This window comes from Heterodontus francisci, chromosome 12 (genome assembly GCF_036365525.1).
Source record: "Heterodontus francisci isolate sHetFra1 chromosome 12, sHetFra1.hap1, whole genome shotgun sequence".
NCBI classification, from domain to species: Eukaryota; Metazoa; Chordata; class Chondrichthyes; order Heterodontiformes; family Heterodontidae; genus Heterodontus; species Heterodontus francisci.
Genome location: NC_090382.1, coordinates 62,480,132 through 62,624,310, shown reverse-complemented (window position 1 = coordinate 62,624,310; position 144,179 = coordinate 62,480,132). Strand labels below are relative to the sequence as shown.

The window sequence follows — 144,179 nt, the reverse complement described above, 5'->3', positions numbered from 1 at the left end:
TCAGGGTTGTTATGACTGGACAGCCAACCTTGGTTCTCTGCTCCCCTGGTGTTCTGTGCTCTCTTCTGAAGAGAGGGAAAAAAGAGAGTTATGGGTGTGACACGTGGATTGTTTTGAGAGGGTGGTAGGACAACATTTGTGGAGGGTCACTGTGAGGGATGAGTGTGGTATTGCAATAAGATGAGAGTGAATGTCAGTGGCGGCTGGTCAGATGGGAATGTGAGAGGGATGGGTTCACTCCTATGGTGTGCTGATATGAGAAGTGATGTGCAGGAGAAGGCTGAGGAAGGCAGAGTGAGGGTTGTTTTTTACTTGAACGTGCCTGATCGGGTCATTTAACCTTGTCTGGCACTATATTCAGGACCGAGGCACATACTCCAGCAGCTGATCTCTGCCGCTTCCAGCCATGCCGATTTTTTTCTCGGCAGCTCCCCTCTTCCTTCCATCCACGAGGAACGGAACCTATGTGCAGGTCCTTACCATCCACAGCATGATGTTCAGGGATACATTTGAGAACCATGGTGCAGCCTTTGCCTGCTGACCCTCCAATTGTCCAGTCGCTGGCTCAGTTCTGGCAGGCTTCCATTCAGGCTGTCGCAGGGTCCCTTTAAATAGTGAAGTTAAAACAACCTGCAGCGGGTCATCATCACTCCTGCCGTTTCAATTGGTCAGAAAACCTTGCAGTTAGATGCAAATGTCACGGCTGGGTTAAAAAGCCACTGACAAGCACGCTGCTGAAACTTCCAGATTCCCAATATGCTGCCAGCCTCCCTTGTTCCAAGCAAGTCGGAATGTTAAAATTCAACTTGATCTGTTCAACTGACTTCATATCTGTCAAGACAGTTGCTTAAAAGATCTTCAGAGAATTTCAATCGAATTTGTACAGCATTTTGATGAGTTCTACTCTCAAACAGGTTTGCAATTGTTCTAATCCAGTATCGTAATGCATGCTCTCATTTTTCTTTTTAGTGCCACCTCCATAATTTAAATTCAGTAAGTAGATTTAGCTCACTATTATCTAGATACAATATGAGAAATGTATCAATCTGGTGAAATGCAGGGTGACAGGCATCATATTTATGCCACCATTTTGTGTTTGTAATGTGACCTCAATAATTCAAGAAATTTTAGTGGATTTGTGCAAACCGCAGTAACGCATCATCTGTGAATTCATTACAAAAATAGGCATTATTGATAAATCTACTGTGTGAAATGCTATTTGATGAAAGGAGCTGTTTGTTCTAAGGGAACAAAAAACAAATACTGAGTTGTGGGGCTGGATTTTGTGCAGCCGGTAGGGGCCCTGACACCTGTGCAAAAGGCGAGGGGATCCCTACCTTGGCCCTTTGAAGGACCTGCCCCGGCTGTATTTAACAGTGCTCAGGCAATTGACTGCCCAGTGCCGGGGTCCACATCCCTTTAAGGTAAGGGATCCTGCCTCTAAGAGTTGCCAATCACAGGGCCAGCAGCTCAGCAGTCCTAGCAACGCCATTGGGAGAAATGGCACCGCTTGAACTACAGCAGGCACTTGTAGAAGAGCAGCCATGGAGCCTGGACTGAAGGTAAGTGGGGGCAGGCTCACTGGGGCCACTCAGGCAGGCCCCGGCAGGGGTTTTGCCCCACCCCCAAACCCACACGGAGGCTGCCGTTAGTTATTGGGCAGCCTCCTCAGGTGGCGGAGGCACATCCCCCTCCCCCCCATTAATTGACCACTTAAGGGCCTCATATTTTGGCTGGGAAGGACGTACTCATCCTTCCCCACCCCGGATTAGATTCAAAGGCATCTGGAAGGTGACGGTCTCTCCACCTCCACCTTCCAGATGCAATTTTATGGCCCCCTCCCCCGCCTTTTTATCCATCCCTACAGGGCCCATAAAATTCAGCCAGTGGTCTCCAAAGTGTTCAAAGCTAGAACATATTATGCGTTCTGACAAAAGGTCATCAACCTGAAATGTAAACTCTGTTGCTCAGATTTTGCTTGACCTGCTGAGCATTTCCAGCATTTTACTTTTATTTCAGATTTCCAGCATCCGCAGTATTTTGCTTTAGAACAAAATATTGCCATTTTATGTTTCTCCTGGCCGACAAAGAAACTTAAAAAAAACCTCTGAATTGCTGTGTGCTGTGATTCTTCTGGCCCCGGCTCCTCTTGCCACCAGATTGGCCTGACGGGGAAGCTACAGCAACTTTACCTCCCAGGTGTCCAGTTAAAATTGCAGTCGGGTGATGATGATATCATTGGAATGTGATCTGCATATTAAAAGGTGCCCCCCTCAACTGCTCAGAAAAACAGGTTAAGATCACAATCCATAGAAGGCAGTGACATCAGAAGCCACGCCAACCATTTTAACAGCCCCTTTCTTGATTTCTTCTGGGAGAGCACTGATAAAATCAACCCTAGGCATTCACACAGTTATAGTGCTGCCTTTAAGTGGGCCCTTTGAATATAGAAATATCTTTATGGTTTCAAAACAAACTATTTAGTAGATTGCTATATTAAAATATTACAAAATGGAATTGAGAAAAATACTGATGCATGGACCATTTGTTACTTAACAGCATTGTTGAAGCTATCTTGAAAAAGTGCCATACGACCATACAATTTAGTAGCAGAAGTAGGCTATTCAGCCTGTCGAGGCTGCTCTGCCATTTAATAAGATCATGGCTGATCTGTTTCTGTCTCGAATTCCACACTACTATCTTTGATTCCCTTGCCTAACAAGAATCTATCTACCTCTGTCTTAAAAATATTCAATGACCCCGCCTCCACCACCTTCTGAGGCAGAGAATTCCAACGTCACACAACCCTCTGTGCCATTTTATTATTTCACTTTGGCCCTGAAGAGATTCATAAAGGGTTAAAAGGAAATTACTGGTCAGTATTTCAAAACGGTAACAAGAACTTTTGTAACATTTCTCTTGATCTTTGAATATAGAATTGCTTGAGCAGCTTTTTAAAAATATATACAAAGAATTCCACTGTTCAACGTGAAGGATATTTGTACTGGACAATAGATCATTCCCACTTCAAGCAGGCAGTGTCAGCACCAAACACTTCAAGTCAGGTATGACTCTGATTTAGAACAAGTAAAGCACTCTCCAGTCTGCCTTTCCTTTCAACCTGAGCTGCACACACTCATTGCATGCTTGTGACATTTCTCATTTTCTGTAGCAGTCAGCTTTCTGGCCTCTGCACAAGATTGCCAATTTAATTCTGAATTTGGCACAATGTGAGCTGTAGGCACATGCCGAGTAAAACGGAGTTTACATTGCTTAAATTTATTCAAGCAGAGCAACAGAGTAGACTTTTAGTCCACCAGTCTGGAAATGGATTTAAACCCTGTCCTACAGGTGAAAGGACAACGTGCTGCTCACTGTGTTATTCAGTTCCTTTTAGTAGCTTCAAATTGGGGGCAATTACATCACAGAAGTGTTTGATACTTATTGTCAAAAAGATGTATAATTACAAAATATGCATTCTGCCATAATCAGAGTATTTATTCATTCCAAAAACTGTACAATAAACTGTACAGAATTTTAAATACAGCATGTGTTAATATAGTATTCAAGAGGCCTGTAGTTACAGTGGATTGAAAATGTTCCTTTCCATTTTCACAAAGTTTAGTTATTTTCCGAGAGTATTTGTTTTGTACGCATTGAAGTGAAAGCTGCTGATGGTGTGGACATAGACCTCTTGCTTTGCATCGCAACCTGTTTCCCCCATCCCAATCCTCTCCTTCTGCATTTATGGTTTCAGATACCCAAGAACTGCCATGTGGCCAGCCACTACAGCCACATTATGGAGGGCAAGGGTTACTACAGGCCTCTGAGGAAGAAGCACCATCACATGACCTGACAATCACAGCTATCAGCTCAGATACTGGCACTGTGCGTACCTTCGAGGACAGTATAGAGTCTGGATCCGCACATGGTGAGTCAGCGGGCATGAGTGCCCTGCAGCCAGGCCAGGAGAAGTTTATGTGCTTGCTGTCTGCAGGGCGAGGTCGCAGGCAAATTCTGCTGCGGGGGCTCAGATAAGCCTACAATTGGGTGACATATAGGAGAACACTGATGAGCATACACACCGAAGTGCATTGGCAGGTCTGCCAGACAACCTGTCTGGCACCAACTTGGCACAGGACTTCTCACAAAGCTTGGAGTCCATCATTCCCACAATGGAAGTAATGGCCAAGTCCATGATAGCAATTGCTGAATGACCTGTGATGCAGTGTCTGGTGGCCATCGTTTCAGCTTCCATTACAGCACAGCAGAAAGCCTCCTAAAGTCTGAGTGCTGTTGTGGAAACTCTGACTGAGGTCATAAGATCTGTGCTTGCTGCCATGCAGGCTTAGGCTGCTGTCATCATGGTTGTGGATCACAGTGTTCAAAGGAGCCTGCAGGCTCCACAGCACTCCAGCAATCTGTATATAGGAACATAGGAAATAGGAGCAGGAGTAGGCCATTCGGCCCCTCGAGCCTGCTCTGCCATTCAGCTCGATTATGGCTGATCTTCTACCACAAAGCCATTTTCCTGCACTATCCCTATATCCCTTGATATCTTTAATATCTAGAAATCTGTCAATCACTGTCTTGAACATACTCAATGGGTTGGATTTTAAGAGCCTGCTGCCAATTTCAGCGGTGAGCTCAAAATGTGGCAGCACACACACATCAAAGAGCCACTGCAACCTCCAGCGCGGCGGCTCATTTAAATAAAACTTGTGGAGGGGGCAGGCTGTTCGTCGTCGGCAATGGCGTCGGCTGCCTGTGCGCAGGCGCTGGCGCCCTTTTTAAAGGACAGACAGCCCTGCCGCCTAATTTAAATTTTTAAACACATACCCCCCAAAATTAAATGAATAAATTTCTTATGCCCCTTTCCCACCCACCCCCAATAATTATTACATTAACTATTTGCCCTTCCCCCCAAAACACACACACCTTTTACATCTGACCTTCCCCGCAAACTGCACAAAGTTTGAAATTCAACCTTCCCACCATTCCCTACACCCATTACGTGTATTTGACCCTGTTTTCCCCCCCCCCCCCCCCCACCGCACCACCACTGAAAATCTTACCTCTTCCCCCTCTCCACCAGTGTGGCTCCACGTTTCCCTGGCCGGGGATTTGATGGCACGTGAGTGCCAGCTGCCACGCCGAAGATCGAACGCTCCCTCAAGATTGCGGGTCAGTCTATGTTAATGTATTCATTTTATTCATTTAAATATTTTAATTACGGTCCCATCACCCAGCGGCGGGAGGCCACTATGGAGCCTCGCCAGCGCCAGGAGGATCAGGCCGGGCCCTCCCAGCATCGAGATCCGTGGCAGGCCTCATCTGGACCCATCTTCTGGCCACCTCCCGGCCCGCCACGGAACCTGAAGTCGAGGGGGACAGCGTTCCAGCCCAATAACTGAGCTTCCACAGCCTTCTGGAGTAGAGAATTCTACAGATTCACCACCCTCTGAGTGAAGAATTTCCTTCCCATCTCAGTCCGAAATGGCCTACCTCTTATTCTGAGACTATGTCTCCTGGTTCTAGACCTCCCCAGTCGGTGAAACATCCTTCCTGCATCTACCTTGTCAAGCCCTGTAAGAATTTTGTATGCTTCAATGAGAACCAATACCCCAACAGGTTACTAGGATTGCTGACGCACCACCTCGGGGAAATTGCAGTGGCATTGTGGAGCACAAACCTGCTGACCTCTCTCAGGATAACAGCATTCACGCTCCCACCACTGCCAGTGCCCTTGATGTTGCCGCTTAGCCAGCCAGCCAGACGGCTGCCGTCCTCGCTGAGGTGATGCAGTCTGAAGACAGCCCAAGATCCAGACCAAAGCAAATACTGCAGATGCTAGAAAACTGAAATAAAAATAGAATATTCAGTAAATAATCTTTCCTGCCCTCCATCCTATCACAGATCTTCCCTTTTGTTCTTCTTCCCACCCTCCCCCTTTCACTTGCTCAAAACCTATGACATTTCTAACCTTTTCCAGCTCTGATGATAGGTCACAGACCTGAAATGTTAACTCTGTTTTTCTTGACACAGATGCTGCCAGACCTGCTGATTATTTCCAGCATTTTCTGTTTTTATCTCAAGGTCCAGAGCTGCTCGAGGTCATCCTGCGAGGCCATCTGCAGTCTCCCCCAGTGAAAATCAGCAGCCTTCCACCAGCCATGCTGCCACCTCTAGGTTAGCACTGTGTAGGAATACTTAGCCATGCAAAGACACCCTTAATTAAGCACTAAGGAAATGTACAAGGGTGAATAGTTCAATTTGATAGGTATTACTGGATATATTGTCAGATATATTTTTATGGAAAGGTTTTCTATTGGTGACTTTTATTGCAGGATTTTGACCAAGAGGATGCTGTGATGGTACGTGGCAGATGGATTGAAATGTGGGGAATTGTTGAGATATGGTGATGATGGGATGACTCCTTAGGGAATTGGAGTCTCAGAACCATATGCGGTCAGCCCATCTGGAGCAAAGGGGTGCCAGATTCCTCCTCCCTGCCTCCTTTTCCTCCTCTTCCTTTTCCTCCTCCTCCCGTGGTAGCCTCTGAATGTCTAATACTAGTGAGGTTGTGGAGGACTCAGCAGACCACCAAAAACTTATACACAAGCTACGGTGAGTACTGGAGGGCTCAACCTGAGTGGTCCAGGATGCCAATGCTCTGCTCCATGATGTTCCTTGTTTCTGCATGGGTCTCCTTGCTGGCATGTTTCCTTGCATGGTTGGGTGGTGGAGGTGAGTCCTGAGCCATGTGTGCAGAGGGTATCCCTTGTCACCAAGCAGCCAGCCTGTGGTGACCCAAAGATGGCTGTCTCAGCATGAAGGCACCATGGCTGCTGCCAGGATAGCAGGCATTCACCGACATGATGTTTTGTACATTGGTTGCATACCAACTGCATGTTGATGGAGTGTTTATATTAGCAGTTGCAGTATCTTTCCCCATTTAGAAATGGAGACAGCGAGCCAACTGTGTGCTGTTAATGGCTCCCTGTACCATCGGGAATCCTGCTATTTTGTCAAAGTCACCTACCTTTTCCACCTGCTTCTCTCTAGTAAGAGAGTTGACATTGAAGTCCCCTCTCCTGGCCGACAGGGCCTCCATCACCCCCCTGATGCAGCAACAGATGGTTAACTGGGAAATGTTGGCAATGTCGCAGTTTAGGGTGATGGAAACCTTGATGCCCACTGGCTGCTCCACCTTCACCTTGCTGTGTGGCTATGGGTCCTTATAAAGGAGGAGATACAGTTCAGTGACCACCTCCTTGGTAAATCGTAGGAACCTCACACAATGGCCCTGTCTGCGATTGAGATAGGAGAAGGCTCCCTGAATATACTGTGCATATGGCTTTCAGTTGAGAGCACTCCTTCTTCTCCCTCTGTTTACAGCTGCACCTCTCTGCAGCCTGTGCTCCATGTCCCTGCCGAGTTGCAATCAAGAGGGATTGCACCTATAGCCCCATATCTCTAGCTAACTGTAGCAGGCTTTCTGTACACAGAGCAGAAAATGCCTTTGATTATTCCCCTGCCTGGATACAGTAACACTGCCTTTAAATTCCAACAAGTCACCAAAACTTCTCCAAGCACACACTACAGTACTTCCACATTCCTTGCAAGAGCAAAAGTAAGTCAGAAGCACCTCACCTGCAAGTTAGATATCTGCCCCTTTAATTAGTGATCATGGTGGGGTCCCTTCTGTAGCTGAACGCATGTTCAGCTATGAGTGAACAGGAGAGGAAGTGACTAGACCTGCATGGTCCAAATTGACAGAATGTACATCAAATTAGTCAAACAGCTTGACTGACATCATGATCTGCCCATTTTGCATGCTTCCAGCATAGAAACACTGTCAGTCAGTGTGCACTGTGTGGACTATGCCAGAACTGACTGGAAGTGTTCTGGCTGCCATTTGCAGCTCCTCTGGCTTCCGTATCGTCAAGTCCAGCAGTGCTATGGCGCCAAATTTTGCAGCCAAAGATGCCATCGCATGCATCAGTTAAGTACGCAACTGAATTCGAACCATTGATCAGGTGGCGGGGAGAAATTTCACTTCTGCACTCACCAGCAATCAATGCTCCTTTCATTTAGGTGAATGGCTGGTGAGTGCAGGAGCATAATTTCTACCGTGATGTGTTTCGATAGAGCATAAATAAAAAGTGGAAATGAAGGCATTCAGGATGTTGTGAATAGGAGACATTGTTACTAACACCATTGTTACAGCAGAATACTCTCAGAACAGTAGCCAATTATACTTTGTGTTCAGTAGTTGGTGTGATGTGAACCTGAGTGACATGGTTTCAACTTGAGTATTTTAAAGGGACAATTCAGCGGTGCAAGTTGCAAGAGTTTGGAGTTGGGAAGAAGAGAGAAGCAACTGCCAGAATGAAGTTTGTAATATAACCTATTCCTTTGGCATGCGACATATTGTTAAGATTCACAGGACTACATGTAATATACAAAGAATACATGGGTTTTCATTATAACTTAAACTAGAACATATATACACAGCCACTATAGGAACACATCTACATACATATTACTCTGTTGGGCTATACCCACAACTCCGTGGTCAAGCGTGGCGCGACTTCACTTCCTCCGGTGACTCTTCACTTCCATTCTCTTAAAGTGCTTCCACAACATCCCACTTTTTTACGAAGATAAAAATATATGTACAATATACAATGATGTTGTGTTTCAGACTAACTATACATGGACAAAACAAAATGTAATTTACAAGTAAGCAAATTTAACACTCTCTAAAACATAGAGGAGATTTGCTTATTCGTCCTGATCTTGCTATCGCAAACGTCTTCAGAGCTGAGCTCGTCTTGACGACTCCTGAGAGTCTGGTAACTGAGAACTTCTTCCTCTGCATTTTGTCTTTGAACATGTCTGCAATGCCACAGTGTTGTCACATGTAGTGTTGTCGTACAGCTCTCTGAGTTGTCTTCGGTTCCTCCTGAGAATTACGCCATTGTGTGTCTGGACCTCATACGGTCTACGCTGGTTACATATCCTAGCTAGCTCTGGAGGATACCAAGTTCCTGATGCATGATTGAGGACTCTGACCTTCTGTTCTGCTCACTTGATTGGAGAACCATTGTAGGCAGTCAGCCTAGCCGTGGTGGGTCTTACTATAGATTCCCATTTCTTTATGTACCTGTCCTTCAGTATACGGATGGGTACAATATTTGCACTCGCTCCAGTGTCAATTTTCACTATGAGCTTATGCTTGTCACTCTTCTGCGGACATATAATCCCAACCATGGTGAATGCCTCAGATTGTGTAACAGCATTGACAAGTTGATTCAAAGTAACGATGTGGAATGCTTGCTTGCTGTTCACACGAGGGCACTCTTCATTCGTGTCCTCCTGACAAACTGACCTGATAAACCTGCTTGGGCTTTTGTTGTGTGTTGGTATACCTCTTTTTACATTTTCCATCCTTTCTTACAGACATTCTCTCTGCCTGTGATCTGCCACCATTCCTATGTGCTGTATCTGAGCTCGGCCTTCTGCACTGCCTTGCCTCGATAACCATACCAATTGTCGTAGCTTGTAACTGTTGGCGCCCAGCCAGGAATGCTTCAAATTTCCCTCCATCATTGAGTAGTGAATCTATGGTGTGTCCTTTCTTCTTTTCTAGCAGGTCATTTTAAAAGGTCTATGCCGGGGTAGATGCGATTATTATTTCAATAACCAGTTCCAACATTTCGATATCTGTAAGTCACATTCTTGAGATTTGTCTTGGCACCTTGCAACAAACTGGTCAATGGACTCATCTAGCCTTTGCCGATAGGTCATAAGCTCAAGCCTATGTACTTGGAAATTGACCTTTACCTTGAGTCAATCTTCCATCAATGCCCATAGCTTGCTCAGGTCCTTTTGATCCTCAGCTGTGAATCATGACGTGCTGATCCATTGTAGGCCCTTGTTGTCCAGTGCAATCTTCATTTTTACAGCTTGTTTCTCTGGTTTGCTCAGTTCTTGATCCAGGAAATACCGTTCCATCCACCATAAACTCAGATGCTATGTCCAACGCCTTCCAATCCATAACTGGATACCTGAATGGCATTTTCTTAATGCTCCTGCTTCTCTATAAATCTAGGATTATTCACAGGTTTTGTTTTACGAGGCACACTTTTTTCCACAGGCTCTCTGATTTACAGGTTTTCTATTTTACACACACAACACTTTTTTTCTTATTTAGATAGTTTTGTTTTCTGCAGGCCTGCCCCTTTAAGATTGAGAAACATCAAATATCTTTGTTTACACAGCTCACCATTTTTAACTGAGATGACAGCTTTCTTCGTTTACACACGCTGTTTTTATTTAAACTGAGAAATCAGTTTATTTCTTGACAGAAAGCTGCAGCTTGCAGTTCTGGCAGCTACCACAAGCAGCCGTTTACTTTGTGCTGGACCTCCAGTGGCACTGTTGAGCTCTTCCTGCTCTTTTCAGCTTTGGCCCTAGCCACGAAGCAAAAGCCTGGGAAAACTAAAGCAGTTAAGGCTGCAGCTATTCTTTTCAAATTTTTCAACCCACTGCCAGATTCGTTGAAAGCGCTGATATCCTGGCAATTTGCTTACTGTACTAATAGAGTTTCAAGACCTCCAGGGTCCTGAGTGCAGTCCAAGCTTGCTGCACTGTTGTTGGGTCTTCTCCCAACTGCACTCCTGCAGGATCTTCAGCCACTCCAGATAAGAAATTGGCTGTTCCTTGTTCTCTCTTAGTGTGTCCTTCAGAAATAATCAAACATTGCCACAATGTAATATTTGGTGTTTTTCAGAAAATCCCACTGCTGCTACTATATAATATTACCTGTTCCTTTGGAATCCGAACTATTGTAAGATTCACAGGACTACAAGTAATATCCAAAGAATATGTGAGTTTTTATGATAACTTAATCTGAAACATGGGTACAGAACTACTACAGGAGCTCTGTCGGGCTACACCCACAACTCCCTGGCCATGGGTGATGTGGCATCACTTCCTCCAGTGACTCTTCACTTACAGCCTCTTAAAGCGCTCCCACAACACGGTCCAGATGGGCAAAGGCTGTGCCTTGTTTCACAGTTGCCTCCCTGGATGTGCTCCTGGGTGCTATGAGGGGCAGGAGAGAGATCCTCCTCCCCAGAAACAGGAGAAAGACGTCTGAAGCAAGGAACAAGATGGAGGTTGTCTGAGAGGTTCAACAACAACAGCAGCATCTTGTATTTATATGGCCCCGTTAATGTGATAAAACATCACAAGGTGCTTCACAGGGGCACTATAAAACAAAATATGACCTCAAGACACATAAGGAGCTATTCAGGCAAACAAGAGGTAGGTTTTAAAGGAGTAAAGTGAGGTAGTGTGGCAGAAAGGTTTAGGGAGGGAATTCTGGAGCTTACTGCCCAGGCAGCTGAAGGCACAGTTGTCAATGGTGGAGTGACGTTCAAGAGGCCAGAATTAGAGGACCACAGATATCTCAGAGGGTTGTGGGGCTGGAAGACATTACAGAGACAGGGAAGGCTGAGGCCATGGAGAGATTTGAAAACATGGATGAGAATTTTAGAATCAAGGCATTCAGCAGCAGGAGTGCGGTGCCACGCTCCTGGATTCAGTGGAAGAAGCGGTTTAATGACTTAAGCAGGTCAGCAAAGATGAAAACAGTGACACAATAATCTACACTCTGCTATGTGCATCAGCCCATCCCCTCACTTTGCCTTCTAAAACCTATTCCATCACATCACTCCTTACACACACATACTTTGCAGGTGCACCCTTCTTTCTCTTTCTATGCACTTCCTCACATCCCGATCTATCCATCCACCACTCCCTCTCCCCCTCACTCTTATCCAGTGTCATGCCTCTCCCTCATAGTCACCCTCACCAAATGGACTCCATCCATTGGATGAACACCTGTCATTACACTCAGTGATATGTCTCTTTTTTCCTTCCTTGCAAAAGACAGCAAAGAACAGCAAGGAGAGGGACAGAACTAGAGGAGATCACACAGCTTAAATAAGTGGAGTTATAATGCCCTGGCTGTCAGGAATGAGGAGATAGGGAGCTCCCATCTACCAGGTGACGCATTAAATTAAAGGTCTGTCACATGGCACTCAGTCATGTTGACTTTGTTTCAACAGTGAGTGAAATATGATCATCTTCTTAATAATAACGTGCAACATTCTTATTTTGCCAGATCTAATTCTGTCTTTCATCTCCCAGAGGGTCTCCCCACCTGCAGACGTTGTCAGTGGAAGCCACCAATGAGGATTCCTCAGAAGAGCTGAGTATTTCTGAGGGTGCACTGCCACAGGAGTCATGCAGATCATGTACCAGCTCACACTTCAGTGGGACCAGAAAGACAGATAGTTGGGTTTTCACCTGGTAACTCATACTTCACGAGTAAGCAAGATCAAATGCTGGGGAAGGAACTGCAATGGAAAGCCAATATCAGAGCTTTGTTCAGCTCCACACAGATGCTGTACATCAGGGGCCATTGCTGAAAAGGAGAATCATTGAGCAGCAGCAGATAATGTGCGATGCACGGACAGGTCTTCAAAGTAGACTCACCATGAATGCAGAGAGAAGGAGGCGACTGCCTCAAACATGAAGAGGTGATGTCACAGGCCACTGAGATGATGGCTTCTTTCATGGATAGAGTGGCCAGGGCCATGGACCGTCATATGCTCCAATAAAATTAGTCCATGCATGCCTTCAACACCACTGTGCAGATTCTGGATGCCAACATGTCTGCTACCTCAAATAAATTTGCAGATTTCTTCACCTTGGCTTTACAGTGTCACATTGATCTGCAATGAAATGTTCTCCAGCACAGTGGTAGCAGTGAAGTGAGGCTAGGCCATGAGAAGGATGATGGTGAAGGGGGTGATGGAAGTGGGGACTCCACTCAAAGCTCTTCCAATTCTCATCCACACTGCTCTTTTCAGTCAGTTGCCCACATCCAGCCTCAACTCTTCTTTTCTGAGTCAGTCCCTGCACATGTGCAGTTGGATTAGTCTTTGGCGGGGCTCTCATGGGCTCCAAAACGCAGAGGTCATTTGCCAAGAATATGTCAACAGTCAGAACAGGGATCTGAGCAGCTTCCTCAATCTCTGCTGATGTCACAGGAGCTTAACCACATAGGAGTGTCAGGGAAAGGAAGAGTGAAGCTTTCAATTTGCACATGGGTATATGATAAAATTTTATGTTAACTTTCTGTTGTAGAATTAAAGCACATAATTATTACTGTTTTGAACGACTATCCCTTCTTGCCTATTCTTGGTTGCTGGTTGGCAAGTTATCTTTTTGTTGTTTGATGTTGAATAAGAAAACATGAATTGATGGGGACCAATGGGAGAATGTGAAAGGGGTGGTTGGTTGCTTAGATGACTGCTTTGTGTCAGTGGGATTGGGGATAGCAGGAAGAGTGGCCGTTGCATATGTTTGTGACATGGGTCCACTGGTGCAACCTAAGTAAACCTTGCATTAATATGGACATCCCTGGCAGCAATATGAGCAGCTGGGGATGCCTTGCCCTCATCACCTTCCTCCTTCCCGTCCTGATCAACTTCTTTCTCCTCTTCTTCCTCGATCTGAGCTCTTTGCCTTGATCTTTCTGCAGGTCCAAACCTCACTGCTGCACAATGTTGTTCAGTGCAAAGCAAACCATGACCATTCTAGAGACCCCAGCTAGCAAGTACTGAGGGTTGCCTCCAGATCTGTCCAGGGTCCTGAAGTGCACCATCAGCATGCTGGTCGCTTGTTCGACACCATAGCTGGTGGTCATATGGCAATCATTGTAATGCTGTTGGGCTTCAGTGGTCCTGTTTCTAATGGGTGTTGGAAATTTCAAGTGGGTATCCCTTGCCTCCTAGCAGCCACCCTTTAAGTCTGGGAGCTTAAACGGCCACAGGATGAAATCATTCTGGCAGCTTCCTGGAAATCTGGCACACAACTGCAGAAACACCTTCTGAATATTGATGGAGTGGAAGATTTTGTGGTTGACAAATATTCTTGGCTGATCTGGTGTGCCCATATAGCCACGTGTATGCAGTCGATAATGCCTGTCACCTGTGAGAATCCAGCCAGAGCTGCAAACTTTGCTACAGATCACATATATATCTCATCTGCTGCAGCCAAAAATTTAGCCAGCTCAATTTTGAACACTTGCAGCACATGCACACTCAATGCACAAGCTGACAATTTTTTCCAAACATCAATGAACTTCTGCTAAAAGTCTCCTAAAATCTAACCTAATTCTTTTCTTACATAACTTATACAAACATTTTCTGGTGGTTTTTTTTACCTACTTAATTTAAATAATTTATTGTGTAAACTCAATGGCCTGGAACTTCCTGGAATTGTACATTTAGCCCAAACACCATTATTTGGATTATTGCTCCAGTGGCGAACTCAAATGAGCGTGCTGCAGTAAGCATAGTGGGGAACTAGAAGGGAAGCAGCCAATGGATATCCATCCCAAAGGCTGTAGGCGTGGCTCAGATTGTCAATTCCAGTTTCTTGAAAATAACCAGTCTCTATATTTATCTTTTAAAAATTCATATAATATCCAACAGCTGACCAGATACGAACATAAAAGCTTGTTTTTAGTGACCTTTCTTACAACATGCTTCCTCTGAACAACTTTTTCTGAAACAATTGATGGAAATGTTCATATTTAGACAGATTGCAGTTAAAATCAAAACATTTGGATCTTAATTACCAGCCCAATCTTAAATCCCTTCTCAAATATAAAAAGGCAGCAGCAACTTGACTTCTTTGAAAATTATTTCTCCACAACAATATCTAACTTGCCTAGCTTTCTCCATAGTGCAACACATTATCCAGTGATTGTAGTATAATTATTCCACTGGTGAATTCTGGTTGTAGATCATACTATAAAGTAAACAGTTATCTTATCAGGTACACTCTCAGCCGTAATCACATAAAACACATTTGACAATTAAAAACTACCGATGGGATTGTTCCAGAAGAATGCATAAAAATTAATTGAGTCAAAGGCGAGAACAATAATTAGATGCAGAAGCATTTCTTCGCATTGTGTCTCAAATGCTGGGTAGTCGCGCTATCTGTTAACACAAACAGTAATAACAAAACGATCAAAGGATATGAAAATAACTGGGCCAATTTTAAGCTGATATGTACAAATAGTATCTTACTATGTAATGTAAATGGACACAAGCTCAGATGTCTATTTGCCTCCTTGGTCCTGTTCCTCATATTTTTGGAATAATATTGATAGCTTGGATCCTCATTAAATGTCTTTGGGTTGAGTTTAATCATATTCAAGTTAAATTGTTTTCTGTATTCATTTGTTTACATTACTTTTCTTACAGTAGGTTTTGACTGGAAGTGTGTGTGTGTGCCTTTCTTTATTAGCATTACTGCATGGGGCAAGACAACTACAGCAATGCGAATAATTGGCCCGACATGTTGTTTGGTGTGGTTGGGGGTGGGGTCGGGGGGGGGGGGGGGGGGGAGGTGGAGCAATGGGGGAGGGTTGGAGCTTTTAATTGTTTGAGCCAAATGTATTGGCAGAGTGGTGCAGCTTGCCAGGAAACTTTAGTGTGCCGTTACTAATGTCATAAGTCATTTATACAATTTTTTTTGGAATTTCAATAGGATAATAATGGCATATGCTGCAGATGTGCCACTACTATAGTGAAAACTTTCAGGAAATGCCTGATCATTACTTCATTCAAACAAAGTCCTATTTCAGCATTCCGAAGATGCAGTTGAACTGCACAAAATATTCTCTGTTATCTGTGGCGGTTCATTTGTATTTTAGGTGTGTGTTTTGTACCAAGTAATTAATATAACAACATCCTTCACATCTCCAGAGATGATACATTGTCACCCTGCTGTCCTACATCCACCCCTAAGGTATCTCAGACAAATACCATGATGAAATACAGAAGAACATAGCACAGTGATGATGTAGTACTGAGAGAATAGAATCCATACTGCAGTGTCACACAGTTGAAGACTCTTCACCTGCCTTCTCTGAACTCCAATGTGCAAGCTGTGTGGTTTGCAATGACAGGGGATTTTCTATCCTTAGACAATAGATGCGAGCCTTTTGAAATATTTAGCACCATTCCACAATGGAATTAGAAAGAGGAAAAGCTGCTTAAATATTGGTTCACACTTTTGGAAGCAAAGATAGTGAGATTTGGTCAGTTAACACTAGTGCTAGAAGTAGGTTTTATTAACCTTACCCGCATTAGAGTCATAGAGTTATACAGCACAGAAACAGGCCCTTCAGCCCATCGTGTCTGTGCTGGCCTATCTATTCTCATCCCATTTCCCAGCACTTGGCCCGTAGCCTTGTGTACTATGGCATTTCAAGTGCTCATCTAAATACTTCTTAAATGTTGTGAGGGTTCCTGCCTCTACCACCTGTTCAGGCAGTACATTCCAGATTCCAACCGCCCTCTGAGTGAAACATTTTTCCTCAAATCCCCTCTAAACCTCCTGCCCCTTACCTTAAATCTATGCCCCCCAGTTATTGACACCTCTGCTAAGGGAAAAAGTTTCTTCCTATCTAACCTATCAATGCCCCTCATAATTTTGTATACCTCAATCATGTCCCCCTCAGCCTTCTCTGCTCTAAAGAAAACAACCCTAGCCTTTTCAGTCTCTCTTCATAGCTGAAATGTTCCAGCCCAGGCAACATCCTGGTGAATCTCCTCTACATCCTCTCTAGTGCAATCACATCCTTCCTATAGTGTGGTGCCCATAACTGTACACAGTACTCCAGCTGTGGCCTAACTAGCGTTTTATAGAGCTCCATCATAACCTCCCTGCTCTTATATTCTATGCCTCGGCTAATAAAGGCAAGTATCCCATATGCCTTTATAACCACCTTATTTACCTGTGCTCCTGCCTTCAGTGATCTATGAACAAGTACACCAAGGTCCCTCTGACCCTCTGTACTTCCTATGGTCCTACCATCCATTGTATATTCCCTTGCCTTGTTAGTCCTCCCAAAATGCATCACCTCACACTTCTTAGGATTAAATTCCATTTGCCACTGCTCTGCCCATCTTACCAGCCCATCTATATCGTCCTATAATCTAAGGCTTTCCTCCTCACTATTTACGACACCACCAATTTTCATGTCATCTGCAAACTTGCTGATCATACCTCCTATATTCATGTCTAAATCATTAATGTCATTTAATCTTATCCAATGGCATAGCAGTAGGACTATGAGCTAGTGTGGTGCTGTGTGCATAGTTTTTTTTTGTAAATGGGGAATGATAAATATACTAGAACCATTACAGTGCTGAGGGAGGAAGTATTGATTTAAATGAACCAATTAAGATTTTGAATTGGGCTGTAACTCCTTCAAAAGGAGAGACAGTATACATGTTGTGCCTTCAGCTATCTGCAGTCTTTCAGAGTTTCTCTTTTGATCTGTACTCTGTGAAAGAAACTGGTTTCATGATTTGGGTACACAAGCATGCATGCGACTTTTCATAGATAAAAAGTGTTTTCGGATGTGCATCAATACAAAAGTAAGAGTATAACTCAGGAGATTACCAAACTCACTAAAATCATAAGGGTGAATTTATGCAGGGTTTTGCTGCTTGTCCACCATAACTTCAGTGGAGGAGCCCAGGAAACCCTGCAAAGGCAGCATAAATAGTGTTCACAATGGCTTTCCAGGTTTCCACAGTTCTTCCAACAAAGTTATGGAGAACAAGCAACAAGAGAATGACTGCAGAAATTCAATTCCATCAGGTGTGAGACCCCTGCAAGTGACTATCTCAGACCAACTTGTGTTTCCATCAAGTGGAGTATAACTGGCATCTTAAACAAACTGTTCACTTACTACTTTGATTACAGATCAATACAATATTCAGCTATAAATAATAGTTTAAAAAGTACTAGGCTGATCCAGGCAAGTTTATACATTGTGCAAAAAAATTGCATGACTGTAAGGGGAGTTCCTATATAACAACAACATGAATTTGAATTTCTATAGCATCTTTAATGTAATAAAACATCCGAGGCTGCTGCACAGGAGCATTATAAAACAAAATTTGACACCGAGCCACATAAGGCGATATTAGGGCAGATGAACAAAAGCTTGGTCAAAAAGATATTTTTAAGGAGCATTTTAAAGGAAGAAAGAGAGGTAAAGAGGCTGACAGGTTTAGAGAGTGAATTCCAGAGTCTAGGCTTTATGCAGCCGAAGGCATGGACACCAATGATGGAGTAATTTTAAATTCGGGGATGCTTAAGAGGCCAGAATTATAGGAGCTCACATAACTCGGAGGAACTGGAAGAGATTCCAGAGATAGGGAGGGGCAAGGACATGGAGAGATCTGAAAACAAGGACTAGAATTTTAAAATTGAGGTGTTGATAAACTGCGAGCAAATATAGGTCATCGCGTATGGGGTAATGGGTGAGTGGAACAAGTGTAGCATAATTTTGGATGATCTCAAGTGTACAGAAGGTAGCATGTGGGAGGCTGGCCAGGAGTGCATTGGAATAGGCAAGTCTAGAGTAACAAAGACATGGATGAGAATTTCAGCAATAGATGAGCTGAGGCAGATGTGGAGTCAGGTGATATTACAGAGGTGGAAATAGGCGGTCTTAGTGCTGGCATGAATATGTGGTCAGAAGCTTATCTCAGGTCAAATAATTCCAAACAGTCTGGTTCAGCCTCAGGTAATTGCTAGGGAGGGGGATAGAATCGGTGAAAAGGCAATGGAATTGTACTGGGGGGCCAAAAACAATGGCTTCCATCTTCCCAATATTTAATTGGAGGAAAGTTCTGCTCATCCAGTACTGAATGTCAGACAAGCAGTCTGATAATTTAGAGACAGTGGAGTGATTGAGAGAGGTGGTGGCTAGGTGTCATCAGCGAACATGTGGAAACTGATGTGTTTTTGGATGATGCCACCGAGGAGTAGATGAGAAATAGGAGGCCAAGGATAGATTCTTGGGGGTCACCAGAGGTAATGGTGCAGGATCAGGAAGAGAAGCCATTTCAGGAGATTCTTTGGCTATGATTAGATAGATTAGAATGGAATCAGGTGAGTGCAATCCCACCCAGCTGGATGAAGATAGACGAGCATTGGAGGAGGCTGGTGTGGTCAACCATGCCAAAGGCTGCCGACAAGTCAAGAAGAATGAGGACAGATAGGACGCATAGAAACCACAAGTTTCACATTTGGAAATATAAACTAATCTAAATTTCAAGAAAAAAGTTTAATATTGTATTCTGTTACGCTCACGAAGAGAACAGTGATGAAATATGAAATGAATTGGAGGAATTAGGAAATAAAAGCCAACTGTTGAACTGAACTACAAATAAAATGGACACATTTGTCCTACAGGCAAGATGGAGTAGAGGTCAGGTGACTCCCCCTGTAATGTCAATAGGCATGTTTGTCCGTTGAAGACGAAACCCAACATCCACATCTGAATTAACTTTGGGAAAAACACATTGAAATGGAAAACAGCCCATTCCACACTAAAAAGTCCGATCTACAGGACAAAGACTTTTGCAGACAGACTGACTCCAAACCAAAGGCCAAAATAATAGGTGTGAAATAACACCTATTTATTAAAATGGACCTCATTCAGACTCCATCATGTAACAATGATTCCCACATCTTGGAACATTGTATGAATCACCCCATGCGAAAGAGGCCTTAGTCACCTGACTGACACCCCAACCTGACAAGTTTCTACTTAATAAGGTATCTTTCTGGAGAGAAAGGGGAAGACTAGCAGAACAGCCAGAGAAGGTCTTTTCCAGCCAGAACAGCTATAAGGCAGTTCCAGCTAACCGGGAACCCTGCTGACAAGAGCTTTTAACTACTGCAGCAGAGAAATTGCAAGGTGATTTTGGAACTCCCCATCTATAAAGTGAACCAGAATTTCCACCATCAACTTTGGATTGAGATTTAACCACAAGGAACCTGCAACACTTCTTTCTTTTCAAGACAACAAACATTCAGGCCTGCACCACTGTAAGATTTCCTCCCGAAAAGCTTCCAAAGGTTTTTTTAAACAACAAACACTTTTACAGCAATTGGATTCTAATTGCATGCTACCCCTCTACTCTCTATCTTTTTTGTATGTGTAAATGCGTGAGTGGGTGAAGTCATGAATATTTTTGTTTATTGAGTAAAAATAAATATTTATCTTTCTTTTTTAACCTATGAGAAAACCTGTCAACTATCTATTTATTTGACCCTTAAAACACTCAGGGACTACAACACTACTTTTTAAAACACTATCTGTGGTCAGTTGAGAGGTGAAAAGTAGAAATCACCCACCCTACCTCCCATCTGTTTGTAATAATTCATACTGGAAATATGCAACTCTTATTGAACCCAATATGAAAGCAATAAGGATGCTTATAGTATCATCTTTGACAAGTGATTTACAACTAGGAAAATTATCTGTTCACTCTGATGAATGACTAAATATAAAGCTACTAAGCTAATCCTATTTTTGAAAAAAGTATCCTAGGGAATAAAGTGATTTAAGCCCTTAAAACTAGGTGGTTCCTGAAAGAGGGCTTTTTTATAAATGTCAATTTAGGTGAAGGTTGGACTCAATTGTGTTGTTCCTTATGGCTGACACTCAGGGGAATTTTTAATTCTCCCATCTCCAATGGGAAACATGACCCCAACGGACCTCCAACTTTCAGTTTCAATGGAAGCAAGTTGGGGTGCTGTGGGTGACTAACCTGCTCTCCAATTTATATGTGATAATGTGACTGTGTGGCTCAACTTTTAGCTGTGTTTTCCATTTAACTCTTGTGGGCCTGGTTTCCTAGGTCTTGGGAAACCTAGCAGCTGAAGGTAGACCGAGAATGACCAGTTCCATCAGCTAAGTGCCTTTACAGTGCTGTTTGTGCACCAGGAAAAGCAGGACTGTGTTTCCTACCCACCCCGCCCCCACCCCCCCCCCCCACCCCCCCCCCCCCCACCCCCCAGCTACTCAACCTAACCTGTTTCCCACTCCCCATGATCAATCCCTCTGCAATCTATCCATGACCCCTAATCTACCAACAGCCCCCCAATATCTCCAAACCGCAACCAATCTTTCCATAGTGCCTGCCCCGATGTCCTTCCAGACCAACAATCCCTCATACACCTCTCTCCACTCACTGGCTCAGGTCTGGTCGCACAGGCCTTCCTCACCCCTGCCCTCCAGCCTCTCAATCTGGTTGGTTGCCAGCTGAAAAATGGGAGTGCAGAAAGTTAAATCAGATCCTGACGTTAAATTCGGCACAATCCCCAGGAACTTTCAAAGCCTCACTGTCAAGGCTTACAGAGAAATAATGGCTTTTTTTGATAAGGCATTAGATGGCAGCTGTGGATCTTGAAACTGTAGTCCAGCAAATATTCAGTGCCTTTAGGCGAGGAGAAGGATAAGAGAGAAAATTGGAGAAAGATTTGTGTGCAAAAACCGTGAACCCAAAATTCCACTGGGATTTTACCAATTTCCCTCTGCAGCTTTCGTTGGAGAAATGTGTAAACCTCGAGGGAGTGAGATAATACCCAATTATGCTGTGTCTCCACCTTTTCTGTGTTTGCTTTGTAAGGCAATTGATAACCTGAGGGCAGAGCAATGCAGCAGGATGTCGAGAAAGGTGTGCTCCACCAGCCTTCACAAGGTCACAAGTGGGCCCTGCGGATGGTGTCCGGGCCCAGCAAATGGCCTGGACATTTGAAGAACAAAAAAAAAATCAATGGATTCCTGGGGTTGGGGTAGAGGAGTTTTAACAATCTGCCCACCTACCCTAAACCCCTCCCCTCTTCAAGAATAGGTGGCTGCTCCAATGGTGCTTGAACCAAACTATACCATGAAAAAGAGGTGCCCTTCCCTCACCCCATTAATTCCAGTGAGGTTAAGTGTTGGAGGGCACTGGCAGGCTTGCTCCCAGTGCAATCACTGGGATTGCTCTCTGTGGAAATTCAGGGTCAGTGACTTTATATCAGTAGTCATGCATGTAATACCATAAATTATTTACTCGCTGCAATTTATCAGACAGATGGAAATAAATAGAGGGAGAATTGATAATCAGCACAGTTTTGCACTTCAGTGTTTGTTTTATCATCTATTAATTGCGTGATGGCAGTTATTTATCCATTATGCGTCAAATACACATACCAGTATAAATATAATACAGGTATTTGCTGGTAGGTTTAAAGGAAGATTAAATTAATTCTGAGAAAAAAATCCATCTGATTAGCGCTACTTATCTTGAAATTGTTAAACCTCTTCTATTTAATTGCTGTTGTAGTGTTTAACCTTTTACAGGTATAATTTTCACACCTAGAATAATCACATTGTCACAACTGCTTGTCTTTCAGTGGCTTAAATATAAAATTGGCCTTTTGGAGGATCAAAGCTTAATGAGCTATTTGTGGAGTTGGATGAATTATATGTCTTGGGAATCTTCCAATTCATATTCTCTTTCATGCCAACCTTGAAGTGTAACAGTTTTTCTAATTTACTGGACATATTTACTGTTTTTTATCGTTAAATTATAGGCCGGAATTTTACCTGCTGAAATCGGGCATCCTCCGAGGTGGCCAAACCGAAAAATGGCATTGGGTTGGGTCCCCAACCTTATTATGCCCAATTCCCATCTTACACAGGTCAGACAGTGGGTGCAATGGAGGTGCCACTCACTGTCCGATTTACATCAATTAAGGGCCAATTGAAGTACTTGAAAAGCCAATTGGAAGACATTTTACGTTGGCCATTAAATTTTACATTTGGCAAATGGGTCAAAGTGGGAGGGGCATGAACCCGACAGCTTTAAAAGAGCGGCAACCAGTGTGTCTGTGAAGGAGTTGGAGGTACTTGATTTTTCATTTCTTTCTGTTTGATTTCTGGGTTAATTGCAAGGATAGGGATGATATTGCTGGCTCTCCAGTTTTCACCTGAGTGAGTTAAACTCCTGGCAGAGCCACAGCATCAGTGATTTATCCTGGGTAGGGGAGGGGGTTTGCGAGTGCCTGTCCTTGCTGCAGGCAGAAAATACCTGTCCTCATTACATCTCTGGGCTGCTGCAGCCATGGGCATTGTCCACTCTGGAGGCGGCTCCTCTAGTGAGGAAGAGAACGCCACAGGGAGGGACAGGGGGACAAGTGGCCAGGGAAATCAATGACCTGCTGGCCAAGTGCAGCCTGATAATGAGGGAAGGGCAGCTGGTCACAGAGTGCACCAGGAGCAAAGACCTGTGAGGAGATGAGTCTACCCAGAAGGCAGGGTCTACCGGCTGCAGTTGAGCTTTCTGCAGGTGTCGGATCGCCAGTGCTATAGAAGACTGCACCTGTCCAGAGAGACTGTCACTTCTCTATGTGAGATGATAGCAGCAGAGGTCAGCTCCAACTGCGTGGGTGGCCATCCAATGCCGGTTGCATTAAAGATCACAGTCGCTCTGAACGTCTACACATCAGGCTCCTTCCAGGCTTCCACAGGAGACATGTGTGGAATCTCACAGTCATTAACGCATCACTGCATTAAGGTGGTAACTGATACCATATTCAGGTGTGCCAACCAGTTCATCAAGTTCCAGACAGACTCCGCCAGTCTGAGAGAGCCAGAGGATTCAGTGCCATCGCTGGGTTCCCCATGGTCCAAGGTGTGATTGACTGTACACATGTGGCCATTAGACCACCTGCAAGTCAGTAAGGGGCCTTCATTAATAGAAAGGTGTTTCACTCAATGAATGTGCAACTTGTCTGTGACCACCGTAAGAGTATATTGCAGGTGTGTGTTCGTTATCCAGGAAGCAGTCACGACACATTCATTCTCCGGAACTCCCAGGTGCCAGCATTATTCAGGCCCTGTGAGTGCCTGCAAGGATGGATACTTGGCGACAGAGGTTACCCACTGAACAGATGGCTGATGACACCTGTGAGGGACCCACAGAATGAAGCAGAGGAACAGTACAGTGTGAGCCATGCAACCACCAGAGTCATCATTGAGCAGACTATTGGTCTTCAGAAGATGAGATTTAGGTGCCTAGATCGTTCAGATGGTGCCCTTCAATTTTCGCCAGCAAGAGTATCTTGCATTGTTGTCATCTGTTGCGCCTTGCATAACCTGGTGCTGCAGAGGGGGGAGGCCCTGGATGAAGAGGACATTGTTCAGCAGGAGGCATCCTCAGACAAGGAGGAGGAAGGTGAAAGGGTTGAGGAGGAGAAGGAGGAGGAAGGGGCACAACCACAATAACGCTGGGGGGAAGGAGTTGGAGGTTTGTAGGAGTTGAGTGCAAGGGAGGCTCGGAAGGCTCTGATACTCAGGCGTTTCTCCATGACCTATGTAGTATGCCAGCGACTGACATGTCAATCTGAATTCAAGCATTTACATCAGCTGGAAGCGCAAAACCTCTCACCTGTAGGTGCTAATCTCAGCTGCAACGGTCCACCTTTCCCTCAAACACAACTTGGCCCAATGTGGCTCCTCCCTCAAGTCTCCATCTCCTGCTGAAGAAAAAGATCGCCTCATATCATCATTGACTTGTGACAGATAAAAAAGACAAGTGAGAAATTTCATAAGTTTTGTGTGCAGTCAAAGAACAAATAAATAATTCAAAATCACACCATGACCCTAAGTGCAGTTAATGTGATTTCTTAAAAAGTTTGCGAGAGTTCATGCGTGTTGACAACTCCTTACCACCAGCCACGGCAGAGACAGGTGTCTGTTCAGGATATCCCGTGGCGTGGGATGACCTTGGCGGGCGTCCTCTGACTGCCAGAGGCTGTGAGGGCCCCGGCCTGTTGAGGTGACCCTGAGCATTCTCAGGACCACCCTCTGTCACCCTTGGATTCTGATGTGCTAATGTCACTGGCAGAGGGAACAAGGAGCTGCTGAGAGGAGCTCCCAGATGCATGCAGCTGTTGATCCTGTGTCCTCATGAGGCTCAATTCGGCCTCCCTGCTGACCTCAGAGGGATGAGCAGCTGTTGGATGTCTCAGAAGTCTCATCGACAGCTCGTTAAGGCATTGCTCACTGTCTCTGTGAGGGTTTGCAGAGCGTGCTGGATCAGGCCCTCCACTGCAGCAGCCAATCTGTCAATGGAGGAAGCCAGCTGCGCAGATGACAGGGACTGTGCGGAACTCATGGCCCGGAAGGAAACTTCAAAATTCCGAGCCAGAATTGGTCTCGGACAATACCACTAGATCGCCATGCACCTCACCCTGCAGCTGCAGCATCTCCTGCTGAATGGATGTCCTCAGAGGCTTATCATCAGCATGGGGCTCAACACTAGCCTGGCCTCCCACACTCCTCCAAGTGTCAGATGCATCAGCCGATACCCAACATTTGGCCCATGACAGGGCTGCAGCCATCCACTCCAGATGGATGGCTTCGACTTTGCAGCATCAACTCCTGGTAACCCTCCTGTATAAGTAAAAAGCAATGATGACTGAGACATGCCCCCTACCCTGGTTGAGCGGAGGAGGTCGTTGACCCGCTTGCGGCACTGAAGCCATGTCCTCCTCCCAACCCTGCGGCAGCTGACCTCCTCCGCAATCTCCAACCATGCCTTCTTGGAGACCTGAGGAGGCCTCCTCCTTCTGTCTGCTGGAAAGAGGACCTCCTGCCTTGCCTCAGCTGCCTGGAGGAGGACATGTAAGGAGTCTTCTATGAACCTTAGGGTTATGCAGTTGGCTCTCTCTGACATTGCCACAAGTGGGTTCTGGTCCTCCAAGGTCTTTGGTATATTTCGGGAAAGTGACTGGGTTGTCCCTTTTATTGAAATGACAACTGCTTTCCCCCTCAGCCAGATATATGTCTAATGTTAAGATCTTGCTCCTCCTACCATCCTCAGTGATGAAAGCAGCCCTGTCAGAGTCACCGAAGGTACTGAAATCCTGTTTAAATAGCTTTCTGCACCTTCTTCTGGCTCTAGCCCCGCCCCCAATGCTCACCTTTCCACCTGCGTGCACCTTTCTCAACCAGTAATCCGCCACCGAGACGCTAATTGGACCGTTAGCGCTCGATCGGGGCGGCAGCTGAGCACGGAGTAGGAGCGACTACGGCACCCGCTTCCACCTCCCGGACTGCGGACCCACTAGGACGGGTAAAATTATGGGCATAATTTGTTAACTATAATGAAAATAGTACAATTTGAACTGATTATAATTTATATAGCAATAACTTACATTTATATCTTTTGTGACCTCAGAATGTCTCAAAGCACTTCACAGCCAATAAGGTATGGCAATGTTGTAGGGAAATGGAGTAAACATTTTGAACACAGCAAGGTCCTGTAATATTACTTGTCCTTTTGGTTTCTGATCTGTTGTTAAGACTCATAGGACTACAACCTATATTGAAAATAAACACGGGCTTTATTAAAATTAAGCTGGAACATATATATATTCGTATATACACACAAATAGTTACTGCATGAGCTAAATTTGAACACCTCTCATGCTGTTAGGCTCCACCCACAACTCCCTGGTGATGTGTGACCCGACATCACTTCCTCTGCTGATCTTCACTTATAGTTCTTATAGTGGTCTGCTCTTAAGGTGGTCCATACTTAAGGTCATTCCTTCTTAAGGTAGTCCCACAACATTCCCCCTTTTTTCCAAAGATAAAAACGTATGTATAACAAACAATGATGTTGTGGTTCGGACAAACTATACATGAATAAACAGAACATTATTTACAGGTAAGCTAATTTAACGCTGTCTAAAACATAGAGGTTTTCTTATTCATCTGGATCTGGTTGTCGTGAGTCTCTTCCCAGAGTTGAGCTCATCTTGATAATTCCCTTGAGGTTCTGGTGACACAGAATTTTGGTTAGCATGTTCTTTCTCAGTGCTTGTAGCCTCCAGACTTTGTCTTTGAATACATCTGCGATTCCATAGGGTTGTCACATGTAGTGTTGTCATACATCTCTCTGAGCTGACTCCAGTTTCATCTGAGAAGCATACCATTGGGTGTCTGGACCTTGTACGATCTGAGATGGTCGCATATCCTAGCAAGCTCTGCAGCATACCAAGTTCCTGATGCATGATTGAGGACTCTGACCTTCTGCCCTATCTGCAATTGAGCTAGTTCTGGATCAGCTTGCCTGTCATACAATGCCTTCATCTTCTCTTATTTAGACAGAAGTATATCCTTTACTGTGGTAAACTTAAAGAGATAATGGCTGAGCAGGGTACTTCTTACCTGCCTTTCAAACATCAACTCTGCAGGCACGTTAAGCCCAGGTCCGACAGAGGAGCTCGGGATTGCACCATTGCAACCTTGAGAGCTCGACCAGTTTGCGTACATTTAAAATAAGTGATTTGATGGTGTGCACCATGCATTCAGCCATGCTGTTGGACATTGAAATATGCGGCAATGATGTCATGTGACAGACTCCCAACCTAATGCACATGTCTTGGAGTGGTTTTCCTGCATATCGTGGCCCATTATCGGAAATGATTTCTTTCGGCATGCCAAACAGGCTGAACAGGGCACTGACCATATCAGCAACCACTGACTGCACTTGACATATCTCATAGCTGTCTGATGATTGGAAACTTGGTGAAGTAATCTGTGACAAGAAGGAAATCATCACCCTGAATGGGAAACAAATCTGTGTCGATCTTCACCCATGGATGTGAACGCATTTCATGTGGGATCGAGTGTTCCTTCTGTTAATTTCGATGAGAACTTTGACATGCCTTAACATCACAGTTGATTCCTAGCCAGTAGACCATCTCTCTGGCAAGGTGTCTGGTACGCTCTATTCCTAAATGGCCTTGATGCAGTTGGGAAATAATATCAGAATGTGGAGCCTCGGGTATCAGGACTTGTTTGCCTTTGAACATCACCTATTGTGATATACTGAGCTCGTCTCAATACGGCCAGAGAATTTGGCAAGGCTCTGATATCTTCGATCTTATTTGGGTCTGGGTGTATTCTTGTGGCGGAACATATTGATCCAAAGAAGTTGGTGGCCTGCATTTTAAGAGTCTACTTCAGCGGCGGACGTAAAAAAAATGTGGCCTGCCCACATGGGCACCGCGTCACGGAGCTGCCACAATTTCAAATGAAGCGACTTATTTGCATGACCATGGCGCCTGCCCCCCGCGATGACGTGGAGGAGCAGGCGAGCCATCGCCGGACAATGGTGTCTGGTGTCAATGCACAGGCGCAGGCTCCATTTTTAAAGGGTTTACAGCCCTTAATGGACATTTAAAATTGAGAGGGCCATGTAAGTTAAACTTCAGCAAAGCATAATTAACTGACCTTTACATGCATTTTCCCACCCACCCCAATGGCATTTCCAAACATTCATGCCCTTTCCTCCCCTCGACTTCAAATATTGGGAATTTGACCTATCCCCCCTCCAAAGTTCGGCAACTTTGTCCTTTACCCCTTCCCATCACCCCCCTGACCAACCCACATCATTGTTACCCTGCTCTCCCCCTCCCGCACAGAGAAAATATCCTCCTCCCTCTCCCCACAGATGTCACGCCACGTTTCCCCGAACGGGGATTTGAACATGTGGCATAGTCGGCCACCCGAATGAAGATCGGTACGACGATTAAGGAGGTGACGGAACCCTCATTAAATCAGGTATGTAAATTAGTTTACATATTGAAATTAAGGTCCTATCGTCAAGTGGCGGGGCAGCTGCCACGAGGCCTCGCCTCTGCCGCCAATCTTCATTGACCCCCAACCACCGTTCCCGATGGCGGAGGGGCTCTAAAATCCAGCCCGATGTGTCCAATGTTGACCTGGAACTTCTTGCTATTAAATACAAGGTCCTCACAACAAACAGCCAGTATTAGCAAGTACAATATTTGGTCATGCTCTGCCTTGGTCCATCCTATCACTGCAATATTGTTAGCTATACAGATACAGCCTGGGACGTTTTCCATGTATCGTTGGAAAATGTCCTGGCTGACGCACTGATCAAATGCTAACCATCTGAAGCAGTATTCCCGATTGGCGCTATAAATGTTGAGTAGCTGGGACTGCTTAGATAAGTGGACAGACCAATAACCATGTTTTCCGTCAAGCTTTGAAAAATTTCTTTACACGAGTAAACTTAAGATTCAGCTCCTCCAGGGTCGGGATTTTCCGAGCATCTCTTAAGGGCTAAATTCAGTCATCGTGGGTCTAACCAAATCCTGAGATTGTCATCTTTCTTCAGCATGCAGGTAATGGAACTGTACCAATCGGAATGGTGGTGCACTTTGAGGATGACTCCATTGTGCTCCACCTCATCCAGCTCCATTTTAAGCTTCTCTTGAATGCGCATGCTGCACTTACTTGGTATGTTGGTAGTAGGAACTGCATCCTCCCTCACATGAAATGTGGCATCACCCTTGAAATCGCTGATTGCATCAAACCTGTCTGGGTAAAGCAGTTTCAGGTCTCCGATTGACTCAATGCACTCCATATTGCAACCTTCTGTATCTTTTGTGTGGTGCTGACCTCATGTGTAATGATGATTCATAAATCTTGCCAGACTGGGAGTCCTGCAACAGCTGGACCAGTTGTATCTACAATGTAAAAAATTTGTGGTAGCCATTTAGAGCTCCCATAGCTGTACTGTAAGGTTATCATTCTACTGCACTTGATTGGAGAACCATGGGTTGCACCATAGATTCCCATTTCTTTGAGTACATGCCCTTTAGTATATGGATGGGCAGAATATTTGCCCTGGTGTCAATTTTTACTCTGAGCTTATGCTTGCCACTCTTTTGCAGACATACAATCCGGATCATGGAAAATGCTTCAGACTGCATAATAGCATTGACACGTTGATCCAGATGAACTATGTGGAAGGCTTGCTTGCTGTTCGCATGAGTGCACTCTTCATCACTCTTTATCCTCCTGGCAATCTGTCTCTCTGCTGACCTGAGGTACCTACTTGGGCTTTTGTTGTGTGTTGGTATACCTCTCTTTACATTTTCCATCCTTTCTTACAGACATTCTCTCTGCCTGTAATCTACCACCATTCCTGTGTCCTGTATTTGAGCTCAGCCTTCTGCACTGCCTTGCTCAATATCCTTGCATGCTACAAGCTTGGCAGAGGTCTTGTTACGGCAGAGAACTGAGAATTAGATGAGTCAGGCCAACTTTGCCACAAGGAATAGCAGACCTCTGAGCCTTGGTTACCATACTGATTGTTGTAGCCACCCCCAAAGGTTGTAACTGTTGGCACCCAGCCATGATGGCTTCAAATTTCCTTCCATCATTGAATAGCACATCTATGGTGTGCCCTTTCTTCTTTTCTGGAAGGTCTTTTGAAAGGCCTCTGTTAAGGTAGATACGATTACTAGCTCTATAACCCATTCTGACAATTCTAAATCTGTGAAGTCACAAGATTGAGCTTTGTCTTGGCATCTTGCAACAATCTAGTCAATTGACTCATCTTGCCTTTACTGGCAGGTCATAAGCTCACACCTATGTACTTGGAGATTTAGCTTTACCTTTAGTTGCTGTTGCAGGAATGTCCAGATGTTGCTGGGGTCCATCAGCTCTTCATCTGACAATCCTGAGGTATTGAGTCATTACAACCCAGTGTGATTTTAATTTTGTTAGCTAGTTTCTCTGGTTCACTGACTTCTTGGTCAGGAAACATAGCTCCATTTGATGTAAGAATAGTTTAAATGCAGATGCTATGTCCAACATATTCTAGTCCATAACTAAATATCTGAAGATGTTGTCTTACTGTTTCTAAAATATAGAACTTTAAAGGTTGCATTTTTTGTTTCCCTTTTAAGAAAGATTCAGTACCTGCCCCTTTTAAGAGTAATAGACTACAGCTTTCCTTGTTTGTACAGACAGGCTCTTTATTGATACAGCTGCTTGTTTCTTTCAAACTGTGAACTGCAATTTTTTAAACAGAGCATTTTTTAAAGAGGGCTGTAGCTTACAGAACTAGCAGCTGCCACAACCAGGCTTTTACTTCATGCTGGATCTCCTGTGGCACTGTTGAGTTCCTCCTGCTCTTTTGGGCTTGGGCCCTGCCCATGAAGCAAATGAAACCAGGAAATCTGAAACAGTAATGGATTCAGCGACTTTAAAAATGTTTTGACCCACTGCCAGATAAGTGAAATCTCTGATCCCCGGCAATTCGCCTGCTACACTCACAACGTTCGAACATCTTGCTGTATCCCTGGCTTGCTGCAGGGTTGTGGGTTCTCTTGTGAGATGGATCTTCAGACACTCAGGAAGGCAGCTTGCTGTTCCTTGTTTTCTCACTTGATATATTCTTCAGGAAAGATCAAAATTTGCCACAATGTGATGTTTGGTGGTCTTCAGAAAAAAAAGTCCAGATGCTGCTACCATATAATATTATTGTCCCTTTGGTGTGTGTTCTGTTGTTAAGACTTACAGGACCACAAGTAATATCCAAAATAAACGTGGATATTATTATAACTGAACTGGTATATATATATACATACACAAATAGTTACTGCATGAACTAGATTTGAACACCTCTCATTCTGCCAGGCTCCACCCACAACTCCCTGGTCATGTGTGACCTGACATCACTTCCTCTGATTATCTTCACTTACAGTTCTTAAGGTGGTCTGTTCTTAAGGTCATCCCTTTTTAAGGTTGTCCCACAACAGATTTGATATACACCAATAAGAAAAATGACCAGATAATCTATTTTGGTTGTGTTGCTTGGGCAACAGGAGAATTCCCTGGCTCCCTTGGGAGACAGACACTTCCAAAACACTTCTGGATCACTGGGCCAGAATCCTAGGGCTAAATATTTGCCCCCATATGGCAGTGAGTGTGGAGGCAGGTGGACATGAAAATTAGCATCGCTGCCCAGCTTGCCAGTTTGCTGGCACCATCCCACTCCTAGGCCATTTTTCCAGAGGCAGGATGGAGGTTAGAAGGGCTACCTGATGGAAAGCGGTGGTAATTGAGATACATTAATGGCCGATTCAGACCAGTTGTCAGAGGCCGAGTAATCCAGTGCTGCAGGGAGGCTTTGAGGCCCTCCCTGCCTACCTGGCCACAACTGTGGTCATGTGCCACACTGTGGAGGGCTTTCTCTTCCACACTGGTGGCTCAGCTGTGGAGTACATTTTTTTAATTTAAAACTTTAAAAGTAGCAGATAGAATACCTCAAGATGGAGGTGCCCTCTCTCTCTCTTACCTGAGATGCATCTTGCTGCTGCTTCCAAACTGGAAGGCCTCCTATTAGCCCTCCAGCTTCAAGAGCCCATCCGGCACCCTTACTTGGATGTCAAGTAAGAAAATCACTGCTGGATGGCAATTTCCCACACAATTCGGGACACTCTTTTGATCCCGATGGTGGGGCCCCAACCCAAATCCTGTCCCTAAGTTCCACCTAATTTTATGGTTTCCCCCAGCAGGTAAACTGGAGATGCACACAGGGCCCAAGCTTATTTTTTGGCCCTTGGTATTCATTTTACATCTGAGCAATTTCTGAATGGTCCAGTGAAAAATTGATCCATCTAATCCAGAACTTGATAGTTGGTATTCCTAATTTTGAAGAAAGATGCGTCAGAGGGGAGGAAGGGGAAATTATCCAAGCTGTGGCAATTTCCTTTGGCAATTTTACTGCTATGTGCTAAATGTCTAGCCAATTATGAAGTCACATTTGGACAGCATTAATGCTAGTTCACAAATTTCAACATTGGTTTAATACAACTGTAAATCCTTTGTGCCAGTGAACTAAAAACATAAACTTAGCCAATTAATTAGGGTCAGATATAATTAACTTAATTAATTCCACAATTTCCTAATTCCTACATAGTGTGCACTACAGTACGTGCAAGTCATAATCAGAACACACAATGTGCATCAGCAGACTAAGCTCACTATGATGGAAATCATCCTTATTTAAACATTCTACAGAATAGCAATTAAAATAAATTTGCAAACCACACTGATATATTTAGAAACATCATTCATTATTGCGAATAAAACTTACACTCATTTCATTGCACCTCTTCAGTACATTATTCTGAAGGTACATAGTGCAAGTGCAGAATTTATCTTTATAGGAATACAATAATGGAAGAATATAGGGCAGGTTCCTTTAAGTGTATGCTCCGACCAGCCTGATGTTCAATATTCACTGTTCTCTAGCGAGCTAGTACACTTGGGCGCAGACCCAGGAAAATTTCCATTAATGTGTATGCAATGCACATAATGCCAGAATAATTCTGTTCACAGTTGGACCAATCTATACTACAGTAAAATGGTGGAAACATATAGAAAATACTGGATGTACTCACCATTAGTATGATCCTCCACAGGATGGATTGGATTTCCAGCATTTTCTATTCTTATTTGTGCTTTAAAACAATTTGTAGTGTGCAGGGCTTTTATAAAAAAATCTTTTTATTCAAATGTGTAATTTCAATCTTATTAGACTGATCAGGTGTTGGAATGTTCTTTCTTTTGAGATAGCTGTAACTGTTTGTTGATCATTTGTTCAGATCAAATGAATGTTTTTCTTTGCTTCGGGGCTTTTATGCAATGCTCTGAAACTCTGTTTATTGTATTCAGCTTTTCTCCTTGCTACACATTTGAGGTCATTAAATCATTTCTGATACGCCAGTTGCATTTCTGGAATCTTTTGAAATGCTGTGGACTGTCTCATATATCATGATCTATGGACATGTTTGCCCTTTCGCAATTGTTACTGTTGATAGAAAGAACTTTTGAATTGAATGAATTGTTTATCTTGGACGAACACTTCTACTTCAGTAAAATGTATTCCCCTTAGCAGTGTAGACTTTGCTTCCATTTTGTGTCCTGTACGACGACCACAAATAACACATCCATTAGCATTTATTAGAATATATTAGCATATCTAAACCACTTCAGTGTTTCTCATTGATGTAAAATATTTGCATAATTGCAACTAATGGCTGATTGGATGCTTTGACCTCTACACTGTTGGCGAGCCCAGAGAAAATTCATATTTTTTGAATGGCATTTTTTTCTAAAGTTTTCAGCTCAATACTTGATACCAAAATACATCTTATTACAGTGAGGAAGCTGCTTGGATGACAGGAGTCCTGTTATTTCAATAAAAGTGCTCTACAAGCACTTAAAGCACAACTTTAAATAAAAAAAATCAATTTGCTTCTGCTCCCCTTTCTTTGCTTTTCTCTCAATTTGCCTTGCTTCTCCATTAATTCTTGCCTCTTATTATTTCAAAAGATTTCTACTTTATTCTGCTTAAAAGAACATAACGTACCAACTTAACTCTTTTCTTGAACTGATAAGTTTTAAAAATGTTTCACATACCAAAACTGCTGTGTTCATGCATATGCATTAGGAGGTTCCCTGTGGAAGAACCTACAGTGAGTCAGACAATGTGCAATTTTATGTTCTTTGGCCTCCTTGTCTCGAGAGACAATGGGTAAGTGCCTGGAGGTGGTCAGTGGTTTGTGCAGCAGTGCCTGGACTGGCTCTAAAGGCCAATTCTAGAGTGACAGACTCTTTCACAGGTGCTGCAGATAAAATTGGTTGTCGGGGCTGTTACACAGTTGGTCCTCTCCTTGCGCTTCTATCTTTTTTCCTGCCAACTGCTAAGTCTCTTCGACTAGCCATGCTTTAGCCCCGCCTTTATGGTTGCCCGCCAGCTCTGGCGATCGCTGGCAACTGACTCCCATGACTTGTGATCAATGTCACAGGATTTCATGTCGCGTTTGCAGACGTCTTTAAAGCGGAGCCATAGACGGCCGGTGGGTCTGGTACCAGTGACGAGCTCGCAGTACAATGTGTCCTTGGGGATCCTGCCATCTTCCATGCGGCTCACATGGCCAAGCTGGCTTAGTAGGGTGTATATGCTGGGGATGTTGGCCGTCTCGAGGACTTCTGTGTTGGTAGTATGGTCCTGCCACCTGATGCCAAGGATTCTCCGGAGGCAGCGAAGATGGAATGAATTGAGACGTCACTCTTGGCTGACGTACGTTGTCCAGGCCTCGCTGCCGTAGAGCAAGGTACTGAGGACACAGACTTGATAATGACAGGAATATTGTATCACACAAAATATAGTTGAACTCCTAGGGATTGTTCATGTACAAAAAAGAATGTGGTAAATTTTGCAAAGTTCTGCTTCAGTGCAAAACTTCATTAGCCAGAACTGTGGGTCATAGTTAGGTCACTTAAAAGAGTAAGGCTGATTTTGTATCCAGCAAAACTCAATACTGGGACCAAAGTTCCCCAAAACTGACCCTTTTCTCTCTCTTTTAGTTGCCTCTCTGATTATCCCATTCTAATTCATTTTATATTCATTTTATAAGTATTTATAAATATTTAAACAGAAGGAACAACTCCCTAAATATTTATAAATTTGGCGAGTGTGGGAATTTAGTGAGGTTGGGGGGGTGGTGGGAGGAGATGGTAAAATGTGTTAGTTATGGTATATATATATATATGTAGATATCAGATTAAATTAGGGCTGTGGGCAAAGTTATAGTTAAGACCCAAAGCATTTAACTAAGTTTAATAAATTATACAAGGTTATTACCTCTATTAAAAACTATAGACAAGTGAGAAATATCGCAAAACTTGAAAACCTGCTTAGGGACAGGAGGATGTGCTAAAATTGAGGGAGGTATGGGGATTCAGAAAGTAACACTGGAGGACCCTCAACCCTTACACTTGTCCAACAAGTACAAGGTTCCTGCAGCCTGTGCAGTCGAAAGCAGGGACTGCAGGGATGATGAGCAAACTGACCACAGCACTGTGGTACGGGGAGCATTCAAGTTGGGGGAGTAAAAAGGAAATAGTAGTGAAAGGGGACAGTATAGTTAAGGGGATAGATACTGTTCGCCGCAGCCATGAGTGTGTGTCCAAAGGCTTTGCTGCCTGCCCAGTACCAGTTAAGGACATCTCTTTGGGATTGGAGAAGAACTTGGAGTGGGTGGGGAAAGATCCAGTTGTCATGGTCCATGTAGGTACCAATGACAAAGGTAACACTAAGAAAGATGTTCTGCTAAGGGAGTATGAACAGTTGGGACTAAATTAAAAATCAGATCCACAAAGGTAATGATCTCTGAATTACTATCTGGGCCACGAGCAAATTGGCATAGTGTCAATAAGGTCAGAGAGTTGAATGCATGGGTCAAAGATTGGTGTGGGAGAAATAGTTTCAATTCATGGGCCACTGGCACCAGTACGGGGGAACGACAGAGTTGTTACTTTGAACTGTGCTGGGACTAGTGCCCTGGCAAATGGAATAGCTTCTTTGGCCTCCTTATCTCGAGAGACAATGGGTAAGCGCCTGGAGGTGGTCAGTGGTTTGTGCAGCAGCGCCTGGAGTGGCTATAAAGTCCAATTCCAGAGTGACAGACTCTTCCACAGGTGCTGCAGATAAAATTGGTTGTCGGGGCTGTTGCACAGTTGGCTCTCTCCTTGCGCTTCTGTCTTTTTTCCTGCCAACTGCTAAGTCTCTTCGACTCGCCACACTTTAGTCCCGCCTTTATGGTTGCCCGCCAGCTCTGGCGATCGCTGGCAACTGACTCCCACGACTTGTGATCAATGTCACAGGATTTCATGTCGCATTTGCAGACGTCTTTAAAGCGGAGCCATGGACGGCCGGTGGGTCTGGTACTAGTGACGAGCTCGCTGTACAATGTGTCCTTGGGGATCCTGCCATCTTCCATGCGGCTCACATGGCCAAGCCATCTCAGGCACCGCTGACTTAGTAGGGTGTATATGTTGGGGATGTTGGCCGCCTCGAGGACTTCTGTGTTGGAGATACGGTCCTGCCACCTGATGCCAAGGATTCTCCGGAGGCAGCGAAGATGGAATGAATTGAGACGTCGCTCTTGGCTGACGTACATTGCGTACATTGTCCAGGCCTCGCTGCCATAGAGCAAGGTACTGAGGACACAGGCTTGATACACTTGGACTTTTGTGTTCTGTGTCAGTGAGCCATTTTCCCACACCCTCTTGGCCAGTCTGGACATATCTGAGGAAGCCTTTCCCATGCGCTTGTTTAATTCTGCATCGAGAGACAGGTTACTGGTGATAGTTGAGCCTAGGTAGGTGAACTCTTGAACCACTTCCAAAGTGTGGTCACCGATGTTGATAGATGGGGCATTTCTGACGTCCTGTCCCATGATGTTCATTTTCTTGAGGCTGATGGTTAGGCCAAATTCATTGCAGGCAGCCGCAAACCTGTCGATGAGTCTCTGCAGACATTCTTCAGTATGAGATGTTAATGCAGCATCGTCAGCAAAGAGGAGTTCCCTGATGAGGACTTTCCGTACTTTGGTCTACGCTTTTAGACGGGCAAGGTTGAACAACCTATCACCTGATCTTGTGTGGAGGAAAATTCCTTCTTCTGAGGACTTGAATGCATGTGAGAGCAGCAGGGAGAAGAAGATCTCAAATAGTGTAGGTGCGAGAACACAGCCCTGTTTCACGCCACTCAGGATTGGAAAGGGGTCTGATGAGGCGCCACTATGCTGAATTGTGCCTTTCATATTGTCATGGAATGAGATGATGATACTTAGTAGCTTTGGTGAGCATCCAATCTTTTCTAGTGGTCTGAAGAGACCACTTCTGCTGACGAGGTCAAAGGCTTTGGTGAGATCAATGAAAGCAACGTAGAGGGGCAGCTGTTGTTCACGGCATTTCTCCTGTAGCTGGCGAAGGGAGAACAGCATGTCAATGGTGGAACTCTCTGCTCAAAAGCCACACTGTGCCTCAGGATAGACACGCTCAGCCAGCTTCTGGAGCCTGTTTAAAGTGACACGAGCGAAGACTTTCCCCACTATGCTGAGCAGGGAGATTCCACGGTAGTTGTTGCAGTCACCATGGTCACCCTTGTTCTTATAGAGGGTGATGATATTGGCATCGCGCATGTCCTGTGGTACTGCTCCCTCATCCCAGCACAGGCAAAGCAGTTCGTGCAGAGCTGAAAGTATAGCAGGCTTGATTTCAGGGGTATTGCCGTCCTTCCCCGGGGCTTTTCCGCTGGCTAGAGCGTCAATGGCATCACTGAGTTCCGATTTTGTTGGCTGTGCGTCCAGCTCATCCATGACTGGCAGAGACAGGGTTGCATTGAGGGCAGTTTCAGTGACAACATTTTCCCTGGAGTACAGCTCTAGGTAGTGTTCCACCCAGCGGTCCATTTGCTTGCGTTGGTCAGTGATTGTGTCCCCTGATTTAGATTTGAGGGGGGCAATCTTCTTGACAGTTGGCCCAAAAGCTCTCCAAAAGATTGGTGTGAGAGAAATAGTTTCAATTCATGGGCCACTGGCACCAGTACAGGGGAACGACAGAGTTGTTACTTTCAACTGTGCTGGGACCAGTGCCCTGGCAAATCGAATAGCTGGGGTTGTATATAGGGCTTATATTAAATAGTTGGGGTAAGTGTGGGGGGGTGGGGGGGGGGGTGGTGGATAAGGTTCAAGTGAAGGGAAATTTAGAAAGTTAAAGAAAAAGGACAAGGCAATAGTGCAGGGTAGCAATATGGGTAATGATAACTAGAGTCTGACAGGGAGGGACAGAGTATACAAACATAACAGTGCACCAGCAAGTAGGGTCAAAGGAGGGAAAATGGTAAAGGACAAAATTAAAGGCTGTTTATTTGAATACATGCAACATTCGTAATAAGATAAATAAATTGATGGCACAAATAGAAATAAATGGCTATGATCTGGTAGCCATTACAGAGGTTGCAAGGTGACTAAGACTGGGAACTGAATATTCACGGGTACTTGACATTTTGGAAGGATATGCAGAAAGGAAAAGGAGGTCAGTTAGCTCTGATAATAAAGGATGAGATCAATGCACCAGTGAAAAATGATCTTGGCTCAGAAGATCAAGGTGTAGAATCAGTTTGGGTGAGATGAGAAATAGCAAGGGAAAGAGGTCACTGGTGGGAGTAGTCTACTGTGTCCCAAACAGTAGCTACACTGTAGGATGGAATATAAATCAAGAAATAATGGCAGCTTGTAAGAAAGTTACTGCAATAATCGTGGGCAACTTTAATATTCATCTAGATTGGACATATTAAATTGGCAAAAGTAGCCTTGAGGATAAGTTAATAGAGTGTATTTGTAGCAGTTTCTTAGAACTGTACATTGTGCAAAGAAATAGGCTATTTTAGATCTGGGAATGTGTAATGAGACAGGATTAATTAATGCTGTCATCGTAAAGGATCCCAGAGGGAAGAATGATCATAACATGATAGAATTTCACATTCAGTTCAAAGGTAAGAAACTTGGATCTGAAACTTGTGTCTTAATTTTAAATAAAGGTATGAAGACAGAGTTATCTAAAATGGATTGGGAAAATAGATTAAAATGTAAGATGGTGGATGCACAGTGGAAGACATATAAGGATATATTTCAAAATCCATTTGCCTTCCTAATCACTGGTTCTACCTGCATACTAACTTTTTGTGATTCATGTACCAGGACACCCAGATCCCTCTGTACCACCGAGTTCTGCAATCTCTCTCCATTTAAATAGTATACTGCTTTTCTATTCTTCCTGCCAAAGTGGACAAGTTCACATTTTCCCACATTATACTCCATCTGCCAAAATTTGACAACTCACTTAATCTACCTACATCCCTTTGTGGACTCTTTACCTCCTTTTGACAACTTACTTTCCTACCTATCTTGGTGTTATCAGAAAATTTAGCTACCATACATTCGGTCCCTTCATCCATGTCATTGTTATTGATTGTAGATAGTTGATGCCCCAACACTGATCCCTGTTGCGCTCCAGTAGTTACAGCTTGTCAACCCGAAAAAGACCCATTTATCCCTACACTCTGCTTCCTGTTAGCTAACTAGTCCTTTATCCAAGCTAATATCTTTCCCCCTATGTGATGTCCTTGGGGCTTCAGTGAGGTTTAACTGAGTTTGGTTTAGGATATGAGGAAAAGACAGAGAGACAAAGGCTCCAGCCACCGAACACAAAGGCTTCTCTATTTATTCTCTCATAGTTTTAATTTCTATTTGCTAGCATGTGTGTTCTACAACAACCTCTAGAGTACACAATGCACAATTCAATTGCAATTTCAAAGAACTACAACACTAGACCCAACACCTTGTGCTCTTATTTTGATGTGGCACCTTATCAAATGCCTTTTGGAAATCCAAGTACACCACATCTACAGGTTCCCCTTTATCCACCTTGCTTGTTACTTCCTCAAAGAACACTAATAAATTAATTAAACATGATTTTCCTTTCACAAAACCATGTTGACTCTGCCTGATCCCATTATGATTTTCTAAGTATCCTGCTACAACCTCCTTAATAATGGATTCTAGTATTTCCCTATGACAGATGTTAGGCTAACTGGCCTATAGTTTCCTGCTTTCTGTTTCCCTCTTTTTTTGAATAAAAGTGTTACATTTGTAATTTTCCAAACCGCTGGGACCCTTCCAGAATCTAAGGAATTTTGGAAGATTATAACCAATGCCTGTATTATCTCTGCAGCCACTTCTTTGGGATGCAAGCCATCAGGTCCTGGGGACTTGTCAGCATTTAGGTCTAAAAGTTTTCCAAGTATCTTTTCCCTAGTGATGGTGAATGTTTTAAGTTCCTTTCTCCCTTTTGTCTCATGATTTTCAAGTATCTTTGGAAAGTTTGCTAGTCTTCTGTAGTGAAGACGGACACAACATACCTGTTCAACGCTTCTGCCAATTCCTTGTTTTCATTATTAATTCCCCAGACTCATTCTCTAGAGGCTAACACCTGTTTTTGTTAATCTTTTCCTTTTAAAATACTTATGAAAACTCTTACTATTTGTTTTTATATTTCTAGCTAGCTTTCTCTCATATTCTAATTTATTCCTTTTTTTTAGTCATCTTTTGCTAGTTCTTAAAATGTGTCCAGTCTTCTGATTTGCCACTAATGTTTGCGGAATTGTACAGTGTTTCAATTTGATGCTAGCCATAACTTCCTTATTTAGCCACCGATGTGCATCCTTCTCAAAGTGTCTTTCTTTCTCACTGGGATATATCTTTGCTGAGAGTTATTAAATATCTCCTTAAAAGTCTGCCACTGCACCTCTACTGTCTTATCTTTTAACTTAGTTTCCCAGTTCACTTTAGCCAAATCTGACTTCATACCCTTGTAATTACTTTTATTTAGGTTTAAAACACTAGTCTTAGACCTACACTTCTCACCTTCAAACTGAAGATGAAATTCTATCATGTTATGATCACTGATGCCTAGAGGCTCCTTTACTATGAGGCTATTGATTAATCCTGTCTCGTTGCACATTGCCAGGTCTAGAATAGCCTGCTCCCTGGTTGACGCTAGAATGTACTGCTCTAAGAAATTGTCCTGAATACACTCTAGGAACTCATTTTCCAGATTACCTTTGCCAATTTGATTCTCCCAATCTACATGGGGCCTCAACTTAAACAATTTATATAAGTGACTTAGATGAAGGGACCAAAGGTATGGTTGCTAAATTTGCTGATGACACAAAGATAGATAGGAAAGTAGGTTGTGAAGAGGACGTAAGGAGGCTATAAAGGGAGGTTATAGGTTAAGTGAGTGGGCAAAAATCTGGCAGATGGAGTATAATGTGGGAAAATGCGAAGTTGTCCATTTTGGCAGGAAGAATAACAAAGAAGCATATTATCCAAATGGTAAGAGATTGCGGAGCTCTGAGATGCAGAGGGATAAGGGTGTCCTAGTGCATGAATCGCAAAAGGTTAATATGCAGGTAAGGCACGTAATTAGGAAAACTAATAGAACGTTATAGTTTATCATGAGGGGAATTGAATACAAAAGTAGGGAGGTTACGCTTCAGCTATACAGGGCATTGGTGAGACCACATCTGGAGTACTGTGTACAGTATTGGTCTCCTTATTTAAGGAAGGATGTAAATGCGTCGCAAGCAGTTCAGAGAAGGTTTACTAGACTGATACCTGGAAGGGGCGGCTATCTTATGAGGAAAGATTGGACAGGCTAAGCTTGTATCCGCTGGAATTTTGAAGAGTAAGAGGTGACTTGATTGAAACATATAAGGTCCTGAGGGGTCTTGACAGTGTGAATGTGGAAAGAATGTTTCTCCTTGTGGGAGAATCTAGAACCAGGGGTCACTGTTTAAAAATAAGGAGTAGCCCATTTAAGACAGAGATGAGGAGAATTTTTTTTTCTCTCAGTGGGTTGTGAGTCTTTGGAACTCTCTTCCTCAAAAGGTGGCGGAAGCAGAGTTTTGAATATGTTTAAGGCAGAGGTAGACAGATTCTTGAAAAGCAAGGGGGTGAAAGGTTATCGGGGGTTGGTGGTAATGTGTCGTAATCAGTTCAGCTATGAACTTATTCAATGGCGGATCAGGCTCGAAGGGCTGAGTGACCTACTCCTACTCCTAATTTATATGTTCGTATGTACATGTAGATTGAAATCACCCATGGTTATTGCAGTACCTTTCTTACACACTCCATTTATTTCTTCCTCTATACTCTGCCCTACAATATAGCAACTGTTAGGAGGCCTATAAACTCTTAACTTTCTTATTTCTTATCTTTGCCCAAACTGATTCTACATCTTGCTCTTTCGAGCTACTGTACTAGTGTTATCCTTAATTAACAGAGCTACTCTACCACCTTTTCCTAGCTTCCTGTCTTTCTGAAATGACAAATATCCTTTAATATACAAGTCACAGCCTTCGTCACCTTGCAACCATGTCCCCGTAATGGCAATCAGGTCATAAATATTTATTTCAAGCTGTGCTAACAATTCATTCATTTTGTTATGAATGCTGATTGCGTTCAGATGCAGAGCCTTTAACTCTGTCTTGTTACCATTTTTACAGTCTCTGGCCTTATCTGCTGGTGCACCCTTGCATTTGCATGTTCCATCCATTCCTGCCACATTCTGGTTATCATTACCCAATTCACTACCCTGCTCTATTACCTTGTTATTTTCCTTTAATTTACCACATCTCCCCTCATATGATCCATTCTGCCCACTCTTTTAGTTTAAAGCCCTCTCTACACTGGTGCCAGCATGGTTCAGGTGCAGACTGTCCCAATGGTACAGCTCCCACTTTCTCCTGTACTGGTGCCACTGTCCCATGAATTAAAACCCATTTCTCCTACATCAGTCTTTGAACCATGCATTCATCTCTAATCTTATTTACCTTTTGCCAATTTGCACGTGGTAATAATCCTCAGAGGTTCTGTTTTTTAATTTGGTCCTTAGCTGCTCATACTCTGTAAGCAAAACCTCTTTCCTCGTCCTATCTATGTTGTTGGTACCCATGTGGACCATGACAACCAAATCCTCCCATTCCCACTGCAAGTTCCTCTCCCGCCCTGAGCAGATGTCCTGAACTCTGGCACCGGGCAGGCAGCAAAGCCTTCTGGACTCCCACTCTCAGCTACAGAGAACTGTGTTTATCCCCCTGACTATACTGACCATGCGACCACAACATTCCTATTTAATCCCTCGGCTTGAGTGGCTTACTGTATCACAGTGCCATTGTCAATTCGCTCATCCACCCTGAAGCCCCCAGTCTCACAGAATCATAGAAAGTTTACACCACAGAAAGAGACCACTTGGCTCATCGTGTCCGCACTGGCTGAAAAACAAGCCACCCAGCCTAATCCCACCTTCCAGCATTTGGTCCGTAGCCCTGCAGGTTACGGCTATTGAGGTGCAAATCGAGACTCCTTTTAAATGAGTTGAGGGTTTCTGCCTCTACTATCCTTTCAGGAAGTGAGTTCCAGGCCAACACCACCCTCTGGGTGAAAAATATTTTCCTCATCTCCCCTCTAATCTTTCTACCAATCACTTTAAATCTATGCCCCCTAGTCATTGACCTCTCTGCTAAGCTAAATAGGCCCTTCATATCCACTCTATCCAGGCCCCTCACAATTTTGTACATTTCAATCAGATCTCCCCTCAGCCTACTCTGTTCCAAGGAGAACAATCCCAGCCTATCCAATCTTTCCTCATAGTGGCATTTTTCCAGTCCCAACAAAATCCTTGCAAATCTCCTCTGTACCCCCTCTCGTGCGATTACATCCTTTCTGTAACGAGATGACCGGAACTGCATACAGTACTCAAGTTGTGGCCTACACAGTTCCAGCATAACCTCCCTGCTCTTATATTCTATACCTCGGCTAATAAAGGAAAGGATTCCATCTGCCTTCTTAACCACCTTATCGACCTGTCCTGCTACCTTCAGGGATCTGTGGACATTCACTCCAAGGTCCCTCGCTTCCTCTACACCTCTCAGTCTCATCCATACAGGCTCAAACCTGTTGGACAATGGCAAGGGCTGAGGTTCCTCTACTACTTTCTCAATCCCTTTACCTGCCTTGCTCACAGTCACAACCTCCTGTTCCGTGACCACTGAACAAATCAGAAGACCCTATCCTAAAGAGTGTGACTGCCTTCTGGTACAAAGTGTCTGGGTAACTTACCCCTCCCAGATGCATTGCAGTGTCTGTAGCTTGGCCTCCAGCTCATTGACTCTGAGCTGAAGCTCCTCGAGCTGCAGACACTTAATGCAGACGTGTTTGCCGTGGATTACACTGGCATCCACCAGCTCCTATATACTGCAGCTGCAACACACCACCTGCCCTGCCATCTTTATTATGTGTTAATTAATTTATTTTTCTTAGTTAATTTATAATTAATAAACACCAGTACTACTAATAAGCTTTAGTACTGCTGGTAAACCTTACTACTACTAAAACCATAATTAAGTATCTGATTTTCAGAAGAGTTTCTTATTGTTTCAATTAATGTTGCTATACTTAGCCCGATTAAAATTCCTTAACTTAGATAAGAGAGAAAAAGAAAATGTTCACTAATCCCTGACCTCCTTTGCTGTGATATAACACTTTAGTTTTCTTTGGAATGCTATGAACCCACAGACTCATCCCCCTGGCTCTTCAAATTCTCGCCACTGTCTCTAGGTTACCCTCTATTTCTGGGAAGCAACTTGTGTCTTCTACAGCTACTGGAGACTGAAAAAAAGTAGCAAAAGGAACACCTCTTTCCCCCTCTGCACCAAATTCCCATGTGAACCAAATTCCCAACTACACACTATATCTACGTCTTGCTGAGTCATGGTCTCCTCTCCGTGCATCCCCTGCTGTAGATTATCCTTGTCTCCAAAACATATAGGAGCGCAGAGATCACTGCTGCCCAGTAAACCATGACTTTTGTCCTGGATTTGAGATCCTGGTTCTTGAATACGTTTTTCTTCAGTCGGCCGAAGGCTGAGCTGGCACATTGGAGGTGGTGGTGGATTTCGTCATCTCTGTCTGCCTTCGTTGAGAGGAGACTCCCAAGATATGGAAAGTGGTTCACGTTTTCCAGGGTCTTGCCATGGATCTTGATCAATGTGCAGTAATGTTGCACTGCGGGAACATGTTGGGAAAGTACCTTAGATTTCCAGGTTTTAAAGTGAGCTCTTGAATGCTTTGGTGGGGGTATCTAGAACTAGGGGAAGAGATTTAGAATAAGAAGTCACCCATTTAAGAATCCTTTCTCTCAGAGGGTTGTGAATCTTAGGAATTCTCTACTCGAGAGAGCTGTGGAGGCTGGGTCTTTGATTTGTTAAATGGCAGTGCAGGCTCATGGCCTACTCCTGCTCCTACTTTGTTCTCATGTTCTTATTTTCTACAGATCTCTATCTCTGTCCTTTACAGTTTTACTCCCCTCACTTTATAGCTGCCACACTGTTCTCTCACAATCTCCAAATCACTCTTCCAACTCTTTCACGCTGTTTTTGTAAATCTCTCCTCCCTCTGACTTCTCTTTCTTTTTCACACCTCTAGAGGTAGTTATTGATTGTATCAGTGAAGAACCATGTGTTCAGGAAAAGAATATATGTTTCATTACTGAATTTTCGATATATATCTCTTACTCTTTTAGAGTGATGAGGTATGCAGGATTATATGAAACAACATATACCAGAAGAGGCTGTTGGACACATGATGCAACATGGGTGGCTGAGAAGAAAGCTGGAGCTGAGAATCAAATCAGAAGTGACTGGGGCTACAGCCAACAAAAAGCAAGTGTTTAGGGTTGGAGTATGGAACAAGGTGAGTGAGAGAATATGAGAATTGAGGTCTGGAAAGATTTTGTGAGATTGCAGTCTAGACACTCGGGGTCAATTTTGGTCTTTGGACGACTGGCATAATATGACGGAGGATTGCTCATACCAATGACGAAGAGGCAAGCTGCAATTTTGAGGCCTTGGCCTCAATTCCATTGTTCCAGCAAGCTGTACGGTGGCATCAAACTGGCATGCAATACATCTTGTAGATGCTACACACTACAGCCATGGTACTCAGGTGGTAGAGGGAGTGAGTGTTTGGGGTGGTGGATGGGAGTCAATGCTTAATGTGGTGGATAGGGTTCCAGTCAAGTGAGCTGCTTTGTCCTGGGTGGTGTTGAGCTTCTTGAGCGTTGTTAGAGCTGCACTCATCCAAGCAAGTGGAGAGTGTTCCCTCGCACGCCTGACTTGTGCCTTGTAAATGATGGACAGGCTTTGGGAACGAGGAGGTGAGTTACTCACTGCAGAATACCCAGCTTCTGACCTGTTGTTGTAGTCACAGCATTAATGTGGCTGGTCCAGTTAAGTTTCTGGTCAATGGTGACCCCCCCAGAATGCTGATGGTACTGGTTTCAGCGATGGTAACGCCATTGAATATCAGGGGGAGATCCTCTCTTGTTGGAGATGGTCATTGCCTAGCACTTATGTGGTGCAAATGTTACGTGCCACTTATCAGCCCAAGCTTGAATGTTGCCCAGGTCTTTCTGCAAGCAGGCACAGACTGCTTCATTATCTGAGGAGTTATGAATGGTGCTGAATACCGTGCAATCATCAACGACATCCCTACTTCTGACCTTATGATGGGGGAAACGTTATTTATGAAGCAGCTGAAAGTGGTTGGGCTTAGGGACGCCTGCAGCAATGTCCTGAAGTTGAGATGATTGGCCTTCACCAACCACAATTATCTTCTTGGCTGAGATTTGATGAGATCTACGGTGTTTCCAATGGCAGGACTGGACGTTCTGGTAACTTCCGCTTCCACCATTGTTCTCATATTCAAGTGAACAGGAGACACATGGGATCATGCAGCGGGGGTGGTGTTTCATTGGTGGAAACCTCCGTCACTGGGCCAAGCATCATGATCGCCACAGATATAAAGCATTCTATGTTTGCAACCTCAAGGATCAGCAGCCTTCCTGTCATGTAAGTCTCTTCAGAGTAACCTAAATTAAAGCTTTACTTAATACAAAATGCTTTTGTTTCCCTTAATTTGTGTCACATCATTTATTTTCCCTAGAGCAAAGGTACAGCAGATGTCAACCAACAGACAGGGTCCTGCCCCACACTTCAGTCATGCCTCCCTGCATGTTCTTCTCTACACTGTCAGGGAAAGGCAGGAGGTCCTCTTCCCTATAGGTGGAATCCGAAGACCCTCCCGCCTGACCAAGACAGCCTAGATGGAGGCAGCAGAGGAGCTGTCAAACCGTGGGGTGATGCGCAGAACCTGGGTGCAGTATCACAAACAGATCAATGACTTGCTCAGATAGGCAAGGATAAGTGGTCTTGGTGAAGCAGCTCCATTGTTTTCCTCCCTGGCTCCGTATCTTTAAGACAGAGGATAGACAAGGCATGCAGCAGAATGTGTGAGGATCCCAGGTGACATTTACAAAATGATTCTGTGTTAAGATGACGATTGGCATTGATTATGTGCTTCGATGTGTCATGCAAAATCCATTGTGGAATGAGTAATGTTGATGCATGTATGCAATGGTTGTGATGCATCTTTTTACATGTCATTAAATCTGCACTGCCTCCCACAGGATAAGTGCACCTACAACAAATGCGAGTATGCTAAAAAATGAGGAGGTGTTCCTGACATCAGGGTGCTGACCCCAACTAAGGAACAGGCATCAGAAATTGCAAGAGAGGAAGAAGGCAGGATGAATGCAGATGGCTAGGCAGGATCCATAGGGCGTGAGGAAATGTCACCTCCACTCTTGCAGCCACATGTGGACACCAAAGGAATGTGTGTGAACTCATGTGCATCAGATGTTTAAAGTGCCTCTGTTTGTGTCTCCACTGCAGGTGCCTGCACTTGAGTCATGGAGTGCCGCATGGCCCAAGACTCCTCTTCTGGGAGGAAGAGGAAGCCAATGCCCCAGAGGGTCCACCATCACCTACCTTGTCTTCCACCTCCGACGTTGCAGATACATTCACACGGCAGGCGGGGGTTCAAGATTAGAATATGGGTCACAAGCTGGTGGTCATGACACAGATGCATCCCAGCAGCTGAGGGAACATGTGCCAGCTGGGTCCCCTGACAATCGAAGGACTGCTGAGGACCAGGCCCCTGCTCAGCCCCACACTCATGATGATCCTCTGTTTGTTGCAACAAGAAGTCTGCTGGATGTGCAGCAAAGCCATGTGGAAAATATGTTGATGATGCCTGAGGTCATGTGTGGCTTTGCACGTGCCTTGGAGGAGTCCATGCAAGCCATGACATCTGCCATGTCCCAACCATATGAGCCTATGGCTTCCTCAGTCAAGAGTGGCAGGTCTGGTTGAGGACTCGAACAATATGGGATCTGACCTGTACTCCATTGCTGTTGCTGTGGGCTCCGTGCAGCAGAGTCTAAGCAAGAGGGGGATGAGGAACCTCAACCTCCCTATGGGTGCTTCTTCCCCTCGGTGAGACAGGCAGGTGCCATTGTGCACACAGATGGAAGAGGAGCGCGTGCCAGCTCCTTTCCTCCCAGGACACTCCCAGGGTAAGAGGACTCTCATCCTCCCCCCCCAACATTGACCACCTTACCTCCAGCAGGCGAGCACACAATACAATGGGATACTCAATCACTCTTGCTGCAGACCCACAGTAGGATGGAGCCACCAGGGCCCTGAGCCTTCAGAGGACGTCCAGCACGGTCATCCACAGCAATGGGGCAGCGCATTGGACAGACAGCCTCCACCTCAGCTCCTAATGTCGGCATTGCACGTGGACATAGTGGTAGGAAATGTAAGATGAAAATGTTATGAGCACAAATGTGGCATGGGTGTTGTAAATATTGTCCACATTTTGCTCCATTTTCAATACATCTTTATTTACGTTAATATTTAATCCACTCTCGTAAGTCATTTGCTTGGTTTCATTTGTAGAGGAAAGTTTTTATTGGAGGCATATGGCATGAATGCATTGTTGCTTGCAATGTCTTTCAGAAAGTGTCCAGTGTCCATTTTTCAGTTTGATGTTAACCTGTAGTTCTCAACGATGGCTGTATCACGTCTGATATTTGTCAATGTTCAAACTGCAAACATGACTTCCATTCTTGGATCTGCGGTCACAACCTTAATTTCCTAGCATTGTTGTGTTCCCCGTTCCATCATAGCCCAGAGAACATTAGATCTGCTGGTCGCATCAAAGGTCTGCAACGTTGTATCTTCCTATGAACATGAGTTAATATTTTGATGCACAGTGGCGCAGTGGTTAGCACCGCAGCCTCACAGCTCCAGCGACCCGGGTTCAATTCTGGGTGCTGCCTGTGTGGAGTTTGCAAGTTCTCCCTGTGTCTGCGTGGGTTTTCTCCGGGTGCTCCGGTTTCCTCCCACAAGCCAAAAGACTTGCAGGTTGGTAGGTAAATTGGCCATTATAAATTGTCCCGAGTATAGGTAGGTGGTAGGGAAATCTAGGGACAGGTCAGGATGTGGTAGGAATTTGGGATTAGTGTAGGATTAGTATAAATGGGCGGTTGATGGTCGGCACAGACTCGTTGGGCCGAAGGGCCTGTTTCAGTGCTGAATCTCTAAACTAAACTAAATATTTTCAATGTAGATGCTTGTCACTTTCAATGAACTGCATAGCATAAAGGCCGTTTGCCACATCTCCACTCTTGTGATGTAGTCAGCAAAGTCCTTCTTTTTGATTGCAGCAATGATTAAGTCCTCAGGGGTATGTATATATTGAGAGAATGTAGGCTTTCTCCTCCCAATTGGGTTATTGTCTGAAATGTGCAAATATGAGGTGCTCCCTGATGTCGCTTGCATATCTCTCCATGTTCCTTATATTTATAACGGCATCGTTTACATTGTTGTCCTGCTCTTCACCCTCTTCGTAGTCATCATTATTTGCGTAGGACTGGTGTAAATCCTGTTCCTCCGCCTGCAGAAAATAGCTGTGTCTGAGTGCTAGGTTGTGTAATGCACAGCAGACAATGATGACTCCTGAGACTCTCTCTGGCATTTCATGATGAGCCCCTCCAGACTGGTCAAGGCAGCATAAGTGCATTTTAAGAATGCCAATAGTATTATTATCGCTCTGGTGGACGTGTGTGCAGCTTTGTAACAAACTTCAGCTGTGCTCTAGGGATGATGCAGTGGCGTCATCAACCATGTAAAAAGTGGGTGACCCTTATCACGCAGCGTCCAGCTGTCCATGTCGGCTTGTTCTTCAAAAACTTACGGTAGCTGTGATTTCCTCAAAATGAAAGATTCATGACAGTTCCCTTGGAAATGTTGGGAAACCTACAATATTTTTCTCCTATGGTTGCAAACCAACTGTAGCTTCAAAGATTGGAAGTCTTTGCGAATCACAAGTGCAGCAGGCTGCTCCTACGGAGCTCTAATGGCCACATGCGTGCAGTCGATCACCCCTTGCACTCTAGGGAAACCAGCAATGGCGGCAAAGGCCTTGCTACCTGGCTGTCCTGGTCTACGGGTAAGTAGATGAACTCATTGGCATGATGAAATAGGGCATTTATCACATCTTTGATACACCTATGGGTCGCAGACTGTGATATGCCATATATGTCACCCGTTAATCCCTGGAACAGGCTGGTCCGCCAAAAATTGAGTACAGCAGTTAACTTGAGGGCAAGTGGCATGGGTTTTCAACCAAACCCAAGTGGTTGCAGGTCATGCTGCAGGATTGTCGAATTTTCTCTGACCATTTCATGAAACATCCTTAGGCGTTTCTGGCATTACCTCTCTGACATTTGAAGGTGATTTGTCCTTGTCCTGAGGATGTGATGGCGTGCCAGTGCCCATCTTCGATAAGGCCATTCCTGCACGTTGTCAGCCACATCTTCACCTTCCTATTCTGCTTGTTGCTGACATTCAAGCATCATGCCTGGAGGTAAAAGATCCATCTTTAGTTGCTCTCTGTGCTCCTCTTCCAGTGGTATTAGAAAAATTGGGAGTATGACACTCATGTCACTGCAGCTTTACAAATAATGAAATAAGCAGAACATTCCAAATCAGTCTTCTGCTGCCGGTCAGCAGAAACATCCAGGCTATGTGAAGTCTATTTTTTCTGTGCCTGAGAAATGCAGCCAGGGTACGTACCCACCCACAATAATTTGTCTTCTCCCACTCGCTTTGCAATCCATGAGTGGCCACGTGGTTTCCATTATCATTCGAGCAAATGGTGCAGGTGCAATTTAAGGCTAGTCTCCCTACCTTCCAACTTCCTCCTGCCACCTTCCAGCTTACATTCATCACCCTTCACTCACCCATTGTACGTACATGCGAACATACGAATTAGGAGCAGGGGTAGGCCACCCGGCCTTTGAGCCTGCTCTGCTATTCAATAAGCTCATGGCTGAACTGATTACTCCACATTTTCACCTACCCCGGAAACCTTCTAACCCCTTGCTTATCAAGAGTCTATCTACCTCTGCCTTAAAAATATTCAAAGACTCTGCTTCCACTGCCTTTTGAGGAAGAGAATTCCAAACATTCACGACCCTCTGAGAGAAATAATTTCTCCTGATCTGTGTCTTAAATGGGCGATCCCTTATTTTTAAACAGTGACACCTAGTTCTAGATTCTCCCATAAGGGGAAACATCCTTTCCACATCCACCCTGTCAAGACCGCTCAGGATCTTATATGTTTCAATCAAGTCACCTCTTACCCTTCTAAATTCCAGTGGATATAAGCCTAGCCTGTCCAATCTTTCCTTGTAAGACAGCCTGCCCATTCCAGGATTAGTCTAGTAAACCTTCTCTGTACTGCCTCCAACACATTTACATCCTTCCTTAAATAAGGAGACCAGTACTGTACACAGCACTCCAGATGTGGTCTCGCCAATGCCCTGTGTAGCTGAAGCATAAGCTCGCAACTTTTGTATTCAATTCCCCTCGCGATAAACTATAACATTCTATTAGCTTTCCTAATTACATGCTGTACCTGCATACTAACCTTTTGTGATTCATGCACTAGGGCATTCTGATCCCTCTGCATCTCAGAGCTCTGCAATCTCTCACCATTTAGATAATATGCTTCTTTTTTAATCTTCCTGCCAAAGTGGACAATATCACTCCTTATTATCCATTATTCAATTCCCCAGACTCACTTTCTATAGGACCAACACTCACTTTGTTGTCTCTTTTCTTTATTAAATGCCGAAAGAAACTCTTCCTATCTGTCTTTATATTTCTAGCGAGCTTTCTTTTGTACTCTAATTCTACCTCCCTTATCAATCTTTTAGTCATCATTTGCTGTTTTTTATAATCTGCCCAATCTTCTGACCTGCCTCCCATCTTTGCAAAATTATAGGCTTTTTCTTTAAGTTTGATACTATCTTTAACTGTTTTAGTTAACCACGGACTGTGGGTCCCACACTTGGAATTTTTCTTTCTTGTTGAAATGTATCTATTGTGTATTCTGTAATATCCCCTTAAATGTCTGCCACTGCATCTCTGTTGATCTATCCCTTAACATGATTTGCCAGTTCACTTTAGCTAGCTCTGCTTTCATGCCCTCATAAATGCCCTTATTTAATTTTAAAATACCAGTCTTGGACCCACTCTTATCTCCCTGTAACTTAATGTAAAATACAATCATATTATGGTCGCTGCCATCTGGGGGCGCCTTAACTATGAGGTCATTAATTAATCCTATCTCGTTGCATAATACCAGGTCTAGTATAGCCTGCCCTCTGGTTGGCTCCAGAACGTATTGTTCCAAGAAATTATTCCAAAAATATTCTATGTACTCTTCATCTAGGCTACCTCTGCCCATCTGATTTTTCCACTCTATATGTAGGTTAAAATCCCTCATAATTAAACCACTCCCACAAGTGACATCTTGCCTTTATGATTTATCATCTCTACCCAAACTGCTTCTGCATCCTGCTCTCCTGAACTTAGGTCATCCCTCTATATAGTGCTAATACTATCATTAATTAACAGAGCTACCCCTCCACCTTTTCCTAGCTTCCTGTTCTTCCTAAATGCCATATACCCTTCAATATTCAGGTCCCAATCTATGTCATCCTGCAGCCATGTCTCTGTAATGGCTATCAGATAGTACTTATTTATTTTTATTGCGCTCTCAGTTCATCTGTTTTGATTCGAATGCTGCGTGCATTCAGATAGAGCCTTTAGTTTTGTCCTTTTAATATTTTTGTAACCTTAACCCTTCGCTCTGTTACCATTGAACCTCCCCCATAACCATGCACAGTGTCACAATCAATTTATTCATGCCATCCCTGCCCCCGTTCCAATTGCCATTACCATGCAAATTTATTTATTTTTTATTTAGAGATACAGCACTGAAACAGGCGCTTCGGCCCACTGAGTCTGTGCCAACCAAGAACCACCCATTTATATTTCTTCTTTGGCCTCCTTATCTCGAGAGACAATGGATAAGCGCCTGGAGGTGGTCAGTGGTTTGTGAAGCAGCGCCTGGAGTGGCTATAAAGGCCAATTCTAGAGTGACAGGCTCTTCCACAGGTGCTGCAGAGAAATTTGTTTGTCGGGGCTGTTACACAGTTGGCTCTCCCCTTGAGCCTCTGTCTTTTTTCCTGCCAACTACTAAGACTCTTTGACTCGCCACACTTTAGCCCCGTCTTTATGGCTGCCCGCCAGCTCTGGCGAACGCTGACAACTGACTCCCACGACTTGTGATCAATGTCACAGGATTTCATGTCGCGTTTGCAGACGTCTTTAAAGCGGAGACATGGACGGCCGGTGGGTCTGATACCAGTGGCGAGCTCGCTGTACAATGTGTCTTTGGGGATCCTGCCATCTTCCATGCGGCTCACATGGCCAAGCCATCTCAAGCGCTGCTGACTCAGGAGTGTGTATAAGCTGGGGATGTTGGCTGCCTCGAGGACTTCTGTGTTGGAGATACGGTCCTGCCACCTGATGCCAAGTATTCTCCAGAGGCAGCGAAGATGGAATGAATTGAGACGTCGCTCTTGGCTGACATACATTGTCCAGGCCTCGCTGCCATAGAGCAAGGTACTGAGGACACAGGCCTGATACACTCAGACTTTTGTGTTCCGTGTCAGTGCGCCATTTTCCCACACTCTCTTGGCCAGTCTGGACATAGCAGTGGAAGCCTTTCCCATGCGCTTGTTTAATTCTGCATCTAGAGACAGGTTACTGGTGATAGTTGAGCCTAGGTAGGTGAACTCTTGAACCACTTCCAGAGCGTGGTCGCCAATATTGATGCATGGAGCATTTCTGACGTCCTGCCCCATGATGTTCGTTTTCTTGAGGCTGATGGTTAGGCCAAATTCATTGCAGGCAGCCGCAAACCTGTCGATGAGACTCTGCAGGCACTCTTCAGTGTGAGATGTTAAAGCAGCATCATCAGCAAAGAGGAGTTCCCTGATGAGGACTTTCCGTACTTTGGACTTCACTCTTAGACGGGCAAGGTTGAACAACCTGCCCCCTGATCTTGTGTGGAGGAAAATTCCTTCTTCAGAGGACTTGAACGCATGTGAAAGCAGCAGGGAGAAGAAAATCCCCAAAAGTGTGGGTGCGAGAACATAGCTCTGTTTCACGCCACTCAGGATAGGAAAGGGGTCTGATGAGGAGCCACCATGTTGAATTGTGCCTTTCATATTGTCATGGAATGAGGTGATGATACTTAGTAGCTTTGGTGGGCATCCAATCTTTTCTAGTAGTCTGAAGAGACCACGTCTGCTGACGAGGTCAAAGGCTTTGGTGAGATCAATGAAAGCAATGTAGAGGGGCATCTGTTGTTCACGGCATTTCTCCTGTATCTGACGAAGGGAGAACAGCACGTCAACGGTCGATCTCTCTGCACGAAAGCCACACTGTGCCTCAGGGTAGATGCGCTCGGCCAGCTTCTGGAGCCTGTTTAGAGCGACTCGAGCAAAGACTTTCCCCACTATGCTGAGCAGGGAGATTCCATGGTAGTTGTTGCAGTCACTGCGGTCACCTTTGTTTTTATAAAGGGTGATGATATTGGCATCACGCATGTCCTGGGGTACTGCTCCCGCGTCCCAGCACAGGCATAGCAGTTCATGTAGTGCTGAGAGTATAGCAGGCTTGGCACTCTTGATTATTTCAGGGGTAATGCTGTCCTTCCCAGGGGCTTTTCCGCTGGCTAGAGAATCAATGGCATCACTGAGTTCCGATCTGGTTGGCTGTATGTCCAGCTCATCCATGACTGGTAGAGGCTGGGCTGCATTGAGGGCAGTCTCAGTGACAACATTCTCCCTGGAGTACAGTTCTAGGTAGTGCTCAACCCAGAGGTCCATTTTTTTGCGTTGGTCAGTGATTCTGTCCCCTGATTTAGATTTGAGGGGGGCGATCTTCTTGATGGTTGGCCCAAGAGCTCTCTTAATGCCATCATACATTCCTCTGATGTTTCCAGTGTCTGAGGCCAGCTGAATATGACTGCATAGGTGTTGCCAGTAGTAGTTTGCGCAGCGCCTGGCTGTTCTTTGTGCAGTGCTTCTGGCTGCTTTAAGTGCTGCGGATGTTAAATCGCTGGGGGCTTTCTTGTAGTTCAACAGTGCAATGCGCTTAGCGGCTATGACAGGTTCCAGCTTTTCATTATGAGATTGAAACCAGTCTGCATTTCTCTTCGCACTTTTGCCGTAGGTGGTCAAAGCTGACTCATAGATGGCGTCTCTGATGTGGGCCCACTTGGTCTCAGCATCCCCTGTGGGAGTGTTTTGAAGGGCTGTTACAAGTGAATTTAGAAATTTTTGTAACTGCTGTGGGTGAGAAATTCTGCTCGTGTTGATGCGCGGGTGGCCCTTCTGCTTGGAATGATGCAACTTCTTTGGTCTGAGTCTAACCTTGCTGCACACCAGGGAGTGGTCGGTGTCGCAGTCCGCGCTGTGGAAGCTGCGTGTGATTTGAACACTGTTAAGGAGGCTCGCCTTGTGACGATGAGGTCTAGCTGGTGCCAACGACGCGATCTTGGGTGCCTCCATGAAACCTGATGACAGGGTTTAGTGTGAAAGAACGAGTTGGTGATGCAGAGGTTATGATAGGTACACAACTCAAGCAGTCTCTGCCCGTTCTCATTCATCCTTCCAATGCCACAGCGCCCAAGGCAGGATGGCCATGAGTCATGGTCGGCCCCAACCCTGGCATTAAAGTCCCCCAGCAGGAATAGGTGTTCGGTGTTGGGGATGCTGCTAATGATGTTATGGAGTTCCTCGTAGAACTGATCTTCAGCTTCAGGTGGGGAGCAGAGTGTTGGAGCATAGATGCTGAGTAGGTGTACTGGACCAGAGGTGGTGAGCAGTCAGATGGACAGTATGCGTTCCGAGCCATTTGAGGGAGGCTCTATCATGCTGAGCAAGGAGTTTCTGATGGCGAAGCCCACTCCATGCTGTCTTGGTTCTTCAGGATCCCTGCCCTGCCAGAAGAAGGTGTAGTCTTGCTCTGCTAGAGATCCACTCGCGGGGAGGCGTGTCTCCTGAAGTGCTGCAATGTCGACATTGAGTCTACTGAGCTCGTTGTTAATGATGGCGGTCTTCCGAGAATCATTGATTTGTGTAAGGTCTTCCGACAGGCCAGGACACATAGTTCTGACGTTCCAGCTTGCAAAGCGAAGGGCTGGTACCTTCTTTCCTTTTTTCGTGTTGTTTGGTGCGGTGTATCAGTCTACCTTTCGGGCATTGACCCTGAGCTCCAAGCACCCATTGAAGCAGGTAGACTGTGGCGGGACAGAACCTTTTTGACCGGGGGCTGCCCAGTTTGAGGCGGGCGGTAGCTGTCCAGTGAGGTGCAATGACCTCTCCCACCGACAAAGGCAACCCATGGCGCCCGGTTTCTACGCCAATTTATCTGGACTTATAACCCGTAACTGCTGCCTTCCGTGTTGTTTCAGTCGCTGTGAGGCAACTATGGAGTGATCTCTCCATGGCGCATGCCTGGGCGAATTTATGGAGGTTGAGAGTTGCCCAGTCGTCAAAACCCCCCTCTCGGCCTTTCTGGTGGGGTCCAAAGGAGTGCAGAGCACGACGTTTGGCACCAGTATGGCTGCAGGAACTGCCGGAAACATGCCAAAGGTGACACATGACCGCCTACGGGGTTCCGCTCCGGATTATCTGTTAGGGTTTACTCCCTTAGCCTTGGTCTCTCCCAAGACGCCCACAAGGCAGTGAGGTTGTTCGGGCCCCTACACAGGTGTAGGATGATGCCGGTGGGAGGAGGGGATGTGAGGGGGAGGGGTGGAGGGAGGGGGGTGCGAGGGGGAGCTGGGAAGGGGGCTGTAAGGGTGTGGGGGGGGGTGCAGGGGATGGGGGTGCGGGAGGAAGATGGTGCGGGGGGGGAGCTGGTACAGGGTTGTGAGGGGGCGAGCTGAGAGGGTGGAGCAGGGAAGGGGACGGGGGGGGTGGAAGGGGGGGAAAGGGGAGGGGAAGGGGGGGGAAAGGGGGGGGAAAGCGGGTGCAGGTAATAAGCCATTTCCTCAGTGCCCACCATCGACGTCCGGAAAGCTCAACCACGTCCTTCGGGAGGTGAAGCATCTTTTGGCAGACTTACAGAGGTGATTACATTCGCTAAGGGTTTTTTGATGTGGTTTATATAAAGGCATGCAGCATTGCCGACAGTGCGCTGCAGATGCTCTCCAAGCCATCTCCCGCGGGCGCTTTGAAGTTGCGGCCGGGGGGCCGTTCGTGGATGTTTTGGGTGTTCAGGGCACCTTTTCTCAAGACTTCCCTAGGGTCCCGCTGCGCCGCCTTCACCTGAATGGACTTACCGCACGCCGTAGCCGCAGACACTCTGGACAGTGAAGACAGCAGGATCGGAGAATAAAGTATCGACAGCTGTGCTCTTCAGTTTCGTCCGGATCAATTTCGTTGAGAAAACAAAGAGCAGGTTTGGCTGGGGGAGGGCAGTGGGCCCAGGTAACATAAACTAAACTAACTGTTAGCTTTTAGTTAGGGCTAAAATGAACTGATTTAAAGAGCCAGGGGAGTTCAAACAGTTTAAGAGGGTAGATTGGGGGAGAAAACATTGGGAATGGGAGCAGATGGCCATGGATAGAGTTGACAACAGCCCAGGAGCCATCTTGGGTTACCATTTATACTAACCCTACAGTAATCCCATATTCCCTACACTAGGGGCAATTTACAATGGCCAATTTACCTATCACCTGCAAGTCTTTGGCGGTGGGAGGAAACCGGAGCACCCGACGAAAACCCACGCGGTCACAGGGAGAACTTGCAAACTCCGCACAGGCAGTACCCAGAATTGAACCCGGGTCCCTGGAGCTGTGAGGCTGCGGTGCTAACCACTGTGCCACTGTGCCGCCCACTCTGCCTCTTGATCCTCCTGAGTTCGAACTGAATATTACTGCTGAATCCCCTTCCCCTCTCTATATGCCGTAGATGAACCAACCCTGAGTCTCAACCCCACCCCTAAAGAATCCATTTGCCCCCATTGACTGTGACCGTTCCCTCTGCCAGCCACTACCCTGAATTCGCCCACAAGTCCCCGACGTTGACAGCACTCATCCCTCCATTTAGGCCCTTCATGATCATCTCTTGACTGTAAGACTCAAATTAGACAAACACCCCTGCAACTGCCCATAGCCAGCTTCAGCAGCAATAACAGCCACTACACACCCTGGACGCTCCCCTCCTCCCTCTCCTGCTGTTCCACGAACCTAATAACACCACCCATGGTTCTCCCCTCCTCCATCCCCTGCTCCTCCACATAGACCCAACCATGGCTTCACTGCCATCCCCTGAGAAGCATTGCCCTCACTGGTGCCGAGTCTGGAGGCAAATATGCATTCCAATGTTGGCGTTCCTTTTGCCGATGAGTTCAAGAAACTAAAACACTGACCTCAGACTCAAATGCACAAAGCCAACTGTTGCATGCCACGTTGAAACAAATGTGAATTGGGTGGCACGGGAATAGCATGTGCCGTTCACTTAATCTGGCAGATAAGACTTAATTAGAACTAAGTGTTGGGTAATGAGTATTCAGGGCATGTAAGTGAATGTAGAGCTGCAATACACCACCATGTGGCAGGAACCCCAGAACGCCACAAACACGCTGCTGACTCAATTTCGGTAAAAAATTCCCGCCATCGGACATCTGAAAAAACACCTCACACCTAATTAAATCATCCTGCACGGCACCAAATCCACTCTTACATAGTCCATAAAATTCCACCTCTTTTATGCTGGGTATGACTCCAGCCATGGAAAGTTTTCCCCCAATTCCCATTGAGTTCAGTTTTACTAGGGCTCCTTGATGCCATATTCAATGAAATACTGCCTTGATGTCAAGAACAGTCACTCTCACCTCACCTCTGGAATTCAGCTATGTTGTCCATGTTTGTACCAAGGCTGTAATGAGGTTTGGAGCCTTGTGGTCTTGGCAGAACCCAACTGAAAATCGGTGAGCAGTTTAATGCTGAGCAAGAGTTGCTCAATAGCACTATCGACAACACCTTCCATCTTTTTTTCCGATGATTTAAAGTAGACTAATGGGGCGGTAATAGGCCGGATTGGATTTGTCCTACTTTTTGTGGACAGCACATACCTGGGCAATTTTCCACATTGTCAGGTCGATGCCAGTGTTGCAGCTGTCCTGGAACAGCTTCACGGGAGGTGCATTTAGTTCTGGTGCAGTTAGTTCTGGAGCACAACTGTTCAGCATCACAGCCAAATGTTGTCAGGACCCATAGCCTTTGCTGTATCCAGTGTGCTCAGCCATTTCTTGACATCACTTGGAGTGAATCTAATTGTCTGAAGACTGGCATCTGTGATGCAGGGGATCTCAGGAGGAGGCCGAGATGGATTACCACTGGCACTTCTGGTTGAAGATGGTTGCAAATGCTTCAGCCTTGTTTTTTTCACTGACCTGCTGGCCTTTGCCATTATTGAGGATGGAGATGTTTGTGGAGCTTCCTCCTCTAGTTAGTTGTTAATTGTCCACCACTGTTCAAGGTTGGATGTGACTGGACTGCAGAGCTTTGATCTGATTAATTTATTGTGGGATCACGAAGCTCTGACTATAGTATGTTGCTTTTGCTGTTTAGCATGCATGTAGCCCTGTGTTGAAGCTTCACGAGGTTGGCACCTCATTTTTAGATGTGTCTGGTACTGCTCCTGTAATGCTCTCCTACACACCTCATTGAACCAGGGTTGGTCCCCTGGCTTGATAGTACTGGCAGAGTGAGGAATATTCTGGGCCATTAGGTTACAGATTGTAGTTGAATACAACTTTGCTGCTGCTAATGGCCCGCAGTCCTAATGGATGCCAGTAGTGGTGCTATTGAGCCACACTTGGAGATGGATAGTGAAGTTCCCCACCCAAAGTACATTTTGTGCCCTTGTTACCCTCAGTTCTTCTTCCAAGTGGTGTTAAACATGGAGGAGTACTGATTCATCTGCTGTGGGAGGACAGTAGGTGGTAATCAGCAGCAGGTTTCCTTGCCCATGTTTGACTTGATGCCATGAGATCTGGAGTCAATGTTGAGGATTCCCAGGGCAACTCCCTCCTGACTGTATACCACTGTGCCACCACGTCTGGTGGGTTTGTCCTGCTGGGACAGGACATACCCGGGGATGGTGATAGAGGAATCTGGGATGTTATGATTCTGTAAGTTTGAATATGCCAGGCTGTTGCTTGACTAGCTTGTGGGACAGCTCTCCCAATTTTAGGACAAATCCATGGGAGGAGGACTCTGCAGGGTCGACTGGGCAGGGTGTGCCTTTGTCATTTCCAATGCTTAGGTCAATGCTGGATGGTCTGTCAGATTTTATTTTTATTAGACTTTTTTGTAGTGATTTGATACAATTGAGTGACTTATTCTGCCATTTCATAAGACAGTTAAGAATCAACAACACAGCTGTGGGTCTGTAGTCACTTGTAGATCAGATGGAGTAGGGATGTCAGGCTTCCTTCCCTGAAGGACATTCATGAACCTGATGGGTTTTTGCAACCATTCAGCAATTTTGTGGTCACCATTACTGATACTAGATTTTAGTTCCAAGTTTAGTTAATTAAATGAACTTATATTCCCCAGATGCCATAGTGGAATTGAATTCACATTACCAGATCATTAGTCCAGGCTCTGGATTATTAGCCCAGTAACATAACCACTATTCTACCATCCCCATTATTTGTACTGGCATAAGCAAAGCTGGCTACCAAATCCAGATGGCAGCCCAAAATGTTTCAAAAAAAGTAAGCAATGTGGTCGATTAGTATTTGGTGATTTATAGCTGTTTCCTCATTGGTAAGTAAGTGTAAGTGGTAAATGGTCTGTTTTGTGACTCTTGCTACTTACTACTTGATAACTAGTTTCTTCTTTCACTCAATCAACATTGCTCACTTAATTGACTGTGGTTTCTGGTTGCTTATTTTTTATCAATACAATATTTTAATGCAATCATGACTTTTATTTGTCCAGGGTGTGATGCCTGAATTGTGACGATCACTTCTGAAGTTTGACACCTCGCAGACAGGCTGTAAACAAGACAGATCGGCAGTAGCATTGCACTTGGGAAAGCTGAGCTGAGGAATGACAAAAAATGATCCACAGGAATGAAGATAATAGCAGTGCGTTGGGGCAGGGAAGTTGAACACAGTGATGGAAGAGAGGAACAAAATAGGGGACCATGCAACAAAACACATCGAGGAGGGATGCTGGGGAATAAAGCACATTAGGGGAAATGTTGCAAGTTTAGGAACACATACAGTGACACAAAGTGCCCAAACTCCAGCCCATTCTGTGTGCTAGCAAATGAGCACACATCATGCAACTAGATTACGTGACAAAGATTTGTTGTGTGAAGCCCCTTTAAGGTTTAAGTGTGACAAGTTGCATCTTGTACTTGTGCAGTATGACCTTATGTGGTAAACATTCAGTGCATTATTTCCTAGCAGAACTGTACAATGGTTTGGTTTGGCCAGCAGTACATGACTGACTGGTTATGAAGAAATAAAGATTTGGGCAGACACTTAAGATAGAAAGCTGTTCCAGATCAAGGACCTCCTGGATTATACAGGCAATATTTTCCTTCCCTACTATCTCCTGCTATTAGAGTATCAGTTGTTTTTGTGACAGGTACTCTAATGTACCATGGAGGACAGTACTTCCTCCCCTTACTTCCTAGAGCATCAGATTCAATACTGCATATCAATTCTTTGTGTGTGTGAACGTCAGTTCCCAGATTAGCATGCAGATGTTTAAATTGCTGATCAAAGCATTTAAATGAGCATTGCCTGCTAAATTGGTGTGTCTGCACCATTGGCTAGCATGCAATGTTGGTAACAGATCATACAAAATATGTATGGAATGCAAATAGACAGATGGATCAACTCAGGTAAACAACTTGCAACTCCTGATTTGTGAGTTGTTATGATTTTTAGAAAAACTTCATGAAAGGCCTATTGTCTTCTACCCTTCATAAAAAATTTTAAAGGAAAGAAAAATAAAAGATTACTGAGAAGTATGAGCATATGTCTTCAATAGCCTTGGGAGTTATTAGATGACATGATCAGTTAAAGTAAAATGCCATTAATTTCTTATATGGCTAGCTGGTGACTTGTTGAAAAAAAAACTCGCTAGAAACTGTTTTCACATTCTGCTGGCTCCAGTTTCTAATTGCATAGGTATAGGCAACATTAGCACTAACAACAGTCAGTATGTAACAATGTGAGGTAATATTAATTTCTGACATGAGTAGAGCCAGAATAAACATTTGCAGAATAGCCTAAATTTGTTAAATAGGATGGTAATTCCATCATATTTTTGTCTGTGTCATACATAGAAGCATGAATTTATTATACCAATGAATTATTAATTCTGTAGGTAGCACATTTCCTTTCAAAGCAAAATTACTGTCAATTACTGCGATAATGAAACTTACCAGCCAGTACAGAAGCTTATTAATTGCATTCGATTAGCATATAACATAAATTCTGAGAGATATGCGGAGGCCATTTTGCTTTCCTCTATCTGTGCAAATGAAACACTTATCAGCATAATAAGAGAAAGACCCTGAGTTTTCCCACTATCTTCAGGGCTTACAGTGTTATTAAGTCATTATTGCCTAAAAAGATTCAGGAAATTTTCACTTTAGCACAATCCACCACTTATGTACCATTTAAATTCTAAATGTAGATGCGCTTATTCATTTTAGATGCTTTCACTGTCTACCTGCCCAAGTTCCGCAGGACTCATTTGCAAACCTGCACTAATCACCTGGTATCAAGTGGATGAGAATTTTCTGCTTTGGCACCACTACAACACTCTTGAATAATTTACATTCCTAGACAAGGAATGCTCCTCCAGTCACCTGTTTCAGGTGGAAATAAGGAATTTGAGTGCTTTGAAGAGTCTGTAAATTTTGCTTGCTGCTTTTTTGGTTATTTTTAATTTGTTACTGTGGGTTGTGCTTATTGAGCCTTTCACTTTACCCGCTCCCAACAGTCACATACCAACCCCTATTTTTCTGGACCTCCTCACCCATCCCCCATTTCCCCCATCCAACACCTCCCACCTTCCCCTCCCACCCTGCCCCACACACACTCCATTAAAAAACAAAAACTTAGCAAGAAAGATCCATCTGTGGCTTACTAAGGAAGTTAAGGATGGTATTAGATTAAAAGAAGAGTCTATAATGTTACAAATGTAATGTGTGTAACGTAAGCCTGAGAATTGGGAATGATTTAGAAACAAAGGGCTAGATTTTGGCACACTGGCAGGGCTCTTGGCACTAGACCGAAAAGGCGAGAACAACCCCACCTCAGACATTTGAAGCTCGGCATGATTTAACAGAGCTCTGTCTCAAAGGGCTGCCAGCCAATCAGAGGACAGGCAGCTCAGTAATATCAGCAGACCCATTGGGAGTGGTGGCCACTGCCGGTACTGCAGCAGGCCTTGGATCCAGGCCCAGCGCTGGAGCCTGGACCCAAGATAAGTGAGGTGGAGTCGCTGGGGCCAGACAGGCTGACCCTGGTGAGGTGGGGGAGGGTGCTGGGGAAGTGGGGTTCACATAGGTGGAATAGTTCCCAGCAGAGGACCTGCATGGGCCACAGATTGCCCACGGAGGAGGGGCCCCCCAAGCCCATAGGGAGTTTTCTTCGTTTCAGTGGGTAACCTCCCCACATGGTGGAGGCCCCCCTACCACTGCCGCTGGTTAATTCCTAGCGGCAGCAGAAAGGAGTTCTTAAGTGGCCAGTAATAGGCCACTTAAGGGCTTACATTGGCCTCTGGGTGGAAGACTGTCGTCGACCTCTATCAACTAGAAGGACAAAGGAAGTAAATGCATGGGAACAACACCACTTGCAAGTTCCCCTCCAAGTCACATACCGTCCTGACTTGGAACTATATCAGCATTCCTTCACTGTCGCTGTGTCAAAATCCTGGAACTCCCTTCCTAATAGCACTCTGGATGTACTTACCTCACATGGACTGCAGCGGTTCAAGAAGGCAGCTCACCACCACCTTCTCAAGGGCAATTAGAGATGGGCAATAAATGCTGGCCTAGCCAGTGATGCCCACATCCCATGAATGAATAAAAAAGATCTGTCCCACCCGAGAATAAATTCCAGTGCAACGGGAAGGCAATGGGCCCTTCGCCCCTGCCTCCCCGCCGCAATTCAATGGGCACCAAGCCTGCAAACGCTGGGGGGGGAGGGAGCCCATTAAATTCAGCCCTAGGAAAGGGCCACCAAAGGTTGGTAAAAAGGGAGAAAATTAAGCATGAGAGTAAACTAGTAAATATAAAAACAAATTGTAAGAGCTTTTACAAGTATATAAAAAGCAGGAGAGTAGCTAAAGTAAACGGTGTTCCATTAAAGGGAACTCTAAGACTATCATGGGAAATGATGGGACTATCATGATAGAGACATTGAACAAATATTTTCCCCTCTCTTTACAGAAGAAGACACAAATTACACACCAGAAAAAGAGGGTAACCAAGGAGCCAATAAGAGTGAAGAGGTTAAAGTAATTAATATCAGCAGAGAAAAAGTACTGGAGAAACCTAAGGAACTAAAAGCTGGCAAATACCCAGGACTTGATGACATATATCCAAGGGTTCTAAAAGAGGTAGGTGCAGTGAAAGTGGATGTGCTCTGTTATGGACAGGTGAGAGGTGATAGCGATGATACCCCTTTTTCACCACTCGACTGATCCAGTACAGTGTGTTTTTTAAACAAGTGTTTTTTTAACCCCTGAGTGCTTTAATTGTCAAGAACAGACAAATGATAGGTTTCTCATAAGTTGAAAAAAACCAAATATTTATTATACAGCACCCAAAATATACGCAACAGCACTCACTCTCTCACTCATAAAGATACACACACACTCAAGAAAAGATAGAGGTTATAAAGATAACATGCATTAGGTCTGATGATTTGTAAAGAGTTCTCTGTTAAACTTGCTTTTACCTGGGGTGAAGACTTGAAACGATGCAGGCCTGTAATCTTTTTCCTTGTTCACTGAAGGAATACTTGGGAGCTTCAGAAAGACGGATGCACTGTTGCAGACTGCTCTGTTATATTCCAGCCAAAGGTCAATCGTGAAGTTCAGGTATGATTTCTCAGGTAGGAAGTTCAAGACCAAACCCAGTCTCTGCCCGACATGTAGTTCAAAGCTGGTAATCTTAGGCCTTTCTCTTTGATGGCATAGATGGATCGCCTTTGTCTGCCCAGAATATACCTTTATTAAAGCTCCTTATCAGAAACCTAGTTTCTGTCATGTGACCATAGTTTCTCTTTCCATGGCTCTCATAAATGATTTCTGATGGTTAGGCCATTATTAGACAATTAAGTCCGGATGTCATTAATCTCATCTCATCTTGATAAAGTAGAGCTTTTCACACATTTTCTTTGGAATTTGAATTTGGAGTCAAAAAGTCTGCAAAATCATTGTTAACCCAGCCAGTTGGAGAAAAACAGCCATTACCACAGAAGGGGTCATTTGCATTTTAATGATTTCTCACGAATGTGTCCAGAAAGTGGCACAGTGGCACAGTGGTTAGCACCGCAGCCTCACAGCTCCAGTGACCTGGGTTCAATTCTGGGTACTGCCTGTGTGGAGTTTGCAAGTACTCCCTGTGTCTGCGTGGGTTTTCTCCGGGTGCTCCGGATTTCTCCCACAGCCAAAGACATGCAGGTTGATAGGTAAATTGGCCATTATAAGTTGCCCCTGGTATAGGTAGGTGCTAGGGGAATATAGAGACAGGTGGAGATGTGGTAGGAATATGGGATTAGTGTAGGATTAGTATAAATGGGTGGTTGATGGTCAGCACAGACTCGGTGGGCCGAAGGGCCTGTTTCAGTGCTGTATCACTAAATAAATAAATAAAATAAATAAAAGGTCATTTGTATTTTAATGACTTCTTCAAGACTTGTCCAGACATGAAAATTATCTCAGGGTTCTTGTAGTTCTATGTGTATTAGTAGGAAAGGAAAGGTCACTTGACCTCTTACTCCATTTTGTTTTCCAAGAAAAGTGTCCGTTTCGGGTTTATTTTAAAAGTTCATTTATAGTTCATAAGTTCAGATTGCGTGGGCATAACAGCTGGTTATGATTTTCCAAAATTCCCTAGGTTCTAGAATGGTCCCAGAGAATTAGAAGTTAGTGAATGTAACACTGCTATTCAAGAAAGGAAGGAGAGAGAAAACAGGGAACTACAAGCCAGATAGCCCAACATTAGTCGTCGGTAAAGTGCTGGAATCTATTATTTAGGAGTCTTAAAAGCGCACTTAGAATATCATAGTATGATCAGACAAAGTGAACATGGTTTTATGAAATGGAACTCTCAGGATAAGGGGCCGATCATTAATGACTGAGATGAGGAGACATTTCTTCACTCACAGGGTTGTGAATCTTTGGCATTCTTTACCCCAGAGGGCTGTGAATGCTTCATTGTTGAATATATTTAAGGCTGAGATAGATTTTTTGGCTCTCAGGGAATCAAGGGATATGTGAGTGGGCAGGAAAGTGGAGTTGAAGCCAAAGATGAGCCATGATCGTATTGAATGGTAGAACAGGCTCGACGGGCTATATGGTTTACTCCTGCTCCTATTTCTTATGTTCTTATGTTCTATGACTCTAAAGAAGGTATGGTATTTGCCAGGTCTCTACATTCCCCATGGACATACCACTTTATACCATATAGTGTCAGCTGTGGCTCAGTTAGTAGCACCTCTTGCATCTGAGTCATAAGGTTCTGGGTTCAAGTTCTGCTCCAGCACTTGAACACAGAAATCAAGGCTGATACTCAGTGCTGTACTGTTGGAGAGGCTTTCTTTTGAATGAGACATTACTCTTTCATCACAAGCATTAACAGCCTCTTTGCCTTTGTCCCATGATAGCTTTATTATTTAATCTCTTCTGCCCTTTGCCCTATCACACACCTTCCCTTTTGTTCTCTTCCCCATCAAACACCAGCTCCCTCCCCCTCTTCACTTGCTTAAAACCTAATTCTTTTCTAACTTTTGCCAGTTCTGATGAAAGGTCACAAACCTGAAATGTTATCTCTGCTTCTCGCTCCACAAATGCTGAGTATTTCCAGCACATTCTGTTTTTTTATTAAACTGAGGCCCCTTGTACCTGCTTGGATAGATGGAAAAGATCCCATGGCACTATTTTGAAGAAGAACAGGGGAGTTATCCTCAGTGTCCTGACCAATATTTATCACTCAATCAGCATCACAAAAAACAGATTATCTGGTTATTATCATATTGCTGTTTGTGGGAGTTTGCTGGGCATGTACTGGCTGCTGTGTTTCCTACATTACCACGGTGGCTACACTTCAAAAATCACTTTGTTGGCTGTAAAGTGCTTGAGATGACTAGTGGTTGTGAAAGGTGCTATATAAATGCAAGTCTTTCTTTCTTTTCTTTCATTTTTATGGCAGAGGACGAGTAACAATAGCACATCGAGGCAAACAGAGTAAGGCAGCTTGATAGGAGACACCAGCCCACCAGAAGCTTTGTGTTAGAAGTAGCGTGCAATTCTCTAAGGCTGTCTTTGAATATCTGCGCAAGTTTCTACACGAAGATCTCTAGCTTCACTCTGTTATGATCCCTGTAGAGACTACCAACAACTGAAAGAATCAAATCCACTGATTGACCCCAATTTAGCAAACCAAAAAACAAATGGACAATATTTCACTTTTATACCTTTTACTGTAACATTCAAATCAAGACCAACAGAAATTAAACACAAACTAATAGTTAAATACCAGTCTATATATATATATATACCTTAAAGGTTACATGTTAATTAGAAAATGTAACACAAATCATTCTTACACGTCTTCAAAATAGTCTTATCAGCAAGGTGGTGCTGAATAGTCCCACAGTACAACAAAATCAGGATCTTCCTCAGGTAATTCTTCAATTTCTGTGCTTTAGGATTCAAATATGGAAGTAATGGTGTCCCGTCGATAGCAAGCAATGCAATCTTCTCTTTAACAGTTCAGTCTTGTCGCCCCTCGAATCGCCTCGGCCTTGTCCACTACCGTCCTGATGACGTGGTATCGCTGATAACTTTTCAGCCACCAAAGACAGCTGCCATAGGTTAGTCACCAATGGTCAGCCTTCAGTCCAGGTTTCTTGGCCAGCAGCCAAACTGTTTAAACAGTTGTTTTGTAGTCTGATTCTTTAGAAGCCCAGAAACTTGCAGCTCTCAGCCTGTCTCCTTAAAACAATCTGGCTGATTTTCCATCCACTGCAGAGGCCTTCTCAACTCTCCAAAAGTCTTTTTACAAAACACAAAGTGGCGTTGCAGCTGTCTTCCATCTTTTAAAAAAAAAGTAACTTCTGGTCAAACACACCCAGCTTTCCTTTTTGCTGGCTTAATACTCTGTAGCGTTTTCTTGACAAACTGAAATTAAAACTTCCAGTCACAGCTCCTTGATTAAAAAACTGCTTATTTGTTCTCAATCAACTATTTGTTTGGCTAACCTGGGTGTGACTTCCAGAACCTGGAAACACCCTCAGCCTCAAATCAGGGACCGTCTCAAAAATACAAACACAAGCTGTACTGCATCACAACTCCATTGCTAGATCTGCTCTAAATGTGGCTCTGAAAATGATATCTGCCTGAAATGTTTTGGGGTCCAGGTCCTTCCAAACTGCTACAATGAGTCTGTGTAACAAAAGCTGCAGAGGGTGGTCATGACAGTCATCCAACAGGTCACAGACATGTTCTTCAACAGATCAGTGGAGGTTATCAACTTCTATATCAGACTTAGGCCGCAGAAGGAGAGAACCAGGGAACTCTACCAGCTATAAAAGCAGAACATGCTGGAAATACTCAGCAGGTCGGGCAGCATCTCTGTACAGAGAAATAGAGTTAACGTTTCAGGTCGATGACCTTTCAGCAGAACTGGGAAAAGTTAGAAATGTAATAGAAATGTAAAGTAGGTGAAATGGGGGAGGGTGGAAAAAGAACAAAAGGGATGGTCTGTGAGGGCAGAAGATGGAAGACATTAAATACAAAAGAGTTGATCGGGCAGAACCAAAGGGAGTGGCAATAGGACAAGTAAAGAAACAAAAGCTATATCCAGAGGACGTGTGAAAGGCAGAATCATGAACAGCTGCCGTCCAAAAACAAAAGTAAGAGAAAAACAACATTAAGGCTCAAAAATGCTAAAAAAGGGAACAAAATGGGGCAGAGATTACTGTCTGAAATTGTTGAACTCAGTGTTGAGTCCAGAAGGCTGTAAAGTGCCTTATCGAAAGATGAGGTGCTGTTCCTCAAGCTTACATTGAGTTTCATTGGAACACCGCAGTAGGCTGAGGACAGGTGGAAAACAGAGCATTAAAATGACAGGCCATTAGAAGCTCAGGGTCATGCTTGCAGACTGAACAGAGGTGTTCCGCAAAGCAGTCACTCAATCTGTGTTTGGTCTCCCCAGTGTAAAGCAGACCGCATTGTGAGCAGCAAAGACAACATACTAAGTTGAAAGAAGTACATATATATCGCTCTTTCACCTGGAACAGCTACCTGGATTCCCCATAGGTGATACATGTGGCAGTAAAGGTGTCATTAAACACCTGCCACTTGCTGCATTGGTACCTGAAAGGTAAAGCTTCTGAGATAAAACCAAAAAGTGCTGGAAATACTCAACAGGTTTGGCAGCATCTGTGGAGAGAGAAGCAAAGCTAATGTTTCAAGTCAGTGACCTTTCATCAGAACTTCTGAGCTTTCCAAACAGCCCTGAGCTTCTGAGACATTGCTACAAAGAAGAGATATATACTTCACAGTCACATCTTCCAATTGCTACACATTCTGGGAGATGGTCCTCAGAGACTGCAGTTCAGTACCCAGGAGTTCTGGCCCCTGCAACAGCAGCCTTCTCCTCAGCCTCTGCTGGAAAGAGGCCCCATGCTCTCCCACAGTTCTAGTTAGCTCAAGCTTGATGAATCAACTGGTGGCATTCCTTCAATATCACTTTATAAATCACCAGTGGGCAAATGCCTGGGAGAATGGAATCAAAAGCCACAGGTGATAAACTGGGAAGGTGGTGGTTGGGATAGGTGTAGACAGGGCAGGAATAATATGCCAGCTCTAAGGTCAGACCTGGCATTAGCTCTGCTCCTCCAGAATTTCCACATTGTGCATCAATAAGAAATATGGATCCAGATCCACCTCCTCTTCTTCCTCACAGTTCTCTTCTCATCCTTTACAGCCCCTGCAGCTGTGATGGATATGCAGGAAAGGATGGTCGAATGTTAGAAGGACTGAGAATGACCCCTCTTGGCATGAAGAATAGGAGAAGAGTGAGTGAAGACATGTATGTGTGTATGGTTGTGCTCAGGGCTGCTTGGGTGTGGTGTTGAGTTACTCACCTGATACCTGCAAGGTCCACCAACCTCAGGATCAGATGCTACTCTTGACCTAACAAGGAAACCTTGAACCTCTTCTGCCATGAGTCATTCCTTCCTCCTCCAGCGTGATCGACCCACACCCACTCCTGTCTGATTTACCTTCCCATCCCTGGTGGCATCTGACACAATTCCTGTTCTGCCGCACTATGCCACCCCTGTCAGTTTCGGGCAAGAATCAAATCTGAACTATTGAAATGAGGCCTGTGAGTTAAAATGGCCCATTCCTCATGGTGATAAGTCTATGGAGACAATGCTTACCCTGCTCCCCAAGTTAAAATCAGGGCTTTAGATTCTGCTTTTATCTCAACAATAAGCCAGCAGTCTGAAAGATTGTTTAGGGTCATAACAGTGATTTAGGATGTCAATTAGCATACAGAGGGTGGATTGTTATCTACAGTCTCAGAAGTTTCAGAATTAAATTGTGAGAAAATCACTCCTTGCAGCATCTGAGAATCCAACCATTCACACAGCAGCAGGTTAGCTATGCAGGTGCTAGGGAGCCTGCTGATCCCAAATCAAAAGGCCAGCATTCACCTCAAGTTAGAAACTGTGATTGACAGATTGGTGGATCGACCCCCATGTTATCGATTTAAGAGAGCAGCAGCTTCTCTCTGGGGTTTTCTCCCTGAAACATGAGCAGTCTATGATTTTGCAGCAGCAGCATTTTGGATCAATTAAATCATGAAATCCTTCAAGGGAGGAGGCCATCTCTCTTTCTCTCTCCCTTTCTCTTTCTCTCATTCTGATAGACACAGAGTGGTCTGCAAGTCAGCAGCCAGCTGCACAAATGTTGTTTGTGTTTTAATCAACTGAACTTCAAAAGCTTAGTCATAGGAGGTCAAACATATTAACAGAGTTAGTAAATAGTGTCTGTTTTATTTTTAATGACCATAGTATGTAGGGAAATGATTCTCACAGTGAAAACTGCATAGTTTATCATATATTTTATGTAAATAAACTAACCAATGATCCTAAGCTATACCTTGTCTTGTTAAATTACTATTTCAATTCACTTTCTCCAAAGAGAGAAGAATTAATGTGGCGACACCTATCATTTGTAGTGGCTGTTATATGATTTACTGATCCCTTGATTGTTCTATTATTTAATTAGAACTTGTTTATTGTAACTTATTTGTTATGTTACTGAATTAATAGCCTGAAGGTCATGAGTTCAAATTCCATCAAGACCAGTTGCCAAATTAAATTCAATAAATCTATTAATTTATAGGCCAGTACCAGGAAAAAATGATCTGCAATGCTGCTAGATTTTCATAAAAGCCTAATCAACTACCCTTACCCAATATGGCCTGCAAGTGGTTAACTCTGAATTTGTTTTGAAGTGGCTTAACAAGTCAGTCAGTTGTAAAATAAATCACTACAGAACAGAACCATAAGAGAAATATCGGACAGATCTATCAGCAATGACCCAGACATCAGATCAGGAAAAGAGTAGGACAATCTCAATGCCCTCAATGCTGCAAAACCCTTCTCATTAATATCTGGGACCTCGGACCCAAATTGAGAGAGCTGTCGCACAGGCCAGTCAAGTGACCGACTGATGTGATCATACATAGAGTTGTTACACTCATCCAATATCCAGGATTTTTTTTTATTACCACTACTGAGAATGTTCTGTTATTGGCAGGAAAGACCAACCAGAGGTGGGGGGCACAGAGGTATGCTGTTGGGTGGGTGTTGTCCTAAGAGTCGCCAACATGGACTTCAGACTTCATGCCGTGTCATGGCTTTATGTCAAGCAGGGTGAATGAAAAGGCCTGTAGATTACCACCTACCATGTTGAACACCATTTGGAGGAAGCAACAAAGGAAGCAAGGGCATAGAATGCACTCACCATTAAAAGCAGCTTGGTAATACCAACACTGATTGAGTCTTGAAAGACACAACTGCTAGGTTTGGCCTGCATCAGGTAGTGAGGGAACAACATGAGAAAGTAACCCATAGAACTTTAACCTCATCAACATATCTGTCACAAGTACATCTACCCACAATAATTTTGGTAGGAGTGATCACTGCAGAGTCCTTGTGAAGACAAAATAGACAAAATCTTAATTCTAGGCCAGTCAAGGGCTATGGGGAATAGGCAGGAAAATGGAGTTGAGGCCAAGATCAGATCAGCCATGATCTTATTGAATGGCAGAGCAGACTCAAGGGGCTGTATGACCTACTCCTGCTCCTATTTATTATGTTCTTATGTTCTTCTGTCAAAGGGAGAACACACTCCATAACGTAACATGACATTATCACCATGCTAAGTGAGTCACAAAGAACAGATCTAGCAGCATAAAACAGAGCATGCATTATGGACCATATGCAGCTGTAGAATTGAATACCACTATAATGTGTAACCTCAAGGCAGGCCATATCCTTCAAACTCCATCACTATCAAACCAGAAGATTTGGCTCAAAGTGGAGTGCAGGAGTGCATACCAGGAGTTGCACTGATGTATAAAATCACAGAATGTTACAGCACAGGCAATACTTATTCCTTCAAAAACGCAGTAATGTTTTCCTCCACTTGAGTCATCTACTCAAAGATTATTCTCCTGTTTGCTTTTTAAGATTTCTGTTTTTCATGCAACTTCCTCACTAGGTCCTCACCATAATAGATGCCAGTGCCCAGCTAATTGAGTTTGCTTAACATGAGATAAAAAATAGTTGATTGCCCCTGGACACTGTGAAGGCTATGGGCCCTCACAATATCCCAGCAGTACTTCGACAGCACTTCCTAATCTCATGACTTCTGCCACTAAGAAGGAAGACAGCAGCAAAATCATGGAAATACCATCATTTCCAAGCTCCTGCACAGGTCACAGCCATCATCATCTGGGCATATATCACAATTCCTTCATTGTTGTGGGATGAATACCTTGGAATTCACTACCTAACACCATTGTGGAAGCACCATCACCACAAGCAATTCAAGCAGAAGCCCCACCACCTTCTCATGGTAACTAGGGACAGACAATACATTCCATCTTGCCAGTGACATCCACACCTCAAGAACAAAATAAAGAAAAAGGAAAATGCGTGGTGCTGAGTTTAGGGAATACAAGTGTAGGTGGCCGTCATTTCCATAGCAGCAACTCATGTTTACAGGATATTATCCAGCAGCACCTTCAAAACTGCTTTGTTAAATAGAACCATCCTGAAGTCTGTGCTTTCTATATTTATTTACATAGAATTACATAGATGGAAGAGACAGCACAGAAACAGGCCATTTGGTCCAACATGTTCAAATAACAAGGAACAAAGAACAGTACAGCACAGGAACAGGCCATTCAGCCCTCCAAGCCTGCGCCGATCATGTTCATGCCGGCATTTATGCTCTGCTCGAGCCTCCCTCTATTCATCCTCATCTAACTCTATCAGCATAGCCCTCTGATCCCTCCTCCCTCATGAGTTAATCTAGCTTCTCCTTAAAGGCCTCTATACTATTTGCCTCAACTACTTCCTAGGGTAGCGAGTTTCACATTCTCACCACTCTCTGAGTAAAGAAGTTTCTTCTGAATTCCTTATTTAATTTCTTGGTGATTATCTTATATTTATGGATTCTAGTTTTGGTTTTCCTCATAAGTGGAAAATCTCTCTCTGTATCTGCTCTGTCAAAACCTTTCATAATTTTAAAGACCTCCATTAGGTCACCCCTTAGCCTTCTCAGAAAATAGACCTAGCCTATTTATCCTTTCCTGATAGGTATAACCTTGCTGTTCTGGAACCATCCTTACAAATCTTTTTACACCTTCTCCAGTGCCTCTATTTCCTTTTTATGAATTGGCAGGCAGAACTGTAAGCAGTACTCCAAATGTGGTCTAAACAAGGTTTGATACTAGATTAGTGTAACTTCTCTATCCCTCGAGAAATAAGCCTTCGTGCTTGGTTTGCTTTTGCTATAGTCTCTATTGACTTCCTTCACAACTCTTAGTGGTTTGTGTATTTGTACTTCCAGATCCCCTTGCTCCCCTATCCCATTTACATTCTTACTTTCGAAATAATATGTGATCTCCTTATTTTTCTTACCAAAATGTAATACCTCACACTTATCTATGCTGAAATTAATTTGCCAATTATATGCCCATTTTGCAAGTCTTCTTTTGATTTGTTGCAGTCCTGCTCAGTGTTGACTATTCCTCCCATCTTAGTGTCCTCCGCAGATTTAGAAATTGTGCTTTTGATTCCAAAGTTTAAATCATTGGTATAAATTGTAAATAACCATGGGTGTAGCACTGATACTGTGGAACCCCATTTCCCACCTTCTGCCACTCTGAATAGATACCCTTTATCCCTACTTTCTGCTCTCTCTCTCTTGCAGCAAACAAGCTATCCATTCTGCTACTTGACCCTGACTCTGTGTGCTCTGTCCTTATTCATTCTTCTGTTATGTGGTACCTTTTTGAATGCCTTTTGGAAGTCTAGTTATATAATAGCCACCAAATTGCCCTTATCTACTCACTCTGTTGCCTCTTCAATTAATTCAATGAGATTTGCCAAGAAAGACTTTTCCCTTTGAAGTTCATGTTGACTATTCATTATTATATTTTTGATGTTTTTCTATTTTCTCCATTAATAGGGATTCCATTACTTTTCCTACTTGTAATGTTAAATTGACTGGTCCATAATTTTCTATTTCTACCTTTCTTCAGCACCTGGATAAATTTAAGAACAAGCGACAGCCATTTACAAGTTTCTAGCAATGGATAGCCCATCAGATGATGGAGTGTTCCCAAATGTCACACACTGCACACTGGGAGCGCTACAAATTTATTACATTATATTCTGAGATCCCCTCACTGTTTGACAGGTAAAAAGTGACTAAGGATTACAGTTCACGAAAGCCCTTCAGGGAAGGAAATCTGCCATCCTTACCAGGCCTGGTCTACATGTGACACCAGATCCACAGCATTGTGGTTGATTCTTAACTGCCCTCTGAAATGGCCTAGCAAGCCATTCAGTTGTATCAAACAACAGAAAGTTGAATTAGAATAAAATGAGGTGGACTACCCAGCATCAACAGAGGCACTGCAAATGACAAAGGCACACCCTGCCGAGTTGACCCTGCAGTCTTCCTCACTAACACCTGTAGACTTGTGCTAAAATTGAGAAAGCTGTCCCACAGATTAGTCAAGCAATAACCTGGCATAGTCATACTCATAGAATCATATCCTATAATCTATGTCTCAGACTCCTCAATCACTACCACTGGGTATATTCTGTCCCACTGGCAGGACAGACCCACCAGAGCTGGCAGCACAATGATATACAGTTTAGAGGGAGTGGCCCTAGGCGTTCTCAATATTGACTCCCGACCCCATGACGTCTCATGACATCAGATCAAACATGGACAAGGAAACCTCCTGCTAATTACCACTTACTGTCCTCCTACAGCTGATGAATAAATGCTCCTCCATGTTGAACATCACTTGGAAGAAGCACTGAGGGTGGCAAGGGCACAGAATGTACTCTGGCTGGGGGACTTCAGTGTCCATCACTAAGAGTGACTCGGTAGCACCACTACTGACAGAGCTGGCTGTGTTCTGAAGGACATATATACCAGACTGGGCCTGTCTGTGGCAGGTGGTGAAAGAACAAACAAGAGGGGAGAAAAAACTTACTCGACCTTGTCCTCACCAATATATCTGTAGCAGATGCATCTGTCTATGGCAGTATTGATAGGAATGACCACCATATAGTACTTGTGGAGACCAAATCCTTTCTTCACAATGAGGACATCGTGTTGTTTGGCACTACCATTGTGCCAAATGGCATAGATTCAGAAGAGATCTAGTAACTCAAAATTGGACATCTGTGAGGCACAGTGGTCCATCAGCAGCAGCAGAAATGTATTCAACCACAATCTATAAGCTCGTGGCCCAGCATATCACTCTACCAAGATAGGGACCAACCCTGGTTCAATGCAGAGTGTAGGAAAACATGCCAGCAGCAGCACCAGGCATACTTAAAAATGAAATACCAACCTCGTGAAGCTACAACACAGGACTACGTGCATATTAAAAAGTGGAACCAGTATGCTATAGACAGAGCTAAGCAATCTCATAACCAACAGATCAGATCAAAGCTCTGCAGTCCTGCCACATCCTGTTGTGAATGGTGGTTGCCAATTAAACAAAAAAAAGAGAAGGGTCCACAAACATCCCTATCCTCAATCATGGGACAGTCGAGCACGTCAGTACAAAAGACAAGACTGGAACATTTACAAGCACCTTATCAAGTGGAAGATGTTGGACTTTGATTCACTCTATGTGATATAAATGACTGAATGCACTGGATACAGGAAAGGCTATGGGCCCTGAAATCATCCAGTACAGCTACAACACTGGTATCCACCCAACAATGTGGAAAATTTCCCATGTACGTCCTATCCACCAAAAGCAGAACAAGTCCGATCAGGCCAATTACCACCCCGTCAGTCTAGTCTCAATTTACAGCAAAGTGATGGAAGGTGTCATCGACAGTGCTATCAAACGGCACTTACTGAGCAATAAGATGCTCACCAATGCTCAGTTTGGGTTCCACCAGGGGCACTTTGCTCCAGAGCTCATTACAGCTTTGGTCCAAACATGGACAATAGAGCCGAATTCCAGAGATAGGTGAGGGTGACTGCCCTGGACAACAAGGCAGCATTTCACTGAGTGTGGTATCAAGGAGCAAAATTAAAGTCAATTGGGAATCAGGGGGAAACTCCCCACTGGTTGAAGTTATACGTGATAGAAAGAAAGATGTTTGCAGTTGTTGGAGGCCAATCATCTAAGCCCCAGATTATTGCTGCAGGAGTTCTTTAGGGTAGTGTCCTAGGCCCAACTATCTTCAACTGCTTCAGCAATGACCTTCCTCCATAATTACATCAGAAGTGGGGATATTTGTTGATGATTGCACAGTGTTCAGTTCCACTTGCAACTCCCCAGATAATAAAGTATTGTATGCCCATGTGCAACAAGACATAGACAACATTTAGTTTGGGGCTGATAAGTGGCAAGTAACATTCTTGCCAAACAGGTGCCAGGCAGTGAGCATCTCCAAAAAGGAAGAATCTAACCATCTCCCCTTGATGTTTAACGACATTGCTATCACTGAATCCCCCACTATCAACATCCTGGGGTTACTATTGACAAGAAACTTACCTGGACCGGACATATAAATGCTATAACTACAAGAGCAGGACAGAGACACATGGGAACACCTCCAACTGCAAATTCCCCTCCAAGCCACACACCTTTCTGACTTGGAAAATATAACCGTTCCTTCACTGTTGTCGGATCAAAATCCTGGAACGCGCTCCCTTGCAGCGCCCTGGGTGTACCTACACCCAGTGGACTGCAGCGGTTCAAGAAAGTGGTTCACCACCACTTCTCAAGGGAAATAAATGCTGGCCTTTCCAGTGATGTCCACATCCCATGAACAAATAAAAAAAAGGAACAGCCATCTTGATGTTCCTGTGCTAGGACCACAGTATTCGACTGTATGCTGTTTGTTAGAACATTTTTGTCTTATTGACTGCTCTCATTGGAACATAATTGGTAATGCCTTAAACAACGATTCAATTGTGAGGACCTTTTCCAGGAGCTCTCCCAATCAGCTGTTGTAACATTACCAGAAGTACAGTGGAAATCTCAGATATGCCAAAATCAGGATTTCTACTGATTTGCCCATGAAATTGTTCAGCCAATTTTCACCTGTCTGCTGTATAATGTACTCTGATACTTTCTTTTATGTGTATTGTGCAATTTCCAGGTTGATAGAGGCAAATTAGATGGCCCTTCATCTTTTTTCACCTAGCAAACCTATGTTCCAATGGAGGATTGATATATTAAAGTAAGTTGATTTCATCAAATTTAACAATTAGAAGATTGTATTATTTTACTGAATTAGTACAGAAATTTCATCTTAAAAAAACTATCATGACAAAGGTTCACATATCTTTGACTTGTTAGATATTTTTCAACCACCCTGGTTTACATTGCAGTGCCTGGGTTTAATATATATTTAATAATTTATAAGAAACACTGTATTCTCTAAAGAGTATGAAAGTATTTTCTTGCTTTCTGTGAGTCTTCTCTCCCAATAGCAGGCAAAAGTCACATTTGAAGTGACTTCTGTCGGTTTTAACCCGACTCCCTTAGGATACCTATCTGCAGTACAGAAATAGATCAAATTTTAGTTTCAACACATTGAACTGGGAAAGAAAAAAACACTCAAGGCATTTGAAGGAAGGGAATGATGAACTGATTAACTTGTCTAAGAGCTGCTTCCACTTTCTATTATAGTTATTGCTTTTTTTATGTGTACACATAATTAAAACAGGATATAATAAATGGTGACAGGTCTACGCTCACACTCCACTGATGTGAATTTTGCAAGCCAGTGAATGACAATAAATGTAAAATGTAAACTTTCACCTTTATAATTGCAATTATTTGAAAAATGCCCTTTCCTGACAAATAAACAGAAAAAAAGATTCTAATTTAACAGGATTCAGACCTTGCTGAGTTCTTATGCCAAAATTATAATAAATGTCAAGCATACCCTGAAGAGATTCATAGGACTGGTTAATTACTTCCTTGATGCTGATGGCACTAATGGTGACTGTCTTTATCTAATGGATAAATTCATCTTTCCTCTGCTTTGTGAGTTAAAAGTGCTGACAAGCAATCTTCAGAAACTACCAAATTACAATTTATATTTAGCATGGCTGCTAGGTAGTGAAATTAGTCAAATATGTAAAAAAAATGTACAGATGTAATTGATTTTCCGATAACACATTAAGAACTGACTCAACCTTCATGTGCCTAAATAATGAAACAAGATTAGTTTTATTCCAGCTTCTTTGATATATCTTTAATGAAACATCTTGTCAAATACTTGATGAAAGTTGAACTATAATGTATCCATCATTTTTTTTCTTTTATTAGCTCAGGTGTATGTGCCATGATTTCCACAGGTTTGTTGCATCTGATACTTTTTCACAGATCTGCGCTGGATAAGATTTGCATTTTAAATATATTTCTGTATTTTCTGCGACAATTTTGAATGCAACATTTTTCACATGGTTCCTCTTCCTCCACACATAAGATAACAATTATTGAATAATAGAGTAAAAATACCTCAAAGTGTATATTTTTTTAAAATATGAAATATTATCAAAGATCTGGAGTCATACCAGAGTCAGTTAAGTTCAGTTAAAAATGAATATGAAAAGGGGTATGAAGACAAAAGAAAAAACAAATTGTAGGACTGAACAAACTGAACAAAAAAAATTGTTCAGCCTACAATTTGTTTTGGCGATAAAAGGGATAGATCATTTTGATGCAAACATGTTATTTAACTTGGTGTGTGATCGTTAAACTAAAGGATAGGAATACAAAATTAAGAACCCTTAAGTAATTGTTTCTTTACATTGAAAATCCAAGGTGAAGGGCTAAGGACCATTGAAAATTACACCAACCAAGGACTCAAATAGTTAACAAAAGGTGTGATAAAACAGGAAGTAATAACAAAAACCATGGGTTTTGAAAGCTTAAAAATTGTAGCAGGAGCAAAGATTGAGGAAGGTTGAAATATATTCCTGTAAAGCCTGAGTAGTATATTTTTATAAATTATTGTATTTCTCTATTAGGATCATTTAAAGGATGGATGACAGCCATTGCTGAGGTTGCCATTTGCCCAAGTGGTGGAGAAAGGTGGGGAGCAAAGGGTGAGAAAGGAGGCTCCCTTTGCCAGGGCAACCCCCATTTTTTGGACACCTCACTGGAGGTGCTGCTAGTGGCGGTGACTGAGCACAGAAATATCCTGCTCTCTGCCAGTGGCAACTGAAAGCATGCAAGCCTCACCAAGAAGGCATGGCTGGAGGTGGCTCATCACGAGGTCAGTAGCAGAGGAGTGGTGAGGAGGAACTGGGTCCAGTGCAGGAAACACTTCACTGACCTTCTCAGATCTGGAAAGGTGAGTCCAAAGATAGACCCAGATGGCATGCCTGCTGGTCAGCAGTCATCAGAATACAAAAGAAAGGGGCATCCTGAGGGAGCATAAAGTTCTTCTGACTATGGGAGAGATGTGTGTTCAGCAGCCCTGATGACCCATAAGCAGAGGTCGGAGTCCTGGTGCTGCTGGACAGGAGGCTGGAGTGCAGACTGCAGAAGCAAGTGCGATTGAAAAGCTGCAAGTGGTGAGGGACAGACGCATAGTTCCATCTGCATCTTTATTCACCGTGCAGGCCAAATAGAAGTTGAACACCAGGGAGAATGAGAGGGCACACCTGGATGGTGGGGTGCTCCAGATAGCATTGCTGATGTACTTTGAGCAGCTGGCCCTTGACCAGGCCACAGGGGCATTGGTGATAGAGAAATGGCGGGGTCCACTGTAGACAGGGTGGAAACATCTCAACAACTCCAGGTTCAGGGAATACATGGCAATGCTCCCTATGCAATGATCTATCAATGCCTAAGTTGTCATTTCATTGTTTTTAGCAGCCTGAGCATCTATTGACTGCCCCGATCTCTCATAACCATCTTCACTTACGTCCCCCACAGGAAAACGCGCAGAGGGGCAGGAGGCCAGACAAAGGCAACAAGTTCCCAAGGACTCAGAGGAGGACAACACCTCACAGCCTACACCGTTACATCAGTTCTATGCACCCTTCACCAGCACTGATATTTGCACCTTGGTGGGTGGCACAGGATGAAGCACACATCACATCAGAGCTGGAGAATTCAGGGGAGGCAGAGTCAGCTGTGGTCAGTCTCCCTTGGAGATAGAGGACAGGTGCAGCCCTGCTCAGCTGGACAGAGATACAGAGCCTAGGGAGACTCAAAACAGGCAGCTCTACCTGGAGAACCAGCGTGAGATGTGTGCCCACATGTCCGAGTTACCTGAAGCATTGTGGAGTCGTGGGATGAGAATGGAGGAGTCCATTCATCTCATGTGCACCACAATGTATCAGTGCTTTGAGCCCATGAGTGCCTCTATTGAGAGCGTGGCCAGCCTCATGGAGAGCCAAATGCAGCATCACTCAGAATGGATTCAGGAACAGCACACTGACATATACAGAATGCATGCTACAGTCTGGAGCATTGAATGGTCAGTGACGCAAATGGCGCAACAAAGCATGGAGTGGGTGCCAGCTGCGCCCCAGCTGGTGGTCCCCTACAGTGATCAAGGGTTCTATAAAAGGGCTGAGGAGATTGCAGATGGTGAAGAGGGTGCCACCCCTCATGGAGGCCCACCATCATCATCATCATCCACCTCCATGGCCCCTCTGAAGGGTGAAGCATCTGTGGAATCATTCCCTGTAACAGAGGCTGACCCCGTTGCATTGGCGGTGCAGCAGCCTTTGGAGGGCGCCCCCCCCCCCCCCAACACCCCACCAACTCCATGACAAGGTTGAGTGCCACAGACATCTCAGTCCTAGACAGGCACGAGCAGGCAATTGTTCTCCACTTCATTCTCAGGCACAGGGGAGCACCTGGTACGAGTGGCTGTGAGCATAGACCACTAAGTTGGTAATGTAACTTTGTGGGTTACTTGGGTGTTGCTGATGTAAATAGCATTGAACTATTAAGCAATAAAGCACTGGGAAAGTTGCTGCACTAAAGCTGACCTGTGTGGTTCCATTTCATGCTGGCAAGATGCAGGAGAATGGGAAGTGAGGGTTGGCAGAGTGATGGAGTGTGTTGGTGAAGATTGTGTAGGTGGAGATTCTGGAGCCTTCCTGCCCCTCCTTTCCCACCCCTTCGTCCCTGTTTCCCAGGGGTCTGCATCTGCTCTGGCACATGCTGCTCCTCGTCGCTGATTGGAGAAAGCTCGGAGAAGCTTGATCCTATTTCCTCCAATGCCCTTCCTTCATTGGCAATGGAATGTGGAGGCTTGCTGAACCCCTTGCCCCACCCTGTCTTAACCCCTGAGCGCAGTTAGCAGAAGGACCTGTCTCTACCCCCACACACCCAACTCCACGAGATCCCAATCCCGGCCCCCAGGAGATGACCGTGTCATAAGTACTGAGATATAAAAGATAATCCTTCTCAATGAGCACAACTGGTTGCTTGTGAATGCGGGCCTTCTCTGAGCCTCCCCTCTTCAATGCTGCCTTTTGCTTCTGTCATACTGCTCCCGCTTGCTCCACGCTGTGTCACGGTCTCCACCTCCCTGTTGTGGTTTTGACGGTGCATCAGAACCACACCTTAGAAAGAAAAGAAAGAAAAAAGAAAGCCGACAACAAGATCGTTAATGGACTTAAGTGGCCATCTGCATAGAATGGACAGGTTGCCTCTTCCTGCTCCCGAGGCTAAGTTTGAACTCGGAGCATTTCAGTTTAACATAAAGAAACTGCCAAGCTGAACTGAGGGGTGGGTTTAAGCGACCGCCCACCCACTTTCCCACCCTCACAAACTAATAAAAATCCTAGCTACCTTCTGAGTTATTTAAATCATGACAGGTTCTCAGGGAGGAATCTCTTTGAAGAGTCTGTATTTTAAAATGCTGGATCAGTTTATCTAAACTGGAGAGTTGAACTCTTGTTTAGGTAGACAGCACTTCCCAAGCCCACAACTTCTACCAGCTGGAAGAAGAAGGGAAGCCAGCACATGGGAGCACCACCACCTGCAATTTCCCCTCCAAGTCGCACACCATCCTGACTTGGGACTATATCGCTGTTCCTTCACTGTCGCTGGGCCAAAATCCTGGAACTCCCTCCCTAACAGCACTGTGTGAGTACTTAACCACACAAACTGCAGCAGTGCAAGAAGGCAGCTCAACGCCACCTTCTCAAGGGCAATTACAGATGGGTAACAGATACTGGCCTTGCCAGCATTGTCCACATCTTGTGAATGAATAAATAAAAGAAAATTGTGTCTTTATTGTCTTCGTAAGCTAAGGAAGATAGGAGATATGTGGAAATGCTATACTGTTCATTCATAGATTTTATATCAATAAACCAATTAATCATCTGAATCTGTAACTCATCTTAGTAAAGTGCAAATTCAGTTCGCTTTCTGTGAAGACAGGAGCATTGCGTGGTGACATGTGTCACATTTCAGTAGCTGGTATTTTGAATAAAGGTTCCCTGTTCTAGTACAAGAGCAAAACATTGAGGATGCTGGAAATCTGAAATAAAAACAGGCAATGTTGGAAATATTCAGCAGATCTGGCAGCATCTGTGGGGAGAGAAACAGTTAATGGCTGGAATTAAATGCCCCCACCCTGGCAGCAGGCCAGGAGGCGAGGGATCAGGTGGCAAATAGGTTGGGAGGTCGGGGATGCCATGCTCGGCGCCCACCCGTCCCTGCTATTATTTTACCAGTGGCGGGCGAGGTGGTAAACAGCCACCCGCCCCGGGCCAATTGAAGCCCTTGGGTGGCCAATTAATTGGTCTTTTCCCGCCACCTTTGGTATTTTACTAGCAGCTGACAAGCACTTTAGCACTGGAGCAGGCCACCTAGTAATACTTAGTGGGCTCCTTGAAGGCTGGGGGGTTGCCCTCCTGATCGGGCACTCTGTGCCCCTTGAAGAGGCCCCCAAGCAGCACAGGCCACCCACTCTGTCAAAAAAACAACCCCTCTGCCCTAGACTCCAACCCGCACCCCCCCCCTCGCCAGGGCCTAGCCAATTGTCCATGGTGAGGCTCGACCCCACTTACCTGTTCTGAGGTCGCCGTCCATTGTTCTCTTCTTGCTAGGTGCAGTCGCAGCAGCAGCCACCACCCCTGGTGGTGCTGCTTGGACTGAAGAGCTGGCAGCCCTCTGATTGGCTGGCAGCTCTTGGAGGCGGGGCTTCCTGGCGCAGAGGGGCTGAAGCCCTGACTGAAGCCAGTTAAGGGCCTGAGCCACACAAAATAGCTGTGCGGTTCCCAGGCCTGGCAGAGGCAGGCTCGCCCCAACTTCTCAGCCACTGCCTCACAGTTAAATTCCAGCCTGAGTTTTTTCAGATTGTTGACCTTCTGATGTCCTGATGAAAGTTCTGATTGAGTATCGTCGACCTGAAATGTTAACTTTGTTTCTCTCTCCACAGATGCTGCCAGACATGCTGAGTATTTCCAGCATTTTCTGTTTTCTGTGTTGAAGTCTTTGGGTCCGTATATCTTTGTCAGAAAGTCATCAGAAAATTGTACACGCTCAGGCCATAATTTTTGATCAATTGAAATTTTAGAAAAGCCATGGACTAGGGAAGGAAAATTTATTGATTTTTGCTTTTGGTGTGCCAGGAATGCCAATAAAGATCAAGAGATTGACCACAATGAATTAATGTGTCCTTTTTAAGTACACAATCTTGAGCTATATTCTATCTTCAAATAAACCTTACACCTGCAATGTCGTTCAAGTATGTGAAATCTCTCCTCAAAAGAATCGCACATCACAGAATTTATTACAGTTTCTTCAGTATGAATTGAGACAGTGAAATAAAATTGATGACAAAAGCAAAATCCTGCAAATGTTGATAATCTGAAATAAAAGCATTAAATGCTGGAAATACCCAGTAGGTCTGGCAGCATCTGTGGGGAGAGAAACAAACAGTGAATGTTTCAGGTCTGTTACCTTTCGTCAGAAATAAGAGAATTGATGAACCGGGGAGAATGCAATTTTTCAGGATATTTTGAAGATAGGATTATTTACCAGGTTTAGGTAAATTGAAGATCAAAGGATCATGCTACAGTTGCACTGAATAACACTGGCTAGAATTTTTTTTTTTGCAGCTGCTCACTGTCATTGCACTAGATGTGTGGGTGGTAAACTTGTTTGCCATGTTTCCTCCATTCTTTCAGCCACATCAAGATGGCAGAGCCGGAGCAGCTCTGAGGATATTCTTGGCCATAGAGTTCCATATTTCCCTCATATTAGAATGCAATATTATAGGGACTAACCTGAGGACAATTAGGGAACCTTTCACCGTACAAAGTAATTGGTAGTAAAACTATAAAAGTATTTCTAATCTGTTGACATTGTGCAAAATAATTAGCTTTGTGAATTCACAAGGCTGGATTATCTTCCACTATCCCATCTGATTTTGGGTGTAAAAGTAGCAGAGAAGGTTGCAAAATTGAGGTGGTGATGCCTTTCACCACATTTTCACCTCAAACTCAATTTTGCATCCTTACCCTGTGCTGGGATGGTCACCACATTTCCCTTCCCTGTCATCATGCGTAAATGGCACTAGGGAGACAAACCTAATACAACACCCCATTTCCTATATCTACTGACTTCAAAGACCACCAGGGAGAAAGTTGGGGCAGTCCCTGGGGTTATAGCAATAAGCAACTAAAGTGCTACAAGACTAACATGCATGCTAAAAAACACATGCAGAATGTCATAGATAGAGCACTGTGATCCTAATACCAATGGATCAGCTTAAAACTTTGCAGTCCTGTCACATGCTGCCATGCATGGTGGTAGACAATTAAGCACCTAATGGGGGAGAAGAGGCTTCATGAACATAGTTGTCCTTGATGATGGCAGATCTAATCACCAATGAATGCAAAAGACAAGATTGAAATTTTGCAACCAACTTCAGCCAGAAATGTCAAGTTGATGATTCCTCTTGGCCTCCTCCTGAAGTCCCTGTAATATTATGATTTCCTTTGGTACGTGAACTGTTGTAAGATTCACAGGACTGCAAGGGCTGGATTTTATGTAGGAGGCGGGGCTCCATGCACCAGGCCAAAAGGGCAGGGGGAAACCCTGCCTCTGCATTTTCGCAGCGCCTCCCAGAGTGATCCTTCCGTGTTTTTCAATCACAGATTCACAAGATGGGTCCCTATCCCTTTTTTTTCAGAGGGCCGGCAGCACAGCACTATCAGCAGCACAGCACTGGGAGCGCTGGCCACTGCATATACTGCAGAGGCCTCGGACCCAGGCACAACTCTGGAACCTCGGGCAAGAGGTAGGTGAGGCAGAGTCGCTGAGACCAGTCCGGAAGGCCCCAGTGAGGGGTGAGGGGGTTGGTTGTGAAGTTCAAGGGAGGAGGGTCCCGGGGGGCAAAGTTATTCCCAGTGGGTGTACTCCATGAGCCACAAATTGCCCACAGAGGAGGACCCTGCCCCCACTAGCCCACAGGTAAGACCTCAGCGGCAGTGGGACCAGGCCCTAAATTGGTCTTTAATAGGCCACTTAAGGGCGTCAATTGGCCTCAGGGCAGGAAGGGCATCATTGGCTCATCCTGCCCCCGCGAAGAAGGCCTAGCGACAGGGAAGTGATGCGACCTCTGTCCTGCTGCCCCCTGCCTCCTGTCACAATACTCCCTGCCCCCCCCAACCTTCTTCCCTGCCTCAGGGGAGGGGGGGGCATAGAATCCCAGCCCAAGTATATTCCAAAGAATAAATGGGTTTTATTATAACTTAACTACAACATATATATGACACAAGCGCCGCAACACACATCTCACTGTGTTGGGCGATGCCCACAACTCCCTGGTCATGTGTGATGTGACATCGCTTCCTCTGGTGATCTTCACTTACAGTGTCTTAAGGTGTTCCTCCCTTAAGGTCATCCCACAACATCCCACTTTTTCCCGAAGATAACCTATGTACAATATACAATGATGTTGTGGTTTGGACTAACTATACATGATTAAAACAAAAGATTATTACCAAGTAAGCAAGTTTAACACTCTCTAAAATGTAAAGGTGTTTTGCATATTCGTCTCGATCTTGTTATCGGAAACCTCTTCCCAGAGCTGAGCTCGTCTTGATGACTTCTCTAAGATTCTGGTGACGCAGAACTCTGGTTAGCATGTTCTTTCTCTGTGCTCATACCCTATATACCTTCTCCTCCAGACTTTGTCTGTGAACATGTCTGTGATGCCACAGAATTGTTACATGTAGTGTTGTCAAACAGCTCTCTGAGTTGACTTTGGTTCCGTCTGACAATTGCACCATTGGGCATCTGGACTTCGTACAATCTGGGCTGGTCACATATCCTTGCAACCCCTGCAGGATACCAAGTTCCTAGTGCATGATTGAGCACTCTGACCTTTTGTCCTACTCATAATTGAGCTAATTCTGGTCCTGCTTTCCTGTCATACAATGCCTTCAGCTTCCCTTGTTTGGAAAGCTTAGAAAAATGATGACTGGCAACATCACCAATTATTGGCATTCCCTCTGTCCTCTAGGTACTTGCTACAATGAACTGAAGCCTGAGGAGAGACTCCCGGTCATATCACCTTTTCGTGTCAAGACTCCTAGCCCTTTATGTTGTCCTTTACATTGTCTGATCCGATACACTGGACCTGGATATTTTCTACCATCTGCAGTGCATTACTGACTTCATGTATCGTGACAATTCGTAAATCTGCGACAGCTGGTCCAGTTATGTCTACAATATAAAATTTCATGGTAGTGATTCAGAGTTCGCATAGCTGCACTGCAGGGTTTTTTTCCAATGCACTTGGTTGGAGACCCATTGTAGACAGTCAGCCTAGTTGTGGTGTTCACACCATAGATTCCCATTTCTTTATATACATGTCCTTCAGTATATGGATGGCAAAAATATTTGCATTTACTCTAAGCTTATGCTTGCCACTCTTCTCCAGACATATAATCCCAATCATGGCAAATGCCTCAGATTGCGTAATAGCATTGACATGTTGATCCAAATTAACAATGTGAAATGCTTCCTTGCTGTTCACACAAATGCACTCTTCATCTGTGTCCTCCTGACAATCTGCCTCTCTGCTGCCCTGATGTACCTGCTTGGGCTTTTGTTGTGTGTTGGCACACCTTTTGTTGTGTTTGCCGTTCTGTCTTGCAGACATTCTCTCTGCAGGTGATCTGCCACCATTTCTGTGTGTAGTATCTGAGCTCAGCCATCAGGTTCTGGTATGCCAGACAGCTGCGAATTGGGTGAGTCACGGCACATTTGCCACTATGCTTAGCAGACTTTTCAGCCTTGGTTACCATATCAATTGTTGTAGCCACCCCCAATGCTTGTAACTATTGGCGCCCAGCCATGATTACTTCAAATTGCCCTCCATCATTGAGTAATGCATCTATGGTGTGCTCGTTCTTCTTTTCTAGCAGGTCTTTTTGAGGGGCCTCTAGCTGAGAAGATGTGATTTATTAGCTCTATAACCCATTCCGATAATTCAATATCTGCAAAGTCACAATGTTGAGCTTTGTTTCGGCACTTTGCAACTAACTGGTCAATGGACTCATCTTGCCTTTGCCGGTAGGTCATAAGCTATGTACTCAGAAATTGATCTTTACCCTTAGTTGTTCCTCCAGGAATGTCCATAGCTTGCTAGGGTTCTTCTGATCCTCAGCTGAAAATCCTGATGTATTGATCTGTTGCAGACCCTCATTTCCCAGTGCAATCTTGATTTTCACACTCTTTTTCTCTGATTGGCTCACTTAATTTACAGGCTGTCTACTTTACAGGTTTCTGTTTTACAGGTACAGCTTGCTGTTTCCTTTTTTAGACAGGTTTGTTTTTGCAGGTCTGCCCCATTTAAGAGTGAGAGACAACAGCTTTCTATGTTTACACAGCATGTTTTTTTTTAAACTGAGAGAGCAATTTTTGTTGTTTAAACAGGCTGGTTTGTTTCATTTAAACTGAGACCAGCTTTTTCTTCAAGAGGGCTGCAGCTTGCAGTACCGGCGTCTGCCACAGCCAGCCTCTTACAATGTGCTGGACCTCCAGTGGCACTTTTGAGCTCTTCCTGCTCTTTTCAGCTTAGGCCCAGCCCATGAAGCAAAAAAAAAGAAAAGTTAAAGCAGTTATAGCTGTACTACTTCTTTTCAAATTTTTCAACCCACTTCCAGATTAGTTGAAGGCTACAATCCCCTGGAAAATTGCCTATTGTACACACAGCATTTCAACAGCTCCTGGGGTCCTGTCTACAGTCCTAGCTCACTGCACTCTTGTGGTTTCTCCTGCCAACAACTCTCCATCTGAATCGTCAGCCACTTCAGGTAGGCAATCAGCTGTTCTTTGTTCTTTTCTTGGTGTGTTCTTCAGAAAAAAATCAAACGTTGCCACGATGCAATATTTTGCCATCTTTAGAAAACTATATCCTTAATATTTCTGCCATATATATTACTTGTTCCTTTGATATGTGCACTGTTGTAAGATTCACAGGACTCCAAGTAATATCCAAAGAATACATGTGTTTTATTATAACTTAAATGAAATATATGTACACAGCTACGAAGCAAGCACATCAACACATGTCTCACTCTGTTGGGCTAAACCCACAACTCCCTGGTCATGTATGATGCGACATAACTTCCTCCACTGACCTTCACTTACAGCCTCTTAGGGTGATCTTCTCTTAAGGTCATCCCACAACAGTCCCTACCATAAAAAATGCCAGTCATAAGCCAATTTGATTCATGCCATGTGATAGCAAGAGTGCTGCTGAGTGTGCAGGACATAGCAAAGGCTCAGGGCACCAACAACAATCCAGCTATAATGTTGAAGTCCTATGCTCTGGACTAGTCATACCTCTAGTTAAGCAGTTCTAGTACAGCGACACCACTGGCATTTCGCAACAATGTGGAAAAATTGGCCAGGTATTTCCTGTCCACAAATATTAGTGCATTTCAGCCCAATCATCAGCAAAGTGATGCAAGGATTCATCAACAGCGCTATGATGTGACATTTACTCATCAATAACTTGCCCATAGACAATCAGTTTGGGTTTTTCCAAGTTCTCTTGGCTCAGGGCCATGTTACAGCCTTTGTCCAAACATACACAGGAGCTGAATTCCAGTAGTGAAGTGAGAGTGACTGCCCTGATATCAAGTCAACATACAACCGAGTGCGGAACCATGGAGCCTTAGAAAAACTGAAGTCAATGAACATCAGGAGGGAAACCCTCCATCAGCTGGAGTCATATCTAGCTCAAAGGAAGAGGGTTATTGTTGTTGAACGCTAATCATCTCATTTCTAAGATATTGCTGCAGGTATTTCTTAGCATAGTGTCCTAGGTCCAATTGCTTCACCAATGACCTTCCATCCATTATAAGATCAGAAGTGGGGATATTCACTGATTATTGCTAAGTGTTCAGCCCTATTTACAATTCCTCAGATAATAAAGTCCATGCCCACATGCAGCAAGAAATGGACAGCATCCAGGATTGGGCTGGGATTGAGTTGACCACCTCCAACAAGAGAGTGTTGAACCACCTCCCCATGACATTCAGTGGCATTACCATTGCCCTGTCCCTCAACATCAATATCATGGAGATTATCATTGACCAGCAACTCAACTGGATCAGCCACGTAAATACTAGAGCAGGTCAGAGGCTGGGTCCTCTGCAATGAATGACTCACCACTTGACTTGGACACATATTCTCATTCTTTCATTGTTATTCAATCAAAATCATAAAAGTTCCTATCTAACAGCGTTATGTGAACACCTTCACCACACAGTGGTTCAAGAAGAAAGCCCACCACCAGCTTTTAAAGGACAATGAAGGATGGGCAATAAATGCTGATCATTTCAGACATGTTAACAAATTGTAACCGACAACAGCTGACACTAATAAGTTACCTAAAACATAGTGAAACATCCCTAGGTGGTTTACAGGATGAAGTGAAACAAGAGTTAGGATAACAATTAGCAGAAATAATTGAAGGCATTGTTGGAAAAATAGTATTTTGAAAATGGAGATAGATGGAGCAAAGTATAGCGAGTTAGGAAAAGATTATTAGCATTCCTTTTCTTCCTGGCTACACAAAAATAATTTAAAACATATAATTTTGGGGCCCCTTCATCAGCATCATCAGCAAAACTGCATGAAGAGTGCATGATCCATGCTCCAACCAGTTCTGTTCTAAAATGGCAAACGGGGTCCTATATATGCCTAGCGGCAGGCCCTTGTGAAAATGTCAGGAGGCAGATTGTTGCCATTAACTCTGGTAAATGTATCATTCTTTTTTTGCAGCAGTTAATGCCAATTTTGCCAAGATATAATTGGCCCTAATGTGCACAGTGGATGGCATATGACATCCGTATTTTGGCATGTTTAATAAATCTCCTTTTCTTCGTGCCTATCCATATTGAAAGAAGCTGCTTCAATTTATCATTGGAGATTTTATATAAAAATATGTTTAAATCTGTATTTAAAGGTGTTATTGGTCAGCAGGACCTTCCATCCCAATTGTTGAAAGTTGTAGCTGCTTACGATAAAAATCAAGAGCGGGGCTCGAGGCCCTCACTTAACTAAGGCAGTCGGTGGTCCTGGGAGGAAGGTTCTGGCTGTGTCGGCATGCGCTGGGCTTGAAAAGTGGGGGGGGAAAAAACAACAGTGACATCACTGGAAATCCGTAAACTGATTGGTTGGTAAGTAACAGCTATTAATGCTCGTAAATAGCTTAAAAATCAGAGGGGAAACAGCTCTTTCTAAAAAAACACTCAAATAGCTACCTTGTCAGTGGTAAGGTTAGTACTACTAAGGTTTTAGTTAGTGTAATGTATTAATAATTACTAATTAGAAAGTGCTGTTTGGACAGAGTGTAAGGTTGCGAGTTGTGTGTCAGGGACTTCATTGACTAGGGGAAGGAGCTGCTCTTTGGTCTTTTTCTTTTCTTTTCTGTCTTTTCAGCCTCCACGGTACAGTGGACGAAGCTGATTGGCAAGTAACTGGTAAGTTGTTCTACTTATTACACTAGCAATAATTAGTTTGTAAAGCTAAGTAATGGCAGGGTAGCTCAGCCAAGTGGAATGTGCCTACTGTGGTATGTGGGAAGTCATGGATGCACCATGTGACCTTGACAAACACATCTGCAGGAAGTGTCACCGGCTGCAGAAGCCTGAGCTCCGGGTTTCGGAGCTCGATCAGTGGCTGGAGTCACTGTGGCGCATCCGCAAGGCAGAGAACTATGTTGCAAGGATATTTCAGGAAGTAGTCCAGGAAGTAGTCACCCCGGAGCTTAAAAGACCACAGGCAGAGAGGGACTGGGTGGCTGCCAGACAGACAAGAAGTTCAAGGCAGGTAGTGCAGGAGTCCCCAGAGGGCATTCAGGGCATTCTAACCAGTATTTAGTTCTGAGTACCAATGGGAGAGAGGGTTCCTCTGGAGAGTACAGCAAGAGTCATGACCAGAGTACCATGGGTGGCTCAGCTGTGCAGGGAGGGAGGAGAAAAGACAAGAGAGCAATAGTGGTAGAAGGTTCTATAGTTAGAGGAACAGACAGGCTTTTCTGTGGTTGCAGACATGATTCTAGGATGGTATATTGCTTCCCTGGTGCAAGGGTCATGGATATCATGAGCTGCTACAGAGCATTCCGGAGGGCGTGGGTGCAGAGCCAGAGGTCATGGTCCACATTGGTACCAACAATATAGGAAGAAAGAGGGATGAGATCCTGCAGGCTGAGTTTAGGGAGTTAGGAAAGAGGTTAGCAAGCAGGACCTCAAAGGTAGTAATCTCCAAGTTACTCCCAAGGCCACTGCTAGTAAGTATTGAAATAGGATGAATGCGTGGCTGGAGAGATGGTGCAGGAGGGAAGATTTCAGATTTCTGGGGCATTGGGACCGGTTCTGGGGATGGTGAGACGTGTACAAGCTAAACAGTCTACACCTGAACAGGACGAGGATGAATATCCTTGCAGGAAGGTTTTCTAGTGCTGTTGGGGATGGTTTAAACTAGTTTGGCAGGAGGATGGAAACTTGAGGGCAGTTTCAGACAGGACAATTTCAGTGCAGGGATTGGGAAGCAGAAAATTGGCAAGTGACTCTGAAAGACAGAAGAAGCAAAGCTTAAAAAGCGTGCAGCACAGCAATTTGGCAGTGTTAAAAGGTATTTATTTAAATGCAAGGAGTATAACAAATAAAGATGATGAGCTGAGGGCACAGATAGACACATGGCAACACAATATCGTTGCTTTAGCAGAAACCTGTCTTAAAGAGGAGCAAAAATGGCAGCTCAACATCCCTAGATATAGAGTTTTCAAGCAGGATAGAGAGGGGGACAAAAATGGAGGGGGTGTAGCATTATTGGTTAAGGAATCAATAGCAGCTATGAGGAGGGATGATATGCTAAATGAATCATCAAATGAGGCCACCTGGGTTGGGCTCAGAAATAAAAAAGGGGCAGCCACACTACTCAGAGTGTACTGTAGACACCCCCCACCCTCCCGCCCCCCCATAGTGAGACCGAAAGTTAGCTCAGTTGGCTAGACTACTAGTGTGTGATGCATTAAAAATGCCAGCAGCATGGGTTCAATCCCTGTATTGTCTGTGGTAGCTCATGGAGGCCTGACTCCTTGCCTTGCACCATACTTGAGGAGTGGTGACCCTCAAGCTCTATATCACCAACTGTCCCCTTCTAATGGGGAGAGATACCTATGGTCCTTTGGGACAATAGCAGCAACAAAATTATGCAGAGTCTAAACAGGAAGGATATATTTCCTCTAGCAAGGAGTTCAATTACCAGGGGGCACAGATTTAAGGTGATTGGTAGAAGGATTAGAGGGGACATAAGGAAAAGCTTTTTCACCCAGAGGGTGGTGGGTGTCTGGAATTCACTGCCAGGAACAGTGTTGGAGGCAGAAACCCTCAACTGTTTTAAAAGGTACCTGGACATGCACCTGAAGTGCTGTAACCTGCAAGGCTATGGACCAGGTGCTGGAAGGTGGGATTAGATTGGGCAGCTAGTTTTTTTCAGCTGGTGCAGACATTATGGGCTGAATGGTCTCCTTCTGTATTGTAATTTTTCTATGGTTCTATGGTCTTTCCAAGTGCCTATGTACTGAAATTTGACTAGAAATATTCCGGTGTAAGTATTTTCCCAGTCTCCCCATTATTTATATGTTGAGTATAATGCTTAATGTTTATGTTTCTAAATCAACTTACATCCTTTTCTGGTCTGATGATATCAAATGAGAGGGGTAGGGGTAAGGACCTGAAGTTCATTTGGAAACTTTGATCTTCCGTGGCTGTATGTGCTAGTTAAAACATCAAGACAGAAAGCACCAGCTGGTCTGATTTTTTATGTGGATATATAATCATAAAATTATGCAGCACAGAGGCAGGCCATTCTATGCATCATGACTGTGCCAGTTCTTTGAAAATGATACATAATTAGCCCCACTCCCCTCCTCTTTCCCCATAGCCAAACCAACTTTTCCTTTTCAAGGACTTATATAGTTCCCATTTGTAAGTTATTATTGAATCTGCTTCCGCTGCCCTTTCAGGCAATGCATTGAACCGGCTGTTTTTTTGAGCTTGTTTTGTTTTAATCTCCTGAATGACTGCATGCTTTACAAAGTATAGCATTCAGTACATTGTTTTTTAAATTGTTCAATTGGTTTGCAAACACCAGCTTGTGTACCACTTATATAAAACAATGGCATCTTAGATATTGGGCCAGAGTTTTAAAGCCCGCTGGGGGTGGGAGCAGGTGCATGTGCGATTTGAAGACTGCATTCTTGGAGGTCGGCACTGGGTTCCACTCCTCCAAAATCAATGCCATTTTTAAAGGGACACTGGGATAGAGGGAATGGCAGCCTCCAATTAATTATCTGTTGAGCTCATTGTGGAGCTGATTAACAGGCTTGTCAGAAGCAGTTTGGAATTTTCAATGGAAGGGCACAGGAAAAACACCAGGTCTGGACCACGGCAGAGTTTAGAAGACATGATAAATGCAGAGGGCCATGAGGGATATGGGGAGGGCTGATTAACATGATGCAGAGGCACAAAATAAAGTTCAGTTGCTCCAAAAGTGCCACAGAGTACCCATGGCTGGAGTTGTAAGGCTTACTTTCCTCAGTGTGAGTGGTAGGGATCTGGAGAGGGGTGTGAACCCACAGGCATCACTGGGGCAGCTGGGGTTGGCAGGGGAAGGCCTTTTGAATGCACAAAGCCCAGCTGAGGGAGTTCAGATGGGAAAAGGCTACTTTGAAATTGGAAAGAGCTGCAGCACGTCCAACCTCCTGGACAGCAGGATAGCAGAGGAGCTCAGTGGGGAGTTGCAAGGGAAGAAGGTGCGACCCTCGATATTGGGTCCACCGCCCATGCGTCAGCTACCTGCAAATGGCAGAGAGCCAGCACCATAGGAGACTACGCCTATCCAGGCAGATGGTCTCAGACCTTTGGACTCTGATCCACAATGACCTGAGACTTTGCAGTCCCCTACCTGCAGCCATCAAGGTCACCATCACCCTGAATTACGATGCAACTGGATCATTCCAGCGATCAACTGTGGACCTAGGTGGCATCTCACAGTCGGCAGTGTCATGTGCTCTTTGTGTTACCTTAAGCAACCCAATGAGGTACGTGGATTCCAGGGCCTTGAAGATCTCTAACAGGTTTATTAACAGCTAAACTAGTATCTACAATACAGAGCAATACAGTATATACAATAGTATATACAACCTAGAGCAAACTATGTACAGAACCTTTGTGTCGGGTGTTACAGTTACAGCTTCTAGTCACATGACTACATCCTGGTACTTTGTTCAGTAGCATACGAGTTCTTAAAGGAACATCATTCTTGAAGCAATCACACAACAGGCAGCTCCCACACCATCAGGCAGGTCACAGATGCTTTATTCAGGAGGGTGGGGGACTTCATCCATTTTGACACAGATGGGCCTGTGCAGGCACAGAGGGCATTGGGGGTTTGCCTCCATCGCTGGATTCTCCCAGGTGCAGGGCATCATCGCGTGTGCCCATGTGATCACCAAGGCAGCCAGCAACCAACCAGTGAGACCCAGCAACAGGAGGGGCAACACCCAACTGGTCTGTGACCACAACAAGAGCTTCCTCCATGTGTGCGCTCGCTTTCCTGGCAGCTGCCATGACTCCTTCAACCTCAACCAGTCCAGGCTGCCTTGGATCTTCACTCCATCCCCAAAGTGCATGAATGGTCCCTAGGGGACAAGGAAAATCCCTTGAAGAGATGGCTACTGACCCATCTCCAGGAGCCCCAGACAGAGGCACAGAGGTGATACAACCAATGCCACCAGCTCAGCAGGCCAACCATTGAGAAAGCCATTAGGCTTTTGAAGAAGCAATTCTGGTGCCTGGACTGGTGGGGTGGCAGCCTCCAATACCCTCCTGCAAAGGTCTCAGTCATTGTGGTGGTCTGCTGCACTGTCCTTAACATGGCCCTCTAGAAAGATGTGGACCTTGAGGTCAGTGAGGTCCTCGAAGGAGGCAGTTCATCTGGGGAGCAGGAGGTAAGAGAAGAGGAAGAAGATGAGGCAGAAGGGGATAACACTGAACAGGGAGGTGCTCCTGCTGCATGATGAGGTGGCCTCCTCCTGCCACCCCCTTGGAAGAGAACCTCCCTCCTCTCCCTCATGCCTTCCAGCATTAAATTCAGGTGGGCATCGATGAAGTGAGGGTCTGCCCTACCACTAGTGCCAGCCCTCCAGCTCCCCATGACATCTTGTTTCCCCCTGTTGCTGTGGAAAGTAGATCTCTCCCTTAGGGCAACAAGCAACCTCATTGATGGCTACATCGGCATGTCGAAATGAATCCCATACTTCATCTGACCGCCTCTATCCCCGGTCCCACTGGCTCTAATTGGACAGGAAACCCGTCTCTATACCAGTTCAGGCCTTAGCCATTTGAAAATCTGAACCTGAATCAGTTTCCTACCGGATGCAGGATTCTGACCCAAAACCAGACCCGGATCCTGTTCCCCACCTCTGTAACGACAATCCAGCCCATTATGTCTAAGTCTACTGCATTTTGTTTTTGATCCTGCTGCTAATTGCTGTGCCGAATTCTTAAATGCTATGAAGTGGATATGTAGGGATACCTGCATTGTCTTGGTGCTTGAAGTCATAGAAATGGCTTTTGAAAGGCGATTGGTCACCAGGCATTTTACCAATGGTATTCTAATCACTGACAAAGTTAGAACTTACAAAATAATTATGTCAAATTTCTAGATCTGTGAACAAATTAGCTGCCTTTTATGTGTTATAAGTAGAATATATATATATATATTATATATATATATATATATATATATATATATATTGTGACTCTTGTGATAAAGCATCTCCAGTTATCAATGAATACTTTTATATTGCTGAGGTAAAATCTCAGCTTTATCTACATCAGCCCATCTGCTGCTGAAACCCTCAACCATTATTTTTTAATCTCCTGATTGGCTACCCATGTCCCTCCCTCTGTAAACTTGAATCTGTATAAAACTCTCCTGCTTGTATTCTAACTCTGATCAAGTCCCGCTCATTGCTGATTGACCTACACAGACACCTGGTCCAGCAAACCTCTAATTTAAAATTCTCTTCCTTGCACTCAGATCACTCTATGGCTACACTTTTCCCTATCTCTGTAACCGCCTCTAGCCCTGCAATCCTCCAATTATGTCCTCTTATTTATCCCCAATTTCCTTCACCCCACCATTTGCAGCTGTGCTTTTACCCTAAACTCTGGACTTCCTTCCCTAAACCTCTCTTCCACTCTATCTCTCCTCCTTTAAGTCGCTCTTTAAAACCTATTCTTTGACCAGGCTTTTGGCGACCAGACCTAATATGATACGGTAGTATGTGGTTCGGTATCAAATACTGTCTGATAATGCTTCTGTGAAGCAACCTGGGATATTTCACTGTGTTTTAAAGATGTTACATAAATGCAATAAAAAAAGAAAATGCTAGAAATATTCAGCAGGTTTGGCAGCATCCGCGGAGAGAGAAACAGAGTTAACAGGCTGAATTTTACTGCGGGCTTTGGGACCCCAATGTTGGGCTGAAAAGCAGTTCCCAAGCCTGCACTTGCCAGCAGCGGGACGGGCTCAGCAATTTCACTGCAGCTGGCCTCTTAATTAGCACAATCAGAGGGCCGGCAGCTCTGAAGCCTCAGGAGCCCCACCAAGAGAGATGGGCGCTACTAAGGCAGGCTGGAGACCTTGAGGTGAATGTACATACAAACATACCAATTATGAGCAGTAGTAGGCCACTTGGCCTACACCACCATTCAATAAGATCATGGCTGATCTGATTGTAACCTCATCTCCACATTCCCGCCCACCGCCAATAACCTTTCACCCCTTGCTTATCAAGAATCTATCTATCTTTGCCTTAAAAATATTCAAAGACTCTGCTTCCACATTTTGATGAAGAGAGTTCCAAAGACTCACAACCCTCTGAGAGAAATAATTTGTCCTCATCTCTGTCTTAAATGGATGACCCCTTGACCGAAAGGTCGTTGGCAAGCCCACCTCCACCAGGCCTGGGGAGCCAGGCCAGGATTTTTCGCTCCCCAGGCTCTTAATTGATCTTGGGTGGGACTTCCAACTCCTTGAGGCAGGAGGTCTCGCCTAATGGAGATGCCAGCCGGCAGCTCTTAGTCCCAGCAGCGCCACCAGGAGTGGTGGCCACTGCTGGGACTACACCCAGTCATCAGAGGCAACAGGAAGAACAGCCCCGGGAAAAAAAATAAGTTTTAGGGCCTCACTAGGGACAATCGGCTGGGCCCCGGTGAGGCAAGGGAGGTCGGTTGGGGGCGGGTGTGTTGTGCATTGGGGGCTGTTGGGGCTTCGGGGGCGGCCCTCCGTGGGGCACAGGATGCCTGATCCAGAGGGCCCCCCACCCCTCCCCCAGCCTGCAAGAAGGCCGCCTGGTTTTACTGGGCAGGGTTCTTGAAGCCTTTGCCGTCTGGCCGCTGAGGGTAAAATATCCACTATGGCGGAAAGAGGCCCTTAAGTGCCAATTAATTGACCACTTAAGGACTTTGATTGGCCTGTGGGGGGCAGGCCATTTCTCACAGCCGCCATCTCACGTAAAATTGCAGCCGGGGCGGGAGCAGGTCGGGAACAGCCCGCCCGCGTCCCACTCAATTTTACGCACCCGCTATCCACGCGCACCCCCACCGCTACCAGCCCACTCCTTTGTGGACTGTAAAATTCCACCCCTTATTTTTAAACATTGACCCCCAGTTTCAGGTTCCCTCACAAGACGAAACATTGTTTCCACATCCACCTTGTCAAAAGCCCTCAGCATCTTATATGTTTCAATCAAGTCGCCACTTACTCTTCTAAATCCAACGGATACAATCATCGAGTCATAGAGTCATACAGCACAGAAACAGGCCCTTCGGCCCATCATGTCTGTGCTGGCCATCAAGCACCTACCGATTCTAATCCCATTTTCCAGCACTTCACCTGTAGCCTTGTATGCTATGGCATTTCAAGTGCTCATCTAAATACTTCTTAAATGTTGTGATGGTTCCTGCCTCTACCACCTCTTCAGGCAGTGCGTTCCAGATTCCAACCACCCTCTGGGTAAAAAGAAATCCTCAAATCCGCTCTAAACCTACTGCCCCTTACCTTAAATCTATGCCCCCTGGTTATTGACACCTCCACTAAGGGAAAAAGTTTCTTCCCATCTAATCTATCAATGCCCCTCATAATTTTGTATACCTCAATCATGTCCCCCCTCAGCCTTCTCTGCTTCTCTAGCCTTTTCAGTCTCTATTCATAGCTGAAACGCTCCAGCCCAGGCAACATCCTGGTGAATCTCCTCTGCACCCTCTCCAGTGCAATCACATCCTAGCCTGTCCAACCTTTCCTCATAAAACAACCCGCCCATTCCAGGTATTAGTCCAGTAAATCTTCTCTGAACTGCTTGCAACGCATTTACATCCTACCTTAAATAAGGAGACCAATACTGTACACAGTATTCCAGATGTGGTCTCACCAATGCCCTGTATAGCTGAAGCATAACCTCCCTACTTTTGTATTCAATTCCCCTCGCAATAAACAATAACATTCTATTAGCTTTCCTAATTACTTGCTGTACCTGCATACTAACCTTTTGCAATTCATGCACTAGGACACCCAGATCCCTCTGCATCTCAGAGCTCTGCAATCTCTCACCATTTAGATAATATGCTTCTTTTTTATTCTGCCTGCCAACATGGACAATTTCACATTTTCCCACATTATACTCCATTTGCCAGATCTTTGCCCACTCACTTAACCTATCTATATCCCTTTGTAGCCTCCTAATGTCCTCTTCACAACTTACTTTCCTACCTATCTTTGTGTCATCAGCAAATTTAGAAACCATACCTTTAGTCTCTTCATCCAAGTCATTTATATAATTGTAAAAAGTTTGAAGCCCCAGCACTGAATGCAGTGTCATACCACTTGTGACATCTTGCCAACCAGAAAACGACCCATTAATGCCTATTCTCTGTTTCCTGTTAGCTAGCCAATCTTCTGTCCATGCCAATATATTACCCCCTACACCATGAACTTTTATTTTCCATAATAACCTTTGATGTGGCACCTTATCAAATGCCTTCTGGAAATCCAAATACAGTGTGTCCACTTGCTCCCCTTTATCCACAGCACGTTACTTCTTCAAAGAACTCCAATAAATTGGTTAAACATGATTTTCCTTTCACAAATCTATGTTGACTCTGCTGATTACCTTGAATTTTTCTAAGTGCCCTGCTTTAATGTCTTTAATGATAGCTTCTGACATTTTCCCTAAGACAGATGTTCAGCTAACTGGCCTGTAGTTTCCTGCTTTCTGTCTCCCTCCTTTTTAGAATAAAGGAGTTACATTGGCTATTTTCCAATCTAATGGAACCTTCCCAGAATCTAGGAAATTTTGGAAACTCAAAACCAATGCATCAACTATCTCACTAGCCACTTCTTTTAAGACCCTAGGATGAAGTCCATCAGACCCGGAGACTTGTCAGCCTGCAGCTCCAACGATTTGCTCAGTACCACTTCCCCGGTGATGGCATTTTTGGGATGTTACTTGTATCCTCTATGGTTAAGACTGATGCAAATTACCTGTTCAGTTCGTCTGCCATCTCCTTATTTTCCCTTATCAATTCTCCAGACACTCTTTCTATAGGACCAACGCTCACTTTGTTAACTCTTTTTAAAATATCTATAGAAAACTCTTACTATCCATTTTTATATTTCTTGCTGACTTTCTCTCATATTCCAATTTTTCCGTCCTTATTAATCTTTTAGTCATTCTTTGCTGTTTTTTTATATTCTGTCCAATCTTCTGACCTGCCATCCATCTTTGTGCAATCATATGCTTTTTCTTTAAGTTTGATACTATCTTTAACTTCTTTAGTTAACCAGGGGAGGTGGATCCTCTCCATCCCCTTAAAGATGTATGTAATAATTACAATTTAGGGGGCCAAGGGTGGTAAGCCCCACAGGACAGAGGGGAAACCCCTCAAGGGGATCGTAGGGGCAGTTGGGGCTGCCTCATTCCTGCGGCCCCTCTTTGGGCCATACAGCTTCAGGCTCCGGTGGCCTCCTGGGCTGCCACAGGGAGGCCTCTCCATGTGGCAGGGGGCTGCTCTGCCATCAGCAAAATGTTGGTGTCCCAGTAAAATGGCCCCTAATTGAGGCCTTAATTATGCATATTGGCTGCCTACCTCTGTGGAGCAGGCAGCTGATCCGCCTCACAGACCACCTGCTGTCCGTCACTGGGAAACTTCCCCGGCAGCGGGACAGCAATGGGAAACCATCCTGCTATGTCTCCCCACTATTTACCAGCCTCCAGCCTTTGTTCCCGCCACCCGGGGGCTGGTAAAATCCAGCCCAATGTTTCAGGTCTCTGGCCTTTCTTCATGATGAAAGGTCACAGATTTGAAATGTTAACTCTGTTTCTCGCTCCACAGTTACTGCCAGAGCTGCTGAGTATTTTCAGCACTTTCTGTTTTTATATCAGAATTCCAGCATCCAGCTTTTTGTATTATCTAAGTGCAAGTTGTTATTGTCGTTGCATGTCTGATGTGGGTAAAGTTCGAACTAAGTATCGAATTAGACTTAGATATTCTCTTGAGAACAGTGACACTGACCAGTCCTGTAGGCAGTCTGTGTGGCGTATATTTAAGGATGTGCCTATCTTACCTAATAGTTAATCAAACAATAGTGTAATCTTGGGGTGTAGAAATAGGATTCCATTTTGATCGGAACTGAGTATCATGGCCTAGAATTTTGTTGACACCTTGCACGTTTTACAAGCATAAAACAGGCGTCTAAGCTCAATACAATGTGCAGCCTGCATGCGGCACCCATCATATTGGATTGAGCTGATCTGTAGGCGTGCAGATCATGGGCCAGAAGTATGTTAAACCAAGGTTTATATATTGAAATAATGGTCTTATTCTTGTTGTAGAACAGTTTTAATATATTGGTCTGCCCCAGCGCGTGACTCGCCATGTGATAAATTTGCCAGCAACTTCTGCCAAAAACAGTCAGGATAGACCATTGAACAATGCTGTTTAAGCTCATCCACTGCATGCAATTTAAGTTCTGGTTTATCATCACCTCATTCCATGACAATATGAAAGGCACAATTCAACATGGTGGCTCCTCATCAGACCCCTTTCCTATCCTGAGTGACGTGAAACAGGGATGTGTTCTCGCACCCACACTTTTTGGGATTTTCTTCTCCCTGCTGCTTTCACACGCATTCAAGTCTTCTGAAGAAGGAATTTTCCTCCACACAAGATCAGGGGGCAGGTTGTTCAACCTTGCCCGTCTAAGAGCGAAGTCCAAAGTACGGAAAGTCCTCATCAGAGAATTCCTCTTTGCTGACGATGCTGCTTTAACATCTCACACTGAAGAGTGCCTGCAGAGTCTCATCGACAGGTTTGCGGCTGCCTGCAATGTATTTTGGCCTAACCATCAGCCTCAAGAAAACGAACATCATGGGGCAGGACGTCAGAAATGCTCCATCCATCAATATTGGCGACCACGCTCTGGAAGTGGTTCAAGAGTTCACCTACCTAGGCTCAACTATCACCAGTAACCAGTCTCTAGTTGCAGAAATCAACAAGCGCGTGGGAAAGGCTTCCACTGCTATGTCCAGACTGGCCAAGAGAGTGTGGGAAAATGGCGCACTGACACGGAACACAAAAGTCCGAGTGTATCAAGCCTGTGTCCTCAGTACCTTGCTCTTTGGCAGCGAGGCCTGAACAACGTATGTCAGCCAAGAGCGACGTCTCAATTCATTCCATCTTCACTGCCTCCGGAGAATACTTGGCATCAGGTGGCAGGACCGTATCTCCAACACAGAAGTCCTCGAGGCGGCCAACATCCCCAGCTTATACACACTACTGAGTCAGCGGCGCTTGAGATGGCTTGGCCATGTGAGCCGCATGGAAGATGGCAGGATCCCCAAAGACACATTGTACAACGAGCTCGCCATTGGTATCAGACCCACCGGCCGTCCATGTCTCCGCTTTAAGGACGTCTGCAAATGCGACATGAAGTCCTGTGACATTGATCACAAGTCGTGGGAGTCAGTTGCCAGCATTTGCCAGAGCTGGCAGGCAGCCATAAAGGCGGGGCTAAAGTGTGGCGAGTCGAAGAGACTTAGCAGTTGGCAGGAAAAAAGACAGAGGCGCAAGGGGAGAGCCAACTGTGTAACAGCCCTGACAAACAAATTTTTCTGCAGCACCTGTGGAAGAGCCTGTCACTCTAGAATTGGCCTTTATAGCCACTCCAGGCACTGCTCCACACACCACTGACTACCTCCAGGCACTTACCCATTGTCTCTCGAGATAAGGAGGCCAAAGAAGAAGACTGCATGCAATTTAGGTTCTGGTTTATGCTTTTACTCTGCAGTTTAACTTTTGAGCCTATTTTGGTCTATTTTATAACTTCGATAACTGACTTCTGCAAAGAGATTTTTGCTGCTACTGCACCAAGGTACATGTGGTGCCAGTCATTGAGCTGGTGCTTGCTAGGGTGAGAATAAGAGATGGATTGAGGAATGCTGGCCTCTTTTACCTGAAATGTCTGAGGTGTCTCCACATTTTCAGCACTTGAAATGAAACACAGAGACAGGGGTTGGTTTTCAGTGTGATGACAGAGAGAAGAAATAGCTGGAGATATCAGTTGCAGTTTGTCATGCAGTGTGCAGTGTGAGATAGATGTAAGAAGAGAAAAAGAGGATGAGGTGCGAAGGAACCCTGCACGATGTCTCATCCAACTTGGTTGCTCACCACGGCCATGACTCTCCGCCTGTCTGTTATGGTTAGAGTGCTTTCTTCCACAGGGGAGAGGGATGCAGATGGCTTTGGCCTCCTCCAATGGCTGCCACCTGGAGCAGGAGATGTGCAACCTTCTCTTGCAAGAAAGAAGGGAATGTGTAAGATGTTTAAAGAATTTGCCTGTCATGATTGATCAGTGTGTGGGATGTGAGTTTGAAGTAGCGAGAGTTGGAATAGTGCTTAAGTGTGTGAGTAGGAGGAGAAGGAGGCGTAGTGAAGTGTGGTGCAGCAATTGTATAAGTGCAAAAAGAAGTGAGGAGGAGAGTATTGTGAGAAGCGAGGCTGGAAATGGTGGAGGAATGAGCAAAGAATAAAAGATCATTGTTTTACCTTGATAACTCGAATGAGATCATTGAATTTTTCTGGAATTGCTGCCATGTCCTGGGAGCAAAGCTCTTGGTATTGGCCTGTGACCTTTTACCACTTGTGGTAGGGGTATTACCTGAAGGATTTTCTACCCCCTGGGGGGAACAGTTTCTCCCTGCTCTTTTCCACCACCTGGACTAGGGATTTTGACATGGCATTGGAGAACCTGAGTGACATGGCTCGACCCCTTCCTGATATCTTCTTCAATCTGGGAAATTTCTGTGCCAGAGTGCACCTCCCCTTTAATAGGTGCTGACTGCCTTTATGTAGCATGAGAGATGCCAGATTTTACATTCCCCAAACAAGTTATGCAGCCAATAACTAGCATGGTAGCACAAGCTGCAGATCTGAATCGTTTTAATAGGGTCCCAGCACAAATTTAATGTACTGTCTGAGACCACATGAACAGGCGCATGCAGCACACACCCAACAACTTGCCTGCCCATTTTCCGGCATACTTGAATTTCCAGGTCCATCTCTTTTGTCATAAGTCCTCATGCACTTCGCCAATCTTTTGAAGGGCAGATTGGAAAACACAAGAACAGTAACTATAGTAATTAATATAGAATGTTTTCTAATCAGTGTAGCATGTTGTCTTAACCTTTGTGTTAGCTGCTACTATACACAAAGCAGTGACACAAGACAGGATCAGTAACAGAGTAACGTGGACTCTTTATTTAAGGATGGTTCTGCATGTACAGACAGGTCTTTGCCGTACAGGTACTTACTTAAGACAGCCCCCAACCCAGATGTCATATGGTATGTTACATCACAGCTCTTATACTGCTGGCTAGATAACATAGTGCTACAACCAGGTTAGGCCAGCATGTGCCTAACTGTTTAAACAAACTTCTGCGTTTGTGGATTTCAAAGATCTCGGTGGGGGTGGAGGTGATGTACTGCTGTCTCCCCCACCGACAAGATGTGGATCACCATTGCTCAGACCAATCTCTGTTAATTGAAATAGTGAGCAATTATTTTGTCTCTCCAAGCACTGTCTCTTAGTATGCAAATATTCTTCCATCCAAGTGTCTGGTGATCTCTTGCAGAACAAGTCATTTCTTCACTCCAGTAACAGTTTAAAATTGATGTTCATATAACAACATTAATATGCCTCATTCTTGGCAGGTGGGGGTCTTCATAACAATAGCCACACCTCTTAAAAGGTGTACACACCCTTTTCCTAAACAGAAAGAGATCTCCCTCAAAAAGCTAAAGCTTAACTATATACAATTCAACAGCAATAATATTAACATGGTACCAAACAGTAATAGAAACATGCGAGTACAGCAGTCACAGTAACGTCAGAGTGGTTTAATCAAATGGCCTTATTTAGGAACAGGATAACAGTTCTTGGAATCCAGAACAGATGTGTGTGGACCTGGCTCTATGGAAGTGAAATGCGTAGACTCTGCCCATGGCATCGCCTTCAATCATGTCCGATTTGAGATAGAATCTTCCATAGATCTGTGATCTATGTCCTATTGTTAATTTTGAAAACTCACTCCCAGCATGACTATCATGCATCTTTTTCATCTTGCCCCATTGCTCCAAAAGAGTGTCCCTAACTTCAGGGTAGATTATTTTCACAGAGGTGTGCTTTGTTTTCGATACCTCTGCACTGGGCACAGTCTGAGCTGGAGATGCTGTCGCGTTGGTAGTAACAGGCTGTACATTTTCCTTAGTCTCTTCCTTAGGTATCTTGAAGCCACAAGATGGGCAAAAGTTGAAAACAGCTTCTATCTTCTGGCCACAGTATGGGCAAAACTTAAAAATCATTGAGACTGTGGCCTTCCCTGCACTCACTTGTTCCAGAGCCTTTCCGAGTCAGTGTCTGAGGCCTGGAAGGAGGCGATGCTTGGTGCTGCCCAATGCCATGTATCATTAGCAGGCTCAAATTCCTTGCAGGCCTGTAGTCCACCAATAGCACGTCCACCCATTTGGACCATGTAAAAAAGTTGGGATTTCCAATCCGAATCATTGTATTTGCATTTAATCTTGATGGATCCAAAACACGCAATTGAGGGCCCATTGTATGCAGTTAGTTGGGCGTTTGTTGGTGTCACCATGGCTTGCCATTTACCTGGATACATGCCTTTTAAGATGCGTAGAGGTAAAACATTTGCACTGCCATCCGTGTCCACCTCCTCCAAGAGTACATGCATGTCCTCCTTTTTCAGACATAGAACACGAATAGATGCAAACACCTCCAATGGAGCAATCGAATCAATGTGTTTGGCGACATTGACAGCGTGAAATATCTGTTCCTCTCGCCCACTTGAACTTGGAATCTCACCATCATCATCACTGATGTTGACGTCATCTGCAACCTCGTGGATGTATCAGTTGTGATGTGAAGTACGACCTCTAAGTTTGCCAGGGCGTGAAGCCTTCTTGCGATCTGTGGTCAGGACTCTTACCAGCAGCATCTGTCCTGGCTTTCTGACACTGACGTTTTCAGTGACCCCTGACACCACATACTTTCCAGATGTTGTTGAATGCTAGGCAAAGCTTAGGCATATGTAGGAGCCCATGCCTTTTACATTGTTTCCTGTACTTGGAATCTGTACTCAATGCAGCAACAGTATTTGCAGCACATAGGGATTGTAAGCTTTGTTGGCCCACAATGATGGACTCATATTTTCAACCATATTTGAGCAAGGCATCCACTCTATACCCCTTGGGTTCTCTAAAAGATCTCTCTGGGAGCCTCTATTGTTGTGGATGCAATCAGAAACTTGATGATGCAGTTTCAGTGAAGTCACATTCACGGCCCTCAGCTCGACATCGACTGACAAATTGGCCAATGGACTCAGTTGGCTGCTGTGGAAGGGGCATGAATTCGAATTGACGGACCAACAAAATTGAATCTGACATAAAGTTGATTCTCTAATGTGGACCAGATTTTCACGGGAACCTCCTGCTCTTCTTTGGTAAGACCAGAAGTGTTAAGGCTATATAAGCCTTCATTGTCAATGTTTATTTTCACTGTCTGCTTCTGTAGATCCACAACTCTAGGCCATCGAAACATAACTTGACTCTCTGCTTGAAGAGCTGAAACTCTGATAGCAGGCCAGATGCTTCCAGTTGCTGGTAGGGAACTGTGCTGTCATTCTTGTAATTAATCCCCACCGTTGCTCTTAAAGGAAATCTCCTGTTGTACAGGCAAACAGAAATAACTGGCTGCAGTTCCACTAGTGAACAGGCTTAAATGTAGTGGTGCTGTCTCCTGCTGCAATAACTGGCTGCAGTTCCACTTGTAAACAGGCTTGGAGAGTGTGGTGCTGTCTCCTGCTGCAGTATAACTGGCTGCAGTTCCACTTGTGAACAGGCTTGGAGAGTGTGGCGCTGTCTCCTGCTATAGTAACTGACTACAGTTCCACTTGTGAAAAGGCTTGGAGAGTGTGGCGCTGTCTCCTGCTATAGTAACTGGCAGCAGTTTCACATGGAGGAGGTGGCACTGTTGCCCAATTCGTGTGCTTTTATTCGGTCCCACCCACAAAGCAGTCAACCCTGGAAAGGTCTCAGCAATGGCAGCCCAGCTTTTAGTTTTAACTTTTGGCTGGGTCAGAATGGGCTTTGGATGGCAAGATCCTGGAGCAACCTGCAGTGAACTTGAATAGCGTGATCCTGAAACGACCTGCTTCTTCTTTTGACCCACCGTTTTGGCAATTTTAAAATCAGCTCACAGTTTTAAAGAGACTTTGCCTTTTTTTGTGTGAGGTTTTTTCGGACTTTAGGCTGGTTCCTCTCCACAACCTTGCACTGAAGTAGAGCACCACGATCCTGATCTTCTGGTCTACATTTCAACTTTAAATTTTTTTCAATTCTGCAGTGTGGTCCAGTCTTCAAACATGCACCACTGCCACCATATTGCATGTTGTCTTAACCTCTGTGTTAGCCCCTACGATACACAAAGCACTGACCACTCAAAAGGGGATCAGTAGCACAGTAACATGGGATCTTTATTTAATGACGGCTCTGCATGTACAGACAGGTCTTCGCCGTATAGGTACTTAATACTGCCCCCAAACCAGAAGTCACATGGTATGTTACATCACAGCTCTTACACTGCTGGCCTGATAACTTAACTGCATCACTTAAAGGTGTACACAACAATCAGCAGCCTGGACATGCTATCAGAAGCTTTCCTAGATATCTTGGCTGGTAATGATACCCAGGAGACTGTAGCTAAAAGTCACCTCTGAAATAATCTAAAAATGTCAAAGTATAAGCCAAACTAATTCAAGCAATAGTACTACATACACTGGCAGAAAAGTCCTGTAAACATAGAAGAGGTTTATTAAGAACACAATGCTGTAGATCTGTTAATTTTAAACACTATCTGATACAAGGTATCTAATATAAATGGCACTTTAAACCCCTTGCTAGAGGACTCAAATATACTGTTAGTTGTAGTACTAATTTGAAAATAAACAACTCTTTGAAAAAGTAAATGTTTGACTATTGTAATATCATTACTAAAAAATTTGAAAACTGAAAATATGTTTATACCTAAAGGAATGTATAAAGGTATAAAAATAATGACAAGTATTTATGTGGATTAAAGTAGGTTAAATGTGTTAGCATGCCTAACTTGGCTTACGAGGCATATAACTAAAACCATTTTGCATGTGATGAGGGAGCGGGATATAGAAGTGCCACTTCTTGGGGAAGTTGTCAGGTGGAGTGGGGTCAGGAAATGCAGTCAGTAAGGGAAGAGAACAGAAACTCAGGAGAACAGGGGAAGCTGAGAAAATCCTCAAGGTGGAGGAGGAGTTTGAGACAATTAATAAAGTTCTACAGGCGTGTTGCATGACCATGTGGGACTGCATAGAAATGCAGAGTGGAATTTAGTAGGTCAGGCCTCAGGGCAGGATCTACAGAAGTTTTATGAGGCTGCATTTAGAGATAGTTGTAAAACGTATGTACTGAAACTTTAGATATGTGTTTATCTACTGTTCATACATTGATTATCATTGTCAAAGCCAGATGATGCCATCAGACTCCAGTTAACATATGTGAATTAGGACCTTGTTGACTTTGGGCTGAATTTTACCAGCCCACTGGGGATGGGCTGAGGGGTGGGAAGGCTGGCAAAATGGTGTGGGAAGGCAAGGGGGTGGTGGGGACAGGGTTGATGTCTGATGTCTTCCTGCTGTCATACCATTTTGCCAGCAGCGGAAAAGCTGGCAGATCGGCTGCCTGCCAGAGGCTAATTGAGCCACTTAAGTGGCTAATTAAGGGTCACTTCTCACCTCCACAGGCATTTATGGTGCGACAGGAAGGCCTGCTGCCACCTGGGAAAACCGCCCAGTGAAGCCGGATGGCCTCTAGTTGTACTCTGGGAGAGAGGGGAGCCTCCTTTAGGATCACGGCCTGGCCCACGAAGGGGACCCTGGTGGCAGTGGCTGCCCGTGCAGCAACAGTGCCACCTGCCCTCAGCAACTGCTCCTCCCCACAAATAGCCAGGGCCTGGCTACTCCCAACCCCACTGACCCCTTTTCAAGGGCACTTGGCCATTGAGATATCCTCATCCTAGAAGTTACAGTCTCAGCAATGGCCATCGCTGTTAATCTGCCAGCCCTCTAATTGGGACGGCATCTCTTGGGGGTGGGCCGCAGTCCTTAATAGAGACAGCAGTTCTGGTGGCAGCCACTTAATTGGCTGCCACTGGCAAAATGCACCTTCTGCTTTTGGCCCGGGCAGAGGGCCTTCTGCCACCTCTGACAAATTCTGGCTTTTGTGTGGGCAACGTAGCTGCCTGTCCAGAAGCATCTGCTAAAATTGGAAACAGTAGAATGCAAGTGGTTTTCCAGTAGATAAGTAAACCAGGCCATTTTAACTGCCCATCTGCATGGTTTCTGTCATGGCTGCGGTTAAAATTTATATAGCACACATTACAGGCTGAATTTAAGGCCCCCTCTGGGTGGGAACGGAGGCAGGGGGGCCCATAAAACTGCATCAGAAGGTGAGAGGCAAAGTGTCCATCCCCTTCCTGATACCTTCTAATTTAGTCCAGGCTGGGGAAGGCTGAGGTTGGCCTCCCACCCCAGGCCGATTGAAGCCCTTAATTGGTCAATTAATGGCCACTTAAAGGCTTTTGTCTGCCTCTGCCTCAATTTAATAGAAGGGGAAGGGGCCCGCCACCGTGGGGAGACACCACCGCGTAAAATCTGGCACCCACTAGCAGGGTCAGGGATTTCTCCTTTGGGGGAAATCCAGAGCCCCTGGAGGGCCCCTCCAGGCAGTGAAGGCATGCCAGGAGCAGCACCAGGGATACCTCAAAATGAGGTGTCAGCCTGGTGAAACTACAACACAGGATTACTTGCATGCCAAACAGTGGAGGTAGCATGCAATAGACAAGGCTAAGCGATCCCACAACCAACGGATCAGACCTAGCTTCTGCAGTCCTGCCACGTCCAGTTGTGAATGGTGGTGGACAATTACACAAATAACAGGAGGAGGAGGTTCCACTATTATCCCCATTTCTGAATGATGGGGGAGCCCAGCATATCAGTGCAAAAGACAAGGCCGTAGCATTTGCATCCCTCTTCAGCCAGAAGTGCCAATGTATGATTCATCTTGGCCTCCTCCTGAGGTCTCCAGCTTCACAGATGCCAGTCTTCAGCCAATCCAATTCACTCCACGTGATATCAAGAAACGGCTGAAGGCACTGGATACTGCAAAGGCTATGGGCCCTGACAACATTCCAGTAATTGTGCTGAAGACTTGTGCTCCAAAACCAGCCGCACCCCTAGCCAAGTTGTTCCAGTACAGCTACCACACTGGCATTTAACTGGCAATGTAGAAAAGTGCCCGGGTATGTCCTGTCCACAAAAAACAGGACAAATACAACCCAGCCAATTACCTCCCTATCAGTCTATTCTTGATCATCAACAAAGAAAGGGGTCATCAACAGTGCTATCAAGTGGCACTTGCTCAGCTGATGCTCAGTTTGGGTTCCACCAGAGCCACTTAGCTTCTGACCTCATTACAGCTTTGGTCCAAGTATAGACAAAAGACCTGAACTCCAGAGATGAGGTGAGAGTGACTGCTCTTGACATCAAGGCAGCAATTGACCTAGTATGGCATCAAGGAGCCCTAGCAAAACTGGAGTCAATGGGAATCAGGAGGAAAACTGTCCACTTGTTGGAGTCGTACCTAGCATAAATGAAGATGGTTGTGGTTGTTGGAGGTCAATCATCTCAGTTCCCGGACATCAATGCAGAAGTTCCTCAGGGTAATGTCCTATGCCCTACCATCTTCAGTTGTTTCATCAATGACCTTCCCTTCATCATTTTTTTATTTTTTTTATTTAGAGATACAGCACTGAAACAGGCCCTTCGGCCCACCAAGTCTGTGCCGACCATCAACCACCCATTTATTCTGATCCTACACTAATCCCATATTCCTACCACATTCCCACCTGTCCCTATATTCTCCTACCACCTACCTATACTAGGGGCAATTTATAATGGCCAATTTACCTATCAACCTGCAAGTCTTTTGGTGGTGGGAGGAAACCGGAGTACCCAGCGAAAACCGACGCAGACACAGGGAGAACTTGCAAACTCCACACAGGCAGTACCCAGAATTGAACCTGGGTTGCTGGAGCTGTGAGGCTGCGGTGCTAACCACTGCGTCACTGTGCCGCCCTAAGGTCAGAAGTGGGGATGTTCACTGATGATTACACAATGGTCAGCTCCATTTGCAACTCCTCAGATACTGAAGCAGGCCGTGTCCAGATGCAGCAAGACCTAGAAAATATCCAGGCTTGGGCTGATAAGTAACAAGTAACATTTGCGCCACATAAGTGCCAGGAAATGACCATCTCAAACAGGAGAGAATCTAACCATCTCCGCTAGATGTTCAATGGCATTACTATCGCTGAATCCCCTCACTGTCAACATCCTGGGGGTTACCATTGACCAGAAACTGAACTGGACCAGCCAAATAAATGCTGTAGCTACAACAGCAGGTCAGAGGCTAGGAATTCTGTGGTGAGTAACTCACCTCCTGTCTCCCCAGTGCCTGTACACCATCTATAAGGCATTAATCAGGAGTGTGATGGATTACTCTCCACTTGCCTGGATGGGTGCAGCTCCAACAACACTCGAGAAGCTCGACACCATCCAGGACAAAGCAGTCCGCATGATTGGCACCCCCATTCACAAACATTCACTCCTTTCACCGACGCAGAGTGGCAGCAGTGTGTACCTTCTACAAGATGCACTGAAGCAACTCACCAAGGCACCTTCGACAGCACCTTCCAAACCCCCGACCTCTACTGCATAGAAGGACAAGGGCAGCAGATGCATGGGAACACCACCAGCTGCAAGCCACACACCATCCTGACTTGGAACTATATCACCGTTCCTTCACTGTTGCTGGGTCGAAATCCTGAAACTCCCTTCCGAACAGCACTGTGAGTGTACCTACATGCCAAGGACTCGAGTGGTTCAAGAAAGCAGCTCACCACCACTTTCTCAAGGGCAGTTAGGAATGGACAATAAATGCTGGCCTAGCCAGCGATGCCCTAATCCCTCGAACTAATAAAAAAAGTTCAGCCCGCAATGTTCATTGTTGAGCCCGCAATGTTTTTTGAAGACAGGGCAAATATTGAACACTGTTGTTTGGTGCTGGCTCTCCACTAAAAGAAAACAGTGTACAGCATACGAAGTAACATAAATCAGGAGCATCTGTAATTGCTTGGAGAGAGCAGAGGTGAATATATGTATGGGATTTAATTGCACAGCTAATTCAAAAGGAGATAGCACAATTCAAATTACAATTTGTTCTGTTCTCTTGAGGTTTACAAAAAGGGGAAATAAGGACCTAAATCTATTAGAAAGAATGATTTTAGATGAATAACGGCATCTTTAAGAAAAGTTTCTATTTTTTCTCAGCTTGCCAGTACTTACATCTTATTTTGGAACTGAGGTATTTATGCTATGCGATCATATAGATCATGAAAATAAGGATCCAAGCTGAAAAGGTGAGTAGAGGAGAATTGAAAAAGGAAAAAGAAATAAAGAGGATATATCAGAAAATATTGATGGTTATGAAGGGCTGTTACAAGTGAATTTAGAAATTTTTGTAACAGCTGTGGGTGAGAAATTCTGCTCGTGTTGATGCGCGGGTGGCCCTTCTGCTTGGAATGATGCAACTTCTTTGGTCTGAGTCTAACCTTGCTGCACACCAGGGAGTGGTCGGTGTCGCAGTCCGCACTGTGGAAGCTGCGTGTGATTTGAACACTGTTTAAGGCGGCTCGCCTTGTGACAATGAGGTCTAGCTGGTGCCAACGACGTGATCTTGGGTGCCTCCATGAAACCTGGTGACAGGGTTTAGTGTGAAAGAACGAGTTGGTGATGCAGAGGTTATGATAGGTACACAACTCAAGCAGTCTCTGCCCGTTCTCATTCATCCTTCCAACGCCATAGCGCCCAAAGCAGGAGGGCCATGAGTCCAAACACTCCCACAGGGGATGCTGAGACCAAGTGGGCCCACATCAGAGATGCCATCTATGAGTCAGCTTTGACCACCTACGGCAAAAGTGCGAAGAGAAATGCAGACTGGTTTCAATCTCATAATGAAGAGCTGGAACCTGTCATAGCCGCTAAGCGCATTGCACTGTTGAACTACAAGAAAGCCCCCAGCGATTTAACATTGCAGCACTTAAAGCAGCCAGAAGTACTGCACAAAGAACAGCTAGGCGTTGCGCAAACGACTACTGGCAACACCTATGCAGTCATAATCAGCTGGCCTCAGACACCGGAAACATCAGAGGAATGTATGATGGCATGAAGAGAGCTCTTGGGCCAACCATCAAGAAGATCGCCCCCCTCAAATCTAAATCGGGGGACATAATCACTGACCAACGCAAACAGATGGACCGCTGGGTTGAGCACTACCTAGAACTGTACTCCAGGGAGAATGCTGTCACTGATACTGCCCTCAATGCAGCCCAGCCTCTACCAGTCATGGATGAGCTGGACATACAGCCAACCAAATCGGAACTCAGTGATGCCATTGATTCTCTAGCCAGCGGAAAAGCCCCTGGGAAGGACAGCATTACCCCTGAAATAATCAAGAGTGCCAAGCCTGCTATACTCTCAGCACTACATGAACTGCGATGCCTGTGCTGGGACGAGGGAGCAGTACCCCAGGACATGCGCGATGCCAACATCATCACCCTCTATAAAAACAAAGGTGACCGCAGTGACTGCAATAACTACCGTGGAATCTCCCTGCTCAGCATAGTGGGGAAAGTCTTTGCTCGAGTCGCTCTGAACAGGCTCCAGAAGCTGGCCGAACGCGTCTACCCTGAGGCACAGTGTGGCTTTCGTGCAGAGAGATCGACCATTGACATGCTGTTCTCCCTTCATCAGATACAGGAGAAATGCCGTGAACAACAGATGCCCCTCTACATTGCTTTCATTGATCTCACCAAAGCCTTTGACCTCGTCAGCAGAATTGGTCTCTTCAGACTACTAGAAAAGATCGGATGTCCACCAAAGCTACTAAGTATCATCACCTCATTCCATGACAATATGAAAGGCACAATTCAACATGGTGGCTCCTCATCAGACCCCTGTCCTATCCTGAGTGGTGTGAAACAGGGCTGTGTTCTCGCACCCACACTTTTTGGGATTTTCTTCTCCCTGCTGCTTTCACATGCGTTCAAATCCTCTGAAGAAGGAATTTTCCTCCACACAAGATCAGGGGGCAGGTTGTTCAACCTTGCCCGTCTAAGAGCGAAGTCCAAAGTACGGAAAGTCCTCATCAGAGAACTCCTCTTTGCTGACGATGCTGCTTTAACATCTCACACTGAAGAGTGCCTGCAGAGTCTCATCGACAGGTTTGCGTCTGCCTGCAATGAATTTGGCCTAACCATCAGCCTCAAGAAAACGAACATCATGGGGCAGGACGTCAGAAATGCTCCATCCATCAATATTGGCGACCACACTTTGGAAGTGGTTCAAGAGTTCACCTACCTAGGCTCAACTATCACCACTAACCTGTCTCTAGATGCAGAAATCAACAAGCGCATGGGTAAGGCTTCCACTGCTATGTCCAGACTGGCCAAGAGAGTGTGGGAAAATGGCGCCCTGACACGGAACACAAAAGTCCGAGTGTATCAGGCCTGTGTCGTCAGTACCTTGCTCTACGGCAGCGAGGCCTGGACAATGTATGCCAGCCAAGAGCGACGTCTCAATTCATTCCATCTTCGCTGCCTTCGGAGAATACTTGGCATCAGGTGGCAGGACTATATCTCCAACACAGAAGTCCTTGAAGCGGCCAACACCCCCAGCTTATACACACTACTGAGTCAGCGGCGCTTGAGATGGCTTGGCCATGTGAGCCGCATGGAAGATGGCAGGATCCCCAAAGACACATTGTACAGCGAGCTCGCCACTGGTATCAGACCCACCGGCCGTCCATGTCTCCGCTATAAAGACGTCTGCAAACGCGACATGAAATCGTGTGACATTGATCACAAGTCGTGGGAGTCAGTTGCCAGCATTCGCCAGAGCTGGCGGGCAGCCATAAAGACAGGTCTAAATTGTGGCGAGTCGAAGAGACTTAGTAGTTGGCAGGAAAAAAGACAGAGGCGCAAGGGGAGAGCCAACTGTGCAACAGCCCCGACAAACAAATTTCTCTGCAGCACCTGTGGAAGAGCCTGTCACTCCAGAATTGGCCTTTATAGCCATTCCAGGCGCTGCTTCACAAACCACTGACCACCTCCAGGCGCATATCCATTGTCTCTCGAGATAAGGAGGCCCAAAAGGCAAAAGGAAAGGATTGATGGTTAACAAAAGGGAACACTAACATCTTTCATAAACATATAAAGAATTAAAGGATAGTCAAAGGAAAGGTGGGACTGTTAAGGACCAGAAGGATATCTTCTTGTGGAGGTGGTGGGCTTGGCTGAAGTACCAAATGAGTAATTTGCCTCCTTCTTCAGTGAAGAAGATACTGATAATGTTTCATTAAAGGACAATGTGTCAGAGAAATTGGATAGGATAAAAATAGATAAAGAGGATTTACTTAAAAGGTAGGTAATCCTCAAAGTAGAAATGTCATCCGGCCTGAATGGGACGCATCTTAGGTTGTTAAGGGAACTCAGGGTGGAACTGGTGGAGGCTTTGGCCACAATCTTTCTTGCTACAAGAAAGAGAACAAACAGTTCCCTTAAACTTCCTGGGTCTTGGTTCTTGCTAGGGAATTAGCAAACATTTTGTCTCCCTCCTCACATTCTTTGCCTGTAGGATACAGTGTTGCAAATTAGATGACCGTCTTAAGCTGCGAGCAAAGTCATATTTTATAAATGTCTTTTTAAAAAATATATAAATTCAGATCTCCAGTCAGTGGATTAAAAATATTATCATTCAACAAAGCACAGTGGCGTAAGAGCATCTCTTGCCCATGGGTCTGCCTCTGTCCCTGGAGATGCTGCTCCTTGTCTCTAGTCGACCCCATCTCTTGGAGTAGCTTAATCCAATTTCCTTTTTATTTACTTCCTTCCTACAACCTCACATTCCCCACCCAAAACATCCGCCTAATGTCCAAAATGCCCTTGTCAAGAGTGAGGAGATAGAACAGATAATTCTCTTGATTCTGTGGGACCGGTTGCTTGTGATTGAGGGGCTTTCCTGAGCTTTCCTCTTTGATAGAGCCTCTTGCTGTTGTCCCACTGTTTTGACTGGCTTCCCACTTTGTTTGCACCTCTTTCTCCCTGTTGTGGTTCAGACCCTGCTTGGATTCCATGACTCCAAATGACAATTCAAGACTAGCTATCAATGAGCTGACAACAAGCTCATTAAGCGGCTTAATTGGCCATTTACCAATGTCGAGCAGGTTGGTTCTTCTGGCTCTTGTGGAGCCTTTTAAACTAGGGGTGGGCTAGTTCCATGCCCATGCATGGCGCCCTTGATTGCTGGAGAGAACCACCTGCTGGGGCACACCTGGCATCCACTCCACGCTTCATTGCGCCATTTGTGCCACTGACTGGTCAATGCTATATACTGCACATGGCCTTGCACTGTTCCTACATCCACTCTGAGTGATGCAGCATATGGCTCACCATGAGGTTAGCCACTGTCTCAATGGAGGAGCTCAAAGCACTGAAACATGTGCAGCACATGAAGATGAATGGATTCCTCCATTCTTATTCTATGACTCAGCAGTGCCTTAGGTAACTCCGACCTGTGGGCACATAACACACGCTAGTTCTCCAGGTACAGCCACCACTTTTGTGAGTGCGTAGGCTCTACATCTCCACCCTGTTGATCAGGGCTGCCCCATCCTCCAAGAGTAACTGGCCACAGCCGAATCTACCTTCCCCGTAACCTCCTGCTCTGATGTGATGTACACTTCATCTTGTGCCACCATCTCAAATAACAGTCAAGGAACCACCGAGGTGTGAGTATCTGTGCTGGTGCAGGGAGCTGGCCCAGTAGGAGACAGAAGAGATGATAATGACTGATTGGGACAGCCAACAGATGCTCATGCTGCTTAAAATAATGAGATGGCAGCTCATGCTTTGACAGCTCGTTGCATGGAGATCATTGCCATGCATCCCCTGAATCTGGAGCTGTTAAGATGTTTTCAACCTGCCTACGGTGGACCCCTATTTGTCTGTGCCCAGTGTCCCTGTGGCTTGACATTTTGGCCACATCAAGGGCCAGATCCTCAAAGTGCATCTCAATATCCCTGGTGTTCAACTCCTGCTTGGCCTGCAAGGTGAACAAAGATGCAGCTAGGAAAATGCCTCTCTCCATCACCACTCGCTGTTGCATTTTGCTGTTGTAACGTGGACACACCAATGACCCAGACAAGATCATTGAATCCAACAGGTAGGTTCTTTTATTGAAGATACTAACTTGTACTCAGTGTTATGATCAGGTGAGGAGGGGTTGAGGGCTCTCCTATTGTCCCTCTCTTTGTTTAACCACAGCAGGTTTATTTCTTTTTTTAAAAGTGGATATACAATGAATGTTTAACTATTTACGTGCTATGATCATAAAATAACCAATCAGACAGGTTTTCTTGAGTTAACAAAGAAAGAGGTTAGCTTTATTGCACTTAAACCGATCTAAGTAAAATAATAAACTACGCTCCAACTTTCACACATACACACACAAATAGGTTACAGAGTGAGGAGCATAGATTGGTTGAATTAAAGACCAGAGCAATGAAAAGGGGTATACATTCTGTGGAGTTTGGTGATTTGGCTGGCTTCAGGCTGAACTTGGTGGTCCTGAAGCTTCTAATTTGCAGATGTAGTTGATTCAGTGGTTCTCCTAGAGAAAGTGATGCAGATAATTTCCTTCATGGGGTCTGCAGCAGTGATAGGTCTAGATAGTTATAGCCAGCAGGCAGGGTTCGAAGCTTGCAAGATGGACTGGGGAGAGAGAGAGGGAGGAAAGACCCCACTTGGGTCTTCTCTTATTAGTATCTAACTCTGTGTCTCGGTTGCTGCAGAGAAAACACTAGCTTATGCACAGATGGTGGGCCTGTCACATGACCATCACCCAGTGATTCAACTTGATGGCTATCAGTGTGTATTCTTTCTTGGAACTTAATCAGTTCATGTCTAGGAATTTCCTTCTCTAAACCAGGGTCCCATTGTTCAAGTGATTAGGTTTGAGTGGTTCGTCTCCACCAGTTTAATGTCCCAAGTGATTACCTTAATGTCTTGCTAATGGGAACAGGACAGGCAGTTCACTAAAATACCCCAGGTCATTGTTCTTGAGGAGGCTGGGCAGACAGCTCGTCTCCACCTCGATGCATTGAAATGTGGAGTACAGTGACGCAAATTGTGGCTAGCATCTTAGCTGCTAGCAAAGTCACCTTTTATCTTTTCTTTTTCTTTTTTTTAAATTTAATTCAGGTTTCCAGCTGATGGATTAAAAAAATCAATATTCAGCATAGCATGTTTTCGATACCCACAGCAATACTGGGAAGGTCCCGCCATTGCCACCATTTTGCAGTTTGCTATTATAATGTCGTCACACCAATCACACAGACAAGAGCTGTGAATCCAACAGGCAGCTTCTTTTATTAAAGTTACTAACTTACATAGCAATACTGGGAAGGTGCTTTACATTGTTGTTGCTAGTGCTGCTTGCAGAATGTGCTTAGAGGTCACACGGATCTGTGTATCACATCCTGTCTGGTGACGGATAGCTGTCTCAGATACCCGCCTTAAGGTAACACTGCAACACTTAAAGCAGTACTACAATACCACAACAATCACAGCTTTTCAGTCACATAAGGTGTTGCCATCTGCACTCCAGCCTCCAACGACACTCGTCTTCTGAGCAATGCTCATGGATCATCAAAGTTGCTGAACACACATCTCTTCCATGGTCAGGAGAACTTTAGGTGCCTTCAGGATGCCCCTCTCTTTTGTACCCTGGTGACTGCTGACCTGGAGGAATGGCAACTAGGTCTATCTTTGAACTCACCTTTCCAGACCTGAGAAGGTCAGTGAAGTGGTTCCCTACTCTGCACGCAATTCCTATTCACCACTCCTCTGCTGCTGACCTCATGAGCCACCTCTAGCCATGCCCTCTTGGTGACTCTTGCAGGCTTTCTGTTGCCACTGGCAGGGAACAGGATGTCACAGCCTCCAGCAGCACCTCCAGTGAGGCATCCAAAAAATGGGGAGGCTGTCCTGGCATGTGGGACCTCCCTTCTCACTTCCCTCTGCTCTGCTCCTTCCATTCTTTGGATGAATGGCAACCTCAGCAATTGGTGCTGTCCGCCCTTTAAATCGGGCCGACTGCTGCCTCAGTCCCGCCTCCTTCCCGCATTTGCCACCACTAATTGGTAAGCGAACGCAACTCTAGGCCAATTACCTGTTTTCCATGTTGAAATTGCAATGCATGTGCATTGCCGATACGGTGCAGGATCAGGACCTGGAAGTGACCGCAGCGTCAGAGTTCTGACCACAGAATGGAAATCCCGCCCATAGAGTCTGAACAAGTAAGTATAAGTTAGAATATTTAATTCAATGTCAAGTCATATACAGATGGCAAAATAAAGAGAGGGAAAGAAAGTGTTGAGAGAGAAAGATAAAACAGACAGAAAGAAAAAGCTTTAAAAAATAGATCTTTAAAAAAAAAAATCTCCAATAATTAAAATCTGAAGAAATGTGACTCCACACTTGTAAATGTAAATTTTTAGTGTCGATGCCAGAAAGGCTGTTTGGCAGTAACTAAGATATCTAAGATATTCCACAACGTTAAAAATTCACTAATACTTAAATGGAAAATGTCTAACCTTTATTGTCATGTTTAGTGGGTAACTAATGGGTAAGTACTGCAATTTCATTCCATTGTATGTGAATGCCAAGTCTCTGAGAGATACTGATGTAGTGGAGGAGCAGGGCAACTCGGATGGGACTGCAATGTTGATTCCCACTGGATACTGACAGTTGCTATCCAATTTACTCCATAATAACAGTAAGCGGTGATAGCTTCAGCATTATTCTTACTGCAAAATCTGGGTCATTTTCAGTAATACCTTGAGTGTTGTAAAACATGAAAGTTGTCAAACTAAGAAAGCTCTCTCTTACTCTCTGCTCACACCTTCACAACCATACTACCCTCCTCCTCTTCCCTTTAATCTTCTACAATTACTGTACTACACCACGCTGGCTCCTGCACCTCATACTATTTAACCATGACAGCCACATTCTCTAAATGCTGCAGAAGACTGTCACTAACACATTCCCTCCTTTCTTGCAGCAGAAGCTCATGCAGGACTTGTGCCTGGAGGCTGTCGTTGGAGGATGCTAAGCCTGCCTACACATTCTCTCCCCTGTGAAGTAAACATGCTGACCATCAGAGGCAGGGGGTGAGTCAAGGCCATGGTGAGTGACAATGCTGGAGGACACTGCACAGGGTTTCTTCAAGCCTCATCCTCTTTTCCCTTCTTACTACCATCTCACTCTACACACTCTACATGACAAATTGCTGACCTCCCCAGCCACTTCTTCCTTTGCTCTCTCTTTACACTAACAACTAACCCCTTGGCCCCATCTTTCATTTCAGTTGGTAAAAATGTGGAGAAACCTCAATGACTTCAGGAAAAAAGAGGCCAGCCTTTCTGAAGATGCAGCTTCACTCAATCTGAGCTGAGCTAACATCAGCTCAGAGACGAGCATCAGGTTTATCTTTGAGGCTAAGCTAGAGGAAGTGCACAGATATTGGCTTGGCGTGCAAGGGATGCAGGTGTTAGGCCGCCAGCTTGCTCAGGGGTTTTGCTATTCGATTTCTGCTCTCGGAGAGGCCATTACAGGCATTGTGAATGTGGGAACCAGCTTCTGCCTGACTCAATATTTGCCCATTTTGCACAAAGGACTGGATAAGAGAATGAGTGGTGGGAAAAAGAACCATCGATCACTGTGTTATTATTAAAATATGGCTGGATTATACTTGAGTTTGATGGTAGTGAGATTTTGAGGAGGTGGATCCCTTCCTATTAGAACTTGGCAAGAAGCTGCCATTTTCTGCAAAGGCTTGTCAACAAGAACTCCCTGGAGGAGCTGATGAAAGAAGATGAGCAGAAAGCTGAGAGCAACCAGAATCCTAGAAACTTTGAATGAATTGCCATCAGGAATATACTGGCCATCTCCAAGTGTTGAGTCAATTTCATTTAAAATACGAGGGCATATTCTGTGAGAAATATGTTTCTAATCGTCTGAAGAATAATAAATCTGATAAAATGTTAAAAAGAAAACAGGATATTTTTAAAAGCTTGTCTCCCTGAGCAACATGGATTCAAGGAAATCATAAACAAATTATCTGTTGGGTGTTACACATCTGGCCTGAAGGCATCTGGCCATTCCCCCAATTCGAATTCCTGCATGAAAAAAACAACACTCATTTGGCAACTGCTGCTGAGAGACCATCTGAAGTATCAAAACGATGTGAGAAAAACAGAACATACTGGAAACATACTGGAGGACAGGCGGTGACTGCAAAGGAAGTGAAATCAGCAGTATTTTGATTTGTTTCTTTTTAAGAGGATGTTGAGTTTGTTACATTAGCTGCCCTGCTCAGGCCATTAGATTCCTTCTGACACTGATGCCTCGTCCACATATCAGGGCTACTGCCACCACTGCCTTCTTCACTGCCTGGATCACCTTATGGGTAACCATCCCCCTCGATATGCCTCGCATTCATTCATTTCCACCTCCTCAAGGATGGTCAGCAGATCTTCGTTGCTGAAGTTTGCTGCTTTCTTTCTTCTTGATTCACAACATCTCAGTGAAATTACAATCTGCATCTGTTATAGCAATTTTGAACTAAAATCAAGGGATCGAAATTCTCATGTTGCGGCAAACAAGAAGTTACCTCTGATATTGCACCCACTCCTGTGCCAATTTTGCCAATGTCAATATATGGCTAAACTTCCTGTCTACCTAATTTGCATACTGCACAATGTAACAATGAGTCTAAATAGCCAGCATGATTTGAAAGTAATTACGACACAACCACTGGTGCTCCAAGGTGTTAAGGTGGGTGGGGGAGGTCGAGGGGGGAGGGCGGGGTGCTAAAAAAGTGGAAGAAAAAAATTCCCGGGGATTGAGGCTGGGGAATGAGGCTGGGGAGTGCATCCTAAGTGGGAGAAAGCTCTCCGTCTTAGAGATGTTTTTGTGATTCATTTAAATTGCATAATATTTTGAAAGAATCATAGAATAGAATGATAGAAGGGTGGCAGCCTGGCAGGAGATCATTCAGCCTGACGAACCATACTGGCTCTCTATAAAAGCAACTCAACTAGTTCCACTACCCAGCCCTTTCCCAGTAGCCCTGCAATTTTTTTTTCCCTTTAGGTGCTTATCAAATTCCTTTTTGAAAACTCTGATTGCATCTGTCCTTTTTTTCATTCGGATTTGAATGTCGCTGGCAAGGCCAACATTTATTGCCCATCTTTAATTGCCCTTGACAAAGTGATGGTGAGCCTCTTTCTTGATCTGCTGCAGCCCATGTGGCATAGGTATAGCTGCAATGCTCTTAGGGAGGGAGTGCCAGGATTTTGACCCAGTGACAGTGAAGGTGCGGCGTTATAGTTCCAAGTCAGAATGGTGTGTGTTTGCGGGTGGTGGTGTTCCCATGCATTTGCTGTCCTTGCCCTTTTAGGCAAACCTAGAAGGTTGAGGTAGAGGTTGAGTGTTTGGAAGGTGCTGTTGTAGGAGCCATGGTAAGTTGCTGCAGTGCATCTTGTAGATGGTACATACTTCTGCTGCTGCCCACCGGTGATGGAGGGAGTGAATGTTCTGTGAAGGAATCTGGCCATAATCAGTGCTTACAAGGTTAAAAGAGATATTTTCCTATGAAAGAGGGATTAAAAAATTAAAAGAGGGTTCATCGTTATAAAAGGTAAAAAAAGTTCATCTCGGTAATACTAAATGGACATGAGCCTCTCAAAAGCTTACCTCATCTTAGAACCATAAAGACAATTTTTGATAAGAGGGATTCACTCCTAAAGTCACGAATCTCACCACAGGGTAAAGCATTGACAATATAGTTTTGCAAACTGTCACAAAAGCTACCACAGTGTAATATTTGATAAGATGGTTTTATTTGATAGCCCTAAACCACAGTCAACTTAATTTTTGATAAAGCTAACCAAACCCAAAAACTGGATTGTCATCTTGAAACACATTTTGATGACTAATGAAAAATTAACCATCACGAGGCTCGCAGCTTGTTACTAGTCTGGCTCTCTTAGAAATCAAAGAGGCCCAGACCTTACCTAGAAATTAAGAGTTATACATCCTTATTTGGGAAATAAATAGGGACAAACTTACTTAAAGTTGAGGTAACACCCCCATATGTAAGAAATCGGTTATGCAACTTAAAAAAAGCATAAATAATGGAAGATCAGATTAGGTTTATAGATTTGCTAAGGTTCGTTGGAGCAGATCTCATTGGCTATCCGAGCGAGGTAAGCATGATTCTCCCCTTAACTGGAACAGAGAAATCTTGCTAGCTCTACAGCCTGCTACTACTCGGGGATTTAAGGTACATGCTGTCAAACTCCAGAAAGCTTGTTATGGAAGGATAATGCTGGAGCCTGTCTCTACTCAGTTTCACATTGATTATACAGACTACACACACAAACAAACAGTGGCGCAGAGCTGACACCGTTTACGGAAGGAGAGTACACTGTACCTCCCTTCATGTCTGCAGAGTTGTGCCCCCAGTAATATCATCCCTCCTGCCACCTCCCTTCAACTATGCAGAGTTGAGATCCCAATAATCCTATTCCCCCTCCCACCTCCCTTCAACTTTGCAGAGTTGTGCCCCCAGTGATACCATCTCCCCCCCACCTCCTTTCAACTATGCAGAGTTGAGACCCCGATAATCCCATCCCCCCTCCCACTTCCCTTCTTGCCTGAAGAGTTAAAACCCTGATAACAGCATCCCCCCTCCCACTTCCCTTCAACTATGCAGAGTTGAGTCCCTGGTTTACAGAGACTTAGCTGCAATGTCTGCAATTGCTCGCTCTACTGCTGTCCCTCTGGCTTCTCTCATTTGTGAACGGGACGGCATGTGACAGCCGCCCATTCAGCAAAAAATGCAGAACTGAGGAGCAGTGAGCAGCGGGATGCATAATCAGGCAAGGTAAGTAGCACTTAGCATACTTAAATTGGGGTTCCACACTGAGGTCCCACCGCCGCCCGGTAAAATGGAGTGGGACATATACGGCATCAGGGGTCATTGATGGGCCTCTCCTGCTAGAATATTCCGGGCCGCCCCACCACGACCCCAACACTGGAGGGCTGGTAAAATTCAGCTCAATGTTATATTCGGCCTTCAGTCTTCCTCGACCAGTAAATAATTTTGGAAAGCCTTTTGGAAGTGACTCCTGGGTTCTTGTTGCTTAACATCTTCCACTTTTCTTATGAGATGTCAATCAATACAAGCTCTTCTACTTAAGACAGAAAATCCCCGATTCTGTAGAACATACAGTGTTTCTGATATCTGCTTTCCCTTGCTCTGGAGTGTTATCTGTAGCTTTCCCTTGACTTTCAGTTCAGTCCCTCCTGGGCCATGTAACCGAGTTTCTGTTGGTTGCAGGTAATGCATTGATAACTATGGTTCGTTGTCTGATAAAACTGTTACACTTGCTCCTGTGTCTAGTTTAAAATTGGTGATATGTCTGTTGACATAGATATCTGCAGACCAAAATGCCTGTTTAGGATCATTGATCTAACCTAGGAGGTTTTCTGATTTCTTTCTCCCGATGGAGATTGTTCAACTTCATTAACAACTCTATGCTTGATGACTTTACCTTTCGAACTTGTGGGAGTTGAGATTTTGCTTTGGCACATCTTCCCACAATGACCTATTTTCTGACATGGGAAGCATTCTGCTTTGTTTGCAGGACACTGTTTGCATCTGTGGTTTTTTTTGGTGTCACAGCACTGGCAGGGTTTCATGGCATCTTACACTCCCCCACCCCCCACCCCCAACCCGACCCGTTTTTCTGGTGATTCTTTTACAGCCTTGTGATTAAGGAACTGTACGGTCGCTGGAGGTTTTCCTGAACCAAGGTCTTTCTTCACCTCTCAGGATTGCTCTGTTCTGCTTCTAGATCTCTGCTTGTCTCACCAGCTGAATTGCTTTGTCTCGGGTGAGGTTTTCCTTAAACTGCAACAAGTCTGATAGGGACTCATCAGCAATACCTACTAGAATGCAGTCTCTTATTAATTCTGCTGTTAGGTCTCCATATTCACATCCTTCAGCTTGTTTGTAAATGTTATTAATAAAAGCATCACCTGATTTCTGGACCCTTCTGAAAATCTTGCCCTTCCAAGAAGCTTATTGCTCCTCAGGTTGAAATAACTATCAAAGGCATTTAAAACTTCATCAAATTTGTCTGATGTCTCATTAATGCATTGTTTTGAAATAGCGTTATCTGCTATTGCTCCGACGGAATACAGCTATGTGTTAACTTGCTCTGCTTCAGACTGGCTGTCTAATTTGGAAGCAATTCTGTATTTCAAAAATCTTTTTCGCCAGAGTGATCAATTTTGAGTTTGATTTGGTTTCTCCATGTGTCCAAACTTCTCTGGTATTGTGAATTTAAGATCCATGGCTTTCTATTTGGTTTACTTTCTCTTTTAAGACTTTCCCCCCAGTATCGGAGGTTTCCTGCACTTTTCAGCCTCATGCTGACTCCTGCTATGGCCACCGTTTCTTCCTGTGAAATCTTGTTGCTAGACTCTGTATTTATTTCCTTCTTTCTTTAAACACAGTTTTGTAGTGTTCTTGTTTCCTCTATTTACTCCCTTCACTTAGAGTATTGAGTATTTTCAGCCTCTTGGTTTTTCTTTCTCACCTGCAGTCGCCACATCTAACGGCGACAACTATGTATCTGCCCTCACTAAGGACTTTTGATTTTCCCAGTGCTGCCTGCTAGTGCCATTAGGGCCAAATTTTTTACCCTCTTTATGGGTTGCTCACCAGATCCCCGACCACTGCTTGGTTCTCTGACTCGAAGCCTGCGATCGCTGGACTAGAATTTATTTTTCACAGACTACCCGCCTCTGTGGTGCAGCCTGAATGCCTCTACAAACCGATACCCTGACTCTCCATGCCTTCTTCATCCACGGAGCAACTCTGGTGCTTTTTCACAGCCTCTTCTCGAGTTCTGCAATGTTGACACTTTTTACAGGTCAGCCTTCTTCAAAGTATTTCTTCAAATTCTTCAGGGTGTTGCATGGTAAGAACCACCGCTTTTTACCCTATTGTATGTTCGGTCAGTCTACTGCCAGCTGAGTATATTTGGTTAGTCTAGCTAAGAAAGATTACTGAGTCTTCAATAGTTCGAACATTAACTCTTTTATTATATTCTAACTATACACAGCTTTACATATATGCTGCATCTCCATCCAAGTCTCTCCAATGTGATCACTTTCATCATCATTGGGGGAGGTATTTCTTACATTGTCTCAGCATTAAGGCTTTCAGACCCTTATCCTACAGACAAATACAGCATAATAACATTTACCTTACAGGTCCAAGCCTCCCTTTGGGGTATTTTGTCCATTTTTGTAGTGGCATGTGATTGGTTTTTGTGTATATCATTGGCTGAGCTCGGTGATTCACCAATAAGCTCACTGTGGCATATTCAAATGACTTTTCCAGGAAATTCAGACATTGGTTCATATCGTAAAGATTGGGGTGCAAAATCATATTATTTATGGCATACAGAACCGATTTCCCATGTCCTGGAAATATGAAGTGTCGTTTTAGTAAAGCTCAATACCAAAATCTGGACCATTCTAGAAAAATTCAAAAAGGTACTATTTCTACTCATTTGCTGCCAGTCATCGAGCAAGCAATAATTCATCCCTGATTTCAGACAAGCCATTTAAGTATCAAATAGGTTATGCTCCACATGCACATGATGACATATGATAAATTACCAATTTTTTCCAGGCTTTTACTTCAGCATTTTGTTGAAAAAATACTTAATAGCGATTAACTGTCAGCTTGACAAGTACAAGCCACTCATGAATAAAAAGCACCTTGCTAAGGAAAGCATGTTATTATATATTTATGCTGCTTTTGAACATTTGAGCACCTCACTAGATGCACTTGCTTCTGTTTCTGTGTCCAGGCAAAAATAACAATCAGTAGATTGAGATGGATGTGTTAACCTTAGAGCAAAAGGTAGTTTTACTGTGTAAATGCTAATTGGGCTTCTTCATATCAACTAACATGACCATAAAGTATGCATTAAAGATCATTTGGCAAACTATGCTGAATGAAATATGGTATTGAACTGGACTAAAAATATGTTGATCCGAAAAATATGTCAGTGTTTCAATTTATGCATGGCATTATAGGAATGATTAATGTGTGTCTAATGTTTCATGTAATGTACAATGTTGTCTTTAACTCACTTGAGTTGTCTAACCCAATTAAATAAAATGAAAAAAGGAAACCATTCTGCAAACTGTGTAAATGAAGTGTAACACTGGTTGAAAGCCATTTAACTCTTAGAAACAAAGATCAAGGAATGAATGGTACAAAGTTTGCTTTCAGTTCTGCAGGAAGGCATGCAGAACTTACATTCAGTGAACTGAATTTAGTATTCCTGTCACGGGTCCTGGCAGTGAACCCGGGAGCAGGAGCCGTTGCCACTGGTAACGTGTGGGGCTGGCTAACTGCAATTACACGGCAGGTGACCCCTTACCATAATGGAGGTGCATGACCGTCCAATAACACGTCGGGGGCAGTCTCCAAGGTACTGATTGCAGTGTCAGATGTCTCAGGAGCAGTGCTGGCACCATATCTAAAGCAGTGCCAGCCCTGCTTGCATTGCTGCCTTTGAGTGATTTACTGATGCTGATTGCTGCTGGACCTGGTGTGTTGTGACTTCTGGACCACCGCCCCCCCTGCCCACACCATACTCCAGAGAAGGACGGTTCTCTATAGCAGAAGGAAGACACTGGGTGGCTCTACAGTTTAGTAATGCCTGCCTGGAGATGCTCCTCTAGGTTGCAAGGGAAAGACGGGATGTCCTCTTCTCAGGGATGGCAAGAAGAGGTCCTCCCGCCTGACCAAGCAATCCTGGATGGAGATTGGAGAGAAGGTAAGCAGCTGTCGGGTCACCCTTTAAACATGTATGCACTGCAAAAAGAGAGTCAATGACCTCCTTCATTCTGCCAAGGTGAGTGCTCCATACCTCTCTCCTCTTTGCGGCTACACAGGAGGCAGTACAACATAGGGAGGGAGTCATAGAACCATAGAAAAATTAAGGCACAGAAGAACAACTTCAGCCCATCATGTCTGTGCCGGCTGAAAAAACTAGCCGCCCAATCTAATCCCACCTTCCGGGAGTTGGTCCATAGCCTTGCAGGTTACAGCACTTCAGGTGCATGTCCAGGCACCTTTAAAATGAGATGAGGGTTTCTGTCTCCACCACTGTTCTTGGCAGTGAATTCCAGACACCCGCTGCCCTCTGGGTGAAAAAGTTTTTCCTCGTGTCCCCTCTAATCCTTCTACCAATCACCTTAAATTTATGCCCCCTGGTCACCACAAAGGCACTGGCAGAGGGGGTTAGGTATCACCACATCCTGCCAGATGCATGGCTGCATCTTGTCCACAGGCCACCTTCTTTCACAGCTTGCCCCCATTAAGTCCCCTGAGAGTAGACATGGTGAAAAGCCATGTAGGAAACTCCATCAGGGGACAAGTGGCTGCCACTTGCAGAACTGTTCTCTTGCTCTTCCTGTAAGCTCTTACTATCTCCCTCTTTCCACTTGCAAGAAAAGCAGGCCCATAACAACAGGGAGACCTCAAGAACTGGTGGATATACAGCCTCTGTTGATTGCTGAGGAGGAGGCACTGGAGCTAGCACGGCCCAGAGCAGCCACTCAATAGTGGATGGTGAGACTGGAGTCTCCGCAGAAGAGAGTGAAGATTGTCTTCATTTGACATCCAATACACTTCTGGAGATCCACATCACACATTGTTGGCATGACCAGATCTGCACTGCCTAACTCACATGTTATGTTCTCTGATGCAGGTCGGTGTCCACAGGAGGCTCCAACTGAAGGAGAATGTCATGACAGCTGATTATATGCGAGGGCTTGAGTATTAGAGACTATACGGTACTTGGAAAAGAAACTGAAAGGAACTCTCTGTACTATGAGGAGTCATCTGACCTGAGGGTTTTGTAAGGTCAGATAGCACATCTAACACCGGTAAGAAGGATCCTCCACTAAGCGTTTGTTAAATCTTTGTTAAAGTTAAATCTGTGACTTCAAGTGTGACTCTTTCAGCCTGAGACGTGACAGGGAACAGCCGTCAACCTCTGAGGAGGAGCAGTCAGAGGATGCACCATCACATGATCCTTCTGCACCTTCCACCAGCGCAGATCCATTCATTTCAGTAGATATTGTTTCAGTCTTAGAATCAGGGTCACAAACTGGCAGAGCACCACACACATGCCAGGGCATGTGATGGAGGCTGTGACAGCCGAGGCCACTGACAGTCAGAGGACTGTGGGTGGCCAGGCCCATGCTGAACCCCAGACTCATGGCAGATCTCTGATGTCGATAGCACAGGGTATGCTGAAGTTGCAGAGAGAGGTAAGGCAACATGTGGCAGAGCTGCCAGAGGCACTGTGCAGCCATGAACGGATGATGGAGGAGTCCATCCATGCAATGGGTGCTGCCATGTCTCAGGCATGTGAGTGCATGGCTTCCTCCATCGAGATGTTGGCCACTCTAATGAATAGCCAGATTCCACAGATGCATGCAGACCTGCACACGATCATCTTTGCCATGAGCTTGGTGCAGCACTAGCAAGGCGAGAAAAGGATAAGGCACCTGGAGTCATCTCCAAGTCCTCATCCTTCTCTGGTCAGCAGGGAGGTTCAAGTGAGCATTGAAAGGGAGGAGGAGAGGCTGACCTCCGCATCTGGGGATTCCCCTTGTTGTGCTCTGAGTGTCGAAAGTGGCTCCTTAGCTCCAGTAGCCAAGACACCAGAGGAGGCTCCTGTACCTATACAGCAATGCCTCAGCCAGCCGGGGCTCTCCAGGCCTCAGGAACCCATGAGTCAGCCCAGGCCAAGGGGCAGGTGGATCAGCAGCCAGCTGCTAGTGCAGGGGTCATTCAATGTAGAAGCACTCGTACACCCACACACACTTGGGATTACATAGGTGTTTTACAATTGCCACTAATGTTGTTTAATAAAGTTTTGTCATTGTTACAGTTCACATTCAATGTTGTGAATTGCTCATTCTTTCATTCATTAATTGTGAGATGATGCCTTCACCCTTGCTCCCTCATTCGGCTGCCATTGTAGGCACAGGCCATTTTTAGTAAGCATCTCAGATCTGCCAGAGCGCTAGGCATGAAATCCAGAGAGAAAGGAGGTGACAGATGGCTTACAGTGAGTTGAGTCTTTATAGATTTCACTTTGAGAGGTCATCAAGGTCACAGGAAGCGGGTATGTATGAGATTATCTCTTGTCTCCCTTGCCCGTCCCTCCATGTGCCTGGTCTCCAGGCCAAGGGATTCAATACCCTGTGCTACCTGCTCATTAGTCTCCTTCACATCCTCCTGCTTGGCTGAGGACTGAAGATCAATCATGTCCTCTTCATGCAAGGCCTCCTCTCTCTACAATGCTAGAATGGGCAGAGCACAGCAGACCACCATAATATGCGAGACCCTTGCTAGGGCATACTGCAGGGCTCCACCAGATCGATCAAAACACAGGAATCTCATCTTCAGCAGCCCAGTGGCCTGCTCGATGGTCGCTCGGGTGGAGCCATGGCAAGTGCTGTAAATCTCCTCTGCTGCAGTGCGAGGGTTCCTCACTGGTGTCGGTAGCCATATCTTCAATGGGTAGGCCTCATCCCTGCAAATCCATCCCTGAAGGCGAGCAGGGGGTCTGAAAAACTGTGGCACAAGATACTGTCAAAGGCATCACGGATGCTTCCCGGGAAGCAGGCACACACCTGCAAGAATATTTTCAGTGGTCACAGACCAGTTGAACATTGATTGAATGAAAGCCATTCCTGTTGATGAGGTGACTGGCTGCTCCTTAGGAGCCTTGGTGGCTACAGGTGTGCAGTCTATCACACGTCGCACCTAGGGGAAATCCAGCGGCCCTCTTGAACAGAGCATTGATCACCTCCTTGATGCAGCGGCGCCCCCACACATATCCCCAGTGGATTCCTGGAAAGATCCAGAAACATAAAATTTGAGTGCCACAGTGATCTTCTTCAGGGCCACTGGCATAGGATGACCACCCAATCCCATAGGACGCAACTCATCCTGCAGCATGGAGCATAAGTTGCTGATGGTGTTCCTGGAGAGTAGGAGTCTTCACAATGCCGCTCGGTCATTTGGAGGTAGCTGAGTCAAGTCCAGGTGGGCCCTTCTTGGTATAGCCGGCTGCTGTCACTCTCATCATGGAGCTTCATGGGCAGGCACAGCTGCCTCTTGGCCTACCCTCCATCACGTCAGAGAGGTCCACAATGACAGGGTGTGATGCCAGCTGATCAGTAGGCCTCCTGAGCACTGTCCTTGCAGAGACGAAGTTGCCTTGGCACCTTTGCCTTTGCTACTCCCCTCGGCTTGCATGATAATGGCATTCTATGCCCGCCCTTGCTGAGAGCCAGCCCAGCACCCAGGACTATGGCCACCCGAGGCCTTACACCCAGTAGTACCACCACACAACAATCACACCCGAGACCAAGCCCGCCCTGCCATGACGAGCACTGGATAGGTGAAGAGGGGGGAGCAGAGGACATGGTTGACCTGCAGTGCTGTAATCTCAGCGACAGTAAAGGAACAGCGATATAGCTCCAAGTCAAGCCGGTGTGTGGCTTGGAGGGGAACTTGCAGGTGGCAGTGTTCCCGTGCAACTGCTGCTCTTGTCCTTCTAGATGGTAAAGGTCACAGGTCTGGAAGGTGCTGTCTAAGAAGCCTTGGTGTGTTGCTGCAGTGCATCTTGTAGATGGTACACACTGCTGCCACTGTGCGTCAGTGGTGGAGGGAGTGAATGTTTGAGGATGGGGTGCCAATCAAGCAGGCTGCTTTGTCCTGGATGGTGTCGAGCTTCTTGAGTGTTGTTGGAGCTGCACCCATCCAGGCAAATGGAGAGTATTCCATCACACTCCTGACTTTTGCCAAGTAGATGGTGGACAGGCATTGGGGAGTCAGGAGGTAAGTTACTTGCTGCAAAATTCCTAGCCTCCTACTTGCTCTTGTCGCCATGATATTTATATGGCTATTCCAGTTCAGTTTCTGGTCAATGGTAACCCCCAGGATGTTGATGTCAGGTGAGAGGACAGAGTGGGCTTGGCCACCTTTCAACAGCCAGGGATCCAAATGCATGTGAGGGCCGCCCGCCAGTCGCTTAATTCCAAATGCTCGAAAGGGAATTAGATTGCTATTTCTCGCGGGCACAGTATCAAAATAAGAGGTTTCCCTTTTAAGACAGAGATGAGGAGGAATTTCTACTCTCAGAGGGTTGTTAGTCTTTGGAATTCTCTTTCCCAGAGAGCAGTGGAGGTTAGGTCATTGAATATATTTAAGGTTGAGTTAGACAGATTTTTAATCTACAAGGGAGTCATGGTTTTTTTTATTATTCGTTCCTGAGATGTGGGCATCGCTGGCTAGGCCAGCATTTAATGCCCATCCCTGATTGCCCTTGAGACGGTGGTGGTGAGCTGCCTTCTTGAACCGCTGCAGTCCATGTCAGGTAGGTACACCTACAGTGCTGTAAGGAAGGGATTTCCAGGATTTTGACCCACAACAGTGAAGGAACGGTGATATAGTTCCAAGTCAGGATGGTGTGTGACTTGGAGGGGAACTTGTAGATGGTGGTGTTCCTATGCATCTGCTGCCCTTGTCCTTCTAGGCGGTAAAGGTCGTGGGTTTGGAAGGTGCTGTCTAAGGAGCCTTGGTGCGTTGCTACAGTGCATCTTGTAAATGGTACATACTGCTGCCACTGTGCATCGGTGGTGGAGGGAGTGAACATTTGTGGATGGGGTGCCAGGCAAGCAGGCTGCTTTGTCCTGGATGGTGTCGAGCTTCTTGAGTGTTGTTGGAGCTGCACCTATCCAGGCAAGTGGAGAGTATTCCATCACATTCCTGACTTGTGCCTTGTAGATTGTGAACAGGCTTTGGGGAGTCAGGAAGTGAGTTACCTGCCGCAGGATTCCTAGCCTCTGACCAGCACTTGTTATGGGAGCAGGTAGGAAAGTGGAGTTTAGGCCACAATCAGATCAGCCATGATCTTGTTGAATGATGGAGCAGGCTTGAGGGGCCGAATGGCCTATTCCTGCTCCTATTTCTTCCTAATATCAGTCCTAAAATCACCATTTAGTAGTTTGAAACTGTGTCCCCTAGCTCTATTCTCACAACTAAATTTACAGTAATATTTTGGGTTAGCTTTTTCTGTGCACTCAACAATTGAACATACCTTTTCACAATCACTTCTCAGACACATTCTTTCCAAACTGAATATCCCATCACTCCAATCTTTTAGCAAAACTCATACCCCTAAGAGATAGCAAAGATACTATTACACATATATAAAATAATTAGAAAAAGGAATAGTGCCAGAGGACTGAAAGACAGTTAATACGTTTCCTATATATATAAAGGAAGATAGAACAAGCCCAGGGAACTACGGACCACTCAGCTTCACGTCAGAGGTAGGAAAGATAATAGAATCTTTAATCAAAGATGTAATAGAAAAACATCTAGAAACTGAAAATATACTGGAGAGTAGTCAGCACAGAATCCAAAAGGGAAGGTCATGCTTGACCAACCTTAATGAATTCTTTGAAGATGTAACAGATAAGGTAGGATAAGGATAATGCAGTTGACATGATATATTTGGATTTCCAAAAAGCCTTCAATAGGGCACCACATAGTGGACTGATGACTGAGGTCAGAACATATGGAGTCAGGGAACAAGAAACAGAATGGATAGTAAGCTGGCAACAAAACAGAAAACAGAGAGCAGGAGTTAAAGATAGTTATTCAGATTGGCAAATGGTTCCACAATGATCAATGCTGGGCCCGCTGTCGCTTACCGTTTACATATACAACTTGGACTCAGTAATCACAAGTACAATTCAAAGTTTGTGGATAGCACCAAATTGGGAGGTGTGGTTAATACAGAGGACCAATGCAACAATCCACTGACTGGAGATCTGAATTTATATATTTTTAAAAGACATTTTTTAAAAAGACATTTAAAAAAAGACAAGCTTCCAGCAAAGTCGTCCTTTCAGCTTAAGATAAGCACCTCATTTGCAACACTACATTGCTAAGGTCTGTGAGGAGAGAGGCAAAATGTCTGCTAATATCCCAGTAAGAACTAAGATCTGGGAAGTTTAAAGGAACTACCTATTATCTCAGCAAGCTGAGAAATACTGCTAACTGCTATGTTTGAATGACTGAGTGACTGTTGTGTCACATGCCCCTTCCCATCTGTGGTTTTAAGCTGGTGTTTTCTCTGCAGCATAGGGAAAGCAATTGGACTCTGGTATGAGCAGACCCTAAGTGGGGAGGTGGGGGGCAAGGGGTAGTCTGTCTCTCTCTCCATTCCAGCTTGAAAGCTTGTAAATCCTGTTTGTTGACTGACCACCTTTGCATCCTCTGGCTACAATCAGAAACTCCATTGGAGGAAATCATCCACCTTGCTATTTCTACAAGACTCACTGAACCAATCATCATCCTCTTTAAACTAAAAGCCTCAGGACCATTGAATTCAGCTTGAAGCCAGCCGAATCACCAAACTTCACAGAGTGTATACCTTTTTTATGGACTCTAACTCAAGCAATCTACCTTTCCCAACTCTGTAACCTATTTATATGTGTGTAAATCTCTAGTCTGTGTGTGAGAGTGTGAATGCTGGGGCATTGTTTATTATTTTTATTAGTTTGGTTTAGGTACAATAAAGTTTACCTCTTTTTTTGTTAACTGAAGAAAACCTGTCCGATTGGTTCTTGTTATGATCACAGCAAGTAAGTAATCAAACACCTATTGAATTGGCCAGTACATCCACTTTAAGAAAGAATTAAACCTGTTTTGGTCAAACAAGGAGGGAAAAGAGGGAAGCCCCTCGACCCCTTCTCACTTGACTGGAACACCAAGTAACATTTCTTCCTCACTGTCCAGTTATTTGTTTATTCTGTGATTTGAATCATCTTACAGATGGTTAATTTGCAACATTTTATGCATGCTTTCCCAAAGTTTAAGCAACATTTAAATCTGTGCCATGTTCCACACAAAATTTATCTCTGACTGCTTTTAACTCTGACGGACTGTGGGTTGAATTTTAACCTCGTTGGATGGGAGCAGCTTTTCTCAGGCCTGGGCCACCCAACCTGCCAGGGTAAAATCCCCGTGGTGGCAGGCGAAGGCCCTTAAATGGCCATCAATTGGCCAGTTAAGGGCCTTGATTGGCCTGGGGTGGGCAGGCAGTTTCTCGCTGCCACCGCCACCCCCGTAATATGGCGGCAGAGGCGGGAGCGGGTCAGGAAGGGCCCCCCCCCAAGCCTTCCACTCCATTTTATGCCCCACTGCCACCATCCTGCTCTTTGGGGAGGGTGGCGTAAAATTCCAGTCTGTATTCCAGATTTCTCATTTAAAAGTTTCTTCTCTTTCTTGAATAGTGCCTTAATGGTTCCATATTCCTCAATGCACAGCACTTTGGTCTTCTCTCTAATGTTTACACATTTATGCTTCTAAAGATATCTGCTTTGGGTGCAATCAGCAATTCCGGCACTTATTGTGCCCCAAATTGTGTCTGTTTTGAAAAGATATTTCCCCCAAGGTTTCTGCTCAAACTCATTTGCCTATAACCAAGCACAACTCTGCCACAAGCCAGCACAATTGAGCAGCATTTTAAAATGTAATAAAAAAAATGCTTTTAACAAGTATTTCTTAATATCTGTAAGTGCAGTAACTTGGGAAAGTTTGATTACTACAGCTGAAAATGGGTTTATCAGAAAAAATAACATTTGAAATCACAATGTCAATCCACTAGCTGTGAGTTAACAGATTTTTTAGTTATGAAAATGACTTTTAAAACATATACAAAACTTTTTTCTAGTTTGTTGGGTTACAGTAGTCAGTTCCTTCGTAAATAAAAAAAAATCAAATCCTTTTAAAACATACCTGTTAGTGTCCTTGTGCCAAACGATCCAACTTAATGTTTGGAATCTTCACAAAGGTCCACAAACGAGTGCAGTCAACGGAAACTCCCAATTCTAAACCAGCGCCAAAGATCGTGGGAAGTCAAGATGTACTGAATGCAATTTGCGCATAAACTTCCATGATCTTCTACGTTGTTACGCTGATATCAGGAGAATTGTGTCAAAAGAAGCGCAACCAAGCAGAAGCTCCCAATCAATTTTCTCAGTGTATGTAGATGAAGTGTTAACAAGTTAGGTTTTGATGTTGTTTCCCCAAACACTAAATAATAATCAATTTGTCAGACTGTCTTAGCAATCGATGGACCCCTACCACCCATTGCATTAAGAGGTTGCTTCTTCCTTGTTTGGTTAGCTTATGAGAGGATGTATGGTGCAGGCTCTCCTACTGAATTATAAACAAATGGAGATAAAAAGACAGATCAAGCAAAGGCTGCAAGAAGATTAGAATTCCAGAGGAGGGTTAGAAATTATTTTGTTTAAGTCAAGTAAGATGACCCATTGATGTGTGGAAGTACAGCATATACATTATTTTGTGTTATTGTGATGATATGTTTTCCCAATTGAATTGAGTTTGACTATAACTATTACCATGTATGTCCAGCTGAAACATTTGTATTTGGCCTCGTGTTACTAAATGTGTTCTCGGTCTGCCTTCAAAAATTTGGAAAGGTAGATAAGGAAGACATGACTATCTGGTTCAGATTGTAAGGGGTTATTATTGTCAACCCCTGGGTTACGCTATCTCATAAGTAAGTATTGGACAGAGTGGGATGGATATTTTCCCGAGTGGACTTCCGCTAACTGGCCAGTGGGACAGTGGTCCTGGCCCATTTTGAGGTCAGGGCCTCATTAGCATGGGGCACCAGTCTCTGGTTAACAATTTAGGGTCCTGGGGTAGCCTGCAGCTCTGGACCAGAATATGGTAGGGGTGTTGGGTGGTCCTAATATTTGGGGGATGGGGAGACAAAGTAGTTGCAGTCAAAGCTAGTTTTGTGCAGCCTGCAGGAGCTGTTCCTGGCCTACAAAAATAGAGGAACTTTATGTTGGTGATTTTCTTCAGTCGAGTCACAAACTGATATTGGTCGGAATGCGCACATTGGACGATCTGCCCAATTCAGCCCAAATATAGTAATCAGGGGTCCAATGTTTGTCATAGATCAAAGATTTGCACATTAAATAGGCCTGCTGCCTGACTCAGGGACTGCTTTAGCTGCCCACCAGTAAGTCCGGGGTAACAGCGCTGTGGCCACAATGATGCTGGCAATGTGGTGGTATATCATTGCCCACCATTTTATGGGTGCTACCACCCTGTTTCCACCAAATGATAGGTCTAAAGATTCACTCTTCAGAGTCTATTTCAGCATGTCCCCATTGTCCACCTTGCTCATAATGTCATCATAGAATTCCAAAAGATTTGTCAAGCATGACCTGCCCTTCATGAACCCATGCTGCGTCTGCCCAACGGGACAATTTCTATCGAGATGCCCTGCTATTTCTTCCTTGATAATAGACTCAAGCATCTTCCCCACTACAGAGGTTAAGCTAACCGGTCTATAATTCCCCATATTTTGTCTACCTTCCTTTTTAAACAGTGGCGTCACATCTGCTGTTTTCCAATCTGCTGGGACTACCCCAGAGTCCAGCGAATTTTGGAAAATTACCGCCAGTGCACTTGCTATTTCTCCCGCCATCTCTTTTAGTACCCTGGGATGCATTCCATCAGGGCCAGGAGACTTATCAATCCTTAGCTCCATTAGCTTGCCCAACACTACCTCTTCCATAATAATGATTGTTTCCAGGTCCTCACCTACGTTCGTCTCTTTGTCAATTACTGGCATGTTATTAATGTCCTCCACTGTGAAGACCGATACAAAATACCTGTTCAATGCCTCGGCCATTTCATCATATCCCACACCTAAATTCCCCTTCTCATCCTCTAAAGGACCAACGTTTACTTTAGCCACTCTTTTTCGTTTTATATATTTATAGAAACTTTTGCTATCAGTCTTTATATTCTGTGCTAGTTTTTTCTGATGTTCTATCTTACTTTTCTTTATAGCTCTTTTTGTGGCTTTCTGTTGACCTTTAAAGTTTTCCCAATCTTCTAGTTTCATGCTGTTTTTGGCCACTTTGTTTGCCTTCTCTTTCAGCTTGATTGCCTCCCTGATTTCCTTAGACACCCATGGCAGATTACCCCTTTTCTTCCAGTCCTTCCTTTTCACTGGAATATACTTTTGCTGAGCACTTTGAAAAATTGCTTTGAAAGTTGACTGCTCGTCAACTGTCCCACCATAAAATCTTTGTTTCCAGTCTACTTTAGCCAAGTCCTCCCTCATTCTATTGTAGTCCCCCTTGTTCAAGCACAGGACCCTGGTATTGGATTTTATCTTCACACTCTCCATCTGTATTTTAAATTCAACTGTGATCACTCCTTCCAAGAGGATCCCTAACTATGAGGTCATTAATTATTCCTGTCTCATTACACAGGACTAGATCTAGGATAACTTGTTCCCTCGTCGGTTCCATTACCTACTGTTCAAGAAAACTATCACGGATACACTCAACGAACTCCTCCTCAAGGCTTCCCTGACTGAGCTGGTTCGACCAATCTACATGTAGATTAAAATCCCCCATGATAATTGCCGTACCATTTTTACAGGCATTAGTTATTTCTTTGTTTATTGCCCGCCCCAATGTGATGTTATTATTTGGTGGCCTATAGACTACGCCTATCAATGACTTTTTCTTCTTAGAGTTTCTAATTTCCACCCAAATGGATTCAACCTCATTCTCCATAGAACCTATATCATCTCTCAGCACCGCCCTGGTGTCGTCCTTGAATATCAGAGCTACACCTTACCTTCCTGTCTGTCCTTCTGAATAGTCTGGTACCCCTGGAGATTGAACTCCCAGTCGTGACCAACCTGTAACCATGTCTCCGTAATGGCTACCAAATCATATTCATTCGCGATGATTTGTGCCGTTAACTCATCAACCTTGTTACGAATGCTACGAGCATTCAGGTAAAGTGCCTTTATGCTAGCTTTCTTACCTTCATGATTTCCAACATCTCTAATAATAACTCCTGAGTTATCCTTCCTTTCTGCTTCTTTCATAGTCTGCCTTGAACTTAAACCCTCCTGCACACATGTTAACCTGCTGCTTACCTTTTTATTTACCATCATACTCCCTGTCGTTTTCCCTTTCCCTTCCCCCCGAGTCACTAGTTTAAAGTCCTAGAGACCACTCTATTTATCCGTTTCGCTAGAACACTGGTTCCAGATCGGTTCAGGTGGAGACCGTCCCATAGGTACTGATCCCCCTGGTTCCAAAACTGATGCCAATGCCCCATGAAATGGAACCCCTCTTTCCCACACCACTCCCTTAGCCACGTGTTTACTTCCCTAATATTCTTATCCCTAAGCCAATTTGCACGTGGCTCGGGCAGTAATCCGGAGATTATGACCCTCGAGGACCTGTTCCTTAATTTCGTTCCTAGTGCTTTATAATCCCCAAACAGGTCCTCCATCCTAGCCTTGCCTATGTTGTTAGTCCCAACATGGACCACAACAACTGGATCTTCCCCCTCCCGCTCCAATATCCTTTCAAGCCGGTCAGAGATGTCCTGCACCCTGGCACCGGGCAGGCAACACACCATGCGAGACTCCCGATCCGGCTTGCAAAGGATGTTATCTATCCCCCTAATTATAGAATCCCCTATAACTACCACTTGTCTTTTTGCTCCACCCTCTTGAATGGCCTTCTGCACCATGGTGCCATGGTCAGTTGGCTCATCCTCCCCGCAGCCCTTTTCCTCATCCACACAGGGAGCAAGTATCTCGTACCTGTTGGATAAGGTCAAAGGCTGAGGCTCCTCCACTCCTGAACTCAGGATCCTCCTACCTGCCTCACTTGCAATCACCCCCTGTTGTCCCTGATCACTAACTGAATTTGAATTACTTAATCTACCAGGTGTGACTGCCTCCTGAAACAAAACGTCCAGGAAACTCTCCCCCTCCCGGATGTGCCGCCTTGTTTGAAGCTCAGATTCCAGATCATCAACTCTGAGCCGGAGTTCTTCCAGCAACCAACACTTGCTGCAGATGTTATCCCTGCCGTTTACAATGGGGTCAGCCAGCTCCCACATCATACAGCTACAGCACATCACCTGCCCAGCCATCTCTACTTAGTTAATTACTTTATTACTTTATATAAATTTATGAGTTAAATACTTTCTGATACTTCTCTGCTATGGTCTTTTTCAAATAACCAATTAATAGATAAATCAAAAAAGAAAGTAAAAAAAAGAAAGTAAATTTTTAACCAATCACACGATACAGAAGAAATAAAAAAGCTTATCTTATCAACACACCAGAGTTCTTTTTTTTTGGTTAGAGGAGGAGGGCGGGTGGGAGACACTACACGTGTAGTGTCTCGGGTTCAGCCACTGCCCAAATATATAGGTTTTTACTTACCCAGCAGTCCCCTGGTCCGCCAAAACAAAAGGTAATTCACGGGTTTTGGCGCGTTTTTTTTTGCAACCTCTGGCCCTGCATCACCATGATGCATCCTCGCCAACCCCAACCTAAAAAACCTGAAAATAAACTTTGTAGCAGAATAAACAAATGACAAAAATTCCGCCCCCCCCCAAAAAAATCAAACTTCCTCAGAAACCTACGAACCCCAATTTTTAATCACTCTGCCATTTCCTCTGTTTCTTTCCTTATATAAATTCAATATCTTGAATGCTGGCTCATCTCTTAAGGCTAGAGGTGACGTATAGTAGGCCAAAGGCACAGGCTGCTGTTCAGTCCAGTGAACTCTCCCTTCTGCTACTGGTTTCACTTTGATCTGCATGTTCCCTCCTAAAGACGCTGCCTGTGTCTGTACTCCATTCCTCCTTGTTCCCTGCGATGCTGCAGCTCTGATCTTGGTTCCCATTCCTCACTCCTCAGGCTTGTGATTGATCCCATTTCTGGTCCATTGCCATGCTGAACTCTTAACACTTAGTCTGAAAGAATGAGGAGCTCCTACCACCCTGCACAGACATGTTCAAACACATAGCAATATTTAGATTCGCAAGGATAATGGGGAAATTTGTCCCATTCCTAGGCAATGGAGCCAAGACAGAAATATCAATAAAAGAGGAAATACAGATTGAAGCAAATAACAAACTGCAAAATAGAGAATTGAAAAAGATTAAAACCTACCAAAAACTGCTGAAGCGAGAGCCACTTCATTTTCACTGTTTCAACCTCTTGTGTCACAGATCAGAGATTTTTCTCTGCTTTTTTGCATTTATTTGATTAAAGGGTGCAAATATTGACCTTAGTAGAAGAAATATTTGTTTTTTTTGTCCGCAAGTAACCTTATGGGAGATCAATTACTATAGTGTTAATGATCTCTAATAAAAAGAAACATCAAGAATGTACTGTTCACTTCCAATTAGTGCAGCTACTCAATTTTCTGACTCTAGTGTCAGCAGCAGGCACTCCAAAATTCACAAGAAAGCTGATCAGACAGCATTTGCGGACAGAAAAACAGAGTTAACGTTTCAGGTCAATGACCTTTCATCAGAACTGGGAAAAGCTAGAAATGCAATAGGCTTTAATCAAGTGAAAAATGGGAGGCTTGGGAAAAGAACAAAAGGGAAGGTCTGCGATAGGGTGGAAGAGAGGAGAGATGAAATGACAAAACGGTTGGTGATTGAATGCCAAAGGGAGTGGTAATGGGACAAGTAAAGGAATAAAGATATGTCTAGAGGAGGTGTGAATGGAAGAATGATGAACAACTGCCACCCGCAAGCAAAGAAGGAGAAAAGCAAGAGTGAAACCAAAACCTGCAAAGTAAAAGGAAACAATGGGGTCGAGATTATGGTCTGAAATTGTTGAAATCAATGTTGAGTCTGGAAGGCTGTAAAGTGTCTAATTGAAAGATGAGGTGTTGTTCCTCAAGCTTGCGTTGAGCTTCATTGGGACACTGCAGTAAGCCGAGGACAGAGATGTCAGCATGAGATCAAAGATGAGAATTAAAATGACAGGCAACTGGAAGCTCAGAA

General features: G+C 44.7%; 1 long non-coding RNA gene across 1 annotated transcript; it reads right to left on the bottom strand.

Annotated features, from left to right (window-relative positions):
- Positions 1–68,487: 68,487 nt before the first annotated feature.
- Positions 68,488–143,404, bottom strand: LOC137375606 (uncharacterized). The gene is made up of 3 exons (XR_010976039.1): positions 143,332–143,404; positions 142,597–142,715; positions 68,488–68,966 (listed from the first exon to the last, which is right to left on the bottom strand). It is a non-coding gene; the product is annotated as an uncharacterized lncRNA (long non-coding RNA).
- Between the last annotated feature and the right edge of the window lie 775 nt (positions 143,405–144,179).